The 121,350-nt window shown below is 41.0% G+C and overlaps 9 protein-coding genes, 3 long non-coding RNA genes, 1 other non-coding gene and 2 pseudogenes across 21 annotated transcripts in view; 3 read left to right on the top strand and 12 right to left on the bottom strand.

The window, feature by feature from the left end:
• The first annotated feature begins 30,942 nt into the window (after window positions 1-30,942).
• LOC120287331 (E3 ubiquitin-protein ligase RNF8-like) lies at window positions 30,943-31,851 on the top strand. Its single transcript, XM_039300100.1, has one exon. It carries the CDS (start codon window positions 30,943-30,945, stop codon window positions 31,849-31,851), a length of 909 nt encoding a protein of 302 aa, XP_039156034.1.
• Window positions 31,852-40,726: 8,875 nt separating this feature from the next.
• LOC104417407 lies at window positions 40,727-43,101 on the bottom strand. Its single transcript, XR_005545817.1, has 2 exons — window positions 41,592-43,101; window positions 40,727-41,455 (listed from the first exon to the last, which is right to left on the bottom strand). It is a non-coding gene; the product is annotated as an uncharacterized LOC104417407 (transcript).
• LOC120286252 lies at window positions 40,727-46,798 on the bottom strand. The gene is made up of 3 exons (XM_039300697.1): window positions 44,701-46,798; window positions 41,592-44,563; window positions 40,727-41,455 (listed from the first exon to the last, which is right to left on the bottom strand). Exons 1-2 carry the CDS (start codon window positions 46,771-46,773, stop codon window positions 44,090-44,092), a joined length of 2,547 nt encoding a protein of 848 aa, XP_039156631.1. The 5' UTR covers window positions 46,774-46,798; the 3' UTR covers window positions 40,727-41,455; window positions 41,592-44,089.
• Window positions 46,799-50,374: 3,576 nt separating this feature from the next.
• Window positions 50,375-66,967, bottom strand: LOC104414911. Of its 3 annotated transcripts, XM_039300698.1 has the most exons (4): window positions 64,454-66,967; window positions 64,055-64,317; window positions 51,233-51,460; window positions 50,375-51,103 (listed from the first exon to the last, which is right to left on the bottom strand). In XM_039300698.1, the coding sequence occupies exons 1-3, from the start codon at window positions 66,524-66,526 to the stop codon at window positions 51,277-51,279; spliced, it is 2,520 nt and encodes an 839-aa protein (XP_039156632.1). In that variant the 5' UTR covers window positions 66,527-66,967; the 3' UTR covers window positions 50,375-51,103; window positions 51,233-51,276. The 3 variants fall into 3 exon arrangements, with proteins under 3 accessions (XP_039156632.1, XP_039156633.1, XP_010024436.3); XM_039300699.1 differs by lacking the exons at window positions 50,375-51,103; window positions 64,055-64,317; window positions 64,454-66,967 and adding an exon at window positions 51,860-53,929 and having other exon boundaries at window positions 51,245-51,723; XM_010026134.3 differs by lacking the exons at window positions 50,375-51,103; window positions 51,233-51,460 and having other exon boundaries at window positions 63,651-64,317.
• Window positions 56,475-59,546, bottom strand: LOC120287638. 6 transcript variants are annotated; one of them, XR_005545820.1, is made up of 5 exons: window positions 58,153-59,546; window positions 57,870-57,949; window positions 57,669-57,783; window positions 57,159-57,260; window positions 56,475-56,813 (listed from the first exon to the last, which is right to left on the bottom strand). It is a non-coding gene; the product is annotated as an uncharacterized LOC120287638 (long non-coding RNA). The 6 variants fall into 6 exon arrangements; XR_005545821.1 differs by having other exon boundaries at window positions 58,948-59,546; XR_005545819.1 differs by having other exon boundaries at window positions 57,870-58,969; window positions 59,090-59,546.
• On the top strand, window positions 62,216-63,592 carry LOC108954574. The gene is made up of 3 exons (XR_001980326.2): window positions 62,216-63,058; window positions 63,142-63,396; window positions 63,481-63,592. It is a non-coding gene; the product is annotated as an uncharacterized LOC108954574 (long non-coding RNA).
• Window positions 66,968-68,391: 1,424 nt separating the features above from the next.
• On the bottom strand, window positions 68,392-68,889 carry LOC120287330 (E3 ubiquitin-protein ligase PUB22-like). Its single transcript, XM_039300099.1, has one exon. The coding sequence runs from the start codon at window positions 68,887-68,889 to the stop codon at window positions 68,392-68,394; it is 498 nt and encodes a 165-aa protein (XP_039156033.1).
• Window positions 68,890-70,883: 1,994 nt separating this feature from the next.
• Window positions 70,884-75,291, top strand: LOC104414913. Of its 2 annotated transcripts, none has more exons than XR_005545131.1 (3): window positions 70,884-71,215; window positions 71,767-72,640; window positions 73,878-75,291. It is a non-coding gene; the product is annotated as an uncharacterized LOC104414913 (long non-coding RNA). The 2 variants fall into 2 exon arrangements; XR_005545130.1 differs by having other exon boundaries at window positions 71,764-72,640.
• Window positions 71,709-74,414, bottom strand: LOC104414912. The gene is made up of 2 exons (XM_010026135.3): window positions 72,310-74,414; window positions 71,709-72,174 (listed from the first exon to the last, which is right to left on the bottom strand). Exons 1-2 carry the CDS (start codon window positions 74,377-74,379, stop codon window positions 71,731-71,733), a joined length of 2,514 nt encoding a protein of 837 aa, XP_010024437.2. The 5' UTR covers window positions 74,380-74,414; the 3' UTR covers window positions 71,709-71,730.
• Window positions 75,292-76,004: 713 nt separating the features above from the next.
• LOC108954450 (endo-1,3;1,4-beta-D-glucanase) lies at window positions 76,005-93,616 on the bottom strand. The gene is made up of 7 exons (XM_039299512.1): window positions 93,381-93,616; window positions 92,964-92,985; window positions 77,472-77,598; window positions 77,179-77,269; window positions 76,979-77,068; window positions 76,464-76,582; window positions 76,005-76,312 (listed from the first exon to the last, which is right to left on the bottom strand). Exons 1-7 carry the CDS (start codon window positions 93,526-93,528, stop codon window positions 76,172-76,174), a joined length of 738 nt encoding a protein of 245 aa, XP_039155446.1. The 5' UTR covers window positions 93,529-93,616; the 3' UTR covers window positions 76,005-76,171.
• A 1,841-nt stretch (window positions 93,617-95,457) lies between these two features.
• On the bottom strand, window positions 95,458-98,483 carry LOC104414915 (endo-1,3;1,4-beta-D-glucanase). The gene is made up of 8 exons (XM_039299244.1): window positions 98,266-98,483; window positions 97,968-98,155; window positions 97,786-97,807; window positions 97,120-97,246; window positions 96,719-96,809; window positions 96,475-96,564; window positions 96,071-96,171; window positions 95,458-95,925 (listed from the first exon to the last, which is right to left on the bottom strand). The coding sequence occupies exons 2-8, from the start codon at window positions 98,113-98,115 to the stop codon at window positions 95,785-95,787; spliced, it is 720 nt and encodes a 239-aa protein (XP_039155178.1). The 5' UTR covers window positions 98,116-98,155; window positions 98,266-98,483; the 3' UTR covers window positions 95,458-95,784.
• Window positions 98,484-101,957: 3,474 nt separating this feature from the next.
• On the bottom strand, window positions 101,958-106,953 carry LOC108959503 (annotated as a pseudogene).
• A 14-nt stretch (window positions 106,954-106,967) lies between these two features.
• On the bottom strand, window positions 106,968-111,106 carry LOC120287329 (annotated as a pseudogene).
• Window positions 111,107-113,012: 1,906 nt separating this feature from the next.
• LOC104414916 (endo-1,3;1,4-beta-D-glucanase) lies at window positions 113,013-115,852 on the bottom strand. The gene is made up of 8 exons (XM_018860771.2): window positions 115,791-115,852; window positions 115,494-115,681; window positions 115,312-115,333; window positions 114,638-114,770; window positions 114,236-114,326; window positions 113,992-114,081; window positions 113,580-113,680; window positions 113,013-113,431 (listed from the first exon to the last, which is right to left on the bottom strand). Exons 2-8 carry the CDS (start codon window positions 115,639-115,641, stop codon window positions 113,291-113,293), a joined length of 726 nt encoding a protein of 241 aa, XP_018716316.2. The 5' UTR covers window positions 115,642-115,681; window positions 115,791-115,852; the 3' UTR covers window positions 113,013-113,290.
• A 5,025-nt stretch (window positions 115,853-120,877) lies between these two features.
• The window catches only part of LOC104414908 (endo-1,3;1,4-beta-D-glucanase), a 2,624-nt gene continuing 2,151 nt past the window's right edge, over window positions 120,878-121,350 (bottom strand). Inside the window, exons 6-7 of the mRNA XM_010026130.3 lie at window positions 121,337-121,350; window positions 120,878-121,187 (exon numbers count right to left, since the gene is read on the bottom strand). The exon at window positions 121,337-121,350 is cut by the window's right edge and continues 87 nt beyond it. Of these exons, the coding sequence (XP_010024432.2) occupies window positions 121,047-121,187; window positions 121,337-121,350 (155 nt within the window). The 3' untranslated portion in view covers window positions 120,878-121,046. The remainder of the gene's footprint in view (window positions 121,188-121,336) is intronic.

Raw genomic sequence — 121,350 nt, 5'->3', positions numbered from 1 at the left:
GTACCCACACACGGCTATTTATCGTGAATGATAAAAGATGGAATTGATTGTATGAGAGAGTGATATACTATAATGGCCATGGGGCCCTAAATTATCAGTTTTAGGCAAGCATATAAATGGTATACCATAATATCAGCTTTTGGTAAGCATATATAGTATACTAAATTGGCCAGGGGGCCCTAATCTATCAGCTTCGGGCGAGCATATATAGTATACTAAATTGGCCTGTGGGCCCTAATCTATCAGCTTTGGGCGAGCATATATATAGTATACTATATCTATAAGCTTTGGGTGAGTAGTCCTAGACTATGGTCAGACTTTATAGATAGTATTGAATATATCTACTAGGGAAAGGTTGTAGTGACATGTAATCGATTAAGTCGATTGATCGCTGAGTCGATCTGATTGGTGGAATGTGATTAATTGTTGCAGTTATCAATATTATTGATTGACCTGATGTGCAGGAAATAACTGATGCTAAGGTAAGCCTTTTAACTTGTGTTGTGCTTAAGCAGCCCTTATGGCGTATTGGCTTCCTAATCAGGTTTTAGTGGGGTAGAACTTGCTAAGACATAGTCTCATCCCAATTTGGGGAAAATATTTTAGGTCCTTAGATGACAATCGTGGAGGACCGGAAGTCTTGGAGTTCGAAAGGTGGAGGCTGAAGAATCGGCAAATGGGTCTGACTAGTGGATGTTAAGCAATCCCCTTTTTGATAAGCCGTTAATTTTGTAAACAGCCTAAGTTTGTAATTAACCAATTTGTCTATAAAGACTCGTCTTGGTGTGAAAAATATGGTCCTTGTTTGATTGTCTGGGGATTTTATTAAGCTTCCGCATGTGTATATAAATGAATGGATCGGCGACCTTCCTGGGACGTCGCAAATAAATCGACCAGATAAGGGATGGACGCGTGCCCGAGGATCGGGGCGTGACACCTGTTGGCCGAAGTGCTCTCAAATGTTCAAAGTGTAACAACTCAGAACATTTCGAGAAAGAATGTCCTATGGTTTGGAGACCTATTAAAAAGGATTGGGCAAAGACTTTGTTTAAAACTAACTCCCTTGGACCTAATAAGATATGGGTACCGAAGAAAGCTTTAGTTCTTTTTGTAAATGTAAGTCACTATCAAGAAAAATATCAAGTGAAATTTGGATAGTGGCTCTTCGAGACACATGACTGGAGATTCAAGTTGCTTCATTAAACTTGTGCAAATAAATGGTGGAAAAGTTTCTTTTGGTGGAAACAACAAATGAAGAATCGTTGGATGTGGAATTGTAAAAATTGGAAGTCTCATAATCAACAATGTCTCTTTGATGGAAGGATTGAATTACAATCTACTCAGCATTAGTCAACTGTGCGACACTGGATTCAAAATCAATTTCTAAGAAGGAATTTGTTCAAGAACTAATAAAGATTTTTCTCAATCTTTCACTAGACGTAAACATGGAAATATTTATCTTACTTTTACCACAAAAAAGACACGTGAATATTTATTTTCTGGATATAAAACTAGAGAGTTCTCAGTGTCTAATATCCATTCAAGATGAAGCGAACCTTTGGCATCGGAAGCTTGGCCATGTTAATATGAAGCAGATTGCCAAGATCTCTTCCAAGAAACTTGTTCGTGGACTCCCTAGTCTGACTTATCCAAAGTCTGATTTATGCACACCATGTGTTTTGGGAAAACAGGTTAGAAGTTCTTTTAAACCTATAAATCAAGTTTTCTACTAATCATGTTCTGCAGCTTTTGCATATGAATCTCTTTAGACGAACCATAACTCAAAGCATTGGTGAAAAGAGATACTGCCTAGTAATTGTAGATGATTATTCTCGATTTACTTTGGTTTACTTTCTGACAAGTAAGTCAGAAACATTTTCTCATTTTTCAAAGTTTGCCAAGAAAGTTCATAATGAGAGGGCGTGCATGGTTGTGTTTTTATTTTTTGTTCATAAACAGATTTTCTATTTTTTTGTTCCCGAGAACAAAAAAATAACAGAAACGTGTTTGTTTGCGTTTTTGTTCCAAATCCGTTTTTTGTTCCCGGGAACAAAATTGGAACATAAACAAGAAATAAAAAAAAAAACCCGTTTTTTGTTTCTGGAACAATTTTTAAGAACAAATTTTCTCTCCTTTCTTTTCTTCACTTTTTTTTTTTGGCTTGTCGCCGGCCTCGGCCATGGCTGGCGACACCGTCAAGGGCCGGTGACCTCACCGGAGTGTCGCCAGCCCTGGCGAGGCTTGGCCTCGCCTTGGCTAGGTGAGCTCGAGCTCGCCCAGATCCAGCAAAGTCGATAGCCACCAGGAAGGCTCAGCATCAAGCTCGGCCTCGCTAGATCTGGGCGATCATGAGCTCGCCCAGCCACCTGAGCCTCGCTAGGCCAGCGCCAGGCAACCGGTGGTTGGGCAAGCTCGGCCTCGCCAAATCTAGGTGAGCCCAAGCTTACCTAGCCAAGGCAAGGTCGAGCCTCACCCAACCACAAGGAGGCTCGGCCTTGCTGGGGCCGGCGAGCCTCACCGTAGCCGGGTGAGGCCGCTAGCCCTCATCGGCCGGTGACCAGTCAAAAGAAGAAAAAAGAAAAAAGAAAGAAAAAAAAAGGAAAATTAAAATTAAAAAATTAAAAAATTAAAAAGAAACAAAAAAAAAGAACACAAATTTACCAAACATATTTCTATTATTTTTTTATTCCTGGAACAAGTTTACCAAATGCATTTTTTTGATCAAAAATTGTTCTCCGGAACATAAATAGTTTTTTCTATTTCTGTTCCCTGGAACACTTTTTGAACAGAAACACAAACAAACAAACAAACCCATAAATGATATGTTATTTCAAGCATACGATAGACCATGGAGGTGAGTTTGAAAATCAAGACTTTGTTAAATTCTTTGATGAATCTGATTTCCAGCATGTTTTTTCTTCTCCATATACTCTAGAACATAATGGAGTTGTGGAAATGAGGAATAGATCTTTACAAGAAATGGCAAGGACTCTTTTAATTGAAAGTAATATTTTTTCTTGATTTTGGGCTAAAGCGGTTTCTACAACTTGTTATATTATTAACAGAGTATTTTTAAGGCATATTCTAGAGAAAACTCCCTATGAGGTATTTAAAGGGAAAAAGCCAAATGTCTCTTATTTTCATGTGTTTGGTTGTAAATGTTTTGTTTTGAAAAATGCAAATGATCGAACTTGTAAGTTTGAGGAGAAATTAGACGGAGGAATTTTCCTTGGATATTCAACTACAAGCAAAGCCTACAAAATATTCAACAAGAAATTAGTCTGTAAAAGAATCTATGAATGTCAAATTCTAAGACTTTATGCAAAATTAACTGAATTAGACTCAACTAGAAGAATCTGAACCTTCTCCAGACCTTACAAAATCTACCTCCTTTGAAGTGGTTCAGATTTCTGAAGAACAACAATGAACAGAAATTGAAGACTCAATTGAAGTAGAAAATCAACAGACTATTAGACCGACCAGTAACTGGAAGCACAAGTCTAGTTATCCCAAATAACTCATCATCGTCAATATTGATGAAGGGATTCGCACCAGATCCAAAAGGTGAGAAGAGTCTAGTGCACTAGCACTTATTTCTGAAATAGAACCTAAAAGTATAGAAGAAGCCTTAGCTGACGAAAGCTCGATTGAAGCTATGCAAAAAGAACTCAGACAGTTCAGCATCATTGATGTTTGGGAACTAATTCCTAAACCAAAAGGTAAATCTATTATTGGAACTAAATGGGTTTTTAGAAACAAGATGGACGAGAAAGGAAAAGTGGTCAGAAACAAAGCCAGACTCATGGCCAAAGGATATATGCAAGAAGAATGGATAAACTATGATGAGACATATGCACCAGTGGCAAAGTTAGAAGCAATTAAATTATTACTTGCTTTTACTTGCTATAAAAATTTCATGTTATTCACTTGTTGAAAGGATTCTCGAGTTACTGTTCATTGAAGCTCTCAAGCCAGTCACTCCGAGTTACTGTAGCTGCGATTTCTTCATTGGCTGATTCTCGATTGTTTGATCGTTGGTTGGGGCTGTTTCTTGGTGGGCTAGGGCGTCTTCTACCTCCCTACAAAACCCCGAAGCTTGGCCCTGGTATGTCCACTCTTTTCGGACCGATTATGGATGAATTCGATTAAGGTTTTTCTCCTGTCTGGGTTCTGGATTTCGAATTGCTGCTGTGATGGCCTTGGCTTCTGGCCAAGCCTCTCGTGTTGATGAAGGGCCGAGTTCTCTCGCCCATGTCCCTCAAGTTGTAGGTCAACCTTCTCTTGATGGGCCCTCGCGTAAGGATAAGGGGCGAAACCCCTCGTTTTCCCCTGATCCGAGACAGACATATATTCCCATCCCTGTTCGTAACCCTGCTGGTGTTCGCACGAAAAAGCAAAGGTAGATCCAGACCGAACCGACCTCAGCCTACGGGCGAGGCAAATCCAACTAGTCGTTCTTGGGCGTCTGTTGCTCAAGTGTTGAGGAAAGGCTACGATTTAGAATTCACCCCTCCTACATTTCTGGATGATAAACCAATGGTTGAGTATCGACCTTGACCTTGGTCCGCCAACCCCAAACTCCATGATTGTTTGATTGGCTATTATCTAGGTAGGAGAATTCCGTTTAAAGTTACTGAGGAAGCTCTTAAAAGGGCGTGGAGCCCGTACCTCACCGATGTCATGGCAGACGGACAAGGTTTCTTCGTGTTGCATATTCCTGATATGGATTTTAGAAGGAAGCTCCTTGAAGGTGGCCCGATCACAGTTGCGAAGGTTCCATTTATTCTGCAACAATGGAAGCCTGGTCTTGAACTCAAGAAAGATGCCCATTTAACTGTCCCCGTGTGGGTCAAGTTGAGAAACCTTCCTTTCTCCTTTTGGTCGGCCCAGGCTATTGGCAAAGTTGCGAGTGCAATTGGCAAGCCTTTGTATGTGGATCATCTTACTAAGCAAATGGATATGTTAGCTTTTGCTCGTGTGTGTGTTGAAATTACTGCAGATCAACCCTCTTGTGATTCTATACTGCTGGTTCATAATGGAAATTCCTGTATTGTTACTGTGGAATATGAGTGGCATCCACAAGTTTGTTCCAAGTGCGGCATCTTTGGCCATAATTGCAATCCCTCAGCCCCTCGCCAAGCATCTAATTTGAGGAGGCCTGTAGCTAAGGCTCTTGTATCAGTCGTTCCTGCTCCTGTTCAACTCCCCAGGACAGGCTTGCTTCCCTTGGTTCCCCCGCTTCCCCTGTTTTGGTGGATGCTCATGCCTCGCATCAGCAACAGGATTTGGAAAGAGTCTAGCAGCCTCTCGATGCTTTGGAAGCCGGTGGGGAACTTGCTGCCCCCCATACGGAAGCCACTGCCTTTTCCCAGGTGTCACCTTTAATTGCTCTGCATGTACCTACAAGAAACGATGCTGGTTCCTCTGATTTAGTCACTGTGCGTGAAGTCGCGCCTGCCCTTGCTTCTTCCCCTCCACTTATTCCTCCCGTGGGTGAGGAATGGCATGAAGTAGTAGGTAAAAATAAAAAGAAAAAGCTTCTTTCTTCTAAGAAGGCAGCATCTGTCAGTGTGGCAGGCGCTACAAGAGGTGGACAGCAGTTGAATTTGAAGACCGCTTCCACTAAACCGGTTAAACCACCTGTGCTCCCTCCTATTCGGATTTCTAAGGGACTTTTGAAATCACCTGTTAAGGTACATGATTATACTACCAAGATCTTGGACCGCACCTCCTGCTCGAGACATTCTATTGGCTCGGATGAGATTGCTAGTTCTAGTATTCATGCTATCTCGGAGGATGATGATCTACTATCCATCAGTTCCTCACCTCGAGGGATGATGTCTTGTGCAAAGCCAGACTCTATTCAAGACCAGTTGGATCGTCTACTTCCTGAACCTCCTGCTTCGGTTCTTGCTAAGGCCACCTCTACTAGCCGCAAAGCCTCTATGAAGAGGTAACCGCCTCCCTTCCTTGTGTACATATGTTTTTTGGATTCTGGAATGTTAGAGGTATCCTCAATCTTGTTAGGCGTGCTGAGGTAAGGAAGCTTGTTCTCTCCAACAAGATTTGCTTGATCGGTATTTTTGAGACTAAGGTGCCCGAAGATTTGTTTGATTCCATATCTTCGACCTTATTAAGAGGCTGGAAATGGATGGCGAACTATGATTACGCTCCTCGTGGCAGAATTTGGGTTGGCTGGGACGCAAGTGTAGTTGAGTTTGCTCTTATTTCTTCGAATAAGCAAGTTGTTCATGGTTTTATTTCCTCTACTTCTTCTAGCATGAGTTGCTGTATTTCTACGATCTATGGTGATCACACTTTGTCAGTCGTAGGCCCCTTTGGAATGATCTAATCCATTACAATGAAGTCTTCCAGGACTCGCCTTGGATTGTAGCTGGCGACTTTAACGCTATTAAGGACCCATCGGATAGGGTGGGGGGTTCGAACGCTTGGATTCCATCTTTTGACGAGTTTCGTTTATGTTTAGCTCAAACCGAGTTGGTGGACCTTCGATACATTGACCTCCGTTTTACCTGGTCTACTTCCTCTGGTGCTGCAAGGAAAATGCGCAAGATTGATTGGGTCCTTATTAACAATCTGTGGAACCATCGGTTCTCCTTCTCTTAAGCCTCCTTACTCAATCCGGGTATTTCTGATCACTCTCCTATGATTGTTAGAGTGCTTGATCCAGTGTCGAGAAGGAAGCTGTTTAAATATTTTCATTTTTGGTCCGAACACTCGAATTACTCGTCTTGCATCAATCAAGCTTGGAATACGCCAGTCTTGGGAGTTCCGATGTTCCGCCTCGTGTCCAAGCTAAAATTGGTTAAAGCTCTCCTCATATTACTCAACAAAGAGTCTTTCTCTGACATTTCGATGAGGACGGCTGAAGCTAGAGAAGTCCTTCACATCACTCAGGTTGGGCTTCATGATGATCCTTCTAATTCATCTCTTGCTGACTTGGAAAAAAACCAGCGACGTGCCTTTGTCCAACTACGGGCCCATGAGTCTTTTTACCGTCAAAAGTCTCGTGTGACTTGGCTGAAAGAGGGTGATCGGAATACTAGATTCTTCCACAATTCGGTTAAGAACAGACAGACTAGAAACCACATCCTCTCGGTTATGGATTCATCTGGTGCCCTCATAGATGATCCAACCCTTGTGCCTCAAGTGTTTGTGTCATACTTCTCAAAGCTGCTCTCACCTCAGGCATGCCTCTTAAAACCGTCTCTTCATGAGATGAAGGAGCTCATCCATCAGCCTCTCTCGGATATTCAATGCAGCTCCATCTCTTGCCCGGTCACAGATTCGGAGATCAAGGATACTCTTTTCTCCCTAGCAAGAGGAAAAGCCCCAGGTCCTGATGGCTTTTCAGTTGAATTTTACAAGACCAACTGGGATCTTGTGGGGCCATTGGTTATTGAAGCTGTTCAAGATTTCTTTGCTTCGGGTTTCCTCCTAAAAGAGGTAAACAGTACTATCCTTACATTGATTCCCAAAGTTCAGAATGCTACTGCAGTCACAGATTTTAGACCTATCGCATGTTGTAATACCATTTACAAGGTTATTAAAAATTCTAGCTAATCGTGTGGTTGTTGTTTTGAATGTTTTGGTTGGATCATCTCAAAATGCATTTGTTAAAGGAAGGAGAATTAGAGATAACATTATTCTTGCCCAAGAATTGTTCTCTAGTTTTCACTTAGATCCTTACCTTTCGAAATGTGCTGTTAAGGTGGACTTTCAAAAGGCGTATGATACTGTAGACTGGGATTTTTTGGAACTCACTCTGCAAGCTTTCAAATTCCTGGAATGGATCATCCATTTGATAATGGTGTGTGTGAGAACACCCAAGTTTTCGGTTTCTATTAAAGGCGAATTTCATGGCTTCTTCTCTGGAGGTCGAGGCCTTCGCCAAGGGGATCCTTTGTCGCCATACCTCTTTACCCTTGTTATGGATGTGTTCTCAGGGATTTTAAATTCCCGTACTTCGGTGAAAGGCTTCAAATACTTTTGGAGATGCAAGAAGGTAAAGCTGACCCATATTTTCTTTGCCGACGACGTCTTTCTCTTTTGTCAAGTTGATTGGGTTTCCGCCACGATCCTTAAGAGAAGTCTTGATATATTCTCATATTGGAGTGGATTGCTTTCGAACAAAAACAAGAGCGAGGTGTTTCTCTCAGGAGGCCCTATTTCCATCAGAGAGAATATTCGGCTTGCATTTAGCTTTCAGGAAGGTCGACTCCCAATCTGGTACTTAGGGGTTCCCATCATCACTTCAAGACTTGGGAAAGCTAATTATGCTTCGTTGATTGATCGTATTACCGCAAGAATTCAATCGTGGGCTCACCGCTTTTTATCCTTTGCTAGCAAGCTTCAACTTATAAGGTTGGCATTGCATTCTATCCAAGCCTTTTGGGCTAGTGTTTTTTCTCTACCTATATATGTTCTTGATAGAATTGAACAATTGCTAAGACAGTTTCTATGGAAGGGCACCTTGCTTGACCGAGGCGGTGCCAAAGTATCTTGGGATGACATTTGCCTCCCAAAAAATGAAGGTGGCTTGGGTATTCGGAAATTGAGAGACTGCAATATTGTTTCCTTGCTTAAGTACATCTGGTTTCTCTTCACCGATAGAGAATATCTCTGGTGTCGTTGGATCCATTCTTATTTTTTAAAGAATGACAACTTTTGGAACTCCTCCACACCCACTACGTGTTCGTGGGCGTGGAAAAAAAATCCTTCAACTACGAAGACACTTTAGGCTCTCTTTCTTTTGGAAGATTGGCCACGGTTTCTCTGTCTCCTTATGGCACGACAATTGACTGGAATGTGGCCCGCTTCTCTTACTTATCCCGCCGGACCTTGTGGAGAGCTGTCGCCTTCCAAGCTATTCTATAGTGGCGGACCTTTATTCTCCCGTGGGTGCTTCTTTGAGAGATCTCCTCACAAATATGGGAATTACTATACCCATTCTTTCTACTGATCCTGACCACTTCACCTAGCGAGAAGATCCATCAGGTTCGTTCTCTGTTGCCTTTGCCTGGAAATACATCAGGGTTAAAAAGAATCGAGTGTCTCGGGCTCCTCTTATTTGGGACAATGACCTTGCACCCAGATTTCAATTTCATTTGTGGTTGCTCGCAAAAAATAGGTTGCCAACTCAGACTCTCCTTCTCTCTTATAGGAGGATTGAGTTCTCTGTTTGTGCTTTTTGCTTCTCCGTTTCGGACTCCATGGACCACTTGTTCTTTGAGTGCACAACGTCTGCGACTCCTGCGTTCTTTTGGGCTTCTAGATGTAATTTACCTTGGAAGATTAGAGTTTGGAAGGACAACCTCTCTTGGGCTCTCAAATTCCTATCCCGCAAAGATTTTTTTCACAGTATTGCTCATTTCTCTTTTGGGGCTTTATGCCATTTCATATGGGAAAAAAGGAATTCTATCATCTTTTGTGGTGACTCTTGGGCAATTCCGGCCATGAAGAATCACTTGATCAAGGTTGTGAAGGATGAGGCTCTTTTGTTCTCTAATGTCCCGCTTTCTCCAAGAAACAAGTGACTCTAGAGAAGTTGGGGGTTTGATCCGTCCATCTTCAGCTTGGCGTCCTCTTCCTAGCTCTCCTCTGTCTCTTCGCTCTTTGGAGGGGTGCCTGAGGGTCGTTGGTCTGTTTTTTTACTTGTAGCTCAGCCGATTGGTTGCTGCTCTATTTCCTTCTCTCTGTACTTTTTTGATTCGGCACCCTCACACTCTCCCTACCCCCACAGCTAAAGTGTGAGTTACGGTGCCGAATTCTTGTTGATTTGTCCAAAGCTTAATATATATTCTTACTTTTACCAACAACAAAAAATTCAGGTTATTCCAAACAGACATCAAAAGTGTATTCCCAAATGGATTTATTCAAGAAGAAGTTTATGTGGAACAACCACCTGGATTTGAAGATCTAAAAAGACCAGACTTAGTCTTTAGACCGAAAAAAGCTCTCTATAGATTAAAAGCAAGCACCTTAAGTATGGTATGATAGGTTAAGTAAGTTTCTAATTCAAAATGGTTTTGTTAAAGAAAAAGTGGATACTACTTTATTTATAAAAAGAAAGGGTAAAAATTTTCTACTTGTTCAAATCTATGTTGATGATATCATATTTGGATCATCTAACGAAAACTTGTGCAAGAAGTATTCTAAGTCTATACATGATGAATTTGAGATGAACATAATGGGTAATTTATCTTTCTTTGTTTGATTACAAATTAAGCAATTGAAGGAATGAATTTTCATTCACCAAGAAAAATATGCAAAAAACCTCATCAAGAAGTTCGGATTGAAGAATTGCAAAAAGACTGAGATACTAATGTCAACTTCTTCGAAGCTGGACAAAGACGGAGGAGGAAAGAAAGTTGACCAGAAACTCTACAAGAGTATTATTGGTTCACTTCTTTATCATACTACTTCTAGACCTGACATTTTGTTTAGTGTTTGCATTTGTGCTAGATTTCAATCAGATCCCAAAGAATCTCATCTAAGTGCCGCAAAACACATCATCAAATACATTGCAACTACTTCAAACCTAGGTCTGTGGTATCCCAAAGAATGAGACTTTACTCTCCTTGGATATTCAGATGCAGATTTAACAGGTTGCAGAGTTGATAGAAACAGCACTTCTGGTACTTGTCAATTGCTGGGAAATAGGACAATATCTTGGTTCTCAAGGAAGCATTGTACTATAGCTCTTTCAACAGCAAAAGCGGAGTATGTGACTCTTGGAAGTTGCTGTTTTCAAATCTTATGGATAAAGCAACAATTGAAAGACTTTGGAATCGAAGACTCATGCACCGAGATCAAATGCGACAACACCAGCATAATCAATCTCACAAAGAACCCAATTTTTCATTCAAGAACAAAGCATATAGAGATTCGATATCATTTCATTAGAGATCATGTTCAGAATAGAGAAGTCACGATACAATTCATTGACTCAAAGAATCAGCTGGCAAACATATTCACAAAGTCATTAGAGAAAAGTCTATTTGAGTCTATTCGTACCATACTGAATATTATATCCTTCTCAATTAAAGTTTGAAGATGATCAGACTCAGAATATCCCAAAGTTGCGACTGTAAGTTAATTCGATGTTAGTAATATAATTTCCGGGTGAAAATTTCAAAAGGTACGTTCACTTTTTGAATTGTTACTTACTAATTTTATTTTAGCAATCATCCTTTTAATTTTGAATTTATGGCAGTTTTTCATTTTCAAAAAGGTAGTTTTTATTTTTCCTTTATGACGATTCGTATACCTCGTTTCTTCTACTTTATATACTGTCGATTTTCTTCATTTTTGTTTTCACACAAACCCTAGAATACAAAACTTCACTTTCTTACTTTTTCTCTCTAGTTTAATCCATAAAGTTCCCATCTTTTTTCGCGATCAAGTTCGAGAAATCTCTCAAAGACAGTGAAATGTCTTCGTAAAGAAAGTCCTCTAGAATCGTGAGCAGGGGACCACATCATATGCATGAGGGTCCTACGTACTTTGATCTAACCGAGGAAGAAGACTCTTAGCAGCAGCAGCAAAGTCAACAACAACATTCTCAACTGCATCACTCTTCTTAGCCTAGAACTCAAGTTCCTTCAAAACAACAAGCAGAGGAAGAAATCATTGAAAATGTGGAACCTGTAAGGATTCTTAAGCCCGAATTTATTTTCAAACTATACTCCACTTTGAAGGAATGTGGTACTGCAATGTCCTTCATTCATGAGTTTTTGAGCGAGAAATGTTACAGAAATGAAACTCATTTTTTGAAGACAATGGAGAGTATGGGCATTATGCCTGCTGGTTCGGTAAAAAAGGTTTTTGCGAATTTCCCAAGTGATCCACAATTTGGATCATTTAATCAACCTGAAGGAAAAGATGACAATGAGAGGATGTTCACAAATTTTAAACCTAGGATGGGTGTCGCTGCAAACATTCGTGGTAAAAAGAAAGATCTTTTTCATTCTAAGGATCACAAGAGAACTTATTCTAAACTGTTGAAGCAATGGGTGATGAACCTTAGGAGTGTGGATTTTGATTTTCTTGATTCGTTGAAAGTGAAACCGAGGGAGAAGTTTGCACTCTTTCAACTTGAACGTTTTTGCTCTGAGACAACTGTTACGCATCCAGAATTTACAGCTTATTTCTATGCCAATATATCATTTTTAGATGTGAATAGATTTTCCTTTAGTGTTAGAGACAAGAATTTTGTGGTCGATGTGGACACTTTGGCTGATGTGATTGGGGTGGAAAAAGGGAGTTTCCAACCAATCAGTGTGTCTGTTACTCATACAAATTTGGAGCTTGTTCGAGATAGAATTGCTGAAGGCAGGATTTCTTACTTCAGAATGAATGCCTCTAATATCTTGCTCCATAAGATTGTGATTAATTGTCTCAGACCCAAATCCACATCAAAGACTAATGTCTTAAACTCTGAAGTGAAGTTGATGTATGACATCAACATTGGTTACAAGTTCTCTCTGCCTCACACTATCCTTATGCACATGTATAGGACAGTGGTGAAGGACAAAAGGCAACTTCCTTATTATGCTCTTGTTACTCGATTATTTGGATACTTCAACATTCAGCCTCCCAAATTTTGTGTGTTTGAACCATTGATTCAATGGTAGTGGGACTGAAGATGGTTTCCAAAATGCGTCTGAAGGAGTTAAACAAGGTTTTGGAGAGCATTAAGGTGAAGTCCCATGTCAAGGCAAGATAAGACTCTAAAACAGGAAAAAAGGAAAGGCAAAGAGCCCATGACAGAACCAACTAAGAAGAGGAGAGCATTCATCTTGCAGAATGAAGAAGATGAGGATGACATCACTCTCTCTACTTTTGCCTTAAAGAATTTACAGAGTTTTGTTAGCTTTCCAAGAACAGAGGCTCGAGAGAACAGAGAAAGAGAAGAGATAGAGCATAGAGATGAAGAAAGAAAAGCGATGAGGATAGAGGAAGAAGACAGAAGAGGAGAACAACAAGAAGAAAAGGGTCATGGTGATTCTCATGCAAAAGAAGAAGGACAACATCACCGTGATGCTAAAGAAGAGCAAGAGCAAGAAGAAGAGTACTTTTCTCCACCCCGAAGGCACAGAAACAGGGGGAGCTGCTAATAAAAGAGGTACTTCTTCACTTGCCTTTACTAGTGATGATGTTAGTCGTTTTCCTGCCGATCCAGAGGATGTGTATGTCTCTCAATTTCCTGAATATAGTAATGAGGCTTCATCTCCAAGTCTAGATGTTCCTGCTAAGGTTCCATCATCAATCAACACTCCTCAAACCACTTGTGCTGAAGCTTGTACTCAAACAGATTTTACAGCAAACTTTAAGAGACTGCTTGAGCTTCTTTTGGAGATCAAAGCTCAGGTTTATGGGTTGGAGTGTGAATTTCAGAACATGTAGTCCGCACATCAAGCCACTTTAGTTTGCATGTGGAGCTTAGATTTCTGAAGATGAAACATTGAGGTCCCGAGGATGATTGTGTGTACCTAACGATGTGGAGCTTAGAGAAGAAATCTTATAAGAAGCTCATCGTAGCAGTTACAGCATTCATCGTAGCAGTACGAAGATGTATCAGAATCTGCGTCAACACTATTGGTGGTCCGGTGTCACCAAATATTTGACGTGTCAGCAAGTGAAGGCACAGCATTATAAGCCGTGAGGATTTCTACAACCTCTCGAGATTTCTGAGTGGAAATGGGAACACATCACAATGGACTTTGTGATAGGGTTACTGAGGAGTCAAAGAGGAAATGATTCTATTTGGGTAATGGTCGACAGACTCACAAAGTCGGCTCACTTCATGGCAATATGAAAGGACCTTGACTTGGACAAGCACGCAGAGCTATACGTACATCAAATAGTTTGTCTGCATGAAGTGCCAATGACGATTACATCAAACCAAGACCCGAGATTTACAGCTGCCTTCTGGAAAAGTTTGCAAAGTGCTTTAGGAATGAAGCTGTAGTACAGTACGGCCTATCATCCTCAAACGGATGACCAATTTGAGAGGATGATTCAAACCCTTGAAGACATGCTGCAAGCTTGCAAGTTGGATTCAAGGGAAGCTGGGAGGGACAACTTCACCTTGTCAAGTTTGCCTATAACAATAGCTACCAACAGAGCATTCAAATGGCTCCTTTTGAAGTGTTGTATCACAGAGCGTGCAAAACGCCAGTGTGTTGGGATGAAGTCGGAGAACGAAAAATCATAGGCCTAAAATTAGTCCAGCAATCAGTGATTGTAGTAGCTGTCATCAGAGACAGATTGAAGACCGCTCGAAGCTGCCAAAAAAGCTACGCTGATAAGCATCGAAGACCATTGGAATTCCAAGTTAGTGATCATGTCTTTCTTAAGGTGTCACAAATACTTTGCGCTTTGGCAAGAAAGGAAAGTTGAGTCCGAGGTACATAGGTCCAATTGAGATTCTAGAAAGAATCGATATCCTAGCGTATCGTCTTGCATTATCGGCGAGGCTAGCGCAAGTGCATGACATCTTTCACGTGTCGATGTTGAGGAAGTATGATCCTAACCCGACCCACGTGCTTAATTTTGAGGAATTGGACGTGGACAATAGAGTGTCGTACGTTGAAAGCTCGGTTTAGAGTGTGGGTCACAAGGAGCAGGTTCTGTGCACCAAGATCATTCCGTTGGTCAAAGTGGTCTAGCAACACCACGGCACTGAAGGAGCAACCTGAGAAACTGAAGAATCGATGAGACGATTGTACCCCCACATTTTTGTATAATATTTGTAATGGTTTAAATTTCGAGAATGAAATTTTTATAAAAGGGGAAGAGTTGTGACATCCTGATATTCGAGTCTAATTTCGATGAGATGAAATGGACTTTTCATCGACGTGCTTACAACATTTTTCTCTGAGTTGGCCACTCATGAGTTAACTAGCCTATCAGGTGAAGCCGTTAAGAAATCCAAATGCAATAACCTTGAGAATTTGACCAGGAATCGACCGCTCGATCGTGCTAATCTGTAAGGGTCATTACGGCATTGTCAAAATCGATCAGAGACCGAGGATAGGTCGATTCGATCGAGATATGTGATTAATGCATGAGTGATTCCACCTAATTGTAAAATTTCTGTCAAACGACACTAGACTGATTTTTCTATCATTTTCATACCCTGTGTCCATATTTGAAACCTTGAGATTTTCACGACAATCGAGAGTCGCCAATGTGTCGAAGATGTACGTAGTGGTTCAAAAATAATCAATCACAAGTCAATTGTATTCAAAATTCCTAAAAGCTACTCAGTAGATTAGAACACGTTAAAATCACGTCAGATTGAAATTAACCACAAAATTGAACTCGATTTCAAAAATTAGAAGTTCTGTTGTGTCACGATTCATTTTAGAAACGTTGACTCATCTTCCAAAAAAAATTCGGAGATTCCAAGATTTTTACGGAAAATCGACTCAAACGATTCGGAAAACGAACGAAAATTCGGTTTAGCTCATTTGAAGGGAATTTCGACTTCTAAGCCAAGCTACTGGGTGATGGAAATTTGTGGAAATGTATGGGATTTTTCTTTGACGAAATTGGACATTGATTTGAGAAATTTCATGAAGAAATTGAAGCCAAAACTTAAGAAATTCGGAGTTATGGTTGGTGAGTTGTATTTTGGCCTCAAATTGGACAATTTGTGGAAATTCTATTCAAGAAAGTATTAAGGGAAATTAAGATAAGCTTGAAGACCACAGGGGACCAAGCATTTAAGTTTTTGGCTAAGCTTGTTGACTTTTGGTCCCCTCTTCTCCAGCTGCCCCAATCGAGCACTCCTCCTTCGCTGCCTCATCATTTCATTTTTCCCCTGCGATCTCTATTTTTTATTCAATTGTTCCTTTGAAGAGTCCAACCTTCTTTGGACTTCTGTAGCTGCCGAGAAGACCGCCTGCTACTGCCCATCATCTCACCTGCTTCCACCCACCATCTTCTCCACGCACCGCATGCCCTTGTTTCCTTCATTGCTAGTTTTTCTTTCATTTTCCTTCTGCCATCCCCTCCATCAAAACCCCTTCCCCCCCTCACACACGCCCACATCCCCTCTGAGCCCAGGCTTCCCTTGGCCTCCCCGTGAGCGCAAGTCCCGGCCGCCGTTGCACCGCCATCACCGTGAACTGATTTTCATGCTAACCGGTGAGTTAGTGTTCTAATCCCTAATTAATAAGCTAATGGCACTTAGAGGTGTGTTAGTTAGCTAATTGGTGGATTAACTAGGTTGATTAAGCTTAGGATGACTTAGTTAGATTAAGTATACAGTTAGTATTTAGTTAGTTTAATTAGTTTAGTTAGGTGGATTAGTTAGGAATTAGTTAGTTTATTTAAATTAGTGTACTTAGATTAAATTAAATAGAATGGTTAGATTTAATTGTTAGTGAAAGTAATTAGCCTAGTTAGTTTAGGTTAATTTAATTAAATGCTTTAAATTTATTTATTTTGTAATTTATTTATTTAAAGGTAAATTAATTTGATTATTAATTATTTTTCGGAAATTAGACCGGGATAGCCGGTGACCGGAATTTCATGCTAATTGCAATGGTGTGTTCAATTTATGCAATTGGATGTTAATTTGTGTAAATTGAGTGCTAATTGGAAATTTTGAGTATTTAATTCTAAAATTTGTGAAATTCAATATTTATTCAAAAAAATCCCGGGTGTCGTATTTTGACACCAAAAATGGTTTTATATATTATATAAAATAGTGGGATTTTTAAATTGGAGGTAATGAATTTTCTAGGTCCAATCTGACCGTGTACTTACACACGACTAATTTACCGTGTATTTTTAATACGAAGAAAATATGCTAGGATCACTATTTTAATTGAGGCATTTGAGTGTAATGCATAGTGTCCTGGGCCAAAGTTGATTGGTCGTGCGTTGATTAAGAAAACATGTCTCGAGCAATTACACCGGACGTTATTAAATCCCTTTTTGGGTTACCCAGCATTAGGGTATCGGGTCGCAGTAGATTCTGGACCTATGTTCCTTCGGGAATGCTGTCTATGAGAGACAAAGCCATGCTTAGTGGGAAAGAGACGATGCCTAGCTACGCTAGTAGACAGATATGACATCCTGAATTTTAGGTTTCGATTTCGATTGAATAAGTTGGGCCTTTCATCGATGCGCCTATAGTACTTTTCTCTAAGATGGCCACTCACGAGATAACTAAACTATCTAGGGAAGCCATTAAGGAATTTTAATACTATACACTTGAGAATTCGATTAAGAATCGACTACTCAACCGTGCTCATCTTTAGAGGTCATTACGGCATAATTAAAAATTGATTAGAGATTAAAGATAGGTCGATTTGACTGAAATGTGTGGCTAAACATGGGTGACTCCACTAAATTAGAAAATTCTCATCAACCAGTACTAAATTGATTTTTCAATCGTTTTGGTACCCTATGTTCGTATTTGAATCATCGAGATTTTCACGACAACCAGAAGTTGCCAATGTGTCGAAGAGGTACATGTGGCTCAAAGAATCAACCACGGGTCAATTGCACCAAAAATTTCGAAGTCCTGTCGTGTCACAAATCACTTTAGGAACGTCGACTCAATCTTTGAAGATTTTTCTGCAAACCAAGACTTTTTGGAAAAAGTTGAGGTAGGGCCGTTTTTGTTCAGAAAATATAATGGACCGTTTTTTATCGCACAATTGGGATGCAAGTGGAATCAATTGATGAAAAAAAATACCAATTGGATCAATGAGGTGATGGTTGAATTTTGAGAAGCCAAATTGGATGGATTCAAAGAGGAATTAGGGTCAAATTGAAGAGAAAACTTGTTAAATTGATATGCCCCCCATCCATGACTTATGGACCACTTCAAATGAACTTCTAGAAGGGCAAGGTGGCTGATTTTCAGCCATGGAACTCAGCTGGTGGAGGGGAGCGGTCAAGGGGACCAAAGAGGATAAGTGAGACTACGCGGTGGCCCCCTTCTATCCAAACTTGTCCCCCTCTCCATTAGCCATCTTCTTCCTCTATCCTCCTCATTTCTCCATTGCCAAGGTCCTTGGAAAGCTCAGGAGAACCAGAAAAACCAAGCTAGCCCTTCCCCCTTGCTCGTCGACCTCTTTTTTTCCCTCCTTTTTCTCCTCGTTCCAGTTTCTGCTCCAGTTAACCTTTCGTCAAAGATCTGAGTTAAAAGTTTCCTTCCCAGACAAATTAGCTTACACTTCACCCACCACCGTGACCAGGATAGAGAGCCCATCCGAACGAGCCCAACCTCACCCCAAACAGAGTCGCCAGCCGTCCCATCCAGCCGCCGCAAGCCACCAATCGCCAGTCCGCCGATCTACAGCCCATTTGCACTATTTTGCATTTTTCTTCATTTTTCTCCTAATCTAACCCTTCCTTTGCCCATCCCAACCACCAACAAGTTTCCCTAGACTCCTGGGAGCCTCCGGTTGCCAACCACTCGCTCGCTAGAGCTCCAATTAGCCCGTTTTCGCCGTTGAAGCTGCTAGTTTCTTCTTTGAAGTTCAGCCCAGAACAGAAGTAGAAACCAGCAAGGGTTTTCAAACTTCGTGACTCATTTTCGAGCCCTTCCTAGCCTCGCTTGGTGTCGCCACTAGGAGGATTGTCACTCGCCTCCGCGTTGCCGTTGCCATGGACTTGCTGGATTGCTAAACAAGTGAGTTGAACTCACTAATCATCACTTAGTCAGTTAAGCACGCTTAATGGTTGATTAGTTTAGGCTAAGATGGATTAGGTGGTTAGATTAGATTAGATTACATTATATTAGTGAATTTAATCATTTGCAGATGCATGATAAGTGGTTAGTTAGTGCAATTAGCGAGTAAACACGTTCTAGTATTTATTTAACAAACCTTGAAAATTTTCCAGGTCCGTTTCGGTGTCTAATTTGGCATTATAGGTCTAAGTTGGATTTATTGACATTTATTTTATATATTTTGTAATTAATTAATTATTTATTTATTTTTTGAAAATTAAGCTAGGCAAGCCGACGACTGAAATTTTATGATAGTTATTGTGGTGCCATCTGTTTATTTATCTGAGTTTAATTTGTGCTGAATTGATTTAATTGTGATTTTATGACTTTATTCCTAAATTGAATAATTTTGGTAATTAAGTGGAAAATTACCGAGCGTTGGTCCACATCGCCAAAACTCTATTTGGGGACTACTAGAAATAATTGGAGGTTCGAAAGTGAAAACCTTGTATTTTGGTTAAGGCCGATCGTGTACCCACACACGTGTATTTTTATCGAGTATGATAAAAATGGTAAATTGATTCTGTCTTTAGAACAAAAATACTATGACAGCTCGATAATTCGTATGTCATCTTGGAGAATGAATGTTATATTAGCTCAATGACTCTCCTATCATCTTGAGAATGATTTGCATGTATACCAGCTCGGTGACTCTATATGTCATCTTGGAGATAGAACGATATGACTTAATAGCTCAATAACTCTATGTCATCTTGAGAAGGAATTGCTTGTATACCGAGTCAGTGATTTTATATGTCATCTTGGAGAAAGGACGATATGATCCAACGATGTATTATTACGACTTAATGACTCTATATGTCATCTTGAAAATAGAATGTTATGCATAGATATGTTATAATGGCTCGATGACCCTATATGTCGTCTTGAAGATAGAATGTTATGCATACCCGCTCGATGGCTCTATATGTCATATGGAGATAGGATAGTACTATCTATATTTCACTTTGATTGAGGAGTCCGAGATTTTGATCAAACTCATAAATAGTATTGAATGGGCCGACCAAGAGATGGTCGTGATGACATATAATCGATTGGGTCGATTGATCGATGATTCGATCTGATTGAACGATTTGATGGTTGATATGATTCATTAAAATATTAAATGATATTGACTTGCAGGAAGAAGACTGAGGCCAAGGTAAGTCCTCTGACTCATGGTTGCACTTAGGCAGCCCTTGTGACATATTTGCTTTCTAATCGGGTCTTAGGGGGTTGGACTTGTTGAGACATTGTCTTACTAATTATTGTATAACCATTTTCAGGTCCCTAGTTGACATCGGTGGAGGACCCAAGGATTGAAGTTAGAAGTTGAAGCTCGAAGAATCGGCATCCTTGTCTGACTAGCTAGTCATAGGACAATTCTATTTTGATTATAGTCAATTCCCTTTTTGTAGGCTTTTGTGTATAAACCTGTGTATTTATAAAATGTTTTTTATGAAAAATTGATCATACTTTTCTATCTCATTATTTTATTGTTTGTGGATTTTATATCTGCTTCCGCATGTGTATATTAAAATAAAGAGGTCGGCGATGCATCCTAGGACATCGTTATTATATCGACCCGACAAGGATGGGCATGAGCCCAAAGGATCGGGACTTGACAACAGCCAAACATGGGAGTCAATTGTGCCTTAAGTGGCTTAATTAACAATTGGAACGCATGATTGTCTGAGTTTGATGTGCCTGATTTTGAAACAAAACGGTGTGGCATTATATGGGACGTGTTATAACAATTAAACCTTATAATCATTACCCTTGTGACTAATTGAGTTAATGAGGTGTTCCAATTGTTATGTGCATTGCAATATAAACTGTACTAACGTGCAGGAATGAAACTAGGGTGAGATAAGTCCTCTGTGCTAATTGTGTGGTCAAATGGTTAGGACGTTTATAGGCGTATTTCCCTTGTAATCGGGGCTTAGAGCGTGAATTCGCTAAGATTTATATCTCACCCCGTCATAGGCTTACATTTTTTAGGACCGTGAAGTGGAGGGTCTGGAGCTAAGCTGAGGTGACCTGAAGAGTAGGTCAGATAGGATAACCTCTTTTTGAGAACTAGTCTTTTGGTTATACACTTGTGTATATAACTCGATGTGTTATGAAAGCATGTTTGTTTTATGAATGTGTTATCTTGCTTTTCTTTTTTTTATCTCAAGATGGTTACTATTAGGGGATTTGTTATTTGCTTCCGAATGTGCAATAAAATGAAAAAGTCGGTAACTCGTCTTGGAAAGTCGCAAAATTTTATCGACCACAGAGGGATTGGAATGGGCTCAAGGATCGGAGCGTGACAAAAGTCATAACATAATGAACTCTGAAGCAATTCAAAATGTGATAAAAAGGAAAAATTAGATAAACAATAGAAAGACAACAAGGGAAGTCTCATTCATGCATAACCTCCTCCACTGCCCCCAACAGAGACACGCACAGAGATGGTCTAGGAAGAACAAAAACAAGCAAGTTGCAAGAAAGGATTATATGGGAATCGTCTATACCTCAACCTTGAAGCTTCACATCCTGCACAATGAATACAACCACCCAAATTATGGTTAGTTCTGAAAAGAGGAAAAACAGATGAAATGGTAGAAATGCAACCATATAAATAGGTTTTCCTTATTTATGCTCCTATTTCAGTAACCTCCAATTGCTAAATCACATGCCATCATGAACCAACTCTCAATATAAACTTCCAAGAAACAGCCTACTCCATAAACGTAGCCACTCGCGCCAAAGCAGGAATCAGATAGTTTCATCAGATTACAACCCAAAAAAAAAAAAAAAAAAAACGGGACTTAAAGGTTGACCCAGAGATTATGACAAATCACAACTTAAATCACTGACCCACCTCGCAGTTTGAACCAGAAGCACCGACTACGAACCCAAAATGCAAACTTCATCGATGAAAAGGAAGGACAATGCAAGTAACAAACACATCAGACTCGAGGACGATGGTGAGATTAGAGTCGCATGAACCAGAGACATAGCTCTTGACTCCACCCAGCTTCTCAACATGGCCTTGTCGCTTGCCGGGTCAGGGTTGGAGGGTTCTCGCAGCACTGAGGCCGGGACATTCTCTGTGATTTTGCCTCTGTTACGTGCTCGCTGAGTGCTGTTGTTAAAATATGCTTCGAAATTGGGTAGTACAATGAAATCGGATCGAGTAAAACAACTCGGACTTTGAGGCGTGATATCACTTTCTTTAAGGATTTATTTGCCCCACAACGTTGCTAATGGTCACCGGCAAAAATCCTCCAGGATACAACAAAGTCTCGGATGAGAATACTAAATATCAATTCTAGTATTTCTCCAGGGTCTCTCTAAGAAACAATTGAAAATTGGCTGCTGTTTTTTTTTTCAGAAAGAAGACTCGAAAATGACCACACACCTCTTTCCGAAAAATGACAAGTATATATATATGAAACAGTCTTGCAACTCTTCATGAAAATTGCGAACAGACACGTCTTTAGAAAATTGCTCGGATAAACAAATGCGACTCTTCGGAAGAAGTCGAAAAACGAACAATTGCAATCCTTCGGAAAAATTAAAACCGAATAAGTAATTTTCCAAATGTTGTCTTGAAAAGACACAAATAAAATTCAGAATAATATATATATATATATATATTTAAATAGAATTTCGAATTTTCATTTATATTTCATTTCCGAAATTCTCAAATTAAAAGGCAACCTTTGAACCAAAAAATAAATAAATAAAAAGCAAGGGATTAATGCTAATTAAAGTGCTAAGTGCTAAGTGCTAAGTGCGCCAAAATCGCGCACCCGCATGCGGGTATGGTGGGGTTTAGCCCCACCTAATCACTCCTTTAACCACAAAAGGAAAATTCCACATTTTTAAACTGACCCTCCTGCTCTCACCTTTTCTATGTGAGACAAAGAAAAAGGCACTCATTTTGTTTTATCAAACAAAACTCCAACAAGTGCTTCCCAGGTAAGAACAGAGCCAATGAGACGACAGAGACAGCAAGAACATGGTGGAAAGATTTTGATTTAAAAGAGCATTTCTCATGCTGACATGAAATAAGGAAAAGAATGGGAGTAAGAAACCGATGAGAAATGAACAAGATGGGTAGTCTATCTTAGAATTTGTTCAGGGAAGTCGTCACCTATTTATGGCCCGACAAAAACGTGCATCCTTCCATGAAAAACATTATTCGGTCCGAAGCTAAAATTGTTTGTTAAGGAAAAAAACATTTGATGACTATCTCATTTTGATTTTCGAAAATCTCCATCTATTATCGAATTTATTTGGTTTTTGCTTTTTTTTCCCCACATCCAAACCAAACAACCGTTGAGGCGAATAATGCTAGTTAGAGGGATGGACAAATTGATTTAAAAGCTAGAGAATTTTATTTTATTTTTTTGTTGGTATAATCTAAGTTAAAACTCGATAGATGCGGGAACAAAATTGATGCAAATGGTCTTTTTGAATAGATATTAAGATAGAAGATATTAAAAGTGGATTTTATAGTAGTTTGACTTTTACTCTCCCAAACTACCGATCAAGAACAAGGTTTAAATTCACTAATTATCTCAAGAGATGTCACAATGTCAAGTTCTGCTTTTATCATAAGCTGATAAATCCCACTATCAATAAAAAGAATAATCCTATCCTTCATTCACTAGAGCATGCAGTTCAACATCTGAAGTAAACATCCATCTCCGTCCGGATAAAAGCATATTATCATCATCTAAAACTTTGTCCATGGATTTGAGCCAAGAGATTTTTGATGGGGGCAATGCTTCGGAAAAGACCTCAATTGCATCACACGCCTGTTCGGATATGTCCATCCATATGACAGCCACAATGATGGTTGCTAAGGGCTAGCAAGCCATATTATGGATGTCTTTGGATGTTTACTTTCTCAGCAGAAGTGGAAAAAACTAAAGCGCATTGTGTCGTAGTAAATGTCGCATTTATTCTTACCTATTTTCTTTATAGAATCTATAATCAATGAAAGTTTAAAGATTTGCATCGATGTCGATTTCAATATATTTTATTCATGAGACATAATTGAATTTATGTCATTCTTGAAGTTTGATATCTTTTTTATTCATAGAAAATCAGATGAATAAAGGTTTTGGTTCAATGAAGAGGCTTATGACCTTTAGGAACAACCAGTCATATATGGAAGAATGTTATTTTTAGTTGTAGAATAGTGTCTTCAATGGACAAATTTTCTCCCTTGTATTTTTTTTTTAAGCACCAAGATGTAATTTCCATGATTGTGTAATGGATTGTCTTCTGATACGGATCGTGGAGAGAGAGCTCTCCGGAGAGAATGGATCTTTATTATTGAATGTTTGGATGAATAAAATGATGGGAGAGCATCTCTTCTTATATTAAAGGCCTTCTCATTACAACCATTGATTTATATTCAATCTAGCGGACAAGATCATATCACTTGTCCTACCAACTAAGCCGAGAGAATTTTAGAACCTGACTCAATTACTGTCTCACCCATCTCTGAGAATGTTCCATAAATCCTAGGGCAAAACCTGGCTGAACTTGGATGGTCTCCATTGGTCTAGCACGATCCTTTATCACGGGAACCTTGAGACCATAACACTTGCTCATATTTGCCATAATTCTTCTCTATTGGTCTACATATTTTTCAGGTTGCATATATTCGTGATTCCTCAAATGTAGTAATTATGTACCCGTAGTTGATGGTCAAGGAAAGCCTTTTCCATGCATGATTTTCTGCTATGGGAGCAAGTTTATTGTCTGTTTGATACATACTAAATGAATTTAGCATAATTTCAAAGTTTCAACAGTCTCTTGTAAATCACAGTTTTGGGCACGAGGGTCGAATTGACGCGGGTGAAGCGACCATACTTTTGCTTCCTTCAAATGTTACTGTTTTTACCCTCGATTTCACTGGATCAGGACTTTATGGGGAAGGAACATGTGACTTTGGGGGTGGAACGAAGTGAGTTTCTACTAGTAAATCGGAGTAACTACTGTTCTGTGTTTTCTTCCAGGCATTTGTTTATTAAAGACTTGGCCAAAAAGTATTCCTTGGACTCTTTTGTCGGGCCTTTCTCCTGTTTAACTCTTGACTTGACACATATGTAAGTTTCATGTGAGGAAAACCGTGACATGGCTTGTGGCTGAATTCGCTGGGGGTGCAAATGCTAACAATTTTGTTTCGAAAAATAATTTTTAAAAAATAATTTTCTTCTATTTTTACTTCCCAAAATAATTTCTAAGTAAAACAACGCATTTGGTAATTATATAAAATTCCTATTCTTAGAATTGAAATATAATAGGAATGCATTTTGTGCAATTCATAAATTTTTTTGTAATGTAGAATTTTTTAAATTTTTTAAGATTTATTTTCTTTTTTTTTTTTTTCTTCTTCATGCTTGCTGCTCATCACTTCTTCTTGCTTATCATCGCTGCCACCCGCTGCAACATGTGGTGAGTGGCAAGTAGGAAGAAGAAAAAAAATGGACTTATTTCTAAAAATTATTCCTGGGAATAAGAAACTATTTTTTTCTATTTTTTATTTATATTTCAAATCTATTCGTCCTACTTTTCTATTTCAAAAAATAGAAAAATTAATTGATGTTACCAAACATATTCTTTTTTTTTTTTTTTTTTTTTTTTTTAGGGAGCAAAAAAATAAAAGAACAGATGATTTGAAACTTTCCCCATGCACTAGGCATACTTATGTCTTGGGGAAAGTTTTTAGCATAGAAGAGGCTGTAGAATGAAGCAGCCACTAGGCTTGCTAATATTTTGCACATGTATGTAATAGGTTTAGGACTGTTTTGGCAACTTTCCTCAAAGTTGAAACCTTTATTGCCATTGGGCTTGCTAGTTTCTGTATTTGTCTTATTAAAACTTGTTAGCTTCAGTTGCAATGCTTCGGAACTTATTATCCCTATGCAGGTTGTTTTAAAATCATTATTCTTTATAATTTCCAGTTCACTTTCTTTTTGGCCCCTCTAGAAGGATGACCTGAAGGCTGTGGTCGATTATCTTCGGACTGATGAAAAAGTCTCTTCGATTGGCTTGTGAGGTCGTTCAGTGGGTGCCGTTATGTTCTTTAATCCTTCTCTTTTAAGCTCTTTCCAAATTCGTCAAATGGATTTTTCCCTGAAGAAGACAAAGTAAGGAATGCAAGAAAGAACTCTTTCGTGGCTGGTGTCACCAAGGAGTGGAAATTATATTAGATGTTCATTGGGGCGGTGGTCAAGGCAAAGGGAGAGCTGTGCCCTTCTTATTAACCCGATCAATGCACCACAGAAAAGAATGGCAAACAATGTTCTGTATCATTTTCTGCTGAGTTTTCTGGCATTTCAAAAGATGTCATATCTTAGCTTAAGATTGTGTTTGCAGCGCCCAATACAGCCATGTTACTCGGTACGCTAAATGCTAAATGGTGATTCTCTTTATTTAGTGCGACAAGAATACTATTAAGTTTGGGGTAGGTCACATTGTGTTGCGGTCACGCTATCTTCTTTGTGTATAAGCCATCAGTAATTTCACAATATTTTTAAAATAATGTGAAATATGAATAAGAAATTTTTTTCATGGGGTTGTATAAGAAGCTTCTATCTCACGGACAACCTTATTGAAAAGATTTCAAATTTTGAAACTTATTCCTTACTTGTGTGCAATGTCATTATTTAATTAGTGAAATATTATGTTTTTTGGTTCATAAGTGAAATATTATGTTATAAGGTGTTTTTTCACTTGGGTCCGATACTAGAGGAAGTTGGCCGAAAGATCAAATGAGGAAATAAAATCGGCTAATTGTTGAGAAATACGGGTAACTCAAATCTTATCTTGAGAAAAGGAAAGTTTTTAGGATAAACGACTCAAAATCTTTGACATAGACTTTCTCTAATCTGGACGAACCAAAGCTTAAAAGAGGAAACTATACAACTTGTTTCCTGAAATTTCTGTCAATGGCGGTGTCCTATGACTCAGTACATATATATACATACCCAACCCAAGAACGCTTTCACTTGCCATCTCCACAATTCTCGTAAAGATGTCGAATTATTACACTCGAGTCTTCGCAATACCAACGCGTGTTCCAGACGATGACGATGAATCTTTGCCCCAACCCAGTGTGATCTTGTCATGCCATGTCCAAAGCTACTGTAGTCTGTCCAAAGTACAAGGAGGAACAGGAGGCCGAATCTGTGAACGTGGCTTTTCGTACCGAGCGGAGCATCCGAGCACGCCGTTCGCGTCCCACGACCACTCGCCATCCTCGCCATAGTGGACAATCGTGCCCTCCATGATGGAGGGCATGCTGCTGCCCTTCCCTTTGGACCGGATACAGTGGCTCGACATGAACGCGGGGAAGTACGCGGGCAGGACATGCATGACCCGCGACGAGTTAGTGTCTGAGATCGCGAGGGTGTTGTCCCGCGAGGTGAACGACAAGGGGCGCAAGAGGACGAAGGTGATGGTTAGTATGACGCACGTGGTCACCGTCTCGGAGAGCGAGATCCACGAGAGTCGTGAACTGAACTGCGTGATTTGCGCGGAAGAAATTGTGATGGGAGACCAACTGGTTCGGATGCATTGCTCTCATGAATTTCATCAAGATTGCATCGAAGCTTGGCTGAAGATACACCAAACATGCCCTCTGTGTCGCTGCGAGTTGCCCGCCAAGATGTCTTGAAGCCTCAGTCTTTTCTGATTTTTCTAGGACACCACTTGATGTAAATGAAGTTTCTGCTTGTGGGTTTAATTCTTCTCCGATCAGCAGTCGATTCCCAAGCCACTTTGTAATTACACTTTATCATATATTATCCAATTTCCTTTCTCTTTCTTCTTCGAAACGTCTCTTGTAAGGCTACATCTTGCTTTCGATTCGGTGAAAGAAAGCCAAGATTGGAATTATGCAGTCTTGTGCCAATTCAAGGCTTTTAGTCTAATTTTTTTATATATTTTTAGAAGTTTCTTAAAAAAATTTGTGTATCGTCAATTTTCAAGACTCTAAATACGATCATCAAATAACTAACATAAACTCGCTTAAAGTTCTCAAATTTGATCAAAAGAAACGAAATTTGGTCCCTCAGTTTTAGCATTACATGACTTTTTTCAATGGCCTTTTTAAAGTCGGATAGCTACTTTATTATTCTTTATAACTTAGTTGAGGTATAGAAACAATAAATAACAATCCTTTAAATTTTTATTTTTATTTTTCCAATTATAGAAATATTTTCTTTTCCAAAATATCATCAATAAGTTATTCCATAGATATTTCATCATTGGAGAAATGAGTAAATTAGTAATTCTATTTTATCTCTCACATGCCTTAATTTAAAATTTAAATCAACACCCTTAATGAAAAAAAGTTTTGAATCGTAAGATTTTTTTTTTTCCTTTTCTTTGTCTAGTTTCACTATTTAATAAATCAAATATCACGTTATAAGGCAATTTTTGTTAAATCTTTTAAATTTCATTAATCCCCCCCCGGGGGGCCAATATGCCTTTTTGCTAGTATATTGAAAAAAAAAAAAAAAACAATTACTTGGGTTTGATACTAGAGGTGGATGTTGCCCAAAAGGAAGATATGGATGAAGAAATAAAAGTGGGCAACTTTAGGGAAATACAAGTGATTTAAAGCATCTTTAATTCAGATATCATGTGTTTGGAAAAGAAAAGTTTTTGGGGACTGACTATTCAAAATATCTTGAGAATCTATATCTAATAATCAGATTAATTTCTAACACATAATCTTCCGTAAATGCTGATGATTTGATCAGATATTCTCTCCAATCTTGACAACCAAAGCCAGAAGAAAAAAAAAGTTTAGGACTTAAAATTTCACTTCAATGATTAAAGAGACTTCAGGAAACATATTAACGTTGTGTTTCCTATTTTGGATTGGCAATGTTTCTTGTCTAACACGAGCCGATTTCTAGCAGAATCAAGTCACGTTTCACTAAAAAATATCCACTTCATCAGTCTTGAAAAAATTTTCATCAAATATGTTGAATTATCAAAGTTTAGTTTCTGCAAAACCCGCTTTTAGACGAGATGATCGATCTTTGTCTCATGCTCTTCGAATCATATCGTGCGATGTCAATTGCTACCTTATTGAGTCCGATGTACAAGGACCAAACTCTCCGGCGTGTATCGTGGATGACGACCGTAGCTTTTCCTTCCAATTCGAGCAGCCGAGCGGGCCCTTCGCATCTAACGACCACTCGCCATCGTTGCCGTCATGGGCAACCGTTTCCTCCATGGAGGAAAGCGGGAGAAAAATACGAGCCTTGGACCGGGAGTTTTGGTTTGATCTAATGTAACCAGAAGGATAAATGGTGCGCCCAATGAAAAATGGAAAAAAAAAATGATAATAAAGATTTTCCATTGACCAATTTTTTCAAGGGATACAGATGATGATTTTAGTAATTATTTTTAAAATAATTTATTTCCCGCATAATAAGTAAAGCCCTAATCACAAGTTGAAATTAGATGAGCTAAGGAAGAGAGTGAAGAGGGAGTCGATAAATCAATTAGCAAGGGGAGAATTACAAAAGAAGTTTTAAACTTATTATGATAATATCAATTCAATCATAAACTTTTTTTTTATCAAATAAGTTCTAAACCTTTTATATTTGTGCAAATTCAATCAATTCATCCAAATTTGGCTAGCTTGCGCTAACGTGGCACAACCGGTGTTGACGTTGATAATTTTTAATAATATTTTAATATTTTTCAAAAAAATTAACTATTTTTCCTCTTTTTTTTTTTTTTTTTCTCTCTTTTTTTGTCCTCTTTCTTCTTCCTCTACCCAATCACCGGACTAGTTGCTGGCCACTAGCGAGGCTCGTCTTGCTATCGCTAGGCAAGGGCGACCTCACCTAGCCATAAGCGAAACGAGCCCTCATCGTTGCTCAGTGAAGGGAGCTTAACTAGCGAGGTTGAGCCTCGTTGGATCCGGCACAAGGTGGGTAAGGGTCTCCCCCACTAATCAGAGAAAGAAGAAAGAGGAAAAAAAAGAATTAAAAAAATTGAGAAATATTAAAATATTATTAAAAATTATCTACGGTAGTGTTGGCTGGGTTATGTGAGCACAGGTCGTGCTATGTCAACATTGGCTAGATGGACTGGATTGACACAAATATAAAAGGTCTATGACTCATCTAGCCAAAAAAAGTTTAGAACTGAATTTGTACGACCGCAATAAGATTAAGACTCTTTTGGTAATTATCCCAATTAGCAAGGGTCAACCCCAGAGCAGCCCATGAGTCCATGATCCAATGTTGAAGCTAGTTATTAAGGAGATGAATTGATGAAATTTCAGAAATTCCTTTTCTTTTTTTTTCTTTTTTTTCTGCTAAGCTAACTGTTCTATCAGTTGATGATTATGGTTTTCTTTCAGTTGAACAAATTTATGGTAACTAATGTTGAATGCATGAAATTAGTATAGAAGCTATTTTCATTTCCCCTTCATTTACAATACCAAATAGTTTTTGTTTTCGTTTATTGATTTTTATTTTGGTAATACGTGAAGCCAAACCCGTGCAGTAAACCTAGTAATGTTTTTATACATTTTCATCATATACGAATTAGTGATTTAGGTTAGTTGATTAATCAAATAACTTGTGCATAGCTCTTTAACTTAAGCTTAGGTAGGTCCAATTGGATACATCGATGGGATCTCTCTTGCAGATCACCACGTATTAAGATATTGAACTTTAGTCGCCGCTTTCAATAGCAAGTTTTCCGGATCAACAACTCAAAGAAATCTTGGAAGTCTATTTAATAATAAGCAGAGAAAATCTCACAGATACAATTTTTCGTAAATATTGGTAATTGCACAGGTTATAAGATATCTCAACAAGAGGAAAGTACTCGAAACATTTTACTTAAATGATTAAATAACTATCAAAGTTCTGTTTCTGCAGTGCCAGCGTTGTGTTTCATAAATTTCGGTGATTTCACGACCTATAAGATAAGACACACTCTTCAATCTTGATAAAACAAAGCCAAAAATAAAATAAAAAAATTAATTTTTCACAGGAATCTTGTCAAAGGCAGTCTAGGAAACAGTGCAGTTTCCTATTCGGATTAGTAATGTTACCTATATATACCCAATCCAACCAATCCAAGATTGTTTGGCTTGCCATCTCGACATCCCTTTTAAGATGGCGAGTGATCATACTTTGGTTTTTGCGATGCCAGCGTATATTCCCGACAATCAGTCTTTGCCCCAACCTCGGGTGATCATGTCATGCATCGTCCGACGTCGCTATATTCAGTCTGAAGTAGGAGGAGGAACTGCATTACCGCCTCGTGCCTCCGATGGTGGCTTTTGGTACAGAGCTGAGTACCCGAGCGGACCGTTTGTGTCCCACGACAGATCGCCATCATCGCAGTCGCGGGCGATTGTGTCCTCCATGTTGGACGACATGCGGCTGCCCTTCCCATTGGACCGGCTGCGATGGCTCGACGTGAGTGCGGGGATGCACGTGACCGAGAAGTATCTGACTCGCGACGAGCTTGTGTCCGAGATCGCGAGGGCCACGTCCCACGCAGTGAACGACACTTGCAGAGAGGGGCGCAAGAGGACGAAGATGGTGGTGAGCATTGTGCACAAGGTCACCATCTCGGAGCACGAGATGCGAGCCCGATGGCGGAGGCTCCAGTGGCGGATCTTGCATTCGCGGATCCTCGAAGAGGAGGAGAGATGGCGGCGGCTACTTTCGGGGCAGCGATCCACGCTTAATCTAACGAGGCAAGAAGGAGCAGTCACAACCCCTGATCGCAACACGGAGGGTGTGTTGCGGATAAGGGTCATGAGGGAGTCGGTGGACCAAGACAGGATCAACTTCGGAGCCGCACATAAGTCAATGATTGAAAGCTTGAACAAAGTGACGTTTGAGGGTGATCAAGGCTCAAATAGTTCGCATTGTGTGATTTGCATGGAAGAAGTTGCGATCGGAGGCCAACTTATTCGCATGGATTGCTCTCATAAATTTCACACAGATTGCATCAAAACTTGGTTGAAGGTACACCCCACATGCCCCCTATGTCGGCGCCCCTTGTCCCCCTAGAAGTCAAGAGATTTTTAACTTTTCCGATTTCCTTAGGAGACTGGAGATTCAAGATTAATTACATGGATGCATATAGAGTTTCAAACAAGTCATTGTTCGGAATTATAGGTTACGATGATTATTTTTTTTATTACCGCACATCAAATATTATGAATACTTGTTATGGCTATATTAAAATTTGTCTTTTTTTGCGATTATATAACGTGTAATCAAGTTCTTTTATTATCTTGAGACCTGAAAAAAAGTCTTTTTATTATCTACCGTGGATTTTTTTTCTGGACTTTTAGACTTCTTTTGCACCCTTACCTTCCTCTGACTGCATGAGCTCCATTACCATGTTCCGATCTTCTCCTAGTAAATTAAAATTCTGTAACTTGAACCAAACCTATCTATATCATCAATTTGAAGTTATAGATTGAGAGTTTGTTTGGATTAATTTAAAGAAATCGCACAACCTGCCTCTCTTTTTTCTTTTCCAAATCTTAACAAAGAATTCACTGAAAGCTCCAAAATATTACGAAATTTATATATGAATTTACATATCCGTATTTTAATATCTTGAGCCTCCCTTCAAAATCAAAAGTCAACTATCAAATTTTACGAGTCCGAATATTTGAAAAGAAAAATGTATTTGAGAAGTTATCGCATGTCAATAATCAAGTTTAAAAACTTTTTCCCCAAACATCAAGCTCATCATAAATTTCACAAAAAATTGCATCGAAGCTTGGGAACACCAAACATGTTCTCTGTGTCGGTACAACTTGTCGACTAAGAGTATTGAGATCCAAGTTTTTTCTAATTTTCCAAGTGATCATGATTGATTACGAAAAATATTTGATTTTTGTAACCAAATCCTTTTATTATTTAGTATGGAAAACTCGAAAGCCTAGACCGAAAATTACTCGGTTTGATCCAGGACGGTTTGGCCATTTAACCCAAAATTATTTCACTTTTTAAATTCTTTTAAAAATGTATTTATATGATCAAATTCCAAGACTTTAAAATATAATTATCAAATACTTAAACAATAAATTCACCTTGTAAGCATATGTATCATAATTATGTTTTTTGTTTACGGTGCATGGTTAACTCAAAAACTAAAATTTTATCGAATTTGCTTTTTCTCTACCTGGACAAAGAAATCTTTTAGAAAAGCTTGAACCATGAACTTGCTAGCCCAACCGAAAGGATAAAATAGGGCTTAAATTACAAGCCCCACCTAATGCAGAAAGTTAGGTTCGTTAACGGTGATTAGAATTTAGAGCAGCTAATTTCAAAAATTAACATTATATGAATATTATGTGTTTCTTTTGTATAAGAGTATGTTTTCGACCATTGGAATTGGAGTGCTTGAGCACACACTCATGTATTACATATATATTTTGTTTACTGTTAAAATAGAGTAAAATATATTTTCTGACTCTAAATAAGATCAAATGTTTGAGGCGTCATTGTACAATCATAAGCTCTACTATTAGCGTGTGTTTGAAATTGGACATTTTATTTAATCTCTATCACCTCAATTTTTTTTTTAAATTTTTTTTTTATAAAGCCTCTAAAGATATCAACGTTTAGGTTATGTGTTTCTGTTTTTATCGATCAGAACTTTTCATTTCGAATAGCTAAAAATGGTGGCAAACTTTATTGCCTCCAATGTTCCAAGAAAATAGAAAGAAACAGAGTGATTATTTCAGAAATTGATAAGTAAAACAGAGAAAGAAGTGAAGGGTAATTTACAAAAATAGAAAGAAAAACGAGATAAATGATGTTTTGGCCGGGACATATATAGTTATTTGACAGTTTTAATTCAATTTTGTTCTTTCACGTCCTTCCTTCCCTCCACCATTTCTTCTTCACTTAGGACCGAAGCAAGTTCATAAAAGGTTCTGACAAAAGAAGACCACATGTCGTAAAATATCACAGTGGCCTAGTGGGTACTATAAGGAGCAAGACAATATGGAATCAACAAGGGGAGGGGTTAGGGAAATAACTCAACAGACACCCCTTGATATTGACCGGTAATGAGGTTACTGCGAATTAAATCACAAAAATGTCTAGATTCTCATAGTTCATTGCCTTTTGTTTTATAAAGTGAGTTGTTTAACTATAAGTTATTCTATTCTATGTAAGGGTTTCAAATTAGCAAATAACTCAGATGATTTATGGATCCATTGTGAGATATCCTTCCATAGTCAAAGACTAAGTAATGTGGTTTTTCTTTTCATTTTATTAAACTTTAGTTGCATGATGAATTGCCTTTTGGGGGTCATGTTGTCACGCCCCAAACCTCGAGCACGCCAATATCCCACCATGGTCATGCAAATGCGACATTCCCAAGTAATGTCGCCGACCCCATTCATTAATTATTGCGCAAGCGGAACGTATTATAAAACCCCTGACAATGAAATACGGGATAGACAAGTAGGAAACAAAACCACAACATGACACTTTCACAATTCAACAGAATTACAAACAGAGGTCTACGGCCAAAAGTCTACAAAAGACCGGCTCTTAAAAAGGAACTGTCCTACGACCTACAAGTCAGACACGTTCTCCAATCCTTATGACTTCACCTCTGCAACTCCTCAAGGCCAACCAAAGCTATCTAGCCGCTCCGTCCACTAGGGACCTGAAATTGTAATCCCAAAACCGGGATGAGACAATGTCTCAGCAAGTTCAACCCATAAACCCCTATTAGAAAGAAAATACGCCCCGGGTGGCCTAGCCACATCACACAAAAGACTTACCTCGCATTAGCCTTCATCTGCAGGTTAGCACAATTTATATAATTCAACCACGTACAATTATGATAACCAAACAATCATGGCACAATCACATTATCAAAACAATTCAACCACTTGGATCGTCTCAGCGATCAATCAACTCGGCCGATTACATGTCATTCTAGCAAATCAATCATTGCTCTCAATCACAGCCCTATAGGAAAGTTTAACAATCAGTGGCAATCACGGTCCCACTCGGCACAATTAGAATCAGTGGCATCACGACCCCACTCGGCACGATCTTTAAAAAGGTGGTAGATTACGGCCCAGCTGGGCGCGACCTCTAATAAGTGGCATATCATGACCCCCCTGGGCACGACCTTTAATAGGTGGCATATCATGGCCCCACTGGGCGCGACTTCTAATAGGTGGCATATCACGGCCCCACTGGGCGCAACCTTTATCAGGTGGCATATCACGGCCCCATTGAGCGCGACCTTTATCAAGTGGCATATCACGGCTCCACTGGGCGCGACCTCTAATAGGTGGCATATCATGGCCTCACTAGGCGTGACCTCTAATAGGTGGCATATCACGGCCAATCGCCCATCAATTTCCACACTTAGGATTTTATAAAGAATCTCTATTTATCGCAATCACACTCAATTTGCCACAACCAATCATCAATTTCAAATTCTAAATGCATAGCAGCGATCAACACGAAATTCTGAGAATTTAGGGTCTCAAAATCATTTTTCGGAATTTATTAACTAATTAAATTTATTTCGAAAATTAATTAAATAATAATATCCATATCTTTCACGATCCACGCTCAATTTATAATATCCAATCATCAATTTCAAAATTTGACTACACAAAGAAATCAACGACGAAATTCGAGCAACCTAGGGTCAACAATAACTTTTACTTTTTTATAATAATATTTTAATAATTTCGGATTATAATATAATATTATAATTTCCAGAATTTCAAAACAATTAAATAATTCAAAATTAAAATCCTATTATGTCCCGTCAAGGTTTATTATCAAATAAACTCTCTTAGCCTTTAATTAAACATGCTTTAAATTAAACAAACATCTTAATCTAATTCACAATTAAATAAACTAAACTAATCACCTAAGCTTACTTAACTTAGGCTAATCACACTTAGGGCATCATTAACCGTCTAATCAAGGTTTAGTGAGTTAAACTCGCCAGATTAGCGAGCCGAGCAAACCAAAATGACAAGGACGATGCGAGGATCGACTTTTCTCAAGGCGGGCCGAGCATCCGGGCTCGGGAAGGCGGCCGAAACGGGCCAAACATGGAATGCCGTACCCATTTTCTTGGTTGCTGTCTTGGGGTCGAGAGGGAGCGGATCCGGCATCGATTGAGCGAAGGAGAACCGGTGGTGGCAGCAGCTGGTCTCGGCGGCTGCAGGCGAGACTCCGGCGACCTTGGCGACGGTGAACGGCAGCCGGCGACGCTGGATGCAGCTCTGGACAACGGTGGTGATGGGCGACGCGGGCGAAGCGGAGCGGAGAAGGCGGTGCGACGACGAGCGGGCACGGCGACAGGCGTGCGGGCGAATGGCGACCGCGACGGCGAGCTCCAGCGAACAGGCGTGCAAGTGGGCGAAGAGGGCGGCGTCGGGCTCGGCTAGCTTCTGGTCGAAGCTCCCCCTTCTCTCCCCTCCAAAGTCCCAAGCTTGAAGATGATGTTGATGGGTGCTTTTCCAAGAGCCAATATCCACCCTCCACTTTCTCTTTGGCCCAACCACCATGACATCATCCCATGTCATCTTCCACTAACTCATTTTCCTCTACAACCTATTTCAATGGGTCCATTTCATTTTCCGCATAAGCATAAAACTTTGTGCAACGATTTCTTCAATTCCACTCAATTCTCTTCCAATTGAGTCCAATTAAAGTCCATAAAATTAATCCAATGTTACCACACTTCAATTCGCATCTTCACTTGTCCATAGAACCAACTTAAGTCCCAAAAGCGCGACCAAAAGCGGACCTACTAATTTCTCGAGCCAAATTAGCCATTCTCTGATTTAATTTCTGAAAAATTCTGATTACATGAAAAATCTTCCGAAGATGAGTTAATATTCCTAAAATGATTTGTGACACACCCATACTTCCAATTTTTGAATTCGATCTCAATTCCACGGTTAATTTCACTTTGGCACGATACTAGCGTGGCCCAACCTACCGGGTAGCCTTTATAAATTTTCATGCATTTGACTTGTGGTTGATCATCTCAAGCCACAATGTACATCTTTGAAACATTGGCGACTTTCGGTTGTCGGTAATCTCAAGGTTTTAAATATGGACACAGGGTACCCAATCGATAGAAAAGTCGGTCCAGTGCCGATCAACTAGAATTGTGCAATCTTTAGGAATCACCCACACCTGATCACATGCCTCTGTCGAGTCGACCTATCTCCGATCTCTAAACAATTTTTAATTGTGCCGCAATGACCCTTGCAAATTAGCTCGGTCAAAAGATCGCTTCCTAGTCAAATTCTCGAGTCTGATACATTAGAATTTCTTAACGGCTTCACCTGATAGACTAGTTTTCACATGAGTGGCCGACTCAAGGAAAAGAACTATATGTGTGCCAACGAAATGCCCATCTCAATTTATTGAAAATAGAATTGGAAAATCGGTACGTCACGCATGTTCTTGTGTAGTCATTTGAAAATATGTCATGATTGCCTTAGATTATATTGTCCATTAGCTTTTCAATCCATTGCTAAGTAGAACAAGATTTCGGATGGCAAAAATTTGATCTTTTGATATTTGAAGTAGTGACTCAGAATCACCGTATATGCATCTCTCATATGCTTGAATGTTTTGGGATTTCAATTAAAAAATGAAAAACATGTTTAGTTGTATGTATATGTTTTGCATATGTTTTAGTGCATGTAATATATAATCAATCTCTCAAATTCTACACGAACAGATAGAGAATGTGATAACTTTTAGAATAATTGAATTAGATTTAAGCCGGCAGAGTTGCTAAAGAAGCAATTCCCCTTTATTTCTTTACATATAAAATTAGGCTATGTTTGGTCGTTCGGATTTCTAACCATGATAGGACTGGATAGGATAGGATATGAAATCCTGGAATTTTTCTATATGATTTCATATCCTATTTGTTGTTTAGTGAATCGCAATATTAAAATCGGATATATTCACATCATATCACGTACATTTTTTTAATATAAACGGCATATCATTATAAATGAATCTAAAAGTTCATAAACGGAGATGATGAAAATCTCTCGTGACACTATTCCTTAACTTATTTTTATTTTATTTTTAATATATATTTCCTCCTTTTTAATCTATTATTTTTTCCCCTTTCATCTTTCTTTAATAAAATTTTATCAAATAGTAAACTGTACTAAAATACCTAAAATATAAAAATACCTAAAATCTATATAATAAATATTAATATAATTTATTGATGGAATGTTCTAAAGTTGAATATATAAATTAAAATAAGATTAAATTAAAAAATATGTTTTTATTTTTTATTTTAATTTCTTAAATTAGAATTCAAATATATTTATATTGATATATAGTTTTAATTTTTTTAATTTAATAAGTTTGTTATTTGAGAAAAATAACTTTTTTATTATAAACATTATAAATTTTATTCACCTTTATCACACCTCTCCCATGGGATAATTTTATTCAACCTATATCATTCTTATATCCGACTATATCCTATCCTAAACAAGCACTAAATGTAGGATATGATAAATTATATATTATCATGAATTTTATCTTGACTGTCAAACGCAGCCTTAGAAAATAAAACATGTAGCGCACCCTACATGGACAATTTGGCATCATCACTTGGTCAGTAACCTATTAATTAATCAAAGATTGCTCTTCAGCAGCATAAGCGCAATCTCAACAAGTGAGTGAATGGACGTGTTGTGCCTGCTTAGTCCAACGATGCCAGAGAAGAAATTGAAGCTTTCTAGCTCTAATGCCGTATGCTCTCCTTCAAACTCGTCCTCCATGCCCAGATTGGTGAAGATCTGCACATTTGTCGATTTGTCCCTCACCACCCTTTTTGGTAATCGAGATACCGGCTGAGGTTCACTTTTTGCAAAAGAGGTGCACTTACTCTTAGTGAAAAAGGAAAGAGAATAAATAAATGAATAAATAATTAAAAAAAATAAAATATTATTTAAAATGTCTACGTTAATGCTAGCCGTGTCATATTAGCCTAACCGGTTAAAATTGGTCGGATTGCAAAAATATAAAAGATTTAAGATTTAATTGACAAAAAAAATGTTATGATTGAATTGACGCAATTATAATAAGTTTAGGATTTTTTTTGTTAATTCTTCCATGCGATTTGTTTTCCCCTTCACAGGATGTTAGAAGAAAATGGTTTTTTGTAATTAAAAATCAATTTGAAATTTTGCTTCCCAATCATCAAGTTTACCATTTAATGTTGGCACTCTATGTTTTGTAATAAGTTTATTGTTAGATGAAGTAAAGACGATCACAATCCTTTTTTTCTTTTTTCCATATTCTATCGGCAGCTAAATATATAAATTTATATGTTCATATTTTCTCTGGCATCTTCAATTTCAAATTTGAATTTTTCCATCCTATGAACGAGCTTATCAAAAAAAGATTTAAATCTTGAATTTTTATTTCTTTCCAATGTGCAACTCCATTATTTAATAAAAAAATTTAAGTATTTTGTTATAAAACAATTTCTTGAATTTTTTTTTTTAAATTCATGCAACATTCGTGTATTTTTACTATTATGTGAGAAAAAGTCGGCTCGCCTGGGTTAAAACTAGAGGAAGTTGCCTAAAATATAAAAATACTAGACAAGGAAATAAAAAGGTAACTTCCAAAAAAAAAAAAAATACAAGTAATTCAAAGTACCTTGAAATAAATAAATAAAAAAATAAATATATCATGCGTTCAGAAAAGGAAAGTTTTAGAGATCTTCGCTATGTATATATATACAATGCCCAATTCAAGAACAATCCACTTTACCATCTCAACGATTTCTCGAAAAGATGTCGAATTATCAAACTTTAGTCTCTGCAATGCCAACGCCTGTTCCAGACGATCAGTCCTTGCCCGGACCTCGTGTGATCGTGTCATTCCATGTCCAACTCTGCTATCTTCAGTCCGAGGTACGAGGAGGCACTGAATTCCCGCCTCGCATCCTCGACCACCGTACCTTTTCGTACCGAGCCGACCACCCGAGCGCGCCATTCGCCTCCCGCGACCACCTGCCATCATCGCCGTCCTGGGCGATCGTGTCCTCCGTGTTGGACGACATGCGGCTGCCCTTCCTGCTGGACCGGCTATGGTGGCTCGACTTAAGTACGGAGACGAAGGCAACCAAGAAGTGCCTGACCCGTGATGAGCTAGCGTCTGAGATCGCGAGGGTCGCGTCCAGCGCCGTTAGCAACCCTTGCAACGAGGGGCGCAAGAGGACGGAGGTGGCGGTGAGCATGATTCACAAGGTCGCGATCTCGGAGCATGAGTTCCGCGAGATGCGAGCCCAACTGCGGAGACTCGAATTGTGCTACCTGCATTCTCGGATGCTCGAAGAGGAGGAGAGAGGGCGGCGGTTTCCTATTCTGGAGCGGCGGTTCCTGCTCAATCTAATGAGGCAAGAAGGGTTGGTGGCAAACCCTTATCACGACAGGGAAGATGTGGGCGAGGAGGGGGAGGAGAAGGGTCAGGAGAGACTCACTGGACCAAGCGGCGATCAACTTTGAAGCTATATCTCGCATCTGATTCGTTGATGAATAGATAAGCAAACAGGCTTTGTGATTATACCGTGCTTATGATTTCGAAATATACGAGTGGTTTTGATGATTTATGGGTTCATAGATTTCCTTCCACAATCGCAGACTAAGCAATGAGTTATCTATTTTCTTTCAATTAACTTCAGTTGCCTGATGAATTTGCCTTTCAGAGTGCTTGTTCTTGCGTAGTCATGTGAAAATATGTGTTGATGGCCCTGAATTATATCATCCTCAAGTCTTAGATTCACTGCTAAGTAGAACAAGATTTGGAAGGAAAGATCTCATCTTATAATAGCAGAAGTTGTGAGCTCAGAATCATGGTATATGCGACACTTGGATGCTTGAATGTACAGGAGTTGAAATGTAAATTATAAGAATGTGGTCTATGTACACATTTTGCATATGTTTTGGTAGCAGTACTTGTGGTGTGCTGTTAATCGCACAAAACCTGTGCAAACAAATAAGGAAGGTGCTAACTTTCGGAAGCATTTCATCATACTTATGTGGGACAGAGTTGCCAAAGAAGCAATTACATTTATTTCTTTACATCTGGGATTGGAGAATGAACCGGCATGCCTTCATGTTTTCCATTTGTTGGATATTTTGGCATCATCACTGTGTCAGTAATCTTTTGTTTGATCAATCATGTTGTTCTTCAGCAGCATAAGTGCGGTCTCAACAAGTGAGTGAATGGTTGTGCTGTGCCTGCTTAGTCCAATGGTGCCAGAGAAAATATTGAAGCTCTCTAGCTCTGATGTCATATCCATTACTCCTTCAAGCTCCTCCTCCATACCCAGATCCCTGAAGATCTGCACATTTGTTGATTTCTCTCTCATCATCCAGATTGCCAACTTGATTGCAAACCTTCTCATTCTTGGAACATTTATATGTGGGTTCCAGTGGCTCCTCAGGATCTTGACCAAAGCGCAAGCTAATTTGGCTTCTCTAAACCCTGCCCTCTCGACGGCAGTCAATTCTTCTGCTGTCATGAACTTGAAAGCATGTACCGCTAACCCAACCATCACCTCTTGTAGTTTGCCTTATCCTGACAAGATTGCCTTGAGAACCTGAGTTGAACAAATATGGTTAGGTAGGAACAATTAATATCATTCTCTCAGGAACAACTTAAACTTGTACATAACTGCCCTTTCCGGTTATTGAGATGCCGGCTCAGGTTCAATTTTTGCAAAATAATGCACTTACTGTTGGTGCCGCTGCTGTTACTCCCTTTAGCTGGTTGAAGGACTCTGGCCCACTGTAAGTGCACAGATTCCTCAAAATTCTTCCAGCATTAACATGAAGAAGCGGAATCTCCAATGCTTTTAGGAGCTTCTCCACTACATTTAACTTCAAGATGCAGTGACAGTTACTCTTGCTCTCGAAAGCCAGCATTGCCAGTGCTTCTCCGGCCACAATCCTCACATCCCTTTGATTTTCTGGCCCTCCTTGGAAGAAAATCTTTAACAGTTCTTTTCTGTCGCATTGTTGTCTTGTGCTAAATTGGTAAGGATCCCAATCCCTAGTTTCTGAAGTTCTGGTTGTTTCTCTCCATGTCGTAGTATATCTCTTATATTGCTTATGGTGTAGACTATCTCTGAGATCTCTCTCCAGAGATTTTTTTCCTATGGTACCTGTTGTGCTTGCCAGCTTCTTTATAACCAGAAGGGATCTTTTAACAGTCAAAACCTGCGATGTGGTAATGGTTGAGTCCTTCAATATTCTTTTGTCACCACGAGTGAAATCTATGATTTTGGAAAGAAGGCCCCTTGTGTTTCCAATTTTTCCACAGTTACCATGATCATGAGCTAGTTTCTTCAGAATGAGAAGTCCCAAATTATTGGAAATCCAGTATCCATAGTCTTCATGGTCAAAGATGATTTTCTGTTCGCCAATTTTGTCTGCTGCAGAACTGGGGCTTCCATTTGTTGAGAGAAGAGATGATATCGATTCCATTGCCCTGGGAATTCCAGCAATGCGAAGGGAGTTTTGCTTCTCCCCGGCTAATTTGGAAACTATTTCTGCAGCTGATAGCCTGATTTCTTCCTCTTGTGGGTCTTTCCAGTTCAAGAACTCCACCAGTCTCTGTATGACTGGCAGAGTTGTTCCGATCTTCTGAAGCGTGTCATCTGAAAACTGTTCTTTCGTAGAGAACCAGTGAAGAATCCTGGCTCCTATCAGCTGCTCATCCAGCGAGTTTGAACATAAGAGATCCATAGCAAAAGTGACCAAATCCATTCCCAGGCCATAAAAAATGCTCCCATTAATACATTTTGAATAGGAGTCATAGAAAAATCTCCATGTCAAAATACCCAAAGCCCCCAAATCGCATTCCTCGTTCACCCGTTCGAGAAGCTTACAGATGACAACCTTCCACTGCCAGTAAATTTTCTCTGTCAAGACGACCAGAGTGTCTGACAAAGCCAAGGCATAAAAGGTACACAGAGCAGCTTTTCATTGCCTCTCGACAGTGTCTCCTTCAGCCACCTCACCAAAACTCTTAGGACCGAGGACTAACCCACACAGTATTAGTCCTGGAATTTCAGGACCAAGAACCGATACAGTCCCCTTGGGAACCGGACCAGGATCGACAGGGTTGGGCCGGTCCATGGTTGATCCAGGGTCAACCCTAGACCGCTGCTCACCCCTGGCAGCTACCGTTGCTTGCGCACACATAATAAAGTAATTATGCATCGAAAGAAAATGAATATGTATGCATAGTAGGTGAGCTCAAGAGAGAGAGCAAGTAGGGACAATTCTGAAAATTTAATAGTGAGCATAAAAGAAGGGAGTGGACAACTGAAAGAGTGAAAGAATGGAAGGGGGTAATCTCTATATATATACATATAATTTCTTTTGTAATTTCTTGTGCAGGGTCAACAGTTTCAATTCACTTTCGTTCCGTTTCCTTCCTTCCCCTCCACCATTTCTAGTTTTTCCATCTTCGCAATTCACAGTGACTGATCTCGCTCACCATCCAGACGCTGAACCCTCGCTCGTCTCAGCTCCAAAACTCCCTGATGTCCATCACACGAATGTCGAATCGCGTAGATTACGATCTTAGTTTCATTCGCTTTTGCTTTGTGGAGTCAGCTGTTCAACTGCAAGTTCCCATTTTTCTTTGGTTCTTCGGTTCTCATCCTAATTAAGGGGTTTCAGAGTGTAGTGCAGATAATTTATGGGTTCATTGCGAGATGTCCTTCTAAAGCCGTCACAAAGTAAGCAATGGGTTCTTTCTTTTTCTTTTTGTCTACTTCTGTTGCCTGATGAATTGCCTTCTGGGATTCTTGATCTTGGTGTAGGCGTTTGAAATTATGGAATGACTGCACTGGATTATGCCGTCTTAAGTATTTGAGTAGCTGCTAAGTTGAAAAAGATTTGGAAGGGGAAATCCTGTCTTTTAATAGCAGAAGTAGGGAGCTCAGAATTAGGGGATATGCAACACTCGGATGCTTGAATGTTCAAGAGTTGAATCGTAAAGCAAAAATTGCTTGGGTGTATGTATTCATATTCATATGTTTTGGTAGTAGTACATGCGGTGCGTCACATGACACACAAACTCCGTGTGAAACAAATAAACATTGTTATAACTTTCAGAAGCATTTCATCGGACTTAAGGGAGTTGCTAAAGAAGCAATTACCTTTATTTCTTTGCTTCTGGAATTAGCGAATGAAATGTGTATTCTAGCATCGCTTCATGTTTCTCATTTGTTGGATAATTTGACATGTGCTGAGTAACCTATCGGTTGATCAAACCTGTTATTCAGCAGCATCAGTGCGGTCTCAACAAGTGAGTGAATGGTCGTGCTGTGCCTGCTTAGTCCAAAGGTGCCAGAGAAAATGTTGTAGCTCTCTAGCTCTGATGTTGTATCCATGACTCCTTCAAGCTCCTCCTCCATGCCCAGATCCCTGAAGATCTGCACATTTGTCGATTTCTCTCTCATCATCCAGATTGCCAGCTCGATAGCAAACCTTCTCATTCTCGGCACCTTTATATGTGGGTTCCGGTGGCTCCTCAGGATCTCGACCAAAGCACAAGCTAATTTGGCTTCTCTAAACCCTGCCTGCTCAAAGAAGGCGGTCGATTCTTCTGCCGTCATGAACTTGAAAGCATGCACTGCTAACCCAACCATCACCTCTTGGAGTTTGCCTTCTCCTGACAAGATTGCCTTGAGAACCTGAGTTGAAGAAATGTGGTTAGGTAGGAACAATTAATGTCACTCTCTCCAGGACAACTTAAAACTTGTACATAACTGCCCTTTGCGGTTATTGAGATGCTGGCTCAGGTTCAATTTTTGCAAAATAATGCACTTACTGTTGGTGCCGCTGCTGTTACTTCCTTTAGCTGGTTGAAGGACTCTGGGCCACTGTAAGTGCACATATTCCTCAAAATTCTTCCAGCACTAACATCAAGAACCGGAATCTCCAACACGTTTAGGAGCCTCTCCACTACATTTAACTTCAAGATGCGTTGACAGTTGCTCTTGCTTTCAAAAGCCAGCATTGCCAGGGCTTCTCCGGCCACAATCCTCACATCCCTTTGATTTTCCAGCACTCCTTCTTGGAAGAAAATCTTTAACAGTTCTTTCAGAACTCCACCAGTCCCTCCTATACGCTCTGTCGCATCATTATCCTGTGCTAAACTGGTAAGGATCTCAATTCCTAGTTTCTGCAGTTCTGGTTGTTTCTCTCCGTGTCGTAGAATATCTCTTATGTTGCTTATGGTGAAGACTATCTCTGAGATCTCTCTCCGCAGATTTTTCCCTGTGGTACCTGTTGTGCTTGCCAGCATCTTTATAACCTGAAGGGATCTTTTGACGGTCAAAACTTGCGATGTGGTAACGGTTGAGTCCTTCAATATTCTTTCGTCAGCATGAGTGAAATCTATGATTTTGGAAAGAAGGCCCCTTGTGTTTCCAATTTTTCCACAATTATCATGATCACGGGCTAGTTTCTTCAGAATGAGTAGCCCCACATTAATGAAAGTCCAGTGTCCATAGTCCTCATGGTCAAAGACGATTTTCTTTTCTCTAATTCCATCTGCTGTGGAACTGGGGCTTCTGTTTGTCTGTAGAAGAGATGATATTGATTCCATTGCCCCAGGTATCCCAGCGACCCGAAGGGAGTTCTGCTTTTTCCCGGCTAATTTGGAAACTATTTCTGCAGCTGATACCCTGATTTCTTCCTCTTGTGGGTCTTCCCAGTTTAAGATCTCCACCAGTCTCTCTATAACTGGCAGAGTTGTTCCTATCTTCTGAAGCGTGTCATCTGAAAACCGTTCTTTCGTAGAAAACTGGTGAAGAATCCTGGCTCCTATCAGCTGCTCATCCAGCGAGTTTGAACATAAGAGATCCATAGCAAAAGTCACCATATCCATTCCCAGGCCATCAAAAATGCTACCATTAATACATCTCCAATAGGAGTCGTAGAAAAATCTCTGAGTCGAGTTCATACCTGAAGCCCCCAGATCGCATTCCTCGTTCACTCGTTCGAGAAGCTTACAGATGACAACCTTCCACTCCCAGTAAAGTTTCTCTGTCAGGACGACCAAAGCTTCTGCCAAAGCCAAGCCATAAAAGATATACAGAGCAGCTTTCGCGTTCCTCTCGTCAGTGTCCTTTTCAGCAATGTCACCAAAATTGCGCTTGATGAGCTTCATCAATGAAAGCACAGCGCAGGCTATTGCAGATAAGAGCTGAAGCCAATAGAGAATCTTGCTCACGTTTCTCGAAAGGAAAACTCTCCCTGCATAAGGTACAATAGGAACTTCGGAAGAAGTCCATATCCGGGTCAGCTTCCATCTCAATTCCTGCTCTCTAACGTTTGTTGCATCTGTAGTTTCGGAAATTTCCCTGCTCTGTTGACTTTGCTTCCTTGTAGCAGAGCTTACAGGGCTTAACATAACCTTCATGGATTCAGCTAGAGCTCTAGGGCTTGATCTGAGCATTCGGAAGCTGCTAACTCCAGCTTCAGCTATTGACCTTGTGGACTGGTGTTGCCATTCCAGCTCATGACTTCTGCTGAATATTCGAGCTCCTTCAATTAATAAAATGATGGTGATGAACCAGAAGTCGGTTTTGTCTAGGGTACTGGCAAAGCCCCCCAGAAGTACAACCGTCGCCCAGATGAAACCAAGGGTTCCCAGGCCAGTGGCCGTTTTTTCAAGAACTGCAAGGCGGAGAGCAAACAGTGTCAGCTTTTTCTCCGGGGCGGAAACAGCTGGCAGCGTGGGGGAAACAGAGTTTCCGCTACTTCTGTCTCTCGTACCAGCACTATTTTGTGGCTCAAACATTGTGGCAGGTGAAATGACGGTGTCATTTTTCTTCTGAAGCTGAGGAATATCCAAATGAATGCTGCTTTGACCTTCAGTGGAGCTCTTGACCGTCATTTTGTAGTCTGCAGTGGCTCAAGAACACTCTTCTTTATATGTCAAATCAGCTGACGAAAACTTCCATCTAGTGGTTCAATGGAACCTGGATTCAATTTCCAAATGTTCTGTAAATGAATTTCCTGGATTGGGATGAGACAGAGCAGCTATGCCTCTGTGGGGGAAGGGGGTGGGGAGGAGAGGAAGAAGATGATCTAGCAGAGGAAAAGGAAGGTTAAGCAGCTTCTATTGCCAACTTTCCTGCAAGTTCTCTTACTCTTGGACCAAATTCCAGTATCGTTGGATTGTTTACTTCTAAAGCTCCATTGACGATCTTTCTTGTTTGCCTGATGAAGATGCGGAACTCTCTTTCTGCATATGGAGCGATGTGCTTGCTGCTTGGCCACTGCTTTGGCTTGTAGTCAACAGAACTTGTACAGGAGAGAAGACAAGTGCAAGACGATATCGACTCTGTCTGAGGAACATATGCTTAAGGTCCTGATGTTATAATGAATGATCAGGGTTCTTGAGTTATATTGCCGTGCACAGCTCCTCGAAAGGCATCATCGATGTCAACCTCATCGAAAGGAAGATTAGTCGGGAAGTTGAACCTTCAAAGTCGTCTTTTTCTTCGGGCGTCCCTTTCCATGAGAGTCATTTGGTCAAGCGTGCTGTCGAAATTCATGGTCATTCGGTCCAGTTTGGAAATCGCCACATCACTTGGAACAACAACTGGGTCTTCCCTCCTTATTACGGCAGTTCGTTTCGTCGAAATCTAGTAATGCGCTTTCGTATCCGCATGATCATGCAAGGAATCGTATCATAATATCTTTCATGAGAGGCGCATTCTCGGATCTCCACAGCCACTTGCTTGCTCCTCGACGATTCTTTCCGTGTCGTGTTAAGTGTAGTTTGCAATTTCGTTTGTGGCTAGCTGGAGATGTCTTTGTCTCGAGCTAGAGGACACACAAGTGGTCCCCTGCTTTCAGTGCTTTGTCGTCGAAGAAGGTCTAGCCAGGTGGCTATTGCATGAGGAGAAATTACTTCTATCTGCTCGCCAAAATTCGGAGACCCATTAACCATTTATCTGAGAAGACAAATTATTATGCGTGGCGTCATCCAAAATGAAGAAAGAAGGCGCAACTTTTATTGGCCCTCTATTCCTTGATATTCGATAAGGGTTGTGGCACGCGTTGCAGCTGGCGTTTGCGTGTGCTTAATTAAGTAATTACGCATAGAAAGAAATTGAATAATTATGTATAGTAGGTAAGCATGAAACTTTGGATAATTCAGAAAATTTAATAGTTAAAAAAAAAAAGAAAGTGATCGGTTGTTCCAAAATGGATGAAGACGAGCAAAATAAACAAAAAGTGAAAACGAACGAAAGAACCAAAGGGTAATTTTAACTTAAAAAAAAAAAGAAGAAGACAAAAATGTGTTTTTTTTTTTTTTTTTTTTTTTTTGAATATATGGTGAATTCGTGCGACTATGACTTGAAATTGTTTTGAATAGGAATAATAGCACAAATGATTTTTAAACTATGGCTAGATGTGTAATATGGTTTATGAACTTTTAATTTATTCGATGCAGTCCTTGAACTGTATGATTTATGAACTTTTAATTTATTCAATGTGATATTTTAACTTTTAATATATATTCAATTTAGTCTTTAAACAATATGAAAATGTTCACTATTGTCCTAGAACATGTACAAATGTCCAATACTACATTAAACAAATTAAAAGTTTAAAAGGGTCATAGAGATCATTTGTGGCGTTTTTCGCTTTGAGTAATATTTCTTTTTCAATTTCTTGTTTGGGGTTAACAGTTTTTTAACTAATTTTCGTTCTTTCAATTTCTCACCTTTCCCTCCACCATTTGTTCTTCATTTTGGCAATTCGCAGCGACTGAGGTCGCTCGCCATCAAGACACTCAATCCTCACTCATCTCGGCTCTGAAACTCCCTGATCTTGAGGGGTAACAAGTTTCCCGACGAATTCAATCGCAAGAACGTCTCGTTTTTCATAGTTATGAGCATAGTTCATTGCCTTGCGTTTTATAGAGTGAAGTGTTCAACAGCAAGTTCCCCTTTTTTTCTTTGGTTCTTATCTCGTTCTGTTCAGGGGTGGTTCAGAGAAGCGAATAAGGCAGATAATTTTGTGGGTTCATGGTGAGATTTCCTTCCGTCATCACAAAGTAAGCAATAAGTTCTTTCTTTTTATCAACTTCGGTAGCACGATGAATTGCCTTTTGGAATTCTCGTTCTTGTGTAGTCATTTGAAAATTATGTGATGATTGCCTCGGACTATATCGTCCTTAACCCTTGATTCGCAGCTAAGTGGAGAAAAATTTGGATGGAAAAATCTGATCTTTTAGTAGCGGAAGTGGTGAGCTCAGAATCACAGTATATGGAACTCTTGGATGCTTCCATTTTCAAGAGTTAAATTGTGAAAAAAAAGAATGTGTGGGTGTTGTAAGCAATAGTGTAATTCTTTTATGCGGAAATTCAAAACAGGAAATCTTTGATCTTCATGATATTTCACAATGAGGAGAATGAAAACATACCTTTATCCATGATATTTCACAATGAGGGTGAAGGGAGAACCAGATTCTTAAAATGTGTAATGATAATGTTTCTATTCCCAGGAATAGTTTTTATTTAGAAACATTTTCTTTTCTATTTTTGTTCTCAAATCAGTTTCTAAGTATTTTAAGGCATTTAGAAACTATACAAAATTTATATTCTCGAAACAAAAATGTGTTTGGTACAACCCAAATATTTTTTTAACTTAAAATTTCTTTTAATTTATTAATAATTTTATTACATCTTTCTTTCTTTTTTTCTCTTATTTTTTTTTTTTTTCCTTTTTCTTCTCCTTTCTCTAGCTGGTCACTTGCCAAATGAGGGTGGCAAGGTTGTCGATCTCAAGGAGCCTCGCCCTAGCTAGTCGAGATGGAGGACTGGTTAGGCGAGGTGACCTTGCCTAACCATTGCAAGCTCAGCATCGCCTAGGTGGGCAAGGCCACCTTGCAATGGTCGGCCAAGGTCAAGCCTTGCCAATGGCTAGGTGAGACTCAAGGGGGCCTTGCTTGTGGCCGACGAGCTCAGAGCGACCTTGTTGGGGGCTAGCGAGGCTTCGGTGAGGTCGCTGGGCCTTATTTGGCCAATCACTAACCATCGTTGAGGCTGGTGACAAGTTCAGGGGAAGAAGAGAGAAAGAGAAAAAGAAGAAAAGAAAAGAGAAAATGCTTGTTTCTTGAGCTATTCCAAGAAACAAAGAAGCAATTTTTGTTTATTGTTTCTATTTCAATCTATTCCCAAAAACAAATCTATTATGAGAACAAAAAAATTATCAAACACGTTTTTGTTCTATTTGTATTTTAAGGGAAGAAAAAATAAAAACACTTTTTCTCATATACGTTACCAAATATATTCTTATTTATATATGCTATCAATAAGTACTTTCCATAAAAGCATCATGTGGTCCACGTTGGAATTCCACAGGGCGTGGATCGGCGCCATCGTGGACTCTCGCACGCTGACCTTCATATCGAACCAGACGATGTTTCCCCTGGTATGAGATCGACCGGCTGTCCTGCGAAATCCCCAGAGGAGGAAAATCAGCCAAAAAAATTCCGACTTTATCGCAGCCCAATTAAACGGCGTATGACTTGTCCCGAAAGTAAAAATCTTTTTAGAATTTAATGCAACCAGCGCGCCTATATCCCTCCATATCATCTCATGATTAAGGCCTTTTCTCTTTTTCCTTTTGTGCAGGGGAAGCTAACCTGAGCAAGCAGCCGGTCCCCCACAAAAGATCAGCAACATATGCATAGGCCGGCGACCATTTACCAAATCGTCGATGCTAACACCTTTGAAAAATTCGTCGCATCGTCATCAACGCCTAAGGCTCTAATCAAAGCAGTCCCGCCACCTTTTTCCATTTCCAAATACAACCCAACAAAAAAAAAAAAAGAAAAGAAAAAACGGGTTCTCGATAACCCGTCGAGCCCAATCTGCTCGCGTGAGCTCCAAGATCGCAATTTGAGGGCGGCGACTCCGAGCAATCACGGAACAAAAATAAGGCGAAAAAGCGACGGAGGAGGAAGACACGGAGAGCAGCATTACCTGCGAACGCCGCGACCTCTGAAGAAACAGAAAAAAGGGTAACTTCTCAATGAAGATTGTATCCTTTCATTAGAGTCGGAACTTTTTTTAACATTAACTATTTATTAAATCATTAATTAATAGCATCATGTGATCCACAATTTTCTTATAAGTGTATGTACACATCTTGCATATGTTTTGGAAGTAGTACATGGGGTGAGCTGTAAATCGCACAAATTCCGCCTGCAAACAAACAAGGAAGGTGATAACTTTCAGAACATCAGACTTAAGCCAGGCAGAGTTGCTAAAGAAGCAATTACCTTTATTTCTTTGCTTCTGGAATTAGAGAATGAAATGTGCAGTCTAGCATACCTTCATGTTTCCCATTTGTCGGATAATTTGGCAACTTCGCTTGCTCAGTGACCTATCGGTTGATCAAACCTATCCTTCAGCAGCATAAGTGCGGTCTCAACAAGTGAGTGAATGGTCGTGCTGTGTCTGCGAAGTCCGATGCTGCCAGAGAAAATATTGAAGCTCTCTAGCTCTGATGTCGTATCCAAAACTCCTTCAAGCTCCTCCTCCATGCCCAGATCCCTGAAGATCTGGACATTCTTCATATTGTCTCTCATCATCCAGATTGCCAGCTCGATAGCAAACCTTCTCATTCTTGGCACCTTTATATCTGGATACCTATAGCTCCTCAGGATCTCGACCAAAGCGCAAGCTAATTTTGTTTCTTCGAACCCTGCCCTCTCAAAGACAGCAGTCGATTCTTCTGCTGTCATGAACTTGAAAGCATGTGCCGCTAACCCAACCATCACCTCTTGCAGTTTGCCTTCTCCTGACAAGATTGCCTTGAGCACCTGAGTTGAGGAAATTTGGTTAGGTAGGAATAATTAATATCATTCACTCTGAGATATCTTAAACTTGTACATAACTGCCTTTTCCGGTTTTGGAGATGTCGGCTTAGGTTCAGTTTTTGCAAAATAATGCACTTACTGTTGGTGCCGCTGCTGTTACTCCCTTTAGCTGGTTGAAGGACTCTGGCCCACTGTAAGCGCACATATTCCTCAAAATTCTTCCAGCATTGACATGAAGAAGCGGAATCTCCAATGCTTCTATGAGCCTCTCCACTACATTTAACTTCAAGATTCGATGACAGTTGCTCTTGCTCCCGAAAGCCAGCTTTGCCAGGGCTTCTCCGGCCACAATTCTCACGTCCTTTTGATCTTTTGGCACTCCTTCTTGGAAGAAAATCTTTAACAGTTCTTTCAGAACTCCACCGGTCCCTCCCATTCGCTCTGTCGCATCGTCATCCTGCGCCAAACTGGTAAGGATCTCAATCCCTCGTTTCTGCAGTTTTGGTTGTTTCTCTCCGTACCGTAGAATATCTCTTATGTTGCTTATGGTGAAGACTCTCTCCGAGATGTCTCTCCGGAGTTTTCTCCCTGTGGTACCCGTTGTGCTTGCCAGCATCTTAATAACCTTTAGGGATCTCTCAACAGTCAAAACCTGCAATGTGGCGACAGTTGAGTCCCTCAATATTGCTTCATCAGCATGAGTGAAATCTATGATTTTGGAAAGAAGACCCCTCGTGTTTCCAATTTTTCCGCAGTTATCGTGATCACGGGCTAGTTCCTTCAGAATGAGTAGCCCCAAACTATTGAAAGTCCAGTATCCATAGGCTTCATGGTCAAAAGTTTTCTTTTCGCCAATTTTGTCTGCTTTAGAACGGGGGCTTCTGTTTGTCTGTAGAAGAGATGATATCGATTCCATTGCCCCAGTTATTCCAACGACCCGAAGGGAGTTTTGCTTTTTCCCGGCTAATTTGGAAATTATGTTTGCAGCTGATAGCCTGATTTCTTCCTCTTGCGGGTCTTCCCAGTTCAAGATCTCCACCAATCTCTCTATAACTGGCGGAGTTGTACCGATCTTCTGAAGCGTGTCATCTGAAAATGGTTTTGTGAAAGAAAATCGGTGAAGAATCCTGGCTCCTATGAGCTGCTCATCTGGCGAGTTTGAACATATGAGATCCATTGCAAAAGTCACCATATCCATTCCCAGGCCATCAAAAATGCTCCCATTAATACATCTCGAGTAGGAGTCATAGAAAAATCTCCGAGTTGAGATCATACCTGAAGCCTCCAGATTGCATTCCTCATTCACCCCTTCAAGAAGTTTACAGATGACTACCGTCCACTGCCAGTAAACTTTCTCTGTCAGGAAGACCAGAGCTTCTGCCAAAGCCAAGGCATAAAAGATAATCAGAGAAGTTTTCTGGTTCTTACTCTCTCCTTCTTTTACCTTACCATAATTGTGCATGATGAGCTTCATCAATGAGAGCACGACGCAGGCTATCGCAGATAAGAGCTGAAGCAAATAGAAAATCTTGCTGATATTTCTCGAAAGGAAAACCCACCCTCCATAAGGTAGAATAGGAACTTCTGAAGGCGTCCATTTCCGGGTTGGCTTCCTTTGCAATTTCTGCTCTCTGACATTTGTCGCATCTGTAGTTTCGAAAACTTCCCTGCTGTGTTGACTTGGCTTCCTTGTACCAGAACTTACGGGACTCAACATATCCTTCACGGATTCAGCTAGAGCTCTAGAGCTCGATCTGAGCTTTCGGAAGCTGCTAATTCCGGCATCACCAATTGATGAAGTGGACAGGTGTTGCCATTCCAGCTCATGACTCCTGCTGAATATTCGAGTTCCTTCACTTATTAAAATGATGGTGATGAACCAGAAGTTGTTTTTGTCTAAGGAAATGGCAAAGCCCCCCAGGAGTACAACAGTCGCCCAGATGAAACCAAGGGCTCCCAGGCCAGTGGCAGCTTTTTCAAGAACCGCAAGGCGGAGAGCAAACAGAGTCAGCTTTTTCTCCGGGGCAGGAACAGCCTGTAATGGGGGGGAAACGGAGTTTCCAGTGCTTCCATCTCTCGTAACAGCACTAATGGGTGAAAGGATGATTTCATTTTTCTTCTGAAGCTGAGGAATATTCAGATGAATGCTGCTTGGGCCTTCAGCACTGTTCTCGACCTTCATTTTGCAGTCTGGAGAAGCTCAAAAACAGACGCTTCTTTGCACAGCAAATCAGCTGAGGAGAACTTCTAACGGTTCAATGGAACCTGAATCCGATTTCTAAAATTTCTGCTCATGAATAGCCTGGATTGGGATGAGAGCGAGCAGAAATGCCTGCATGAAAGGTGGGGAGAATAAGTGGATCTAGCAGAGGATAAGGTAAGGTTATAGCAGCTTCTATCGCCAACTTTCCTGGGAGTTTTCTTGCTCTTGGACAATTCGTACAGCGTCCGCTCGTTTACTTCTAGAGTTCCATTGAGGAGCTTTCTTGATTGTCCGATGAAGATCTTGTACTCTCTTTCTGCATATCGAACTGACGCGTTGCTGCTTGGTTACGACTTTGCTTTGGCTTGCCTTGAAGAAACCTTGTACAAAAGAGAGGGCAAAATGAGACAATGTTGACTCTGTCAGACGAATATGTACCTAGGGTTCTGATGTCGTAATGAATGATCTGGCTCTGAGTTCTATATCACCGTGCACAGCTCCTTGGCGAGGCATTGACTTCAATATCAATGAAAGGAAGATTTATCTCTTTCTACATACCGGAGTGATGCGTTGCTGCTTGGTTACGACTTTGCTTTGGCTTGTCCTGGGGAAACCTTGTACTAAAGAGAGGACAAGTTGAGACGATGTTGACTTTGTCAGAGGAACCTGTGCCTGAGGTTCTGATGTTGTAACAATGATCTGGCTCTGAGTTCTATATTGCCATGCCCAGCTCCTTGAGAGGCATTGACTTCACCATGAATGAAAGGAAGATTAATCTCTTTCTGCAAATTGAAGTGACGCGTTGCTGCTTGGTTACGACTTTGCTATGGCTCGTCTTAAATAGACCTTGTATAAAAGAGAGGAGTAGTTGAGACGATGTTGACTCGGTCAGACAGACATGTGCCTAAGGTTCTGATGTCGTAATGAATGATCTGGCTCTGAGTTCTATGTTGCCGTGCACGGCTCCTTGGAGGCATTGACTTGAACATCGATGACTGGAAAGATTCCTCATGAAGTTGAACCCTTAAAGTTTCCCTTTTCTTCTCGTCTCTATGCATGAGTCATTGGCCAGCTGTATTAATGTCGTGTCCTATCGGCATGATCCTGCGAGTGATATTATAATCTCTTATGTGGAGGCACAATTTTGGGATTTCCATGGCGACTTGCTTGATCCTTGACGATTTCTTGCGCCCCGACGATTAGTTCAATGTCATGCGCCCTTGACGATTTCTTGCGCCCCGACGATTAGTTCAATGTCATACAATGCGCGGCTGAGGCATTTCTTTTGTACTCTTCATTGTGTTTTCTTTTGCTTGATGCGATTGTGAAACACAGAACTTTATGTATTTTTTTTTTTTGATGTTTCCTGTTTTAGGAGAGTCCCTCAGCGGATAGCAAGTTCCAAGCGTTGAACTTAGGATTAGCACAAGATGCTGACTTTTCTTTGCCAACTCACTGCATAAAATTATCAAAAAAGTCATAAACATATTGTAATTGTGCTAATTTAATTCTAAACTTATTTTATTGACCAATTGAGTTATAAACCTTTTACAATTATTCCCGATTAGTCCATCCGGCTAAAATTAGCCGGCCGGCGAAACTTTTTTTTTAATATTTTATTTTTTGAAATATTTTATTTTTTTTAATCTTATTTTTCTTTTTTTTTTTCCTTTTTTTTTCCTCCTCCCTCCTCCTTCCTTTGGCTCCGGTGACCGGTGAGGCTGGCCAATCGCCGGGCCGAGGCAATCCGATGAGCTCGTGCCCGGCGGCGACGGCGGGCGAGCCCCCGCCGGATCTAGCGAGGAGGGCTTGCCAGGCCCTCCTCGCCGAGATCTAGCGAGGGGGCTCACCATCTTGTCTTTGGCGAGGGCTCGCCGCTCGGTGACCACGAGGGGAGCTCGCTGATTGCCTCAATCCGGCGACCAGCCAGCCTAGCCGGTCACGGAGCCGGAGGAAGGAGGAGGAGGGAAAAAAAAGAAAAAAAAAAAAAATTAATAAAATATTTCATAAAATAAAATACTATTAAAAAAAGCTCGCCGGCATCGACCAGCTACCATGTCAACATGCTCGCTAAGGCCGGCCATCTGCCATGTCAACGCTGACCAGCCAATTTTAGTCTAATAGACTGATCGGGAATAATTGTAAAAAATTTAGGACTCAATTGGTCAAAAAAATAGTTTATGACTGAATGGCACAATTACAATAGGTTTAGAACTTTTTTGTAATTTTCCCATTGCTCTACTAACACCACAAACCTTAGCAAATAATTTTCTAAATCTAGTGATGAAAATCTTTTAAATGTGCGGTTTAAGCAACTGGAAAGACAAGCAAAACTGAAATTGCACCCACCTCAAAAATCTAAAGTTTTGAAAGCTTTCAGTATGAATGCTGAATGAAGAGGCCTTGAGGGTCATAATGCATTGTAGATATAGCTGTTTAATAATGAGTTAAGCGTGAATCATCCTCTCTTCACATGGAAGCAGACGGAAAAAGAAACCCAGTATAAGTTCATCCTAAGCACATTACCAAGTCATCATAAATAGAATACAAGCATTGATCGGGAGAGATTCTACTTCATCTAATCTTTATGGCAGAACTCAAGTTGAAATGCAGAAACAGAACAAAATCCCCACTAGCCTTCTCCATTTTCTTGGCAATTGCAGAATGCAGAAAGTAAACAGCGTCAACTTTATTACACAACAAGTTGTCACATGCCAGAGTGTAGGTTTTCAACTGATGCCAGAGACTACCCTCAATTGATAAACTTTGCAAACCATTCTAGCATATCCCAATTCGCCTCAGCAAACTTCACCACTGCTTCATCAGCAACATCATACTTGACAGTCCACCCATGGGAAACTTTTGGAAATATCTTTACTCGCGCATCAACCTGCGAAACAGTCTCATATTCATAAAAATCTCTACTACCATGAGGCAAAGCAAACTCACTGAGTGGCTCACATATGTAACTTCCCAATTGGAAAGTAAATAGAAATGCATGAACTCAAGAACCATAGGTTATATGCCAAATGTAAAAATCGAATAATTAATCAGAACCATCACCCCTGAAATTGTTCTCCATAAAAATTCTGATAAGCGAACATGAATGGACACCATTGATATAACGAAACCAAATGAAAAACTGAGGAAAATAGATATGACCAAAGCAATCCATCCTTAGAACATGCAAACATAGACTCAGGATCAGGAAAGGTCGAGTATATCCCAATCTCACCTCAGATATGGCAGTTAGAATCTCTTCAAACTGCTTCAGGAGTTCCAGTGGTGACATACAGTCTATCTCAGAAAATAATATGGCTATTTGGAGCCCATACTCCTGCAAAAAATTGCACTTAACTCTAAGGTGCAAAACTGATGAAGCTGATATATTATAGCGATGTGTTGTTAACATAGGTTCATCAAATCTTGCAATAGCTGCCATGGAAATGTGTCGAGGTAAATAAAACATCACACCGTTAACGTGTTGTGGGCAGAGTAAACGGATTGTCTTGACAAGCGTTATAAGGAGCAGAGAAAAATGTCATATCTTACATGCGACGTGAACGTTCCAACTTTCCAAGCCTTCAGGAGATGCTTTTTCTTCTTTATGCAAACCAAATGCAATATATTCGTGTGCATGACAGTGAAAATGTAGAAAGGTAGGTTCCTACAGCTACTTCAAGTAATTATTGGCTTTGAATATTTGCAAACCAAGAGCCTAATAAACCAATAAAGATGACCATACCCTCGATGTCATCCACAGAAACTAACATCGGATCTAGTAACGCAGCAGCTTTGACGACCCCTGTCTTTGCCAGCTCAACCACCCCTTAGCTGAAGAAATGAAGATCCCATGAGCACTGCAAGATATTACAAGCTTGTAAAGCACATCCTTTAAGACATGAAAAGAGACCTTTCAAAGAATCCACAGAACAAGGTTGCTTACAAGCCAGCAGCCCTAATCGCAGACACACCTTTACCTTTTACAGCTTCAACTATTCGCTTTGCATCTTCATAACACTTATCCTGCAAAAAAAATTCTTTTGGCATCAGCAATCACAATTACTAATGGATGCATAATTATGAGTCGTAGCTTAAGCAACTAATCAATAATGGGAAAACAGTGAGCATCCCGAGATAGGCAATTCTGGATCAACTTATGAATAATACTAGCGCAGTTTCTAAGGAAAAAACAGCAAATGTCTATGAATTAAAGATCGAGAACCCACAGTTCCATGATACTTAGCTATTCCATGGCCTTTTGGCATTTTCAGGCACAGAAGGATCCTCAACAAAAAAATCAGGCACAACCACAGCAGCAGCTGCCACCAAGTCAGCAAGATTTTGACGAGATTGATCACCATATGGGAATTCTTAAGCATTACGTAGAGTAAGCTTTCATCAGTATGGAAGATTGGAAGGTCCTTGATTAATAACAGTTCAATAATACTAATGAAAAGACATATCACATTGCATGACAAGGGCCTGCTTTTTCGGCAGAGATCCCCATGCTCTTACTCTTGAGACACTCAAGTCGAGATAGAAGAATCTCAGTCCCAATTGGACATTCTGAATACCACAGCTTCTCTCATATCCACTATCCAAAGTACTCTAGAGAATCTCAAGATCTATCTCGAAAGAGCACCCAAAGTCACAGACCTTGAGGATTTTCATCATAAGCGAACAACCTGACTGTAATATTGGATAAGCTGCCAAAGAAGTGGTTCCTTTGACTTCTCTAGTGTTCAGGGGAAATAAACACATCATTACCTTATGTAGACCTTAGCAATCTTCTGTTAATTTTAACGCATAAAGCTAGAGGAAAGTCATAACATAATGAACTGTGAAGCAATTGAAAATGCGATAAAAAGTCAAAATTAAATGAACAATAGAAAGACAAGAAGGGAAGTCTCATTCATGCAGAACCTCCTCCACTGCCCCCAACAGAGACACGCACAGAGATGGTCTGGGAAGAATAAAAACAAGCAAGTTGCAAGAAAGGATTATATGGGAATCGTCTATACCTCAAGCTTGGAGCTTCACATCCTGCACAATGAATATAACCACCCAAATTATGGTTAGTTCTGAGAAGAGGAAAACAGATGAAATGGTAGAAATGAAACCATATAAATAGGTTTTCCTTCTTTATGCTCCTATTTCAGTAACCTCCAATTGCTAAATCACATGCCACCATGAAACAACTCTCAATATAAACTTCCAAGAAACAGCCTACTCCGTAAACATAGCCACTCGCGTCAAAGCAAGAATCGGATAGTTTCATCAGATTACAACCTAAAAAAACGGGACTTAAAGGTTGACCAAGAGATTATGACAAAATACAACTTAAATCACTGACCCACGTTACAGATTGAACCAGAAGCACTGACTATGAACCCATAATGCAAACTTGATCAATAAAAAAGGAAGTACAGGGTAGATCAGAGTCAGATGAGCCAGAGACGTAGCTCTTGACTCCACCCAGCTCCTCGACATGGCCTTGTCCGCGGGTTGGGTCAGGGTTGGAGGGTTCTCGCAGCATTGAGGTCCTGACATTCTCTGTGATTTTTCCCCTCGTGTGCTGCTCGCTGAGTGCTTCAGAGGTAAGAACAGAGCCAATGAGACGTCAGAAAAAGCAAGCTGATGAAGGGAAGATTTTGACCCAATAGAGTATTTCTTATGCTGACATGGAAAAAAGTAAAAGGGTGGAATAAAAAACAAATGACAAATGAACAAGATGTGTAGTCTATATTGGAATTTGTTTGGGGAAGTCTGTCACCTATTTTTAGCCCGACTGAAACATGCATCCTTTCATGAAAAACATTATTTGGTCCGAACCTAAATTCGTTTGATGAGTAATAGCAGTTTTGGTCCAAACTATTTGATGACTATCTAATTTTGATTTTCAAAAATCTCGATTTATTATCAAATTGATTTGAATTTCCCTTTTGTTTTCCCAAATCCAAACCAAACAAACTGTTGAGATTAATAATACAACCTAAATGGATGAATAGATGGATTCAAAAGCTTGACAAATTTTCGCAATTTAATTTAAGTTTAAACTTGATAGATGCAAGAACAATTTGATAGTATCATATGCAAAGGGTTCTATCAATAGATGTTGAAAAACTAACCAAATAGAATATATTCCAAAACAAGTTTTAAAGTGATTCAACTTATATCAAAGTTGCGTCCACTCTCCTACACTAACATTTTCCTATAATAACAATTACCAACAAGTTTGGATAGGAGGCTACAGCGTTCTTGGGATATCGACCCCATCGTTTTCTCTTCTGGGGACCTCCTACTGGCTAGTTGATTTTTGGGCATGGTGGTTGCAGGCGCTGTTCCGTCACGTTTGGTGTTAGTTTTCCTTGACCTTCCTACTTGGCTGGGGGTTATTTTTTGCTTATTTTTCTAGTGTGGCTTTCTGCCGCCCTAGCTGTGTCACGGCTTTTTGTTTGCCGTGCTTGTTTTGTTGGTTGTGCGGCTCTATTTTTTTTTCCCGTGATTGGTCCTTTTACGTCCCAGTATCCTTCCACTCAAGTTGTTTTTCTTCTTGAGTGTAAGTTTCGGTGCTGGGATTTTCTGTACATTTGCCTGTCCCCAATATAATTATTACCCTTTCTACCAAAAAAAAAAAAGAAAATTTGGAATACACTAATTATCTCAAAAGATGTTACGATATGACAAATGCTATTTTATCTCATTTTCATTTTTTTTTAAAAAACTGCTATTACATTTTCATGTTTCTCAAATCACATATTACAACACTACGATAAGATATTATGATAGAAAGATTGACAAGTGAATAGAATCAGGATACAATAATAAGAATGAATGAGATAATATAAGAGTTATAGCTTTCTCAATTTTCACCTAATCGTTCAACTTGCTTTGATCTTCCTAGTCTTTTAATTAGCCATTGGAGAACCTTCAAGAAGATCAAATAGCTATAGGAGTTGATACATGCAATCGCTAGAAATCCGGCTATTCATGCAGGATGATTTTCCTAATAAGAGTGAGGTTTCCCAATATAGAGTTAGTTGCCTTTGTCAATTGTTGTTCCTCTAGCTGCTTGAACAAAATAGTTAAGAACAGTTTTGATTTGATTCCACTGAACTCCAAGTCTTGAACATAGCCATTAACCTTTAGTTTAATTTCCAAATCAAATGAAAAGATGTCTAGGTCTTCTTATCCTGATAATAAAAAAATACAATGAACATCTCCTACCCAATTGATATAGGGAAAGATGAGTTTGTCCGAGCTTTCTGCTAAAAATTAACTTGCAATTTGCTATCTATTAATTGTTCTTGTTCACCTTCTATGAAAGGTTCATTCAGCTTGTCTATTTTATACATCGAATATGGTGACAAAGCATTCCTCATATCAACTTCTCCTGATATCAACAATGTTTGCAATGATCAGATAATAATTAAAATGGATAGTTTAGTTATCTTCAAATATCATAAGAGAGTTTTCCCAACACAAACAAGCACTTCGCTTTTGTCGCACATTCTTCGATGGTTGTGTTACCAGTTTTAAATATACTTTTTTATGGTATATTTTGCATACGAGTCTTGTCCATTTCCTCACTTCCATCTCTTTTTCCTCCTCAAATGGTAGTTTCGAGACCTGGGATCTTTAGGAAAGTCTTCTATACAAAATTTGACACGTATCTCGATAGATAAAAGAAGATGATTTGTAGGAAGAATTGTTTTTATTTTTTTGTGATTAGACGTTAGATGTATTGATTCATGCATTCAATCTCAATTTAAAATCAAAGTCAAATTACAAAGATGTCGATAACAATTGCGCGTGATAGATTTAATGTTAAGTTTTTTATTTATTTATTTTGTTTTGTTTTAATTCTATAATCCGAGGTGTTTGAATTGTTTTATTTTTATCTAGTATACACCTACGAAATGGCATAGGAAAATTTTCAAAATACTCTCCTGTTCTCATTTGACACGTATGTCGATAGATAAAAGAAGATGATTTGTAGGAAGAATTGTTTTTATTTTTTGTGATTAGATGTTAGATGTATTGATTCATGCATTCAATCTCAATTTAAAATCAAAGTCAAATCAGAAAGATGTCGATAGCAACTGCGCGTGATAGATTTAATGTTAAGTTTTTTTTAGTTTTTTTTTTTTTTAATTCTATAATCCGAGGTGTTTGAATTGTTTTATTTTTATCTAGCATACGCCTACGAAATGGCATAGGGAAAATTTTCAAAATACTCTCCTGTTCTCGTTTGACTTTACGGCATGGGAGTTCGACGAGGGCACGCAGACTTCTCCCCCTACAAGCTACGACAATGGCTGCTGCTCACCAGTTCCATTTCTCTTGAATCTGAACGCGGCTAACTTTGTCATATTAGAAGTTGAATGACAACAATTATCTTCTCCGGGAGATTCGACTCTTGTCCCCAGTCGAAAGTCCAGATAATCAAGGATTTCTCATCAGCGAAACAGCCGCTCCTCCACCATACACTTGATCAAGAAGATGGGTAGCAGATTGCCAATCCCAATTACAACGCCGAGGTATGTTACAGATGATCAGTCTTTGGCCCAACCTCATGCGATCATGTCGTGTAATGTCCAATGCTGCTATATTCAGTCCATAAGAACAAGGAGGAAGTAGATTCCCGCCTCGCTTCCCGCATGGCCATAGCTTTTTGTACCAAGCTGAGCATCCGAGTGGGCCGTACGCATCCCATGACCACCTGCCATCATCGTGGTCATGGGCGACATGGCATACGGCTGGCCTCCCATGTTGGACGTCGTATGGCTAGGGTGGCTCAACCTAGGCACGGGGAAGAATGCAACCTAGACATGCCTGACCAGCGACGAGCTAGTGTCCAAAAACTGAGACATTTTCACAATGCTTCACAAGCACTGTATTGGTAGCTAAAGTTATACAAAAATCTGCTGCATTTATTTGTCCTATGACTTTCTGCGCTTGAAGACAAGTGCAATCTACTAGGGGAATTTATTAATGCTACGACTAGTTTTTCTTCAAGACAGACGAAGCCAACACTATTTTATTTCGGTGGCCGAATCTGCTTCAACGCCCGCATGATCTTCTCTTTCTTTTGTCTGCCCCCTGCCTTCTTGTCTTTTATGCTTCATGGAGGTTGGTTTTGTCACGAAAATCTATGCTATCATTGTTTCAACAATATATTCTCATGGTTTCTTCTTCATTTTCGCAATTCACAGCGACTGAGCTTGCTTACCATCAAGGCGCTCAATCCTCACTCATCTCAGCTCCGAAAGTCCCTGACATTGGCAGGAAACGAGGTTCTTGCGAATTCAATCTCACAAATATCTCGGTTCTCGTAGTTTATGAGCTTAGTTCATTGCCTACTGTGTTATAGAGTGAAGTGTTCAACCGCGAGTCCCCATGTTTTGTTTTTCTGGGTCTTATCTCATCCCGTTCATGGATCCTTTGTGAGATTTCCTTGCGTAGTCAGAGTAAGCAATATGTTCTTTCTTTTCTTTCTTCTAACATCAATTGCATGATGTAATGATTGCCTTTGGGATTTTCTTCTTTTGTAGTGAAAACTATGCAACGATTGCCTTGGATTATGTCATCCTCGATTCATAGATTTGCTGCTAAGTAGAACAAGATTTGGAAGGGAAAATCTGATCTTTTAGTAGCAGAAGTAGGGAGCTCAGATTCACGGTACAAGCAATTCTTGGACGCTTGAATGTTCAGGAGTCACATGGAAAAATAAAAGAACCTGCAGGTTTGTGTTCACATTCGCACAAGTGCAAAACATATAAAGAAGCCAATAACTTTCCAAAGAATCTCATCAGAAAGCCGGGAGGAGTTCCTACAGAAGCAACTACCTTTATTTCTTTATTTCTGGGATTACAGAATGAAATGTGTAGTCCAGCATACCTTCATGTTTCCATTTGTTGGAAACATGGAGGCATCATCACTTAGTCCGTACCTATTGTTTGATCAAACCTGTTCTTCAGCAGCATAATTGCGGTCTCGACAAGTGAGTGAATGGATGAGCTGTGCCTGCTTAGTCCAATGGTGCCAGAGAATATATTGAAGCTTTCTAGCTCTGATGTCGTATCCAAGACTCCTTCAAGCTCCTCCTCCATGCCCAGATCCCGGAAGATCTGCACATTTGTTGATTTCTCTCTCATCATCCAGATTGCTAGCTCGATAGCAAATCTTCTCATTCTTGGCACCTTTATATGTGGGTTCCGGTGGCTCCTCAGGATCTCGACCAAAGTGCGAGCTAATTTGGCTTCTCTAAACTCCGCCCTCTTAAAGATGGCGGTCAATTCTTCTGCTGTCATGAACCTGAAAGCATGCGTCGCTAGCCCAACCATCACCTCTTGAAGTTTGCCTGTTTCTGACATGATTGCTTTGAGAACCTGAGTTCAGGAAATAGGGTTAGGTAGGAACAATTATTTTCATTCTTTCTAAAACATCTTAAACTTGTACATAACTGCCCTTTCCGGTTATCAAGATGCTGGCTCAAGTTCAGTTTTAGCAAAAGAATGCACTTACTATCGGTGCCGCTGCTGTTACTCCCTTTAGCTGGTTGGAGGACTCTGATCCGCTGTAGGTGCACAGATTCCTCAAAATTCTTCCAGCACTAACACGAAGAAGCGGAACCTCCAATGCTTGTACGAGCCTCTCCACAACATTCAACTTCAAAATTCGATGACAGTTGCTCGTGCTTTCGAATGCCAGCATTGCCAGGGCTTCTCCAGCCACCATCCTTACATCCCTTTGATCTTCCACTACTCCTCCTTGGAAGAAAATCTTTAACAGTTCGTTCAGAACTCCACCGGTCTCTCCTATTCGCTCTGATACATCGACTTCTTGTGCCAAACTGGTAAGGATCTCAATCCCTAGTTTCTGCAGTTCCGGTCGCTTCTCTCCACACCGTAGAATATCTCTTATGTTGCTTATAGTGAAGACTATTTCAGAGATCTCTCTCCGGAGGATTTTCCCTGTGGTGCCCGTTGTGCTTGCCAGCCTCTTCGTAAGCTGTAAGGACCTCTTAACATTTAAAACCTGCGATGTGGTGACACTTGAGTCCCTCAACATTCTTTCATCAGCATGAGTGAAATCTATGATTTTAGGGAGAAGGCCCCTTGTGTTTCCAATTTTTCCACAGTTATCATGGTCACGGGCCAGTTTCTTCAGAATGAGAAGTCCCAAATTATTGAAAGTCCAGTATCCGTAGTCTTCCTGGTCAAAGATGATTTTCTTTTCACCAATTTCGTCTGCTGCAGAACTGGGGCTTCTGTTTGTCTGGAGAAGAGATGATATCGACTCCACAGCCCCAGGTATTCCAGTGACCCGAAGGGAGTTTTGCTTTTTCCCGGCTAATTTCGAAACTATTTCTGCAGCTGCTAGCCTGATTTCTTCCTCTCGTGGGTCTTTCCAGTTTAAGATCTCCACCAGTCTCTCTATAACTGGCAGAGTTGTTCCGATCTTCTGAAGCGTGTCATTTGAAAACTGTTCTTTCATAGAGAACTGGTGAAGAATCCTGGCTCCAATGAGCTGCTCATCCAGCCAGTTTGAAGATAACAGATCCATTGCAAAAGTGACCATATCCATTCCCAGGCCATCAAAAATGCTCCCATTAATACATCTCGAGTAGGAGTCATAGAAAAATCTCCGAGTTGAGATCATACCTGAGGCCCCCAGATCGCAATCCTCGTTCACCTCTTCGAGAAGCTTACAGATGACTATCTTCCACTCCCAGTAAAGTTTCTCTGTCAGGACGACTAGAGCTTCTGCCAAAGCCGAGGCATAAAAGATAGTCAGAGAAGCTTTCCGGTTTCTCTTGTCCGTCTCTTCTTTAGATACTGGGCCATAGTTGTGCTCGATGAGCTTCACCAATGAGAGCACAACACAGGCTATCGCAGATAAGAGCTGGAGCCAATAGAGAATCTTGCTGACGTTTTCAGAAATGAAAACCCACCCTGCATAAGATACGATAGGAACTTCAGAAGAAGTCCAAATCCGGGTCGGCCTCCTTTGCAATTTCTGCACTCTAGCGTTTGTTGCCTCTGTAGTTTCGGAAATTTCCCTGCTGTGTTGAGTTGGCTTACTCGTACCAGAGCTTACGGGACTCAACATATCCTTCACGGATTCAACTAGAGCTCTAGAGCTCAATCTGAGCTTTCGGAAGCTGCTAATTCCGGCATCAGCTATTGACCAAGTGGATTGGTGTTGCCATACCAGCTCATGACTCCTGCTGAATATTCGAGCTCCTTCAATTAATAAAATGATGGTGATGAACCAGAAGTCGGTATTGTCTAGGGCAATTGCAAAACCCCCTAGGAGTACAACCGTGGCCCAGATGAAACCAAGGGTTCCAAGGCCAGTGGCTGCTTTTTCGAGAACCGCAAGGCGGAGAGCAAACAGAGTCAGCTTTTTCTCCGGGGCTGGAACAGCCGGCAGTTTGGGGGGAACGGAGTTTCCGCTGCTTCCGTCTCTCCTATCAGCACTAGTTTGCGGCTCAAAGATTGTCGCGGGTGAAATTGTGGCTTCATTTTTCATCTGAAGCGAAGGAATATCCAGATGAATGCTTCTTTGACCTTCAGCGGAATTCTTGAACTTCATTTCGCAGTCTGGAGTGGCTCAGAAACAGGCGCTTCCCTGCACATCAAAGCAGCTGAGGAAAAGCTTCTATCTAGCGGTTCGATGGAACCTGTATTTGATTTGCAAAATTTCTGTTTATGAATTTCCTGGATTGGGATGAGAAACAGCAGCTATGGCTCTATAAGGGGGGGCAGGGGGGAAGGAAATTAATGGATCTAGCAAAAGAAAGGTTAAGCAGCTTCTATTGCCAACTTTCCCGGAAGTTTCTCTTGCTCAAAATTCCTATTTTCGTCCGCTAATTTACTTCTAAAAGTTCAATCAACAAGCTTTCTTGATTGCCCGACCAAGATCTTGTACTCTCTTCCTGCACGCCGAAGCGATGTGGCTGTGGCTTGGCGACCTGGCAACTGCCTTTGTGTTGAACAGAAACTCGTGCGACAGAGAAGACAAGACGAGATGATATCAAATCTGGTTAAGGAATACATGCTTAAGGTCCTGATATTTATAATGAAATGATCTTTTGTCTCCTTAGTTCTAGATAGCCACATTTTACTTGTGTGCAATTGGGTCTTGCCTCCTCGGACAAGCAGTTCGTTACGTCTAATTCTAGTTAATATGTTCCGTATCCGCATGATTATGCGAGGTGTAATGATATCATAATCTCTTACCTGACACGCCCGTTTTCGGATTTCCACGACACGTCGCTGGCTCCTCGTTGGTTCTTTCAACGTCATGTAAAGCGCAGTTCGGCATTTAGCATTCAGAGCTTTGCTGGAATTACCTAATTGTCTGGAGCTACAGGACAACCCAGATGGTCCCCTGTTTTTTGTTGAAGGTCCAGTCGTCAGTCAGATGGCTATTGCGTGATGAGAAATTATTGGCATGTACTGGCAAAAATTTGAAATACCCAAGACCCTGTTACCTGGAAAGAAAAAATGTCGCAATTTTTCTTGACTCCAACATCCCGTAATATTCAATCAGGGTCATAGCGCGTGTCGCAGCTAGTTCTAGCGTGCGCATAATGAAGTAATTATGCATAAAAAGAACAGGAATAATTTAGACGATTTCGAAAATTTAATAGAGACAGGAAAAAAAGAAGTGTGTGATCATTTAAAAAAAATAAAATAATTAGGAGCGAAAGATTGGAAGGGTGATCTAGAAAATTTGTGAAAGAGACAAAAGTGTATTTTTGGCCTAAATACTAAGGGTAATCAATTCCCATTCTAATCTATTCTACTTAGAAATTGGGAATCGGATCAAGAGGACTTGTTCCCATTTTTTGGGATCAAGGATCAGATTGGACAGTCCTAAGACTGAGACCGGTTTGGTCCAATCGGATAGAATTGCCCACTTAACAAAACAAATTAAAAACTTAAAAAAAGTACTAGAATTATTACAATTTTAGGGTTTATTGCTATTTTTAAGAAATTTAAAAATATTCTTAAAAAAAAAGAATCGGTCTAAAATTAAGAACTAAATCAAAAATCACTAATTTCATTTTTATGAAATTAGAAACTATACCAATGTCTTAGTGTCTTAGAACCGGACCAAACCGATCGATTCGGATGATTCCCGACGGTTCGATATGGTCATCCCTACTGAATACTTTAGAGTAAATATTTCACTGTTAATTTCTTGTTTAAGGGTTAAATGGTTTTGCTCCAATTTCGTTCCTTTCGTTTCCCTGCTTCCAAACACTCCCCCCCGAGAAAATATTGGGTACGTCTAACGTTCCAACGTGGCAAATGGGAAGGCACTGGGAAAGCGACATGTGTCCTCACGTGGGACCCACAAGCTGAGCGGAAATTTTGAAAATTTTGCGTGCCGTAGCATTCTTCCGCACAGACCAACGCTTTCTCTCTCCCTTCCTCTCATGAATTCCCTCTTCACTCTCTCCCGTGGTCACTCACTTTCCGCTCCAGCACTCGCTTGGGTGTCACTTCTTCACTCTTTGCTTCGACGGTTGCTCTGTGCCCGACCATGCACGTCCGGTTTCGCTTGTTCTCCTCTGCCAGTTCTTCCAACTCTTTCATCGCCTCGACAATCGAGTGCTCGGCTACGAGCTCCTTCACCAGCTTCAAGACGCAACACTCTCGAAGGACGACTTCAGGGTCGGGATCCGGTCGACGCCGTTCTTCGCGTTGCTGACGCACCACGCCTGGATGAGCCGAAGGAGCGTGTGGTTCGGGGTGAGGCTGGAACCCTCGGCGACGGCTGGTTAGGCAAGTGGTGGCCGCGCCGTTGCTGGAGGACTTGGAAGGCCACTTCTCGATGCTCTCGCGCTCGTAGGTTATGCCCGTCATGGTCGACACGGGGTCCCTCATGATCTGCAGGGACATTGGACAGAGGAAGTACCAAGGGATCTTGACGTCGCGGCCCTCCATGAATCAATTAGGCTAGAAGTCAAACACGGGGTCCTCCTTTATTCCTCTTCATGAAAGGAATAGGTAAATGAATTTGGTATTCTGCCTACTTCCCAGAAAACCAAAGGAAACATAATGGAAAAAAGAAGTGAAAATTGCTGCCTTCTAGCAAGTTGTCTAGAATTGTGAACTCTCCATCTGCATTTAACGTTGCCTCACAATTGATTTTAACGTGCAGGGTGGTGTGGTGCCGAAGCTGATCACTATGAACCCCTCACTGCTCATGCTGCTTCCCTTGTATCTCCAGGGAAAGCTGCTGTAGTACTTTGAAGCCACCCTTCATGCAATTTTGTGCCGTTAGAAATAGAAAATAGTTCGTTCTTTTCCTCCATAGTGTATGGCCAGCAATCTGGTTCTCCAAATTCTTCCTTGGATTTTGAGGATTCCTTTTCTAGTCATAGCCATCCTTCTTTTTTCTTTTTTCTTTTTTGTCAATTTCATAAAGAATAGTTGTATCTTGCAAGTTTTGTGCCTACAGTCAAGTAACCTATAGTAATCTTGATGTTTTTACTGGCCGTTCTTATGGTTGAGTTCATTGTGGGGGCTAATAATATCTTGGCACAATTCAATTCAAGCAAGAATAGTGCCTTTTTTTTTTGTATCTTATGCTGGATTTAGTTCATCAATGATGAAGTTGAGTTTTGTTTGCACTAGTTTACCATACAATGTACCTGTGTTGAAGTCTTCATTCCACGATCTCTTCATTTTAAGGAATATGAAATCCAAACGAGAATTTCTCTTGAATTTTTTTGGGCAAGAAAAGAATTGTCAATCAAAGCAAAATCGAATTTTTGTTTCTGTCTATGGTAAGAAAATCGAACTTTAATTGCAACTATTAATCAGTATTAGGAATTGGTAAAAAATGAGCCAAAAATGCGAAACCAGAACGTTGAACTCTAAGAGAAAAGGCAAAGCTAATTGTAACAAGCAAAACAAGGATGCAATTTTCCTGCAGTTTCAATCCCGACCCAAAAAAAAAAAAAAAAATCCCTAAAACAATCAAACAAGACTTGAAAGTTCCAAAAAAGAACGTAAAACACTCTCCACTCAAACCTGAACCCACAAGATTTGCCTAGTTAAACTTTTTGCAAGCCACAACTTGCAGTTCATGATATTTGAACATATCGCCATATAATTAACTCCATCTTTAGAAAATATACAGAACAACTTCAACTTCAAGACATTCTCTCTCCCTCTTCAATATGAGTCACCACATCGATTCATGGAGGGCCATGACATCAAGATCCCTTGGTACTTCCTTTGTCCAATTTCCCTGCAGATCGTGAGGGCCCCCGTGACGACTATGACGGGCATAACCTATGAGCGCGAGAGCATCGAGAAGTGGCTGTCCAAGTCCTCCGCAACGACGTGGCTGCCACTTGCCTAACCAGCCGCTGTCGAGGGCTTCCGGCCTCACCCCGAACCACACACTCCACCGGCTCATCCAGGCGTGTTGCGTTAGCAACGCGAAGAACAGCGTTGACCGGATCCCAACCCTAAAGTTGTCCTTCGAGAGGGTCGCGTCTTGAAGCTGGTGAAGGAGCTCATAGCCGAGCACTCGATTGTCGAGGCGATGAAGGAGTTGGAAGAACTGGCGGAGGAGAATTAGCGGAACCGGGCGTGCACGATTCAGGCACTGAGCGAGCGCCGGAGCAAAGAGCGAAGAAGTGACACCCAAGCGAGTGCTGGAGCATAAAGCGAGCGACCACGGGAGAGAGCAAAGAGGAGGGAACGTGAAATTTTGAATTCATGAGAGGAAGGGAGAGAGAAAGCGTCGGTCTGTGCAGAAGAATGCTACAGCATGCAAAATTTTCAAAATTTCCGCTCAGCTTGCGGGTCCCATGTGAGGACACGTGTCGCTTTCCCAGTGCCTTCCCATTTGCCACGTTGGAACGTTAGACGTACCCAATATTTTCTCCCCCCAAACAAAAAAAAAAAACAAAACAAAACAAAACATTTCTCGCTCAATTCCGAAATTCACGGCGACTGAGGTCGCTCGTCGTCAAGATGCTCCATTTTCACTCACGTCAGCTCCGAAACTCCCTGACGTTGGCGGGTCACGAGGTTCTCGCGAAATTCAATCACAAAAGTGTCTGGGTTGTCGGAGCTTATGAGCTTAATTCATTGCCCTTTTGTTTTGCAGAGTGAATTGTTCAACCGCAAGTTCGCTTTTTTCCTTCTTTTTTTTGGGTTCTTATCTCGTCCTGTTTAATGGGTTTTCAGAGAAGCGAATGATGCAGACAACTTGTGGGTTCATTATGAGATTTCCTTCCAAAGTCGTCACAATGTAAGCAACGCGTTCTTTCTTCAGTTACATGGTGAATTGACTTTTGGGATTCTTGTTATTGTGGAGTCATTTGAAAAATATGTACAGATTGCCTGAGATTACATCGTCCTTAAGTCTTCGATCCGCAACTAAGTAGAACATGCTTTGGAAGGAAAAATCAGGTCCTTTTAATTGCAGAAGGAGTGAGCTCAAAATCACGGTGTATGCAGCTCTTGGATGGTTGAATGGTCGGGTTTTAAATCGGAAAACAAAAGAATGCGGGGTTGTATTCACACATTTTGCATATGTTTTGGTAGTAGTACATGTGGTGTGTCGCATATCGCACAAATTCCAAGCAAAACAAATAAAGAAGCTGATAACTTTCGAAAGCATTTCATCACACTTAAGCAGGGCTGAGTTGCTAAAGAAGCAATTACTTTTATCCCGTTGCTTCTGGGATCAGAGAATGAAGTATGTAGTCTAGCAGGCCTTCATGTTTCCTTTTGTAGGTTAATTTGGCATCATCATTTGATCATTTAACCCGCTGGTTGATCAAACCTGTTCTTCAGCAGCATAAGTGCGGTCTCAACAAGTGAGTGAATGGTCGTGCTGTGCCTGCTTAGTCCAATGGTGCCAGAGAAAATATTGAAGCTCTCTAGCTCTGATGTCGTATCCAGGACTCCTTCAAGCTCCTCCTCCAAGCCCAGATCCCTGAAGATCTGCACATTCCTCAATTTGTCTCTCATCATCCAGATTGCCAGCTCGATAGCAAATCTTCTCATTCTCGGCACCTTTATACTTGGGCTCCGGTGCCTCCTCAGGATGTCAACCAAAGTGCAAGCTAATTTGGCTTCTTTAAACCCTGCACTCTCGAAGATGGCAGTCGATTCTTCTGCTGTCATGAACTTGAAAGCATGTGCCGCTAACCCAACCATCACCTCTTGTAGTTTGCCTTCTCCTGACAAGATTGCCTTGAGAACCTGAGTTGAGAAATGTGGTTAGGTAGGAACAATTAATATCATTCTCTCTAGGATAACTTTAACTTGTACATAACTGCCCTTTCCGGTTATTGAGATGCCGGCTCAGGTTAAATTTTTGCAAAATAATGTACTTACCACTGGTGCCGCTGCTGTTACTCCCTTTAGCTGGTTGAAGGACTCTGGCCCACTATAAGTGCACAGATTCCTCAAAATTCTTCCAGCATTAACACGAAGAAGTTCTGTCTCCAATGCTTCTAGGAGCCTCTCCACTACATTTAACTTCAAGATGCAATGACAGTTGCTCTTGCTCTCGAAAGCCAGCATTGCCAGGGCTTCTCCTGCCACAATCCTCACATCCCTTTGATCTTCTGGCACTCCTTCTTGGAAGAAAATCTTTAAAAGTTCTTTCAGAACTCCACCGGTCCCTCCTATTCGCTCTGTTGCATCGTCGTCCTGTGCTAAACTGGTAAGGATCTCAATCCCTAGTTTCTGAAGTTCCGGTTTTTTCTCTCCATATCGTAGAATCTCTCTTATGTTGCTTATGGTGAAGACTATCTCCGAGATCTCTCTCCGGAGATTTTTCCCTGTAGTACCCATTGTGCTTGCCAGCATCTTAATAATCTGTAGGGATCTTTTAACAGTCAAAACCTGTGATGTGGTGACTGTTGAGTCCTTTAATATTCTTTCATCAGCATGAGTGAAATCTATGATTTTGGACAGAAGGCCCCTTGTGTTTCCAATTTTTCCGCAGTTATCGTGATCACGGGCTAGTTTCTTTAGAATGAGTAGCCCCAAACTATTGAAAGTCCAGTATCCATAGGCTTCATGGTCAAAGATGATTTTCTTTTCGCCAATTTCGTCCGCTGTAGAACTGGGGCTTCTGTTTGTCTGTAGAAGAGATGATATCGATTCCATTGCCCCGGGTACTCCAGCGACCCGAAGAGAGTTTTGCTTTCTCCCGGCTAATTTGGAAACTATTTCTGCAGCTGATAGCCTGATTTCTTCCTCCTGTGGGTCTTTCCAGTTTAAGATCTCTACCAGTCTGTCTATAACTGGCAGAGTTGTTCCCATCTTCTGAAGTGTGTCGTCTGAAAACCGTTCTGTTGTAGAAAACTGGTGAAGAATCCTGGCTCCCATGAGCTGCTCATCTGGCAAGTTTGAAGATAAGAGATCCATGGCAAAAGTGACCATATCCATTCCCAGGCCATCAAAAATGCTCCCATTAATACATCTCGAGTAGGAGTCATAGAAAAATCTCCTAGTTGAGATCATACCTGAAGCCCCCAGATCGCATTCATTGTTCACCCCTTCGAGAAGCTTACGGATGACTATCTTCCACTCCCAGTAAAGTTTCTCTGTTAGGAAGACCAGAGCTTCTGCCAAAGCCAAGGCATAAAAGATAATTAGAGCAGCTTTCCGGTTTCTCTTGTCCGTGTCTCCTTTAGCTACCTCACCATAATTGTGCTCGATGAGCTTCATCAATGAGAGCACGACACAGGCTATCGCAGATAAGAGCTGAAGCCAATAGAGAATCTTGCTGATATTTCTCGAAATGAAAAACCACCCTCCATAAGGTAGAATAGGGACTTCGGAAGAAGTCCATATCCGGGTTGGCTTCCTTTGCAATTTCTGCTCTCTGACATCTTTTGCATCTGTAGTTTCAGAAATTTCCCTTCTGTGTTGACTTTGCTTCCTCGTTCCAGAGCTCACGGGACTCAATATATCCTTCACGGATTCAACTAAAGCTCTAGAGCTCAATCTGAGCTTTCGGAAGCTGCTAATTCCAACATCAGCTATTGAACAAGTGGACTGGTGTTGCCATTCCAGCTCATGACTCCTGCTGAATATTCGAGCTCCTTCAATCAATAAAATGATGGTGATGAACCAGAAATCAGTGTTCTCCAAGGTAATGGCAAAGCCCCCCAGGAGAACAACCGTCGCCCATATGAAACCAAGGGCTCCAAGGCCAGTGGCAGCTTTTTCGAGAATCGCAAGGCGGAGAGCAAAGAGAGTCAGCTTTTTCTCGGGGGCTGGAACAGCCGGTGATGTGGGGGAAACAGAGTTTCCGCTGCTTCCATCTCTCCCATCGGCATTAGTTTGCGGCTCGAAGATTGTGGTGGGTGAAATGATTTCATTTTTCTTCTGAAGCTGAGGAATATCCAGATGAACACTGCTTCGACCTCCAGCACTGTTCTTGACAGTCATTTTGCAGTCTGGAGAAGCTCAAGAACAGACGCTCCTTTGCACATCAAATCAGCTGAGGAAAACTTCTATCTAGTGTTTCGATGGAACCTGAAATCAATTTCCAAAATTTCTGTTTATGAATAGCCTGGATTGGGATGGGAGTCAGCAGCTATGCCTGTATAAAAGGTGGGGAGAATAAGTGGATCTAGCAGAACAAAAGGTAAGGTGAAGCTGCTTCTATTGCCAACTTTCCAGGAAGCTCGTGTTTGGACGAAATTCCTAGATGAGCTTTGTTGACTGCCCGATGAAGATCTCTCACTATCTTTCCGCATAGACGAGCTTTGGCTTGTGCTTAACAAAACTTGTGCAAAAGAGAAGACAAGTTGAGATCAATGTTGACTCTGTCAGAGGAATATGTGACCTAAGGTTCTGATATTTTAATGAATGATCTGGTTCTAAGTTCAAAGTTGCCATGCACAGCTCCTTGGGAGGCATTGACTTCAACATCAATGGAAAGGAAGATTCCTCATGAAGTTAAACCTTTAAAGTCTCCTTTTTCTTCTGGTCTCTCCGTGCATGAGTCATTGGCCGACTGTAATATCATAAGCTATAATCAGTCTGTCCAATTGGGGAAATCTCCAAATTGCTTCTAAGCAACTGGGTCATGCCTCCTTATTAAAGCAGTTGGTCAAGGAACCGACCATTTTAAAATTCAAAACACTTGTCCCTCATAATTTAGTAATGCGTCCCGTGCCACACGATCATGCAAGGAGTGATATTGTAATCTCTTACATGACGGCACATTTTTGGATTTTCATGGCAACTTTGCTTGCTTCTCGACAATTATTTCAATGTCATGCAAGCACGGTTGGGCATCTCTTTTGTATCTTGCTGGAAACATTTTATCGAATGTCTTGGTCTTAAGCTAGAGGACACCCAAATGGTCTCCCGCTTTATGTTCAAAGTCCGGTCAGGTGGCTATTACATTATAATTGTTGTCCCTTATTGACCAGAAAATTCGAAAATCTATGAAAGAGTTGTTATGTGTGATCTCATTAAAATGAAGAAAAACATAATTACAACGAGGCATTATTCACCTAATCTTTTCCTAAAAGGCGGCTACTCATCACCATGTTTTCTTTTGCTTTTTGTGACAGAACTTTCATGTCCTTTTAATTTGATCCTCTTTTGGGAGTGTTCCTTAGCGGATAAGAAGTCCCAAGCGTTGAACTTAGGATTAGTGCAAGATGCTGACTTTTCTTTGCCAACTCATTGCTCTGCTAACATGACAATCCTTGGCGGATAATTTTCTGAATTTAGTGATATAAATCTTCTAAATGTGCAGTTGCTATGCAAATGGACTACAAGACAAGCGAAACTGAATTTGTACCCACGTCAGAAAAGTTTTAAAAGCTTTCAAGTAAGATGATGAATGAAGAGGCCTTGAGGGTCATAATGCATTGTAAATATTGAGTTCTTGACTTTAGTATTGAGTTGAGCGTGAATTCATCCTCTTTTCACATGGAAGCAGAACGGGAAAAAAAAAAAACTCGGTATATGTTCATCCTAAGTCCTCCTCAAGCATTACCAAATCATCATGGATCTAATACAAGCGGTGATCGGGAGAGATTCTATTGCGTCCAATCTCTCTGGCAGAACTTGAGTTGAGATGCAGAAACAGAAAACAAAATCCCCACTAGCTTTCTCCATTTTCTTGGCGATCACAGAATGTAGAAAGTAAACAGCATCCACTTTATTACACAAGTAGTCACGTGCAAGGGATTAGGGGTTCAACGGATACCAGAGACTTCCCTCACTTCACAAACTTTGCAAACCACTCTAGCATATCTGAATGCGCCTCCTCGGCACACTTCACCGCTTCTTCATCAGCGACATCGTACCTGACGGTCCACCCATGGGAAACTTTCGGAAATATCTTCACTTGTGCATCAACCTGTGAAACAGTCTTATATTCATAAAAAAATCTCTACTACCATGTGGCAAAGCAAACTCTCTGCGTGGCTTGCAGAAATTGAACCTCCCAACTGAGAAGTAAATACAAGTGCATGAACTCGAGAATCATAAGTGAATTATCTCAGTCTCACCTCAGATTTGGCAGCTAGAATCTCTTCAAATTGCTTCAGGAGTTCCGGTGGTGACATACGGTCTATCTCAGCTCCTAATATGGCTATTGGAGCCTTAACTCCGGCAAAATTGCATATAACTCTTAAGGGGCAAAACTGATGAAGCTGACAAATTATCATGATGCCCTGTTAACGTAGGCTCATCAAATCTTGCAATAGTTGTCCTCAAAAGATGTCGAGGTAAATAAAACATCACATCTTTAGTGTCTAGTGGGTTGCGTAAATATTTATTTCACAGAGGTTATAGAGAGCAGAGAATTGTCATATCTGTATAGTCATACGGTGTGTGTGTTCCAACTTTCCAAGCCATCAGGAGAAACTTTTTCTTTGTTATGCAAGCCGTATGTAGTATATTCAAGCGTATAACAATGAAAATGTGCACAGGTAGGTTCCTGCAGCTACTTTAAGAGATTCCTGGCATTGAAAATATGCAAACCAAGAGGCTAATAAATTATTAAAAACAAAGATGAACATACCCTTGATGTCATCCACAGAGACGAATGACGGATGTAATAACGCAGAAGCTTTGATGGCCCCTGTCTTTGCCAGCTCAACCACAACCTTAGCTGAAGAAACAAAGATCCCAAGAGCATTGCACGATATTACGAGCTTGTAAATCATGTCCAAGACATGAAAAGAGATCTTTTAAAGAATCATTCAGAACAAAGCTACTCACCTCCCCAACAAAAGCCAGCAGCCCCAATTGCAGATGCACCTTTACCTTTCACAGCTTCAACTATTCGCTTTGCATCTTCATATCCCTTATCCTGCAAAAAGATTCTTTTGGCATCAGCAATCACAATGGTCGATGTACACATAATGTGAGTTGTAGCTTAAGCGACCAATTGATAATGGGAAAACAGTGAGCATAATGAGATGGGCAATTCTGGACCAACTTATGAATATTGCTAGTGCAATTTCTAATGAAAAAACTAGCAAGTGTTTATCAATTAAAGATCGAGAACCCACAGTTCCATGATCCTTTAGCCATTCCATAATGGGCCTTTCGGCATTTTCACGTACAAAAGGATCCCCACCAAAAAAATCGGGAACAACCACATAAAACCCAGCAGCAGCAACCTTGTCGGCAAGCTTCCTATCAATAAGAATGAACAGCTGATTATTAAGTTACGAAAGAGGTGATCAAAAGATGACCAACCCAACACATACACGCACACATTTATAACTTACAGCGCTTACAAACCTGTATGGCAAAAGTATATGCTGTGCAGAAGAAAAGAAGAGAAGATTATAGAGGATTTTAACAACAAATTTATGCCGTGAATTATGAGTTGCAGAAAATTCATTCAGCTTCTGAGATCTTGACTGGACCTGGTAACTCTTAAACATTAACTTTATTCCCCAGAAGGATTCATGGTTTACAACGAAGAGTCGGTGAAGACTACAAAAAGACTGCTTAACAATCTGTTTGCAAAATGAAAGGAGCTATATGGTAATCAACTAAAGGGACAGCCAAACCTGGAGTTAAATCATTTTGAGTAAAGATGTCACAGAGATCTATTACCATATGGAAATTCCAAGGGATTACATACAGTACGCTTTCATCAGAACAGAAAGATTAGAAGGTCCTTGACCATTAACAGTTCGATGATACTAAGGAAAAGACATATCTAGCTGCAGGGCAAGTCCTGCTTTTCAGGTGGAGATCTCCATGCTCATGCACTTGAGACACTTAAGTCAGATTTAGAAGACTCAACCCCAGTTGGACATTTTAAAGACCTGAGCTTCTCTAAAAGCCACCATACATAACACTATTGAGATTTTCAAGACCTAAAGCGGGCAGAGTCGCAGACCTCAAGTATTTTCGTCATAAGAGAACAACCTAACCGCAAATATTGAATGAGCTGCCATTGAAGTAGTTCCTCTTGTCTCTAGTTTAAAGGGAAAATACGCACATCATCACCTTATCTAGACCATAGCAATTTCATGTTGATTTTAAAGCATAAAGCTAGAAGAAAGTAATAACCACGTCAACTGTGAGGCATTTGGAAAAGAGATAAAATGGACAAATTAAAAGAAAATACAAAGAAGAGAAGGAAAGTCTTGATTCCTGCACAACTTCTTCCACTAACACACCCACGGAGATGGTCTGACAATAATATTGTTGACACCTAAATTTTCCCATTAGGATTTAATTGTCTACAGAATTAGGAATTAGTCGTTTAAAAAGAAAAACAAAAAAAAACAAAAAACAAAACAAAAAAGAACAACAAAAACAACAAAGAAAAAAGGAAAAAAGAAGACATGGAAAGGGCCGGGCCGGATCTCGCCTTGGCCCGGCCCATGCCGCTTTATGTCTCCATCTTTGCCGAAACCCTAGCAACAAAAAGGGGGGGCAGACCTGCGAGGAAGAAAAAGGGGGGACCCAGCATAGAGAACAGGGGAGGAGGAGAGGGAACAGGGAGCTGGAGAGAGACGAAGGAAGAACAAAAAAAAACACAGAGAGAGAAAGAGAGCTCGAGGGGGAGAGGAGGACGGCGGCCGAGGGGCGAGGAGGCCTCGTCGCCTCAATCCGACGTCGTCTCGGCCGCCGCCCTCCTGCCCGACGCCCATCCTTCGCGCCGTGGCTACCGAAGCGCCAGGCATCCGCCATCACCGCCGCGCCCCGCCTCGAAGCCAGACGCCGCTGCCTCTGCGCCTCCGCCCGCAACGACCCACCGCCTGCAACTCAACGTCTGCAGCTGAGCCACCGAACCTCACCACTGCTTCGCGCCCCTGAAGTCGCGATATCGCCTCTGCTGGTCCCGCTCCGCATCTGCTCTGCTCGCGACTCGCAGTAGCCGAGCCCCCGACGGTCTATTGCTTCCGTTGCCAGACGCCGCGTCGCTGTTCCGCCAGCAACACTCGCGACTCCGGTTGCTCGCTGCCTCTGTGCTGCCCATCCGAGGAGCGTCCGAGCTGCCGCCGTCGTCCCCACCGACGCGCCCCGCCTCAACGCCAGAAGCCGTCGCTCCGGCGCCTGTTGCAGCCGCGACGACCTGACGTCTCCGCCCGATGCCGCTCCTTAGCCGTGACCCGACGCAGGACACCAACGTACGCATGGCCAAGATGGAGGACCAGCTGGCCCAACTCACCATAATGATGCTTGAAATAAGCCAGAAGCTCAAGGAGCCCCCTGCTGTAGCTGTCACGGGAACATCCACTCCAGTGTCAATAGAAGGCACGCACGTTGCTGATCCCCCTGGGAAAGAAACTGCTGGGGAGGCTCCTTCTGTCACGCCAATTATCGTCAATCTGGATCCTCCTCCAAAGGAAAACCCAACACCCCGTCTAAGTGAAGAGAATGAAAAACGCTTGGCAAAGATGGAGGAGCGACTGTGTGCCTTGCAAGGTTACGAGCTAAAAGGAGCGATAGGCTATCTCCATACACCAAGACTAACTTCCCGAGAACTTCCAAGAGCCCGAGTTCACAAGAAAATATGACGGAACGGGATGTCCCAAGACCCACCTCGAGATATTACATGAGGAAAATGGCTCGTTACGCTGACAACGTGCCATTTCTCATACACACGTTTCAAGATAGCTTGGAAGGCATTGCCCTGACGTGGTTCATTGCGCTGGACATTGAAGAATTCACTAGTTGGGAAGATTTGACCAACGAGTTCTTGCAAAGAATACCGGTTTAATACCGAGCTCGCCCCTACGAGAGAAGAATTGACCCGCGTTGAGAAGAAAAGAAATGAGTCATTTAAAGCCTTTGCGCAAGGTGGAGAACCATGGCCTCACAGGTGAAGCCAGCTTTGAATGAGAGGGAGATGAAGCAACTATTCCTCAAGACATTACCCCCCGAATACTTTCAAGGATTAGTATTTTCGGGATGCCAAACCTTTTCACAGTTGGTAGATGTAGGCGAAGGAGTTGAGTGGGCACTCATCGAAGGGAAGATATCCACCGGAGGCACGAAGAAGTTCCAGGCGAGAAAAGATAAGGAAGCTGCAGTTGAGGTAGCGCTTGTGCAAGAGTCATTTTACCCTAAGTCGCCCACAGCACCTTCGCACAGGCCTATGGCTGTTCAAGGGAGCTCATCACGAGCATATGACAAGGGCAAGAGACCCTTTCGAAAGGAATTTTCCCCACTGCCACGACCATTGTCAAAGCTGTTGCCTATGCTTCTCGAAAAGAGGATGGTTACGAAGGAAGTACCTAGGGACAACCCCACGAGGTTCGCCGGGTTTGATGTGACCAAGACCTACGAGTACCACATGGGAGAAAGGGGGCATGATGTAGATAGTTGCAATGTGCTAAGGTACAAAGTCCAACGATTCTTGGACAAAAACATTTTGACATTTAAGGAAGCTCGGCCTAATGTGCAACAACCCCTACCGGACCATGCGGAGGGAGTGAACTCAATCTTTGAGGAGACACAAGCAAGTCAACAGCCTCTAGTTACGAATGCTTCCAAGTTGTATGAGTCCTTAGTGTTGGCAGGATACTATGGAGGTCATCAGGATGTCACCCCGGAAGAGAAACCGGAACCGCGTCCGCGAGGATGGTAGCCATGGGGGTAATTCGATGCGGAGAAGAGGGAGAGAATGTCGTATCCATGATAGTCCCGTCATCATTCCACTCATCTTTTTGCAACATTGCTCGTATATCTCGAGCGAAGAAGATTATGCCTGGAATTTCGAAGACCCCGGCTTTGTACGAGGAAGGGATGATAGCTATGATAACTCCGATGGTGATTGAACTATCGGATGAGGAGATTGCCGGCGATATCGAGATGGAAATCGCTGAACCCACAGTGATTGACCTTATAGTCGAGGAAATGTCAGCAATCGAAGTCACGGAAGGGAATGTAACGCCAGTCACAATTGAATTGCCACCACGGGAGGAAGATGGAGTAATAGTGTTGGAGAGTCCTCCTAAATTCGATCCCAAAGCCGCACCTTGGGATTATCAAACAAATGAGGTAGACGCTATCACACGATCGGGCCGTTATGCACCCGATAAAGGAATAGAAAAGAAGGTCGTGACGAGGAGGAAGCGAAGCAATTCTTGGCCATAGTAAAATCTAGCGAGTTCAATGTGGTAGATCAACTGCGGAAGTTGCCAGCCCAAATCTCCCTCCTAGAGTTATTGAAATCATCCGAGAAGCACAGGGACATCTTGCTGAAGGTCCTCAACGAGGTACACGTACCCGAAACAATTGATGAAGTCCAATTGGAAGAGTTTGTCGGAGCAGTTCTACTGAAAGACCAGATTTCCTTTACGGATGAGGATCTCCCTCCCGATGGTCCTAATCATACCAAAGCACTACACATCTCGGTGAAGCATGAGAGCACTCTTGTTTGTAGAGTGTTGATTGATAATGGTTCGGCACTTAATATATGCCCGTTGGCTACCCTCCATCGTCTGGGCATTGATCTTGGGAGAATCCGTACTGGCAAGTCAACTGTACGGGCCTTTGACGGGATGAAGAAGGAAGTGATAGGGGAAATTGAGCTTGAGTTGTTGATTGGCCCCGTACTCTTCCAAATCGTGTTCCAAGTGTTAGATATACCAAGCGCTTTTAATTTTCTGCTAGGAGGCCATGGATCCACACAAAGGCGCCGTTGCCTTTAGCCTCCATCGAAGGTACGATTTGTGGTGGATAACAGGCTTATCACGGTCCATGGAGAATCTGACTTCAAGATCTACCATGAGACGACCATCCCATATGTGGAGCCTGAGTGTACCGAGGAATCCAGCTTTCAAACTTTCGAGCTGGTATCCATGGTCCACGTGCCTGCAGGTTCCTTCACAAAGGCCCCTGAGTTGTCTAAGCCGGCCATAGCTGCAAGAAAAATCATGCTAGCGAGTGGGTATAATCCTAGAGAGGGTCTTGGATCACACGGTCAAGGTGTGCGAAAACCCATCGAAGCTCGTAAAAACTTCAAAAGAAGAGGCTTGGGATATGTCGAGAAGTGGGAGGCCATAACAACCAAGGAGGTCGTGGAAGGAATGGAGGCCGAGGTGCCCGAGGAGGCCGAGACGGGTATAGAGACCAGAGTGAATGCGTTGCCCATACTGAAGAGTACGAGCGCTATCAAAGCTCATTTTCCCCGTTGCTGGAGGAGACGTTTCCAGGACCCCCAAGGATGTTGTTCGAGGAAGAGGAGGATATCTATGGTGTAACCGAGCTATTTAAGGAAGACGTCATATGCACCATCCTGGCGTGCGAGGAAGCCGAGTCCTCTGAAGTCATGGCTGTCCCTCCAAAGTAGGGCGGTTCTCGTTTAGCCTGGTCTTTCGTTTTATGTCTTCTCCCCTGCGAGGGATCTCGTAGTTTTTCTTTATTTATTTCCTATTTTCGTCATTTGTAACGTGAACTATAATCAGCCTCGATCTTGAGCCGTTGGCCGAGGGTGGTGTGTGTTAAAATACGGCCTTATCTTTCCTCATTCAATAAAATAGACACATGTTTTATTAAGGACATGTGGAAGCACATCAAACTAGCCCTATGATGGTCACTGAGGCCTAGGCCTCCACATGCTCCCTTATTTGACTGTTCCGCAAGAACAAGGAAATCCGAGGATATGAGGACGAGTTCTTGAAATTTTTACAAAAAATACTTCGAAAGCTTTTTGAAAATGACATGCATCGTTTTTGTTGTTGACATTATTCTAACTCATCTCATCGCATCTCAGGCATTACATTATGCATAATCATGATAAGGATGCATGTGACTCAGATGTGCACGAAGAAAGTCCCTCAGGTTCCGATGACATCGACGACGACGATCGGAAGGGGGTCGAGCGCGAATGGAATCAACACGAAGAATCGAAGCCGTTGATCAAGAGCAAACAATCACCATAAATTTGGGTGATGCAGAGAATGTCAGAGAAGTAAAAATCAGGGCATGTCTCTCGAGTCGAAGCGGAAAGTATGACTAACCTTCGAAAGAGTATCAAGATGTGTTTGCTCGGACATATGCCGACATGCCGGGATTGGATCCTGAAATTGTGGAACATGCTTTACCGACGGATCCCAATGTGCCGCCCAAGAAGCAAAGACTTAGGAGAACTAAACCAGAGTTGTCCAAAAAGATTGAAGAAGAAGTGATGAAACTATTGAAGGTAGACTTTATTGAAGTAACTCGTTATCCCGATTGGGTAGCAAATATCGTGCCCGTAATGAAGAAAGATGGGCGAATCGGGGGTGTGTGTTGACTATCGCGACTTGAATCGAGCAAGTCCTAAAGACGACTTTCCACTCCCACATATCGATGTCTTGGTTGACATGCGGGCGGGGTTTGAGTTATTCTCTTTCATGGATGGTTTTTCTGGATATAACCAAATCCGTATGAAGGAAGAAGACAGGAGCAAAACATCATTCATAACTCCTTGGGGAACTTTTGTTACAAAGTGATGCCTTTCGGTTTAAAGAATGCTGGGGCAACGTATCAGAGGGCCATGGTCACGTTATTCCATGACATGATGCACAAGGAAATTGAAGTATACGTCGACGATATGATTGCAAAATCGAGACGTGGTGAAGATCACATTAAAGTCTTGCGAAGGTTATTTGAACGTCTTCAGAAGTTCAAGTTACGCCTCAACCCCGCAAAATGTGTTTTTGGAGCGAAATCTGGGAAACTATTAGGATTCATGGTTAGTAGTAGAGGCATAGAGATTGATCCATCGAAGGTTAAAGCCATTTGCGATTTACAACCCCGAATACCGTCAAAGAAGTCCGCGATCGATGGGACGACTTAATTATGTGGCGAGGTTCATTTGTCGGTTATCTGAAACGGCAAACCATTCTTCAAACTCATGAAAAAGAATGCAAAGATTGAGTGGAATGCCGAGTGCGCCGTGGGTGCCTTTGAGAAGATAAAACATTATCTCACTCATTCACCGTCTTAGTGCCCCCTCTCCCTAAAATTCCCTTGATTTTGTACTTAACCATACATGATGAGTCATTAGGAGCTATGCTAGCCCGAAAAGACCAAACGACGGGAGAGAATGCGCAATATACTACTTGAGCAAGAAATTCACTGTTTCGAGATGAACTATACGGAAGTTGAGAGAACTTGTGTGGCTTTAATTTGGGCCTTGCACAAAGTGCAGTGACACACTTCATCACCGAATCTTGTTGGTGACCGAAAATGATCCTATCGGTATCTACTAGAGAAGCCGGCGTTGGTTGGCAAGTTGGCCAAGTGGCAAATCTTAATTTCGAGTTTGACATTCGAGCCCGGGGAAGTCCGTTAAAGGTCGAGCCATAGCAGATATGTTGGCAGAAAATTCCGAGGGGTCCAAAGCATCGATGGGGATAGGATGCGTAAGAGCGAATTTTACTTGTATCAACCGACAAATGGACGATGTACTTTGATGGTGCGGTTAACTTAGCCGGGTCGGGTCACGGGCTTCTTATCTCCCCCGGATGGACAACATTACCCCGTCGCCGCTAAATTGACGTTCCCTTGTACGAATAACATTGCTGAATACGAAGCATGCATTCTCGGCCTCCAAGCCGCCATTGATATGAAAATTCGGAAGCTGCAAGTTTATGGTGATTCAACCCTTATCATCTTACGTGATCGAAGGCAAATGGCGAACACATGATTCTAAATTGATCCCATATCATGAGTTCCTTGGAGAGTTGACGAAAGAATTCCAAGAAATATCATTCGAATACTTACCAAGGTCTCAAAATCAGTTCGCGATGCCCTAGCTACCTTGTCTTCGATGTTGCAAGTAGCTGGAGGCTTGGACATTGAACCGTTGAGAATTGAAATCGTCAGGCGCCCGGCTTATTGCATGACGGTTGAAGAGGAACTGGACGGACAACCTTGGTATCATGACATCTTGAAGTATCTACAGAAGGGTGAATTCCACGAAGGAAGTGAAGTGGCGGATTTAAAACATTTGATAAAGATGGCATCAAGATTCTTCGCTAGTGGAGACGCCCTTATAAAAGGTCCTTTGACTCAATATTGCTAAGGTGTGTTGATGCTAAAGAAGCCGACCGTTTGATGAAAGAGATACATGAAGGGGAGTGCGGCCCCCATATGAACGGACACTTCTTGGCGAGAAAGATCATGCGGCTTGGTTACTATTGGCTGATTATGGAGTCCGACCGCATTCGGCACGTACGACGGTGTCACCAAGTGCCATTTATGGAGATAGGATAAATGCCCCTCCAAATGAACTTCACCAAATGTCTCAACCCCGGCCCTTTTCAATGTGGGGAATTGACGTGATCGGGCCCATTAATCCCAAGGCTTCAAATGGGCATCGTTTTATTTTGGTGGCGATAGACTATTTTACCAAGTGGATCGAGGCCAACTCATATGCTAATGTTACTGCCAAGAATGTGGCAAAGTTCATTCGTCGTGACATTGTCGCTCGTTACGGGTGCCGGAGGCGATCATTACCGACAACGGCACTAATTTGAATAACAAAGTCGTAGATGGTTTATTCAATGAGTTTCGAATTAAGCATTTAAACTCGTCACCGTACCGTCCCCTCGATGAATGGAGCAAAGGAGGCGGCGAACAAGAATATAAAGAAAATCTTATCAAAGACCGCTGAAAATTATCGTGATTGGCACGATAGGCTCCCTTATGCGCTAATGGCATACCGAACTTCTATCCGCACCTCCACAGGGCAACTCCTTTCTCACTCGTATACGGGATGGAGGCAGTCTTGCCTGTTGAAGTTGAAGTCCCTTCCTTAAGGGTCCTTTCTCAATCTACGTTTGATGAGACTGAGTGGATGCAACAGAGGCATGAGCAGTTAAACATGATTGATGAGAAGAGATTGCAAGCTATGTCATGGTCGGTGTTATCGAGACGAGTCGCAAAAGCCTTCAACCGAAAGGTGCGTCCTGCACACTTCAAGTCAACAACCTAGTGTTGAGGAAGGTGCTTCCGATCATACCAGATCCTCGTGGCAAATTCACCACGAACTACGAAGGACCGTATGTCATTAAGAAGATTCTTCCTGGTGGTGCCATGATTTTAGTTGAAATGGATGGCGGTGAATTGCCTAGACACTGTAAACGCTGATGCAGTCAAGAAGTATTTTCCATGAATGAAATCAAGGCCGAAGGGCCACTTCATGCACAATTCAAGTCGCATAGTATCATGCATAGCATTGTAGGCATCATGCATATGTTGCATACACGCATATCTATTTGTGTTTCAGGCATCCTACCGTCTAACGAGGAAATGGCAGGGGAAAGAACCAACTCAAGAATTCATCAAGTCTTCGCACAACAGGTTGAATGTCTCTTTTGAGAGGTAAGTTGAGACGATAAAAGGGGGGCAAAACCAACAAACAAAAAGAATAAGGACAAAAACAAAAATGCATGACATGATTCGCATGACCCATTCTTTGATGTCACTATGCACGCTTCACGTCTGCGGCCCTCAAGAAAACGGCTCGTAAAAATGACCTTATTTGGGCAAAAGAGTGAAAGGTTAACCATGCCAAACAAGAAGTACTTAGGATGAAGAAAGGCAAGCCCATTTCCGAGACACATCCTCCGGACACTTTCGAGAGTTGGGTGAAAATCGACCTTCTCTTAGGGACGACGATTCATTCACATTGAGCACAAAGACCGAAATGATAAAGGCATTCCCTTCATCAATCCCAAGCATTGCACTAATCTCATGTTATCACTTTGGGCCAAAAAAAAAAAATGATACTTCAAAGTACCATTGTCAAGAACAACCCTACATTGGGGCAGCATAGGAGGTTATGATCATGTTGTAGAACGAAAGATTAAGAAAGATTCTATTACTTTCACTTGCATTAATCTTCTGGTGATAGCTTCGAAGGAATTCTCATTAGAGCTTGACTCATCCTAAAGTGAAGAAGAGCATTTCCTTCTCTACCCAAACACTGATATCCATTGTTTTAACCAATTTGGGCCTGATTATTCATTTCTGAATCCCGAGCGATGATCATCTCCCTTCACTGGGGCAAGGCATAAGAATTGACCAAATATAATTGACAATCACAAGGAAATGTGGAAAGCATCTCGAAAGTCATAAGAGCTACAAAAGTTCAAAAAGCAAAAAGTTTGACAAATTAGGGGGCATGAAAAAAGCAGTGTGCCTGGTAAAAGCAAGGCCAATGCCCGTCAAGAAAAAAGAGCCAAAAGGTTTTATCTTATGTAAAAGAAAAATTATCAAAATCCAAGTGCTGGTGAAAAAAAAAAATCATCATCGCAAAAGACAAAGGAAATTAGAGAAAAGAGCAAAGCTCTCATGCGAAATGATCATGAATGAACTCTCGAGATGTGCTGTGTTTCAAGAGCCAAATGCTTTCGAAAGTCAAGTGACCCGGTCACGATGCCATGATGATCACCGACTCTTAAAGACCCTCTTGAAAATTTTAAGCCTTTTAAGCCTTTCCCGAGCCAACATTATAACCCTTTTCCAAAGCCTCTTCGATTGGGATGATTTGAGTGAAACCGAGAATACCACAAAGAAGCTACTTTGAAGGAGTGGAAATAATTCTATCTTGTCTCATCTTCCAGTTCTCGACTCGTAAACCCAATGAAGATAGCAGCAAATGTTCCTTTATTGGCCTCAAAGCAATCATTACTTTGTGTAAGCCCTAACAAAGCCTATATTGCGGTCCTTTCAAAAGACCTTTTTGATCGATTAGATTGTACTCATTGCGAATGTTTCAGAAAGCCTTCGACATAGGCTACGTGAGATACTTTCAGCAATCAGTTACTTCCCACGTGAATGGATGGGATCGAGTAGCCATTTTATCGAGAGTATGTGAGAAGCCCTTTCGACTAAGAAGCTCCAGCTTTGGCATGCTTAATGAGTCTTTTCACGAATAGAAATCATTCTGGTAAGAACTTGATTCATAGAGAATTTGATGATTAACGATGCATTCTCGAACAAGATGACAATTTTGTGCCACATGATGCTGATTGAAATAAAATGTTTTTCCAAAGCAGTCAGACTTAGCTTGATTAGCTTGTTCAATTAATGCTGCAATATTTCTAATACGACGTCCCTAATGACATTTGCCCAAGTTGAGTTTCACAGGATTCCTTAGTGAAGCCATGCAGCTTTCAAGGGATTAGCGGTGTGCTTCCTAAAAATCAAAGGTTCATGGTCAACCTTAAACCTTGCCATCTCCAAAGGTTCATGGTTAACCTTAAACCATGCCATTTCCAACGGTTCGTGGGTCTATCCTTAAACCACACGGTTGGTGGGTCTATCCTTAAACCACACGGTTGGTGGATCTATCCTTAAACCACACGGTTCGTGGGTCTATCCTTAAACCACACGGTTGGTGGGTTTATCCTTAAACCACAGGGTTGGTGGCTTTCCTAAACCACAGGGTTGGTGGGTCTATCCTTAAACCACACGATTCGTGGGTCTATCCTTAAACCACACGGTTGGTGGGTCTATCCTTAAACCACAGGGTTGGTGGCTTTCCTAAACCACAGGGTTGGTGGGTCTATCCTTAAACCACACGATTCGTGGGTCTATCCTTAAACCACACGATTCGTGGGTCTATCCTTAAACCACACGGTTGGTGGGTCTATCCTTAAACCACACGGTTCGTGGGTCTATCCTTAAACCACGGGGTTTGTGGCTTTTCCTAAACCACACGGTTGGTGGGTCTATCCTTAAACCACACGGTTCGTGGGTCTATCCTTAAACCACAAGGTTTGTGGGTTTATCCTTAAACCATGGGATTGGTGGCTTTTTTCTAAACCACATGGTCGAAACCCGTTTATACACGATGAGACATTCCTTTCAGTCGAAACCCGTTTGTACACGTTGAGACTATCATCCGGTCGAAACCCGTTTTTACACGGTGAGACTATCATCCGGTCGAAACCCGTTTGTACACGGTGAGACTTTCCTCCCAGTCGAAACCCGTTTTTACACGGTGAGACTATCATCCGGTCGAAACCAGTTTTTACACGGTGAAACCATCACATCAAGTTAAAACTAGTTTCTACACGGCGAGACCTTCCTCTAGTCGAAACCCGTTTGTACACGGTGAGACTATCATCCGGTCGAAACCCGTTTGTACACGGTGATACATTCCTCCAATTGAAACCCATTTGTACACGATGAGACCTTCATTTCGGTCGAAACCCGTTTGTACATGATAAGACTATTATATCCAGTCAAAAACTATCATATCAAATCAAAACCCGTTTTTATACGGTGAAACCATCACATCAAGTCAAAACCAATTTTTACACGGCGAGACCATCACATCTAGTCGAAACCCGTTTTTACATTGTGAGACATTTTTTACAGTCTAAACCACACGGTTTGTGGGTCTATCCTTAAACCACAAGGTTCGTGAGTCATCCTTAAACCACACGGTTCGTGGGTCATCCTTAAACCCCGCTTTTAAAATGTTCATGAGTTTATTTCTAAACTGCAATTTTTCAAAAGGTTCATGGTCAACCTTAAACCATATTATCTACAAAGCTTCATTGGTTTTCCTCAAATCATGCGTTTTCAACCCGGTCAAAACCCATTGTTACATGGTGAGACCTCATTCCTCTCCTTCTTCTTATGACATGGTGAGCTTTGTAGCCCGGAGAGCTTTTGCAGCCCGGAGAGCTTTGTAGCCGGAGTCTTTCTTCCTATGACACGGTGAGCTTTGTAGCCCGGAGAGCTTTTGTAGCCCGGAGAGCTTTGTAGCTCGGAGTCCTTCTTCTTATGACACGGTGAGCTTTGTAGCCCGAAGAGCTTTTGCAGCCCAGAGAGCTTTGTAGCCCGGAGTCTTTCTTCCTATGACACGGTGAGCTTTGTAGCCCGGAGTCTTTCTTCCTATGACACGGTGAGCTTTGTAGCCCGGAGAGCTTTTGCAGCCCGGAGAGCTTTGTAGCCTGGAGTCTTTCTTCTTATGACACGGTGAACTTTGTAGCCCGGAGAGCTTTTGTAGCCCGGAGAGCTTTATAGCCCGGAGTCCTCCTTCCTATGACACGGTGAGCTTTGTAGCCCGGAGAGCTTTTGTAGCCCGGAGAGCTTTGTAGCCCGGAGTCTTTCTTCCTGTGACACGGTGAGCTTTGTAGCCCGGAGTCTTTCTTCTTATGACACGGTGAACTTTGTAGCCCGGAGAGCTTTTGTAGCCCGGAGAGCTTTATAGCCCGGAGTCCTCCTTCCTATGACACAGAGAGCTTTGTAGCCCGGAGAGCTTTGTAACCCGGAGTCCTTCTTCCTATGACATGGTGAGCTTTGTAGCCCGGAGAGCTTTTGTAGCCCGGAGAGCTTTGTAGCCCGGAGTCTTTCTTCCTCTTATTGACAAGACGCTCTTTCATAGTTATGAGTTCTTTCCATCAACCTAATACGTGCCTATGCACCTGGGTCTATCGTCAAAATAATTTAGGTGTTTTTTATCTTTAAAATGAACCTCTTCGAGCTCCCATTCAAAGAGGGGCAGCTGTTGACACCTAAATTTTCCCATTAGGATTTAATTGTCTACGTAATTAGGAATTAGTCGTTTAAAAAGAAAAACAAAAAAAAAAAAAACAAAACAAAAAAGAACAACAAAAACAACAAAGAAAAAGGAAAAAGAAGACATGGAAAGGGCCGGGCCGGATCTCGCCTTGGCCCGGCCCATGCCGCTTTATGTCTCCATCTTTGCCAAAACCTAGCAACAAAAAGGGGGGCAGACTTGCGAGGAAGAAAAGGGGGACCCGGCACGAGAACGGGGAGGAGGAGAGGGAACGGGGAGCTGGAGAGAGACGAAGGAAGAACAAAAAAACACAGAGAGAGAGAAAGAGAGCTCGAGGGGGAGAGGAGGACGGCGGCCGAGGGGCGAGGAGGCCTCGTCGCCTCAATCCGACGTCGTCTCGGCCGCCGCCCTCCCCCCGACGCCCATCCTTCGCGCCGTGGCTACCGAAGCGCCAGGGCATCCGCCATCACCGCCTCGAAGCGACGCGCGCCTCGCGCTCCGCCCGCAACGACCCACCGCCCGCAACTCAACGTCTGCGCAACGAGCCACCGAACCTCACCATCGCCGCGCCCGGTCGCGATACCGCCTCTGCTGGTCCCGCTCCGCATCTGCTCTCCGCCGCGACTCGCAGAGCCGAGCCCCCGACGGCCCACGCTTCCGTTGCCGGACGCCGCGTTGCTGTTCCGCCAGAACACTCGCGACTCCGGTTGCTCGCCGCCTCATGTGCCGCCCATCCGAGGAGCGTCCGAGCCGCCGTCGTCCCCACCGACGCGCCCCCGCCTCAACGCCCGAAGCCGTCGCTCCGCGCTGTTGCAACCGCGACGACCTGACGTCTCCGCCCGATGCCGCTCCTCAACCGTGACCCGACACGCCCCTGCTTGTGCCTCTACCCGCTACACCGTCGCCGTCCCCGCTGGTTGCCACCGCCACAGCTAAGTCACCGGCGTCCCCCGTCCCCCTCGGGCCGCGAAAAACCTCGGGAAGAAGATGCAAACCGGGTCGAACCGGGTCGGTCGTGGATCCCAATCGGGTAGGGTTTCGAATAATACGGGCTGGTTTTAGGCTTTTGAACTTCTGGGCTTATAGGTTTAGTTGGGCTTATGAGTTTTATTTTAAGAAAATTAGATTGGGCTTTTGGGCCTGTCTCTTTTAAAAAGAGAGAGGAGAGGGGAATTCTTGGGCTGGGCCCAAGCTTCGGGTCCACTTGGGCTGTTGGACCAACTGGGTCCTGGTCGGAGACCGGACCCGATCAGCGTTGACCGGGCCGAACCCAGGCCGGGTTGGACCGGCCCGGTCCCAAAATTATTTTATTATTAAAAAAAAAACAATTTCGAAAATTAAAAAAATTTTAAAAATTAAAAAAAAAAAATTAATTAAAAAAATTAAAAATTAAAAAAATTAAAAAAAATTAAAAATTAAAAATTAAAATTTCGAAAATCCAAAAATGATGGGATTTGATTGGGGTTTGCCATGTATTGCCATTTTAGCATAATTAGACTTTTATGTGCTCGTATATTAATTATGTTGCATGTTTAATTTGCATATTTAATTATGTTTGATTGCATGTGTTTAATCTTATTGCAATTAGGATCTTGGTAGTTATGATTATTACTTTAATGATTGCGCGCATGCATGATCACCTCACATGTTAGTGGATAAATATAAAATCAATCCAAATTGCCCGGCAAAAATCATTTTGTTAAAACGAACAAGATTAGGTATCGAAAGGGCACTAATTGGTTAATTAGTGTAATCAAGTCCCCGAACCTAAATTCTCTGGTTGCGTAGGAAGTGAGACACGCTCCCATGTCTCACTTGGTTTCTAGCCGACCCCAATAGGCTAGTGGCGACTCCTTTTATGCAAAATTCCTAAAATGTATCACAATGTCACGGGGTATGGGCTTGGGAGAGCTCGCGCCTAATCATGGGCCTTAGGCCCGTCCTTTAGGCAATACCCCTAAACCCGTTTCCTCCCGGAGGGTAGGTCGTGACAAATATATTAAAAAAAAAAATTCAACTAGCAAGTAGCAAGAAAGAGTTATAGGGGAATCCTCCATACCTCAAGTTTGGAGCTTCATATCCTGCACAATCAACCCGACCAACCAAATCATGTGATTAGCTTTGAGAGGAGGAAAAACAGATTAAACGGCAGAAATGAAACCATATAAAGAGGTTTTCCTTCTTCATGCTCCTATTCAGTGACCTCCAATTGATAACTCACATGCCATCATGAATCAACCATCAATGAACTTCGAAGAAACCGCCTACTCCATAAACACAGCCTCTTACTTCACAAGCATGAGTCGGATAGCTTATATTATATGTTACAAGAAAAACTATGAACTTCAAGGTTGACCAAGAGACTACGACAAATTTGCAACTTAATCACTGAGACAGATCACATGTAGAGCCAGAACCACCGACTATGAACCCAAAATACAAACTTTATCGATAAAAGGGAGTGCTGGGCGAGTACCAAACACATCAGAGACGAGGACGATGGCGAGGTTGGAGTCGGAGGAACCAGAGACGTAGCTTTTGAGGCCACCCAGCTCCTCAACATGGCCTTGGCCGCTGGCTGGGTTGAGAGTCGGAGGGTTCTCGCAGCATTGAGGTCCTGACATTCTCTGGGATCTTGCCTCTGTTATGTGATCGCTGACTGCTTCTGAGGTAAGGACAGAGCCAATGAGACGAGAGAGAGAGAGAGAGAGAGAGAGATAATGCAGGTTTAGAATTTGGACGACAAGAATCTGCAGGAGGCAATGTCACAACGTAGCTCGCCGAGATTGCCTTCTGAGAATCATTGACTCATCCACGATGCAATATCGCAATGTCTGAGAAAATATTTTTGTAAACTCCTTTCACGGGTGACCTTTATGGTTCGGATTGGTCACCAAAAAATATTGTGGTTTGGATTGATGTCACCTCACGATGTCTATGTCCATATTAGGATATGTTATCCTAGGGCCCTATATCGGTTGCACCATTTCTTCATTTTGATTCTCAAAAAGTTGGTATATTCGTATCTCTTTGGCTGGCATGAAATGAACGGAAATGAATAGGATGTGCAACGATCGGTTCAATTTGGGATACGGATCAAATCAGCTTAGACCGAAGTTGGCTCCAAAGAGAATTGATTCGGTTCTCAGTTTCGCAAATCTAGAATTGATTCGGTTTCTAATTCAATATTGGAAAAATTAGTTGTACTATCCGGCCAACGTATGTTTTTATAGTAAAATGGTGTTTGGTTTTATTCATAATATAAAAGTGGACCGGTTTTCAAGTAGAATGGAGAATCGGTTCTTGGGAAGCAAGGCACGTTTAGTAACCATTCCATTCCAAGCAATAATTTATAATAAAAAATGATTCTTTTTTATTTTGTTCTCAATAACAATTCTTAACCATTTTAAACCATTTGATAACTGTCTAAAATTTTCATTCTCGAAATAGAATCAGATTTGATACCATTCTGAAAATTTCTAATCCAAATCATTCTCTTTTAATTTTTTAATAATTTTATTACTTTTTCTTTTTCTTTTCTTTTATTTCTTTTATTTCTCTTTCTTTTTCAAGGTTTGCTAGTCATCAGCCTTGGGATGACTAGCAACTAGCCGACGAGGGCCGGCGACCTCACCGGAGCATCACCGACCCTTGGCGAGGCCATGCCTCGTTGGCCAAACCTTGGCGGGCAAACCTTGGCGGGGTGAGCAGCCTCGCCCGGATCTAGCGAGGTCAACCTCGCCCAACCAGGTGAGCCTCACCGGTGGCTAGGCAAGCCTAGCCTGGCACTAGTGGTTGGGTGAGCCTCCGGACCTCGCTACCTCACCCATCCGCTTGCCAGCAACCAGTGGTGATGGACAACGATGATGACAAATGGCGGCGGCAGCTAAACAAGAAGAACAAGAAGATAGAAGAGAAAAAAAAAATAAGTTGGCTCAATTCTGAAATTGTTCCCGAAAATAAATAATCAATTTTTTTTTTTTACTTCTCAATTCTATTACAAATCTACTTTCGGAAAAAAAATAGAAATTTGTTTACAGAAACAAAATTTTTACCAAACGAATTTCTATTTCAAATGAATTTCTATTTCAAATCTACTCCCAATAACAAAAGAATAGAAATTTTCATTGTTTGACTGGTTGTCAAAGGCTTCCTAAATGGAATTGGCCAATCAAGAACAGGCGGTTTCAAAACTACAACCAGTTTGGTTCTTGGTTAAAATCTTTTGGAACCAGAAGTCTCAGAATAGGCTTTTGGTTTTAGTTGGAACCAACCTACTCAGAAAGTGATTACTCCTAGAAATATACAAGACGAATAGGTTTTTGTGTAACAAATTTGAATGGTTGATTCGTTCTCCATGTGCTTACTTCCATCTCTTTTTCCTTCTCGACTAATATAATGTTGAGATCGTGTATCTTTAATAGAGTTTCTATTCAAAATTTGACGCATGAATTTGAGTTGGAGCGGTCCTGTAAAATCTATATATCGCCCACTTTTGCTGATACCATTGTGGAACTCCGTATCCTTCTAGAATGAAAAAGGAAAATGGAAAATGAAGAAAGAATATGCTATTCTATATTCCCCTTGTGGTCCTCGTCTAGTTGACAGCGAACACCTCCAGTCAATTTGGACCAGAAATGCATCCAAATCGGCATGATACAACTCGACGCGACATATTTTATTTTCAATCTTCAAAGTTTGAGGGACGAAACCGCTTATCTTATTGTCTACGGAACGACAGTACAGTATGCTGTTTCCTCGCCGAATATTACAGTAGATCACTAGTCCTAAACAGATGACCAGTCCTCAACTTGTTCATCTCTCACACAATGCAGTCGTCTACTGCATCCCTCACTATATTCTTCGAAAATTCCTTCTCTTCACTTGACATGCTTCAAAAACCAATTCAACATGTCCTTTTGGGCCTCTTCAGCACTCTTGACAGCAAAATCGTTGTTGTCGTCATACCTCACACTCCATCCATGACTAACACTAGGGAATATTTTCACGTAACTCTCAAACTGCAAAACCGAGGTCTCTGAATTAGTGATGTGTAGAAATAACTGGAGAGAAGTGCTTTGAGAGCAAACTGACAATGTGGAATAACGATTGCACTGTCTGACAATTCATTTGCAACAAATGCACAAAACAGCCTAAGACACTTACTTCAGTTTTAGCTGACATGATCTCCCCAAACTTTTTCAGTTCTTCAGGCGGGGAAGCATGGTCAATCTCGGCTCCCAATATGGCAGTTGGAATCTTGACAGCTGAACAAAGAACAGACAAATCGGATTCAGTTGAAGGAACACTTCTCAAGTCAGACAATGCGCTATTGATTTCTTCTATTTGACCAGAGTTCTCATAGCAGGTTTCCTCATCCCTCTTGGCTGCATTTGCAGATTCTCTCCAGAATTCACAAACTTAATTATTCATAAGCATATTGCTGTGGTTGAAAAGAAAATTAGCCCAAAAAGCCTCCCGTACCCAGTACCAAGTCTAACACCCTCATGAAGAAATTATATTGCTGGGGCTGAAAAGAAAATGGCAAGTGTTTACTGGCATAGCTTTACCTTGGATTTCATCTTCAGTCATATGACCAGGGTGCAGAATAACTGCTGCTTGAATGTCTTCAATGCCTGCTAATTTCACTAGTACCTTTCCTGAAAAGTATAGACAAGCTCTTTTTAAAGACTTCAAAGAACTTTTTTTCAAGTGGACAGAGTGAGTTTTTCAATGGTGAATGTAGAACAAACTTCCCATTGCTAAACCTTATAACCTCCTCAAAACTGTGAGAGTGAATTCAGAAAATTTCACCTCCCCAACAAAATCCTGCAGCCCCAATGGCGGACATGCCTTTACTCCTAAGTGCAGAAATCACTGGCTTCACATCTTCATACCCTTTATCCTAAAGAAGCAAATAAGGTAACGGTCACAAAAACACAGCTAAAAAACTGGTGACATGAAAATTCATGAGGCTTTCATTCTACTGATGCTGTCTCATTTATCGCATTTAGAATTTGGTAAAATACAGATCCAGATGGGCGCCCAAAATTTTTCAAATGACCACCAAACTCCAACCAGGTCTAGCTACTGATGCAAGTTACTGCATGTGATATGAGTCAAGAAATCAAGTTTGCACATAGGAAGGCCCTTGTTTCCACTGAATTCTAAATGTACTTCAATACTTTCACAGCCTGAAGGAGTGAAAAACTCACCGTGCTATGAATTTTCTTCCAAGCTCCTCTATCAAAATTAGGATTACTGAGATCAATGGGATCTCCATACAAGAAATCAGGTACAACCACCAAGAATCCAGCTGATGCGACCTTATCTGCAAGTTTTCTTTACAATGAAAGCAGCACACAAATAAGTATGACAATTTGATAAGGTAACTCTATCATTTTCAATCTTGTGAACACACAGAATGCCATGACTGCTAACAAGGCGATCCCAGCTATACAATGTTAGTGTTGAAACTGAAGCTCACTCTATCTCAAGATGAAACTGCATAGTATGAACAGCCAAGCCGTAGCAAATTTTACTAGAACAAGAAATTGTAACTTATGTTGAATCAAGCAATGTCTACCACATGTCAGTGGAAAGTGCCACAAAGTCACGAGTATATGCACTTCAATTGATGATGTTTTAACTCAGAGACGGAAAAACACCGAGCACACTCATCCCAAATGAATTGGCCTCACCCTCATGTCCTGTGTAATGCTTGTCAGAGCATCACAGGTGAAAGATGAACAAAAAGTCAAGAGCTTTCAAATGTATGCTCTAAGGACAAGACAGAGTTATTAACTTCAAAAATGGCACTAAAAAACAAAATATACATAGAACAACCCAAGAAAGATTCTATGCAAGTAACCACACCATACCTCAGCTTAGGAGCCTCATACCCTGCACAAACAGATAAGCAAACGATCAATCAAGCAGCCATTCAATGGACCGAAAAGCACAAGAACGACAAAGAACCAAGAAGAAGTACGTAATTGACCAAAAGAAAGATCCAACTAAGAGAAGGAACACAAAATCAGAATCCAAGAAATGGGTTCAATACCAAAAACGTCGGCGATGAGAATAACAGCACGCTTGGAATCGGAAGGGCCAGTGACGTAAGTCTTGAGCCCTGCAAGCTCTTCAACACGCCCCACTCCGCAAGTCGAGCTCAGGTCCGGTGGGTTCTCAAAACACTGAGAACTCGACATCTTCCTCTCTTCCCCAGAAACCCGGCAAATGCGGGACGCACTAGGAGTGAGGAATCAGTGGAAGAATGTGACGATTTGTGAATGGCAACATGGGAAAAGAATGAATTTTAATAAGGGAAAGATTGGAGTCTTGCGGGCGTCATTACTTACGTCACTCGGACAATGAAATTTGTTCCAGGTCGGAAGAGAAAGTTGCGGTGTTGACTTCGCTCGACTCGAAGGCGTTTGCAATCAAGGATTGTCAAGAAGTGACAAAAGGTTTTGGCAGTATCCTCAAAGATTCTCTCCGACGACTGAAGACCACTATGTGAACGACAACGTGTCGGGGGCAACCTTAGGATCGCCGTCGGTTTTTGGGCGTCCTTCTCTTCGCCTGTCCGGACTCCGAACACTGCAAGAGAAGTCCATTTGCAGAGCCCAGCAACTCGTGTGCAAAAGACTGGAGACCTGATTTCTCAAGTTCGAAACTTGGGATAAGCAAAAAGGAAATGGTCTTTGCACAGGCCTAGACTCGTCCTTACCAAGACAACATGATTGACGGTGATGATTATCGACACTAAGGGCGAGAGGAACACCCCTACTATCAGCTGGAGAGCAAATTAGGCAGAGGTGTTTGTGTTTCTAGAGACTCCATGGAGAAAAAGGAAACCATAATCAACTAAAAAAAATTTAGGTGCTTTCGAAACATTAAGTTTCAATTTATCCAAGTCAATAATACTTATCAAGTTACGATGGATTTGGATAAATGACCATGCCGTCTTTCTCTCTTAGGCACTTCTTAGTTGATTGTGCTTAAGTGAAACTATTTGAGATGAAGATAGTCAAGCGATGTTATATCCCTAAATGCTGAATTTTCAATCAATGATGCTGGTGATCAATGAAGTAAGTTCACATCGGGCCGTCCATGACTAGTGATGGAGGCAATCATTTTGTCGTGTGCATAATTTGGGCATTTTTATCTATTCCCTATAAAGGTTGTCACAATCAAATATGATAAATTTTTATCTTGCCCAATGTTATGATTGTGAATTTATAATTAGGGTATCTCCAAGGGGCGTCTATATTTCATCTTTCCATTTTGCACTTTGGCGTTGTCCTTTCCTTGTTTGTATCAGCCCAAGGTTCCAATTATTATTATTTTTTTTGGGTGAAATTCCTTGTAAATGCGATTGAAATCCATCTCCTAGTAAGATTTTAGTGGTCCCCTCCATAGAGCAAGCTAGTCCCCTCCTCCTTTCCCCTTCCTCTCCTCCCCCGTCAACCAACCTTCATCCCAGCTTGCTTGAAGCCCCAACAAATCCAAAAAACCAAACAGACCAGCTCTCTCCCTCGTTGACGCCGCTCACCATCCGCCGGAGCCACCACACGCCACTGACGTGCGTTCATTCTCGCCTGCAAGCCCTGCGCCAGCTGCGCCCTTTTTCCGCTGTCCTAGCAGTGTCGTTTAGTCCTACTCGCCATCCAGCAAGCTGCCTGAGCCGTGTGGAAGTTGCCGGAGCTGCCGTGAAGAGCTGCCACAGCTCACTTGGACCTGCGACCAGCCCTGAGGCCCATTTCGACCCCAAGCAACCACCGGAGCAGCTTTGACAGCCACCAAACGGAACTATATCATGTGAGTTTCTAGCCACTGTTTTGGCCCGCTTTGGATCGTTTCCAGACCTCAAAAGGCAGTCCCGCACCTCGAAAGGTGGTCTCGCTTTGGAGTGTCTCGACCCTCGCCGTGTCCCTGTCGTTTTGATCCGTGTGGATTGCTTAACAAGTGAGTTTAGCTCACCAATCCTTACTTCGTAAGTTAATAACATTTAAGGGTTAATTAGTTTAGACTAAGTATGGATTATGTGGATAGTTAGAATAGATTAGCAATTTAATTAAATTTTATTGCATGTTAGGTGATTAGAGTAGTGTAATTAGAGCCTAGACAAGCTCTAGTATTTATTTAAATGGTTCGGAAATTTTTTGGACCCATCTCGTCTTTCAATTAAGCTTTACGGGCCTAAGTTCTATTTATTGGCATTTAATAATTGATTTCCATAATTATTTAATTAATTAATTATTTTCCGAAAATTATACCGGGATAGTCGATGACCAGAATTTTATGATGATTGCAGTGGTGTGATCTGTTTATTTAATTGACTGTTATTTTGTGCAAATTGAGTGTGATTTGTGATTGTGGGAATTTTATCCCAAATTTTATTATTTTCGGTAATTAATTAGAAAATACTAGGCGTCGGTTTACAGCGCAAAAAATATGTTTGTGGATTATTGAAAATAGTGGAATTTTATAAAATAAATATATTATATTTTTGGCCTCCACACACGATTATTTTTATCGAATATCTTTAACACGAGGAAAATATGCCAAGATATTACTTAAAATAAGGAATTGAAGTGTGAGGCACAATGTCATTGGCCATGGGTAAATAATCGTGTGGTGGTGTATAGTCATAATAAGATGACTATTGAATGGTAAAGTGATGTATGTTGTGCATGATGATATGGGTTGGGTTAAGTAATCGCTAAAGCGAACTGTGCCTATAGGGCCGTGATTTATAACCTAACTTGGAACCGGTTGTGCCCATTGGGCCGTGATTAACCTAGTTACACTAGGAAACCACTGAATCTGGAATTGGTTGTGCCATGAGTGGCCGTGAATAATAGTTGGAGTGAGTATTGAATGTGCCTACCGAGAGTAAGTCGTGATGACATGGAATCAACTAGATCGATTGATTGATGACCCAATCTGGCTTGATGCTCTAATGTGTTGAATTGATTACCTAGATATGCAAATTATATTGACTTAAAGGAAGAAGTGTAGGCAAAGGTAAGTCATCGAACTCATGTTTGTGCTTAAGTAGCCATTGGGGCATATTTTCTTTCTAGTAAGGTCTTAGGGGGTTGAACTCGCTGAGACGTCGTCTCACCCCGTTGTAAGATAACAATTTCATGTCCCTAGATGGTGGTCGGACCTGAAGCCTCGAAGTCTGGGAAGGTGGAGATTGGAGAATTGACGAACGTGTCTAACTAGTGGGTCATAGGATAGTTCTCTTTTTTATGAGCCAATATTTTTGAAACAGTCTAGTTTGGTATATGAACCCGTGTGTTTATAAAAGGCTTGTTTTTGTTTTGAATTGTGGCCTACTTTTCTATCCCATCTTATTGTTATCTTGGGATTTTTTTATTTACTTCCACATGTGCATATAAAATGAATGAGTTGGTGATGCGTCCTGAAAGAGAAAATTGTCTAGTGGGTTACGTAAATATTTATTTCACATGTAATATATGGGCTTTAAAAGAAAAAAAATAAAAGGAAAAGAAAGAGTTTGAAAAGTCAAAAAGGGAAGCTGAAGAGAACTGTGGAACCTTCAGCTGGGTTTTAAAAAGAGAGAAAGAGGGAGAGAAAGAGAAGAGCACGGGCAAAAGCAAGGGAACGAAAGAAATAGGGGAGAAGAGAGAAAGAAGAAAGGAAAAAAAAAAAGGAAAAAAAAATAAAATTGGCACGCTCGTGATCCGGACGCCTCATCAAGCCGACTCAAGTGTGTTTTGCATAATGATTTCTCGATCCGCTTAGAAGAAATGTGTTACTCTGAGCCGTGGTAATTCACTCCTCTTTTATACTTGTTTTTAGGTTCTTCAGCGAGTCACGAGTAGGCGTGAGCATTCATTCGGGAGAACTTTTGTGGTGGAAATTTTTGGTATGGCTTGTGCATAGTTAATAGGTTTATAAGTTAGTCTTTGTAGAAGGTTTATGTTTTAATTTTTGTGGATTATAAATATTGATGTGAATCGTTGTGGAAGGATCGTTCTACAAAAACTTGAATGGTGCAAATTGTAAACCTCGACCTCTAATCAAACCTGTGATTGGCAACATTGGTATGAATGTGACATGTTGATGAACGCGTGTCAACTAACCAATGTTATAAACGCCACGAGTGAAAGAATTCGCTATCTCGCTCAATAAATCAAATCGACCGCCAAAGAGAATCTTGATAAGGTCAAGTCCTCAAAAGAGCAGTAGAAGAAAACCTCTCAATTCTTGTCCTTAAAAATAAAATATATATGTCCCCCAAAGAAATTCAATTAGTCTTATATATAGGCCTTCTAACCGCCACACAAACCCTAAAACCAACCCTAAAAAAAACCTAATGCGTCATATTCTAGAATATTCCTAAACAAGAAAAATATTCCTATTTGACTTGGTCAAATATTTGGTGACCAGATAATCAAATTGCGCCAAGATTTCCAAGATTCTTCAAAATCTGATCCAAGGTCATCTCCACGCCAAAGATCACGAATCATGACACCAACAGCTTGCCTAAATTACTTGGCCCGTGCTCGAGTGATCGAACCAGTAGGAATAGATAATTGGTCCTTAGCACCTCCTCCTCGATATGGCTCGATGTCTACATCATTCCCTCCCCCGTGCAAAGGATTTTCCCTCAAATCATCACTGGCATAAAAAAGAGTCAAGTTAGAAACATTAAATGTGGCACTAACATCATACTTACCTGGAAGATCAAGCTTGTAGGCATTATTGTTAACTCTTTCCAAAACCATGAATGGTCCATCCCCTCACGGTAATAACTTAGAATGTCGCTGCTCAGGAAATCTCTCTTTGCGCATATAAACCCAAACCCAATCGCCGGGTTCAAACACCACTTCCTTGCGCCCTTTGTTGGCTTGTCTTGCATATTGCTCAGTCTTGCGCTCAATATTTGTGTGCGTCTTCTCATGTAACGCCTTGACAAATTCAGCTTTCTTTGCTCCATCTAAATCCACACGCTCATCAATAGGTAAAGGGATTAAATCTAACGAAGTTAATGGATTAAAACCATAGACAACCTCAAATGGTGTAAATTTAGTAGCAGAATGCATACTCCTATTATATGCAAATTCAACATGTGGCAGACAATCTTCCTAAGATTTTATGTTCTTTTTAATAATAGCATGCAACAATACCCCTAAAGTTCTATTAACTACCTCGGTTTGACCATCGGTCTGTGGATGACAAGTAGTAGAAAATAACAACCGTGTTCCTAATTTTTCCACAATGTTTTCCAAAAGTAGCTAAGAAATTTAGAATCTCGATTTGAAACAATCGATCTAGGCATGCCATGCAAACGTACAACTTCCCTAAAGAACAAATTAGCAACATGAGATGCATCATCAGTTTTATGACAAGGTATAAAATGAGCCATTTTTTAAAACCGATCAACAACCACATAAATAAAATCTCTACCATTCTTAGACCTAGGCAATCCTAACACAAAATCCATAGAAATATCAGTCCAAGAATGCGTTGAAATAGGTAATGGTGTATACAAGCCATGCGGTTTAGTTGTAGACTTAGATTGCTTACAAGCAATGCATCTCTTATAGACACGTATGACATCTCTCTTTATATGTGGCCAATAAAAATGTTCATGCAGCACTTCATAAGTCTTATTAATGCCAAAATTCCCCATTAAACCATCACTATGCGCTTCTCGTACCAACAATTCACGCAAAGAACACTTAGGCAAACATAATTTATTTTCACGAAAAAAGATAACCTCCATGCCTATAAAATTTATAAAATGTAGCGTGTTCATATGCTTCATGCACTCTCCCAAAGTCATCATCATCAGTATATAAGCCCTTAATATGCTCAAAACCTAGACACTTTGCTTCTAAAATAGTTAGAATCGCATACCTTTGAGAAAGTGCATTGGCTACCACATTCTCCTTACCTTTCTTGTACTTGATCACATATGGAAAAGTCTCGATGAACTCCATCCATTTGGCATGTCTTTTATTCAACTTTTGCTGCCCTTTCAAGTACTTCAAGGTCTCATGGTCGGTGTGGATCACAAACTCCTTTGGCCATAAATAATGTTGCCAAGTCTCCAAAGCTCGCACTAAAGCATACATCTCTTTATCATAGGTAGGATAATTCAATGTTGCTCCACTCAATTTTTCACTGAAATAAGCTATGGGACACCCTCCTTGCATCAACACGGCTCCAATTCCTGTACCAGAAGCATTGCACTCTATCTCAAAAGTAGCACTGAAATTTGGCAAAGATAACAAATGAGCATTAGTCAACTTATCTTTTAAAAGATTAAATGCTTTATCTTGCTCTTCTCCCCATGTGAAACCCACGTGCTTCTTGATAACCTTAGTTAAAGGTGCGGCAATGGTGCTGAAATTTCTCACAAATCATCGATAAAAACTCGCCAATCCATGAAAACTACACACCTCTCTTATGGTCTTAGGCGTTGGCCATTCACGGATTGCTTTGACCTTTTCTTCATCAAACTGTATACCATTAGCACTAACAACAAATCCTAGAAATACTAATTTGTTGGTAACAAAAGAGCACCTCTTTAGATTAGCGTATAATTGCTCGGCCCTTAAAACCTACAAGACAGCTTGCACATGCTCAATATGGTCATCAGGACTTCAGCTATAAATCAAGATGTCATCAAAATAGACAACCACAAATCGACCAATAAAAGCACGCAAAACATGATTCATATGTCGCATAAACGTGCTCAGTGCATTAGTTAATCCAAATGGTACTAACCACTCATATAATCCATACTTGGTCTTAAATGCAGTTTTCCATTCATCACTTTCTTTCATCTTAATTTGATGATAGCCACTTTTCAAATCGATCTTAGTGAAAATGCAAGAACCATGCAACTCATCCAACATGTCATCTAACCTAGGAATAGGATGTCGATACTTTACCGTAATATTATTAATTGCTTGGCAATTGACACACATTCGCCAAGTTCCATCTTTCTTTGACACCAACAAAACAGGGACGGCGTACGGGCTAAGACTCTCTCTCACATACCCCTGTTCCAAAAGTTCGCTAACTTGCCGCTGAAGTTCCTTTGTCTCCTCGGGATTACTTCGATATGCGGATCGATTAAGTAATGGCGCACTAGGAATCAAGTCAATTTGATGTTCTATGCCTCGAATCGGTGGTATCCCTCGAGGAAGTTCATCAGGAAAGACATCTTCAAATTCCTGCAATAAAAACACAATAGGACTAGGCCAACTTGGGTTAAGATCGTTAGTAGAAAACAAAACATCCTTGTACACAAGTACAAGCATTGGTCGATCTAGAACTAAAACTCTCCTCACTTCACTTGATTTTGCATAAAAATTATTTTGCCTCTTTTCTTTCCTCTCTTCTTTTCCCTCGGTTTTTACCACAATTCTTCTCTTGGCCTCTCATTTTCCTTGCGTCTCAAACACACCACGCAAGCCCTCAGATTTCTCACATTTTCTCTCTCTCGGCTTCTTGTTGTAACTTTAACTAATCTTGATACACCTCAATAGGTGTCATTGGTACCAAGGTATAAGTCTTTTGATTTATCACCAATGAATAACGATTAGTATATCCATCACGATATACCTTTCGATCATATTGTCATGGTCTTCCAAGCAAGATATGACCCGCTTGCATAGGTACAACATCACACTCTACCTCGTCCTTATATCTCCCTATCTCAAATGGGATTCGGACTTGCTTTGACACTTTCACATCTCCACTATCATTCAACTATTGAAGTCTATAAGGCCTAGGGTGTTTTGTCGTCTTTAAACCCAACTTATCCACCATAATACAACTTGCCACATTTGCACAACTACCTCCATTAATTATCATACTACAGATCTTACCATTTACCACGTATATTGTATGAAACAAGTTATCTCTTTATTGGTGATACTCCTCCTCCTTTACTTGCACACTCAGAGAACGCCTAACCACCAATAAGTCTCCTTTTATAGCCACTTCTCCATCACTACAATCCTCCAATGGTGGCATCTCATCATCATCTTCTTCCTTTTCACTTTTGGACTCAATAACACCATGTCCAGTCATGATCATCACTCTCCTATTAGGGCATTGATTCGCCATATGACCCTTGCACAAATACTTAAAACATTTAATCTCACAAGTTCTAGTGTCAGGGTTTTCGGTTTTACCTGAAGCCGAATTTGTTCCAACTTTACCGTCCATCTCCTTCTCCTTTGAGGTTTCGGTTTTGGTGTTGTTTCCTCTCCAATTTGGCTTCTCATCTCTTTTTCAATTGGATCTCCAATTCTTATTTGAACCTCCTCCACTCTTGTGATTTTGATCCAACTTCAATTGCCACTCAACTTTGATAGCTTTGTCCACCAATTCCTCCAATTCAACATAGTATTGTAGCTCCACCACCCTTGCTATGTCTCGGCTCAAACTACTCAAAAATCTTGACATTATGGCCTCACGATCCTCCACCACATTAGCACGGATAATGGCAATCTCCATCTCCTTGTGATACTCTTCCACGCTCTTATTGTCTTGTGTGAGATTCTGTAACTTTTGAAACAAATCTTAGTGGTAATGACTAGGTACAAAACGCCTTCTCATCACCGCTTTCATCTCATCTCATCTCACGTCTCTATCGGTCTTTCACCATTGCGCCTCCTACTAGTCACAAGTTGATCCCACCAAATTATAGCATAATCAGTAAATTCAACAGCTACAATTTTTACCTTTTTGAGCTCAGAGTACTGTTGGCAATCAAATACCATCTCCATGCGTTTCTCCCATTCTAGATACGCATCGGGATCATTCTTCCCTTGGAAATAAGGAATCTTCATCTTGATATTGACAAGTCCATTATCTTCTCGGTGTCTAAACCCTTGAGCTCCATTCCACCTTCCAAATCGAGCATCTCGATCATCCTCCATGTCGGCCTCATCATCATCATAATGCCGCTGCCTTTTATGTCGTGTTCTCGGTGTCTTGTTGATGTTGCGGCTTTCCCCGGGTAGCTCTCGATCACCATCAACCCTCATGTCATTCCCATCATTCAGCCACTAAGCTCCTCCACTACAACCTTCAATTGCTGGATGCTTTCCACGAGCACTTCATCCCTTTGTGTGGAGTCAACCTCCTTTTGATTCACACTTTCTTTGTGCAACATATTTTAGACCTGCAAGTAAACGTTAGTCACAAAAATCCTCACCAATCACTCCCTCACATGTTTCTCTCAAGGTGTTTGTCACTCCCCTCGTGTTTAACTCAAGTGTAGGCTTTTTCCACCCTCAATTAAGCTTACACACTCTTGCATTTTTCCTCTCGTATTCTCTTTTCACAAGCTCTTTATCGGACTCAAAACCTGTCTCTCAACCCCCTCACGACAATCAATCGAACTAATCAAATAAGATTAGATCACTATTGATTTTGTTTCAGGAAGTAACAATTTCAAACCAACAAGTACAACTTTCGAAATTCCAATTGAAACGCAAATCACTACTGATTTTGTTTCAATTCGGTCTACTAACAAACGAGTCGCCTTTTTGATTTTTTTTTTTGTTCGGCTAATTTTTTATTTTTTTGCCGAAGCTGTTTTTTTTTTCTCTTGCGCACTTTTTTTTTTTTGTGTGTGTGTTTTCTTTCTCTTCTTTTTTTTTCTTTTTTTTTGACGAACTCAGATACAATTTAAGATGCTAGAAAAGAAAATTTAAAACTAATAGTAAACAACTACGTAAGGAAGCACAAAAGCAATCGGATCCCTAAATTAGCTAGAACCGAAACCCCAGCTCAATAAATCTCAAATTTCTGAATATCAACAGAAAATTAAAGATAAATAGACCTTGTAGAGGCAAGCTTTGATACCAAACTAATGTGAATCGTTGCGGAAGGATCATTCTACGAAGACCCAGATGGTGCGAATTGCAAACCTCGACCTCCAATCAAACTTGTGATTGGCAACCTCGGTATGAACGTGACCTGTTGACGAACGCGTGTCAACTAACCAACGTTATAGATGCCATGAGCGAAAGAATTCGCTATCTCGCTCGATAAGTCAAATCGACTGCCAAAAAGAATCTTGATAAGGTCAAGTCCTCAAAAGAGCAGTAGAAGAAAACTTCTCAATTCTTGTCCTTAAAAATAAAATATATCTGTCCCCAAAGAAATTCAGTCAGTCTTATATATAAGCCTTCTAGCTGCCACACAAACCCTAAAACCAACCCTAAAAAAAAACTAATGCGTCATATTCTAAAATATTCATAAACAAGAAGAACATTCCTAGTTGACTTGGTCAAATATTTGGTGACCAGATAATCAAATTGCGTCAAGATTTCCAAGATTCTTCAAGATCTGATCCAAGGTCATCTCCACGTCAAAAATCACGAACCATGACACCAACAGCTTGCCTAAATTGTTTGGCCCGCGCTCGAGTGATCGAACCAGTAGGAATAGATAATGGGTCCTTAGCACCTCCTCCTCGATATGGCTCAATGTCCACATCAGATATATTATGATATTGTAACCAAGTGCCCCTTTTTGTCATATATATATATATATATATATATATATATATATGTTATCATATCGGGTTGAATTTTGGTAATATTGAGGCTGCGTTCTTTGGTAAAAGAACGGCCGTGTCATGCCCCTTTTTCTTGTGAATCGGGATGTGACATCACAAAGGTTATAGAGAGCAGAGAAAATTGTCATACCTGGATAGTCTTATGGTGTGTGTTCCAACTATCCAAGCCATCAGGAGAAACTTTTTCTTTGTTATGCAAGCCGTATGTAGTATATTCAAGTGTGTAACAATGACAATGTGTACAGGTAGGTTCCTGCAGCTACTATAAGAGATTCCTGGCATTGAAAATATGCAAACCAAGAGGCTAATAAATTACCAAAAACAAAGATGAACTTACCCTTGATGTCATCCACAGAGACGAATGACGGATGTAATAACACAGAAGCTTCGATGGCCCCTGTCGTTGCCAGCTCAACCACAACCTTAGCTGAAGAAACGAAGATCCCGAGAGCATTGCACGATATTACGAGCTTGTAAATCATATCCAAGATATGAAAAGAGATCTTTTAAAGAATCATTGAGAACAAAGCTACTCACCTCCCCAACAAAAGCCAGCAGCCCCAATTGCAGATGCACCTTTACCTTTCACAGCTTCAACTATTCGATTTGCATCTTCATATCCCTCATCCTGCAAAAAGATTCTTTTGGCATCAGCAATCACAATTACTGATGTACACATAATGTGAGTTGTAGCTTAAGCGACCAATTGATAATGGGAAAACAGTGAGCATAATGAGATGGGCAATTCTGGACCAACTTATGAATATTGCTAGTGCAATTTCTAACGAAAAAAAATAGCAAGTGTTTATCAATTAAAGATCGAGAACCCACAGTTCCATGATCCTTCTGCCATCAGGAACAACCACATAAAACCCAGCAGCAGCGACCTTGTCGGCAAGCTTCCTATCAATAAGAATGAACAGCTGATTATTAAGTTACGAAAGAGGTGATCAAAAGATGACCAAACCCGACACATACACACACACATTTATAACTTACAGCACTTACAAACCTGTATGGCAAAAGTATATGCTCTACAGAAGAAAAATAGGAGAAGATTATAGAGGATTTTAACAAAAAATTTATGCTGTGAATTATGAGTTGCACAAAATTTATTCACCTTCTTAGATCTTGACTGGAGCTGGTAACTCTTAAACATTAACTTTATTCCCCAGAAGGATTCATGGTTTTACAACAAAGAGTCGGTGAAGACTACAAAAAGACTGCTTAACAATCTGTTTGCAAAATGAAAGGAGCTATAGGGTAACTAAAGGGACAGCCAAACCTGAAGTTAAATCATTTTGAGTAAAGATGTCGCAGAGATTGATCACCATATGGAAATTCCAAGGGATTACATACAGTACGCTTTCATCAGAACAGAAAGATTAGAAGGTCCTTGACCATTAGCAGTTCGATAATACTAAGGAAAAGACATATCTAGCTGCAGGGCAAGTCCTGCTTTTTAGGTAGAGATCTCCATGCTCATGCACTTGAGACACTTAAGTAAGATTTAGAAGACTCAACCCCAGTTGGACATTTTAAAGACCTGAGCTTCTCTAAAAACCACCATACATAACACTATTGAGATTTTCAAGACCTAAAGCGGGCAGAGTCACAGACCTCAAGTATTTTCGTCATAAGAGAACAACCTAACCGCAATATTGAATGAGCTGCCATTGAAGTAGTTCCTCTCGTCTCTAGTTTTAAGGGAAAATACGCACATCATCACCTTATCTAGACCTTAGCAATTTCATGTTGATTTTAAAGCATAAAGCTAGAGGAAAGTAATAACCACGTCAACTGTGAGGCATTTGGAAAAGAGATAAAATGGACAAATTAAAAGAGAATACAAAGAAGAGAAGGAAAGTCTTGATTCCTGCACAACCTATTCCACTAACACACCCACGGAGATGGTCTGACAATAATAATAATAATAATTAAAAAAAATTCAACTAGCAAGTAGCAAGAAAGAGTTATAGGGGAATCGTCCATACCTTAAGTTTGGAGCTTCATATCCTGCACAATCAACCCGACCAACCAAATCATGTGATTAGCTTTGAGAGGAGGAAAAACAGATTAAACGGCAGAAATGAAACCATATAAAGAGGTTTTCCTTCTTCATGCTCCTATTCAGTAACCTCCAATTGATAACTCACATGCCATCATGAATCAACCATCAATGAACTTCGAAGAAACCGCCTACTCCATAAACACAGCCTCTTACTTCACAAGCATGAGTCGGATAGCTTATATTATATTTTACAAGAAAAACTATGAACTTCAAGGTTGACCAAGAGATTACGACAAATTTGCAACTTAATCACTGAGACAGATCACATGTAGAGCCAGAACCACCGACTATGAACCCAAAATACTAACTTTATCGATAAAAGGGAGTGCTGGGCACGTACCAAACACGTCAGAGACGAGGACGATGGGGAGGTTGGAGTCGGAGGAACCAGAGACGTAGCTTTTGAGGCCACCCAGCTCCTCAACATGGCCTTGGCCGCTGGCTGGGTTGAGAGTCGGAGGGTTCTCGCAGCATTGAGGTCCTGACATTCTCTGGGATCTTGCCTCTGTTATGTGATCGCTGACTGCTTCTGAGGTAAGGACAGAGCCAATGAGACGAGAGAGAGAGAGAGAATGCAGGTTTAGAATTTGGACGACAAGAATCTGCAGGAGGCAATGTCACAACGTAGCTCGCCAAGATTGCCTTCTGAGAATCATTGATTCATCCACGATGTAATATCGCAATGTCTGAGAAAATATTTTTGTAAACTCCTTTCACGGGTGATCTTATGGTTCGGATTGGTCACCAAAAAATATTGTGGTTTGAATTGATGTCACCTCACGATGTCTATGTCCATATTAGGATATGTTATCCTAGGGCCCTATATCGGTTGCACCATTCCTTCATTTTGATCCTTAAAAAGTTGGTATATTCGTATCTCTTTGGCTGGCAAGAAATGAACAGAAATGAGTAGGGTGTGCAACGATCAGGTTCAATTTAGGAAACGGACCATATCAGCTTAGACCGAAATTGGTTCCAAATAGAATTGATTCAGTTCTCAGTTTCACAAATTTAGAATTGATTCAGTTTCGAATTTCAGAACTGGAAAAATTAGTTGTACTATCCGGCCAACATATGTTTTTACAGTAAAATGGTGTTTGGTTTTATTCATAATATAAAAAGTGGACCGGTTTTCAAGTAGAATGAAGAATTAGTTATTGGGAAACAAGGCGCTTTGGTAACCATTTTGTTCCCGAAAATAATTTCTAATCAGAAATAATTTTTTTTTCTATTATCGAGAACAATTCTTAAGCATTTTAAGTTATTTGGTAATTGTTCAAAATTTTTATTATTGAAATAAAATTGCATTTGATACCATACGAAAAATTTCTAATCCAAATCACTTTCTTTTAATTTTTTTTCATAATTTTATTACTTTTTACATTTTACTTTTCTTTTCTTTTCTTCTTCTTCAAGGTTTGCCAGTCATCGGCCCCGGGATGATCGGCGACCTTGCTAGAGAGTCGCCAACCCTCGGCGAGGCCTTGCCTCATTGGCCAAGAGCCTTGACTGGGCGAGCAGCCTTGCCCAGATCTGGTGAGACTAAGCTTGCCCAATCGCCGACGAGGCTCAACCTTGCCAAGCCACCGTGAGGTTGGCCTCACCCGACCAGGGGAGCCTCATCAGTGGCTAGACAAGCCTGGCCTAGCCAGGTGAGGCTCATCGGTGGCTGGGGGAGGCTCAAGTGAGGCCCATCGGTGGCTGCGCAAGCTCGCCGGACCTAACCCAACCGGTCGGCGACAACAATTGAAGAAGAAGAGAGAGAAGAAGAAGAGCAAGAAGAAAGAAGAAGAAAAAAAAGAAAATTAAGTTGGCTTGATTATGAAATTATTCCCGAGAATAAAGAATCAATTTTTTTTTTTAATTTCTCAATTATATTTTAAATCTACTACTAGAACAAAAAAAAAAAAAAATAGAAATTTGTTTCTAGAAACAAAAATTTTACCAAACGAATTTATGTTCCAAATCTACTCCCGGAAACAAAAGAATATAAATTTTCATTGTTTGGTCGGTTGTCAAACGCGCCATAAATGGAATTGGCCAATCAAGAACGGGCGGTTTTGGTTCTTGGTTCAAATCTTTTGGAACCAAAAGTCTCATAATAGGTTTTTGGTTTTAGTTGGAACCAACCTACTCAGAAAGTGATTAACCTTAAAATATACAAGACGAATAGGTTTTTGTGTAACAAATTTGAATGGTTGATTCGTTCTCCATGTGCTTACTTCCATCTCTTTTTCCTTCTCGACTAACATAGTGTTGAGATCGTGTATCTTTAATAGAGTTTCTATTCAAAATTTGACGCATGAATTTGACTTGGAGCGGTCCTGTAAAATCTATACATCGCCCACTTTTGCTGATACCATTGTGGAACTCCGTATCCTTCTAAAATGATAAAGGAAAATGGAAATGAAATATGCTATTCTATATTCCCCTTGCGGTCCTCGTCGTTAACAGCGAACACCTCCAGTCAATTTGAACAAGAAATGCATCCAAATCGGCACGATACAACTCGACACAACATATATTTTCAATCTTCAAAGTTTGAGGGACGAAACCACCTATCTTATTTCTCTACGTAACGACAGTACAGTATGCCGTTTCCTCGCCTTAATATTACAGTTGATTACTAGTCCTAAACAGATGACCAGTCTTCAACTTGTTCATCTCTCACACAATGCAGTCGTCTACTGCTTCCCTCACTATATTCTTCTAAAATGCCTTCTCTTCACTTGACATGCTTCAAAAACCAATTCAACATGTCCTCTTGGGCCTCTTCGGCGCTCTTGACAGCAAAATCGTTGTTGTCGTCATACCTCACACTCCATCCATGACTAACACTAGGGAATATTTTCACGTAACTCTCAAACTGCAAAACCGAGGTCTCTGAATTAGTGATGTGTAGAAATAACTGGAGAGAAGTGCTTTGAGAGCAAACTGACAGGAATGTGGAATAACGATTGCACTCTCTGACAATTCGTTTGCAACAAATGCACATAACAGCCTAAGACACTTACTTCAGTTTTAGCCGACATGATCTCCCCAAACTTTTTCAGTTCTTCAGGCGGGGAAGCATGGTCAATCTCGGCTCCCAATATGGCAGTTGGAATCTTGACAGCTGAACAAAGAACAGAAAAATCAGATTCAGTTGAAGGAACACTTCTCAAGTCAGACAATGCGCTATCATTTCTTCTATTTGACCACAGTTCTCATAGCATGTTTCCTCATCCCTCTTGGCTGCATTTGCAGATTCTCTCCAGATTCTCTCCAGAATTCACAAACTTAATCATTCATAAGCATATTGCTGTGGTTGAAAAGAAAATTAGCCCAAAAAGCCTCCCGTACCCAGCACCAAGTCTAACACCCTCATGAAGAAATTATATTGCTGGGGCTGAAAAGAAAATGAAGTGTTTACTGGCATAGCTTTACCTTGGATTTCATCTTCAGTCATATGACCAGGGTGCAGAATAACTGCTGCTTGAATGTCTTCAGTGCCCGCTAATTTCACTAGTACCTTTCCTGAAAAGTATAGGCAAGCTCTTTTTAAAGACTTGAAAGAACTTTTTTTCAAGTGGACAGAACGAGTTTTTCAATGGTGAATGTAGAACAAACTTCCCATTGCTAAACCTTATAACCTCCTCAAAACTGTGAAAGTGAATTCAGAAAATTTCACCTCCCCAACAAAATCCTGCAGCCCCAATGGTGGACACGCCTTTACTCCTAACTGCAGAAATCACTGGCTTCACATCTTCATACCCTTTATCCTAAAGAAGTAAATAAGGTAACGGTTCACAAAAAGAAAGTTAAAAAACTGGTGACATGAAAATTCATGAGGCTTTCATTCTATTGATGCTGTCTCATTTATCCCATTTAGAATTTGGTAAAATACAGATCCAGATGGGCGCCCAGAACTTTTCAAATGACCAGCAAACTCCAACCAGGTCTAGCTACTAATGCAAGTTACTGCATGTGATATGAGTCAAGAAATCAAGTTTGCACATAGGAAAGCCCTTGTTTCCACTGAATTCTAAATGTACTTCAATACTTTCACAGCCTGAAGGAGTGAAAAACTCACCGTGCTATGAATTTTCTTCCAAGCTTCTCTATCAAAATTAGGATTACTGTAATCCATGGGATATGGATTTCCATACAAGAAATCAGGTACAACCACCAAGAATCCGGCAGATGCGACCTTATCTGCAAGTTTTCTTTACAATGAAAGCAGCATGCAATTAAGTATGAAAATTTGATAAGGTAACTCTATCATTTTCAATCTTATGAACACATAGAATGCCATGACTGCTAACAAGGCAATCCTAGCTTATACAACGTTAGTGTTGAAACTGAAGCTCACTCTATCTCAAGATGAAACCGCATCATATGAACAGCCGGGCCATAGCAAATTTTACTAGAACCAGAAATTGTAACTTATGTTGAATCAAGCAATGTCTACCACACGTCAGTGGAATGTGCCACAAAGTCACGAGTATATGCACTTCAATTGATGATGTTTTAACTCAGAGACGGAAAAACACCGAACACACTCATACCAAATGAATTGACCTCACCCTCATGTGCTGTGTAATGCTTGTCAGAACATCACAGGTGAAAGGTGAACAAAAAGTCAAGAGCTTTCAAATGTATGCTCTCAGGACAAGACAGAGTTATTCACTTCAAAAGATGGCACTAAAAAACAACATATACATAGAACAACCCAAGAAAGATTCTATGCAAGTAACCACACCATACCTCAGCTTAGGAGCCTCATACCCTGCACAAACAGATAAGCAAACGATCAGTCAAGCAGCCATTCAATGGACCGAAAAGCACAAGAACGACAAAGAACCAAGAAGAAGTACGTAATTGACCAAAAGAAAGATCCAACTAAGAGAAGGAACACAAAATCAGAATCCAAGAAATGGGTTCAATACCAAAAACGTCGGCGATGAGAATAATGGCACGCTTGGAATCGGAAGGGCCAGTGACGTAAGTCTTGAGCCCTGCAAGCTCTTCAACACGGCCCGCTCCGCAAGTCGAGCTCAGGTCCGGTGGGTTCTCAAAACACTGAGAACTCGACATCTTCCTCTCTTCCCCAGAAATCCGGCAAATGCGGGACGCACTAGGAGTGAGGAATCAGTGGAAGAATGTGACGATTTGTGGAAAGCAACATGGGAAAAGAACGAATTTAATAAGGTAAAGATTGGAGTCTTGCAGGCGTCATTACTTACGTCACTCGGACAATGAAATTTGTTACAGGTCGGAAGAGAAAGTTGCGGTGTTGACTTCGCTCGACTCGATGGCGTTTGCAATCAAGAATTATCAAGAAGTGACAAAAGGTTTTGGCAGTATCTTCATAGATTCTCTTTGACGAGGAGTGAAGACCACTACGTGGACGACAACGTGTCGGGGGAAACCTTAGGATCGCCGTCGGTTTTTGGGCATCTTTCTTTTCGCCTGTCCGAACACCGCAAGAGAAGCCCATTTGCAGAGCCCGGCAACTCGTGTGCAAAAGACCGGAGACCTGATTTCTCAAGTTCGAAACTTGGGATAAGCAAAAGGAAATGGTCTTTGCAGATGGTCATGTCGACGATCTCTTCGCACAAAGAGCTCGAGTTTAGCAGGCCTAGACTCGTCCTTACCAAGACAACATGATTGACGGTGATGATTATCGACACTAAGGGCGAGATGAACACCCCCACCATCAGCTGGAAAGCAAATTAGGCAGAAGCGTTTGTGTTTCTAGAGACTCCATAGAGGAAAGGGAAACTTTAATCAACTAAAAAAAATTTAGGTGCTTTCAAAGCGTTACGTTTCAATCCATCTAAGTATAGCACTCATCAAGTTATGAGGGATTGGGATAATTTACCACATCATCTTCTCTCTTAGGCACTTCTTAGTTGATTGTGCTTAAGTGAAACTGTTTGAGATGAAGATGGTCAAGCAATGTTATATCCCTAACATGCTGAATTTTCAATCAATGAAGTAAGTTCACATCGGGCCGTCCATGACTAGTGATGGGGGCAATCTTTTGTCGTGTGCACAATTTAGGCATTTTTATCTATTCCCTATATAGGTTGTCACAATCAATATGGTAAATTTTTATCTTGCCTAATGTTATGATTGTGAATTTATAATTAGGGTATCTCCAAGGGGTGTCTATATTTCATCTTTCCATTTTGCACTTTGGTGTTGTCCTTTCCTTGTTTGTATTAGGCCAAGGTTCCAATTAAACTTTTTTTTTTGGGGTGAAATTCCTTGTAAATGCCAATAAAAATCCATCTCCTAGTAAGATTTTGTTTTCTTTTCAATAAATTGGAGAATTTAAAGAAGCAAATTAGTATGATTATGAAATTAAAAAAACCGGGTTGATCCAAATTGAATTAGTATATGCTAGCTATGGAGCAAAGAGAATTAAACAGATAGTTCAAGACCCAATGAAGATGTCACATCATTAATTAGGATTCTAATTTGGAACAAAGCCCTAACCTTTCCATAGAGACTTCTTTTGATGTGCCTTATGTTGTTGGTGACTATTATTTTCAACATTTCTCAATTAGAAAGAACTTTATAGTTCAATGACCATTATTTATCAAGTTCATAAGAGATCAAAACTTTGTGTGCACAAAGAAGTGTGAGCTCTTAAGTTTAGTTCAGGATCAACAATCAATGCACCTATTAAGGGAGAAATTTAACGATGATCCGGTCAGCCAAGTTAGTCATCGTCTATGCAGTTTTTTTTTAAAAAGAAAAAAAGAAATAAGGCAATTTACAATAATCAACATGTGGTGATTAATTTGAATGGATAGGAATGTCTCATTCGTTGAGGCATAGAAGAATCTCTCTTCAAGCTAGACAAAGGAAAAGTCACTTTTTTAAATTCCTCGAATTCTTTTGTCGTAGCAATGGATTGACTTTTTGCGTGCCCAACTAATCCCATCCCTATCAGATGTGTAAGTCCCCCCATCCCTTGTGCACTTGATAATTGCTAGAGACGTAGAAATATGTGCTTCCACCGGTAAGTCCAAAAGAACGCGAAGGTGCGGCGATTAAGTGTGATTGGATTCTGCCTAATTCGACCAATCAAGTCGAATGACACTTGCTGCAACAACAGCCAAAAGAGATTTGAGTAATTGATAGAAACACCCTATGCCAACTTCAAGATGATTGATACAGAAAAATTCCCCTTTTCAATGGTCAAAACTCTAAAGATCATTGACGCTCACTTTCCCAATACACTTGATCGATTGATCTTTGTAAAAAGTCTGGAACGAATCAGCTTTGAGAACGGACCATAAAAAATAAAGTGATCCCTTTGTCTCGGGGAGCTTCTACACAATGAATTACGTTTGAGCCGTTTATCTTGCCGGAAATTAGCTGGTAAAATACCTGCTTCATCTTTTGCCTTTTGACGCCGGTTAGAAACATGAGTTAATATGGAACTTTTTTAATCCATTAGAAATCTTCACTTAGGTTTTGGAAATAAATTTCCGCCGCTTAAAAGGACTTACCGTTTTCTAGAATCTGATTTGACTTCCACCACCACCAAGACCATTCCCATATTCAGGACTCAAGATATCGAGGAAAGAACTCCAAATTTTGATATCCTATTCTTCGAACCCGATACCGGAAGGGCCGGGCTTCACATCTTAAGGTTGAATTTGAGACATTGGTGCTCAAAGGCCGGACTCGTTTAATGTAACATAAAAGAGTGATTGCACAAGTGGCAATTTGCCAACATGAGTAAACACTCGCACTACACACGATGGCACACACGCATGAATGCAGCAGAGGAGAACTCTCAGTATTTTATATAACAAGAAAACTTAACATATTTGAAGAACTAATGAAATTCTAATTAAATTACAAAGATATTCTATCCTACCATATGTTAAATATCAAGGAAATTAGTAAAAAGTTATAATATTTAAAATACACGCCCGTGTTACCAACCCTTTAACTTGGGACCCCAATCCCCATGCGCTTGACCTAGGGCTAAACCAAGACCAAATCATCTAAATTCGAGAACCCGATCGCCTCATCTCCAGAGATAGGGGACTTGAGCTGCCAAACATAGGACCTTGGGGTCGGACTGAGGAACCAAGTGCTCGCACCCCATACCTTGGGTGCCTGTGGGTCAAATTCGAGACCACGATGCTTAGTCTTGAGTCTTCAGAGTTGGACTCGGAACGTCGTTGCCTTGAACCTGGGACTCCGCTCGCCACTAGGCAACAAAGCAACATGGGACGTTGGTCCTCTGCTCCCAATGCCTCGTACCGAGCCTCGGGAGTGCGTAGAATCCAGTGCTTGAACTTGGGAAACCTGCCCCCTCGACCCCGAATCTTGGACCCGAGGAACCCAGTCCATGGTCTCGAGGAAGGGTTCGTCTGATGTGCGCTAAACTCGAGTCTTTTTTTCAGAAAGTTGTTTTAGAAACTTTTGAAAGCAAACATCTCAAAATGATTTTTTTTTTTTATTTTTAAACAATTCTGTGGATATGGAGAACTTCGAAAACTCCAATAGAAAGATCTTTGAAAGCAATTTTCAGCAATGTCCAATTTCCAAGAGAGAAAGGCCCATCACCTGCTTTGCTTTTGTTTGAAGTTTGTTCAGCCGTTACTAACCAGTTACCGTATACTATGCATGGATCTTTCTTACAAACCCAGATAATTGCCGGCTGTTGAGTCTTGACATACTAATGCAATTGATAAGTGGACAAATCCAATTTCAGCCTGGATCAACTAATATATAGTTTTAGGCCTGGGTTTGATAGACTTTAATTCAAAGGCCGGTTCCTAGATGACCCAAATCAACCAATTTCCACCAATCTAGGTTTTTTCATTAGGTTATTTCAACAATTGTGGTACAGATACTAAATTCATGTCCAGGTTCAGCAATATGGAAGTTGCCGGATTGGAGACAAAGCAGTTTTCTCTAACCCGACGAGGCGAAAAAAGCATCACCTAATTCACAATAGGATAAAAAATATATACCTAAACCAGAAAACGATTACGTAACTTCAAATGAAATTCAACCTTCATAATAAGAAAAGCATAGAGCTTATGCGTCCATGTATCAGAATAACGACTCACCTAAGATCAGAAAAACTACCCAAAAAGCCTTGAACAAATTGTACAAGTTCCAATTCCATAATAAATCATCCAATTCAATTAGTATAGTCATGAACCTTTCAATAATTTTGTCATGCAATCTATCCAACTAATTTATGTAAGGAAGTTCTGATGTAGAGATGCAAACCAATGCCTGTCACCTTACGTGGCAAGGGTCGGTGATGTTTACATGTATAAATCCACTCAAAACGACCTCGTCTTGAGAAATTTTATAGATATTTTGATACTTTCTTCTCTTTTCTTTCATTGTTTACTGTTCATGGTCTTTTTCTTCATTTCTTTATTCTTTCCGAGGTAAGAACAGAGCCAAGAGACGAGAGATGATATGGTGATCCTCTTGTCGCTAAGTGGAATCATGCATTAATTGCCTTCTGAAAACCATTGGCTTATCTGCGATACAATATCACAGCGTCTGAAAAAGTTACTCTTGCAGACACCTTGCCCGTGTAATCTTATGGTTCGGATTAGCCATCAAAGGTCTCGTGGTTTGTATTAACGTCACTGCTGATGTCAAACAAGAAAGAGGGCCGGTGAGAAACAGACGAGAAACGAACAAAGACGAAACCATAATATATTTAGCCCGATAGAGACATGCGTCCTCTCACAAAAAAAACACCATCTGGCCAAAAGCTGAAATTTTTTGGTCAGAATACAAATGCACATTGCGAAAATATATACCATATACATGAAGGACGAATTTTGCCATGTCTATCTGGTTTAGTTTCAAAAAATCTTGACCTACTATCATGTAGACTTGACCAAAAACAAACGCTTCGCTTTTGTCGTAAGTTCGAATAGTTGGTTTCTCATATATTTTGGATACTATTCTTCTCCATATCCTTACTTTCATCTCTCTCTTTTTTTATTCTTGGGGCATGTGATTTTGAGGTCGTGTATCTTTTAATGAAATCTTAATTGCTCGCATACTTGTCAAGTTATAACTTATAATATAATGAATGCATTCAAAATCAAGTGGTCTAGAGATTACCTTAGATATTAGCCACTTTAGCTGATGACTTGGTGGTAACCATGCAAATAACATATCCTTCAAAATATGCTGTTTCATATTCCATTGTGTTGTCCTCATCCAGTGGACAGTGAACACCTCTAACCGATTCGAATAACAAACGCATCCAAATCGCCACGATAAAACTCTAGGCGATATATTTTGTTTTCAATCTTCCAAGTTTAAGCGATGAAACCAATGTCTTTATTTCTCTAAGTATCAACAGCACAGTACATTGTTCCCTCGCCAGATATTACAATAGATGACTAGTCCTCAAACCGTTCGTCTCACACAATACAGTCATCTACTGCTTCTGTCAGAATGTTCTGCTCCAATGCCTTCTGTTCTCTTCACTTGACATGCTTCAAGAACCAATTCAAAGCATCCTCGTGGGCCTCTTCGGCGCTCTTGACCACAAATTCATTGTCATCGTCGTACCTCACACTCCATCCATGACTAACACCAGGGAATATCTTCACATAGCTCTCAAACTGCAAAACCGGGGTCTTTGAATTAGCGATGTGTATAAATAACCAGGAAGGGAAAGTGCTTTGCAAGCGGAATGACGGGAACGTGGAAAAACGATTGCATTTTCTGACAATTGGTTTGCAACCAACGCAAAGCATCCTAAGAAGCTTACTTCAGTTTTAGCCG

Source organism: Eucalyptus grandis, chromosome 8 (assembly GCF_016545825.1).
Source record: "Eucalyptus grandis isolate ANBG69807.140 chromosome 8, ASM1654582v1, whole genome shotgun sequence".
Lineage (NCBI taxonomy): Eukaryota > Viridiplantae > Streptophyta > Magnoliopsida > Myrtales > Myrtaceae > Eucalyptus > Eucalyptus grandis.
This window is presented reverse-complemented; position numbering and strand designations above follow the sequence as displayed.

Excerpts from the sequence above, each read along its gene's own strand:
- LOC120287331 (XM_039300100.1), top strand. The coding sequence starts at position 30,943 with ATGGCGAGTGATCATACTTTGGTTTTTGCGATGCCAGCGTATATTCCC.
- LOC120286252 (XM_039300697.1), bottom strand. The coding sequence starts at position 46,773 with ATGACGGTCAAGAGCTCCACTGAAGGTCAAAGCAGCATTCATTTGGAT. Across the intron at positions 44,564-44,700 it reads TAACAGCAGCGGCACCAACA|GTTCTCAAGGCAATCTTGTC; the intron begins GTAAGTGCATTA and ends TCTTCAACTCAG.
- LOC104414911 (XM_010026134.3), bottom strand. The coding sequence starts at position 66,526 with ATGAAGTTCAAGAATTCCGCTGAAGGTCAAAGAAGCATTCATCTGGAT. Across the intron at positions 64,318-64,453 it reads TAACAGCAGCGGCACCGATA|GTTCTCAAAGCAATCATGTC; the intron begins GTAAGTGCATTC and ends TCCTGAACTCAG.
- LOC120287330 (XM_039300099.1), bottom strand. The coding sequence starts at position 68,889 with ATGGAGGGCCGCGACGTCAAGATCCCTTGGTACTTCCTCTGTCCAATG.
- LOC104414912 (XM_010026135.3), bottom strand. The coding sequence starts at position 74,379 with ATGACTGTCAAGAACAGTGCTGGAGGTCGAAGCAGTGTTCATCTGGAT. Across the intron at positions 72,175-72,309 it reads TAACAGCAGCGGCACCAGTG|GTTCTCAAGGCAATCTTGTC; the intron begins GTAAGTACATTA and ends TTCTCAACTCAG.
- LOC108954450 (XM_039299512.1), bottom strand. The coding sequence starts at position 93,528 with ATGTCAGGACCTCAATGCTGCGAGAACCCTCCGACTCTCAACCCAGCC. Across the intron at positions 77,270-77,471 it reads GGCTAAAGGATCATGGAACT|GATAAGGGATATGAAGATGC; the intron begins GTGGGTTCTCGA and ends ATCTTTTTGCAG. Across the intron at positions 76,313-76,463 it reads TTCTAGCTGCCAAATCTGAG|GTTGATGCACAAGTGAAGAT; the intron begins GTGAGACTGAGA and ends ACTGTTTCACAG.
- LOC104414915 (XM_039299244.1), bottom strand. The coding sequence starts at position 98,115 with ATGTCGAGTTCTCAGTGTTTTGAGAACCCACCGGACCTGAGCTCGACT. Across the intron at positions 96,565-96,718 it reads TGCAGGATTTTGTTGGGGAG|GAAAGGTACTAGTGAAATTA; the intron begins GTGAAATTTTCT and ends TATACTTTTCAG. Across the intron at positions 96,172-96,474 it reads GACTGAAGATGAAATCCAAG|CTGTCAAGATTCCAACTGCC; the intron begins GTAAAGCTATGC and ends TTCTTTGTTCAG.
- LOC104414916 (XM_018860771.2), bottom strand. The coding sequence starts at position 115,641 with ATGTCGAGTTCTCAGTGTTTTGAGAACCCACCGGACCTGAGCTCGACT. Across the intron at positions 115,334-115,493 it reads TCTCATCGCCGACGTTTTTG|GGTATGAGGCTCCTAAGCTG; the intron begins GTATTGAACCCA and ends CTGTTTGTGCAG. Across the intron at positions 113,432-113,579 it reads TCATGTCGGCTAAAACTGAA|TTTGAGAGTTACGTGAAAAT; the intron begins GTAAGTGTCTTA and ends TCGGTTTTGCAG.